At 38.6% G+C, this 144,179-nt stretch overlaps 3 protein-coding genes, 1 non-coding gene and 1 pseudogene across 14 annotated transcripts in view; 3 read left to right on the top strand and 2 right to left on the bottom strand.

Moving 5' to 3' along the window:
- The first annotated feature begins 10,513 nt into the window (after positions 1–10,513).
- LOC104612934 (branched-chain-amino-acid aminotransferase-like protein 1) lies at positions 10,514–63,481 on the top strand. 2 transcript variants are annotated; one of them, XM_010280596.3, is made up of 20 exons: positions 10,547–10,706; positions 11,854–11,952; positions 12,806–12,877; positions 16,539–16,631; positions 16,933–17,070; positions 40,598–40,656; positions 41,080–41,151; positions 41,957–42,059; positions 42,895–43,083; positions 43,212–43,312; positions 44,257–44,311; positions 44,441–44,527; positions 50,779–50,830; positions 51,341–51,426; positions 51,703–51,756; positions 52,239–52,322; positions 52,796–52,867; positions 59,615–59,695; positions 62,534–62,569; positions 63,232–63,481. In XM_010280596.3, the coding sequence occupies exons 1-20, from the start codon at positions 10,620–10,622 to the stop codon at positions 63,358–63,360; spliced, it is 1,749 nt and encodes a 582-aa protein (XP_010278898.1). In that variant the 5' UTR covers positions 10,547–10,619; the 3' UTR covers positions 63,361–63,481. The 2 variants fall into 2 exon arrangements, with proteins under 2 accessions (XP_010278907.1, XP_010278898.1); XM_010280605.3 differs by lacking the exon at positions 41,080–41,151 and having other exon boundaries at positions 10,514–10,706.
- Positions 43,556–43,659, top strand: LOC148800816 (U6 spliceosomal RNA). Its single transcript, XR_016072264.1, has one exon. It is a non-coding gene; the product is annotated as a U6 spliceosomal RNA (small nuclear RNA).
- Positions 63,482–66,698: 3,217 nt separating the features above from the next.
- On the bottom strand, positions 66,699–71,911 carry ABCI12 (cobalt ion transmembrane transporter). 7 transcript variants are annotated; one of them, XR_016085235.1, is made up of 9 exons: positions 71,234–71,911; positions 70,265–70,381; positions 69,688–69,924; positions 69,333–69,497; positions 69,105–69,180; positions 68,576–68,640; positions 67,439–67,490; positions 67,214–67,325; positions 66,699–67,125 (listed from the first exon to the last, which is right to left on the bottom strand). XR_016085235.1 is itself a non-coding variant. In XM_088902663.1 (8 exons), exons 1-7 carry the CDS (start codon positions 71,588–71,590, stop codon positions 67,461–67,463), a joined length of 1,047 nt encoding a protein of 348 aa, XP_088758789.1. In that variant the 5' UTR covers positions 71,591–71,911; the 3' UTR covers positions 66,699–67,325; positions 67,439–67,460. The 7 variants fall into 7 exon arrangements, 3 of the variants coding, with proteins under 3 accessions (XP_088758789.1, XP_088758788.1, XP_088758787.1); XR_016085234.1 differs by having other exon boundaries at positions 67,214–67,342; XR_016085233.1 differs by having other exon boundaries at positions 67,439–67,617; positions 71,234–71,910.
- Positions 71,912–72,595: 684 nt separating this feature from the next.
- On the bottom strand, positions 72,596–78,341 carry LOC104586817 (membrane protein PM19L-like; annotated as a pseudogene). The gene is made up of 4 exons (XR_016085186.1): positions 78,168–78,341; positions 76,043–76,252; positions 74,844–74,889; positions 72,596–72,819 (listed from the first exon to the last, which is right to left on the bottom strand). The product of XR_016085186.1 is annotated as a membrane protein PM19L-like (transcript).
- A 14,589-nt stretch (positions 78,342–92,930) lies between these two features.
- LOC104612914 (uncharacterized) overlaps positions 92,931–144,179 on the top strand; it is a 56,058-nt gene continuing 4,809 nt past the window's right edge. The window contains exons 1-8 of one of the 3 annotated variants that reach the window (XM_010280578.2): positions 92,931–93,250; positions 96,579–96,660; positions 101,234–101,337; positions 104,571–104,697; positions 104,851–104,945; positions 107,793–107,916; positions 112,928–113,008; positions 143,150–143,248. In XM_010280578.2, coding sequence (XP_010278880.1) covers positions 93,213–93,250; positions 96,579–96,660; positions 101,234–101,337; positions 104,571–104,697; positions 104,851–104,945; positions 107,793–107,916; positions 112,928–113,008; positions 143,150–143,248 — 750 coding nt within the window. In that variant the 5' untranslated portion in view covers positions 92,931–93,212. Of the gene's footprint in view, positions 93,251–96,578; positions 96,661–101,233; positions 101,338–103,874; positions 103,945–104,570; positions 104,698–104,850; positions 104,946–107,792; positions 107,917–112,927; positions 113,009–143,149; positions 143,249–144,179 lie in introns of those variants that run through there. The other 2 variants (XM_088903152.1, XM_010280583.2) reach the window with 2 other exon arrangements.

A 144,179-nucleotide genomic window follows, 5' to 3' on the forward strand; every position in this document is an offset into this window, starting at 1 on the left:
TGAAGTGGGCAAAACTTTATGTAATTTCTTCACTATGGTTGAACACCAATATGATAAATTGGTAAAGATTGTTAGAAATGACAATGGTACTAAGCTTACATGCTTGAAAGAATATTTTTCTGAGCATGGTATAATACATCAGACCTCATGTGTTGGAACACCGCATTAGAATGGACGTGTCGAGAGAAAACATAGACATATACTGAATGTTGCCAGAGCTCTTAAATTTCAGGCTAATCTCCCTATTGAAATTTGGGGAGAATGTGTTATGGTAGCTGGATATTTGATCAACAGGACCCCTCCACTCTTCTTTTGGGAAAATCACCGTATGAGATGTTGTATGGGCAGAAACCTAGCTACAAACATATACGAACGTTTGGGTGTCTGTGTTATGCACGAAACTTAAATCGTACCAGGGATAAGTTTGCTAGTAGAGCCAGACGTTGTGTCTTTGTGGGATATCCATTTGGCAATAAGGGGTGGAGAGTTTATGACTTAGAGAATAATGAATACTTTGTTTCAAGGGATGTGGTGTTTTCAGAAACAGAGTTTTTGTATGCTGTTGATGATGAAAAAGTCAAACACAATGATAGTCATCTCGATTATACCCAAGTGGAGAATGAAGTGTATGACGAGGAAGAATGTGAAAGTAAAAGAGGAAGGGATGATAGTACTTGTGAAGCCATGGATATAAGACCAGCAGAGCTAGGTTGTGGCAATGGGGATAGTTGTGGAAATGATGAGCAAGATGAACTGGAGCATGACGTAAGGGGGGGTTCTATGATAGAAATGAATACAGGGAGTGAACAACTTGGACGAGGTCATAGAGTGAAGCAACCTTCCACTCATTTCAAGGATTACGTCATACACACAACATGGTGTTCCAACCAAAATCTAAGCTCTTCTGCTAGTTCATCTCACCAGTCTCACTCCTCAGGTACTCCCTATCCCATAACACATTATGTGAATTGTGATAAATTTTCTTTGCGACATCACTCTTTCTTAGCAGCTGTCACAGCTGGTCATGAGCCACAGTATTATTCAGAGGCTGTCAAGGACCCTCGTTGGAGAGAAGCAATGAAAAAGGAAATTGAAGCATTAGAAAATAATAGAACCTGGACAGTGGAGGACTTGCCACCAGGGGAAAAGGCTCTCGAAAGTAAATGGGTCTACAAGATAAAATACAACTCAGACGGCACAATAGAGTGGTACAAGGCACGTTTGGTGATATTCGGAAACAAACAGGTTGAAGGGATAGACTATAATGAAACATTTGCACCTGTGGCAAAGATGGTTATAGTTCGTACTTTCCTTGCAGTTGTTGCGGATAAAAATTGGAAATTGCATCAGATGGATTTATAGAACACATTTCTTCATGGAGATCGACAAGAAGAGGTCTATATGAAGATGCCTCTTGGATTTGCTTCGAAATTGCCAGGAAATGTGTGCAAGATGCGAAAGTCGCTTTATGGATTGAAGCAGGCCCCTCGTTGCTGGTTTGCTAAACTGACGACAGCTTTGAAACAGTATGGTTTTATCCAGTCGCAATTTGACTACTCTTTGTTTACGCTTCGACGTAGACAGGTACAGTTAAATATTTTGGTTTACGTGGACGATCTTGTCATCTCTGGAAATAATGGCGATGCCATTTGGAAATTCAAAAAGTATCTGAGTCAATGCTTCCACATGAAGGACTTGGGAGTTTTGAAATATTTTTTAGGAGTGGAAGTCGCGAGAAATCATGAAGGTATTTTTCTTTGTCAGCGGAAGTATGCTTTGGATATCATATCAGAATCTGGATTGTTAGGAGCTAAGCCAGCTGGTCTTCCCTTAGAACAAAATCATAAATTAACACTGGTAGATGGTCCTTTGATGATAAAACCAGAGAGTTACAAGCGACTAAGCCAGCTGGTCTTCCCTTAGAACAAAATCATAAATTAGCACTGGTAGATGGTTCTTTGATGATAAAACCAGAGAGTTATAGGCGACTAGTGGTCCTATTGTGTGCATGTGCTCGCACAATTTATGCAGACTCCCTGTGAAGAGCATTGGGAGGCGGCTTTACATGTAGTGCGATATTTGAAAGGTAATCCAGGACAGGGAATTTTCCTTCCAGCTGATAGTGATCTTCGATTGTATGTTTACTGTGATTATGATTGGGCCAGTTGTCCATTGACACGACGTTCTCTCACTGGATATTTTGTTTTATTGGGACAAGCACCAATCTCGTGGAAGACGAAAAAGCATCATACAATGTCCAGATCATCGACTGAGGCAGAATATAGGTCTATGGCAACAACTGCATGTGAGTTGAAATGGTTGAAAGGGTTGTTGTACTCATTGGGAGTTGCTCATCCTGATCCTATGAGATTATACTGTGATAGGAACATATGGCCCTCCTATGTCCGGACCTCCGAGTAGCTTGCTGATATATTTACAAAGGCACTGGGCAAGCAATAATTCGAACATTTTCTTCGCAAGTTGGGCATTTCCCATTTGCATGCACCAACTTGAGGGCGGGTATTGAGATTCATTGTATATCTTCTTGTATATTTTAGGATATAATCTTTGTGCCAGTTTAGGATAGCTGTAAATTTGGTTTTAGTTTCCATAATTATAGGAGTCGATGATTTGTTTCCTAGTTGTTAGCCGATATTCTTGTGGGGAACTTTGTATATATGTTGCTTGTAATCGTTGGTTGGAATGACATAAACTTTCTCCCATTATCTTTATCTTTCACCTAAACTTTCTCATTAATTATTTCTATCAATCATAATGAAAGAGGGATTTGCTTTTTCTAATGTTTAGCTAAGTGGTATCACTTTCCCCCACTTTCTCCTAAATTGTCTCTAATTCCTATTTATCTCCCAAATTATCTCGAACTCCTATTTCTCTTAAATTATATATAATTTAGTAGATAAGTTATCTCCTAAACTATCTTCAATTCATATTTATCCTCTCCCCCACTTTTTATTTATGTCTATCTAAAGAATGTTTTAATTAAAAAAAATTCAAACTTATTTAAATAGTACTAGCGGGAACCCGTGCGATGCACATGATTTACTAAGAGAAAGCTTAATAATGAAAAGGGTCATACACTAAAATACCCCTTATAGTTTTATAGATTTACTAAAATCTACCCTATAGTTAGCATTTTACTAAAACATCACTTATAATTTGCAATGGATTTAATCAATCGTCCATTAGATGATAGTGGAAAATGACAATGTTGACCCTAATGTTCATTTAAATAAATTTAATCAAAAGAAAATAAAAATAAAAATACCATTTTTGTGTGTGTGTATTAAACATTATTTATATTAAATATACTATTATATTATTTATATTATATATATTAAAATATATTTAAAACATTATTTATAATTTAAAATTTTTATTTATTTTAAAAATACTATTATCTGAAAACATTTTGGGGATTCGGGTCCCTACAGGGAACCAATCCCCATCAGGGATCGAGGATAGGGGTTAATTTCATAATCAAGGTCAGGGCCTTCGGCCCACAATTTCATTAAGGAGTGTTTGTTTTGCCCTTAGACCCATGATTTTTTATTCCAGAAATGCCCCTAACACTTTTTTATATAAAAAACAAAATAGAACAAATGTAGCCATATATATATAATCGGGGTTGGGGTTGGGGTGGGGCGGGGACCTTAATCCCCATCCCTGACCCCGCCCCCGCCCCACCAAAACAAACCCCATCCCCAGCCCCATTGGGTCAAGGATGTCAGGTCCCCGTCGGGGATGGGAAAATTTGCCATCCCTAAAAGTGTGCTATAATAAATGACCCTAATAGAAACACATAAGAGTATAAAATTATTTTATATTTTTAACATTTTAAATAATTAATAATTATTCATATTTTATATACTATTTTTAGTAATTTTTTTATAATACAAAAATAACAATAATTAATTTCAGTTAGGTTTATTTATCAAATTGATGAAACCAACCATCCCAATTAACTCGACCTGAGTTAGCCGGTTTTCTAATATTTTAGGTTGGCTTTGGTTCAAAAATTTTCCAATTCGACCAAATTGGATCAATTCCATTTTGGCCATTTGTGAACCGACCAAAACCGAACGACCTAACCATGGATATATATTAATATTTTATATTTCAAATATAATTTTTAATATGAAAAAGTGGGAATTTTCCCATATTTTTTAGTCTAAAATGTTTTATATCATGAATCTAGTTTTTAAATTTATTATTTAATAATCGCACCGTAATTTTTAAAATTAAATTAAAATTTTAAGTTTAAATCTTTTGAATAGACAGACCAAACAAATGATGTTGCGCAATCCGGTCACTCCTATCTGGCGCTCGCGTGGCTCCTGAGAGGTACCTGAGACGAGAGGAAAGAGGAAGAACTCCCGAGGGGTTTCCCGGCGGGAACGCTCTGATGCTTAAGTTAGTATTGTGTGCAAGAAGCGAAAGGAGGAGAAGGCTAAGAGTGAGGATAGCACGTTACCACTATGTTCAAGAGGTCAGAGATTCAAGAAGAAGTTTCCTTTCGGCCTTGAAGGCTTTTATAGGGACACTCACATCAAGTTGGGCATAACCGTCACTGGGCTTCTGCCACAGCCATTACTGGCCAGGGCTGCGCAGGTGGCCGTTGTGGTGTACGCCTCGCTTGGGTGAGTGACACGTTTCCAAAGTGCCAGGCACGCATTTGCCTGTCGAGAGACGTGGACACAGACTGTCGAATGGACTGGGACTGCGCCGTCAGTAGAGGATATGGCGCAGTCTGGCCGGTACTGTCTGTCAGTCGGAAGTTTTCTGGAGGGCGCTAGGGCGGCTTGTTCACGAGCTATCTCGTAGCGAGCTTGGAACACTCCAGAATTTCCCTTAGTGAAATTGGTCCTTGGAATGACTTGTCCGCTAGGGAGCTCGGGTGAGCTGATAACTTTAGCTTGTGAGCTACAGTTGCCTCGGAGTATCTCTTCAAAGATAGCATGGGGAACCCGAAGTTCACCTCGCGGCGGACTCCTCCCCTCGTGAGCTGTAATGTAGCGGACTGCTTTGTGGGCCCGTCACTTGGTCGCTCCGGGCTTCAACGCTAGGTTGTCGCTCTTGCTAAGTCGGCATCGACGTGTCACCGTTTCATAGGTTGGGTCAAATCATCCTTCACCAGCAGCTCTTGAGACTCGCTCCCCTTGCGGGTGTGATGGAGCTCACCCCGGATCCGGTCGAGCTCGCCCTGAAGCTTCTGGTTGGCAGCCCGCTGGTCGAGGGCGTCAATGCGATGGATGCGCGTCTGGAGAGCCATGGCATGGATGGTGGAATTCACCTGCCGACAGAAAAGAAGATCAGAAGACAGCGGAAAAGGGCAAAACAAGAGAGAAAAATGGGAAAAAGGTCACTTACCACCATGCAATGAGCAGAGGCGAACGCGGAGGTCCCCGGGCTCCATGTTTCCCCACTGAGCGATCTCATCATTAGTGATTGCCTTCCGGCTCCTCCGGCGAGCCACCAGATAATCATTTACCCCTTCCCAGTTTCCCACTGGGAACCGGGGGTAAGGACGGGGCTAAAGGAGATTACTGGGAGCCTCCCCCGGCTGAGGGAGTTCGTTTTCCCCAGGGTTAATCCCACTAGCCCCCTCAGGTGGGGGCATCGGAACCTCGAGCGGAGGAGAGGGTAGAACCGCCTCAGCAGACTCGAACTCAGTACTTCCCGAAGGAGGGGTCCGGTCGGGGTGCGTCCTATTCGCATGGTGTCTCTGGCTACCCGAGAGAAGGCGGCGTGAATCGGCACTGGACATGATGGCTGCCAAAAGACCACAAAATATTAGTCCGACAAGAAACAAAATACAAGTGTACACAATATTGTCACAAGGCACTACACGACCTAAAAGGCCGACCTAACCGGGCTCAAGCCTGCCTGCACGAGCTTCTCCTCGGTCAAGTAGTCCGAGCAAAGGAAGCCTACCGACGCCCAAGACAGCATTGTTTTCCGAGTTTCAGGGTCCAGCTCGGCCCCGGGGTCCTGGATGGCGCTCCTCCGAGCAGTGGGGAAGGGCCACCCCTCGGGGTTAAGGACCACAAAGTAATCCCGCTTCCAGGCGGGGATCTTATTCGGCAGCTCGTACAAGAGCTTATAGCCGCGACGGGGAGAGAGGTAATAAAAGCGCCTCTTTGGAGGAACCCCAAGAGCAGCGCTCTTTATACAAAAGGATGGAGACAAAAATATCAAGGTCCAAAGGAAGACAGTACTCGTAACACAGAGATATAGTCCCAACCATGTTTCGAATGGCGTTGGGATGAACCTGGTCAATGGTGACGTTAAAGTGGTTTAACACCTCCACTATCAAGGGGTGCAGGGGGAGACGCAAGCTAGCCTCGAGCTGTTCCTGAAAGATTACTATGTCATTGGGACCATGCTCCCAAGGGAAGTTGCCAGTAGGAAGGTTGTAAACCAGGTCCCTAGGGAGGCGAAAGTAGCGGATCAGAGACTTGAGTCTCTCCGCTGTCATCAAGGAAGGGCCAAAGGTATTAGGTTCCCTCCCCCTAGAAGTGGATGCCATGTCGCCAAAGGCCTCCCGAGCCTCCAGGATCTGCTCCCAGGCTCCCCCCGAGCTCGAGGGAGCATCATCATCCTGGCTATCGCCCCTGTGATAGGTGTGGTATGGGTACCCAAACATGGCTGACAGCGATTAGGACTCACTAGAGTAGACGGAACGAAGCAAACTGAGGAATTCGGGTAGACTAGGTGAAGTGCGCGACCTCATAATCCAAAGACAACAAGATAGCGTGGGAGAAAATGAGGCCCGAGGGGGGCCCCTATTTATAGTCTCCACCCTTTCAAATTGAGGGTCCGGAACAAAGCAGATCCAACGGTCCGCGGGCCCCCTGACCGCACGCCTTTTGAAAACCGAAGGTGATTGGCGGCACGACGCTCGGAGTTAAAAGCCACCTCAGCACGTTTTCGGAATCCGAAAAGTCAGGAGAGTTAGAAAATCTCTTGATTCCCGCAAATGCATTTAATGAGGCCAGCCAATCAAGTTTGAATTTCGGTCAAATCAGTCCATCGCACTTCATAAACTCCCTGCGCTAAGGCGGTACTCTTAGCTCGAGGAGTGGGGGGCAATTGATGAAGGATGATTTGACCCAACCTATGAAACGGTGACACGTAGATGCCGACTTAGCATGAGCGACAACCTAGCGTTGAAGCCCGGAGCAACCAAGTGACGGGCCCACGAAGCAGTCCGCTATGCTACAGCTCACGAGGGGAGGAGTTCGCCGCGAGGCAAACTCCGGGTTCCCCGTGCTATCTTTGAAGAGATACTCCGAGGAAATTGTAGTTCACGAGCTAAAGTTATCAGCTCGCCCGAGCTCCCTAGCAGACAAGTCATTCCAAGGACCAATTTCACTAAGGGTAATTCTGGAGTGTTCCAAGCTCGCTACGAGATAGCTCGCGAACAAGCCGCCCTAGCGCCCTCCAGAAAGCTTCCGACTGACAAACCGTACCGGCCAGACTGTGCCATATCCTCTACTGATGGCGCAGTCTCAGTCCTTTCGACAGTTTGTGTCCACGTTTCTCGACAGGCAAAGGCATGCCTGCCACTTTGGAAACGTGTCACTCACCCGAGCGAGGCGTACACCACAACGGCCACCTGCGCAGCCCTGGCCAGTAATGGCTGTGGCAGGAGCCCAGTGATAGTTATGCCCAACCTGATGTGAGTGTCCCTATAAAAGCCCTCAGGGTCGAAAGGAAACTTCTTCTTGAATCCCTGACCTCTTGAACATAGTGGTAACGCGCTATCCTCACTCTTAGCCTTCTCTTCCTTCCGCTTATTGCACACAATACTAACTTAACCATCGGAGCGTTCCCGCCGGGAAACCCCTCGGGAGTTCTTCCTCTTTCCTCTCGTCTTGGGTACCTCTTAGGAGCCACGCGAGCGCCAAGTAGGAGCGACCGGATTGCGCAGCATCAATAATCGCACTGTAATTTTTAAAAGTAAATTAAAAATTTAAGTTTAAATCTTTTGAACAGACTGACCAAAAAAAAAAAAATAAACCCAAACCAATACACCTTGAATGGGTCGGTTTTCACAAAAGGTTAGTCGGTTTCAATTGACCAACTCCCTAACCTGACCAGGTCAACTTGGTTGGCCAAATAGCCTACGGCCACACCAAACCAACTCATAAATACTCATAATTTCAGCTAAATTAATAGTCTTATCTCTAATAAATAACAATAGTTTAATCTCCCATATTATTGAAAATTTATAGCAAAAGTACACAACTATTAAAAATATATTGATAATGAAAACTATAATAATTACAAAAATTACAAAAATACAATAAGTACTAAAAATATATTAACTTAGTCAATAAATAGTATAATTTCAAATGATAGTTTAATCTCTACTAAATATTAATCAATAATTTATAACAGGAACACAATAAATACAATAAGTATAACAAAATAAATTTAAAAATTTCAATAATAGCAATTTAATCGCCAATAAATATTGACAATTTTCTATTAAATAACTTAACAAAATATATTTATACATACTTATTGAAAATACATTTATCACAAAAGACAATAAATATTAATTTTAGCGTATATAATTTTATAATAAATATAGATTAAGAGTTTAAAATTATTATTAATAAATATTATTTTTTTGAAAGTTATTTTCTCGAATTATTACTTGATATAAGTGAAATTAATTATTTACAATATTATGTTAAAATATTAAATTATTATTAATTTCAATATTATGTTATAATTATTTTTCTACTTTTTAGATTTTTTAAATTTATTACATAATTTATTTATTTTAACTATTTAAAATCTATTTATGTTAAACATTTTGTTATTTAAAATATTTAGTTGTTTAATTACTCAAATAATATGTAAAATATTTAAATTTTAAAATATTAATTAATTATTGAATTTAATTTTCCATAAAATCATAATTTATACTATGATTACGTAATTTCATTATTAAATTTGTTATATATTAAATTATTATAAAATTAAATATTATGTTATAATTATTTTTCTATTTTGAAGAAATTTTTTAAATTTATTACATAATTTTGTTATTTTAATTATTTAAAATCTAGTTATGATAAATATTTAAATAATCTATAAAATATTTTAAATTTTTTGTTATTTGAATTTTATTTATTTAAAGCTATTACCTATTAATAAATATTTAAAAAACATTTAAATTGATATTCCAAGAAAACATAATTTAAATTGTAGTACATAATTTCGTGATATATTTTGTAAAATTATAAAATTATTTTTGTGTTTTTAATAAATATTTTAAAGTTATTTTTTAATTTTGTTAGAATATTTAAATAATTCTTAAATCTTTTAGTCCAAACTTTCTTTAGATAGATATAGATAAAAAGTATGGGAGAGGATAAATAGGAATTTGAGGTAATTTAGGAGAGAAACTCTTTACTAAATTAGAGATAATTTTGGAGATAAATAGGAATTAGGGATAATTTAGAAGATAAATAGGAATTAGAGATAATTTTGGAGAAAGTGGGGGATAGTGGGTGAGGTAGCTTAGTAGTAATTTTTGGAAAAGAGATTATTTAGGTTATTGGGAAAGTGCATTTCATTGGTTGTTTAAAAAATGACATGGAATTAAAAAAATAAAAAAAAGAGAAAATAGATAAATAACTATTTTCAAAGGAGAGATATGCTGACATGGTAGGGAATTTACCAACTAAATCGACCTGGTCAGGTTGGGAGTTTTGTCCCTGAACCCGATTAACCATTAGTGAGACCCACCAACTCGGGTTGTTTCGGTTTGGGTCTATTTTCAATTTAATTTGATTGTTTAAAAGATTTAAACTTACAATGGTATTATTAAAAATAAATTTATGATATAAACTATTTTAAACTAAGAAATATGGGGAATTTTCTATTTTCCCATATATTTTATATATATATATACCTAACTTGATCGAGTTAAAAAATTAGTAAACCAAAAACTAATCATAAATAATAGAAAAGTGACAAACTCAGGTTGATTGTATCAAATTACTTATTAAAAAATTAAAATATAAAACAATTAATACTCTCTTGTATCTGTAACTTTCGCTTAACAAAACCGTACATCACACTGGTTCCGGTTAATTCCATAGTAAGGGCTTGATCCCAAAATTGGCCTGTTCATATAGTACACATAAAAGTTCCAATAGTCCATCATTGTACTTGTAATATGAGCCTATCAGGACACGCCACGTCAATGAACGCAGGCCACACGTCAGTTGGTTGATTTGATACAATGTTTGTAGAACCACCGAGGGAGTATATGATTGACGAGCAAAAATCTGCTGGTCGCATTCTACTCCAATCAAATGCCAAAACGCCCGCCCCAGTCACAGCAGAATATTTTCCCACATCTGATTAGTGCTTTAGCTTTTTCGGGCGCTGAAACGCCAAATCATAACTCATAATTATTTCATTTGGCTGCTTGCTTGTTGGTTTGGCCAGTCTGCCCGGGTCAGTTCAGTTGCCCGGGAGCGCATTTTAGCTAGAATTATAGAAGTATCTTACAGAGAATTTATTTATAGTTCACTCTCCCAAAAGAGTGAAAGACAGCGTAGTAGGCGATTTCAGTCATGGAAGGAAATCAGGAGGTAGAAGTAATTCACTCGTGGTCTGCTCCTAGATCTCTCAGTACCAGCCTTATGTACTCATTTGCTCAGGTAACCCACTTCCATTTTCCTCCCTCCTTTGTTTTTGTTTTAATCATTTGATCACTCCCTATCCCCCATTTTCTTCTAACAAAGAATGCTGGTGCGTTCTCTCTGAGAGTTGAAAGAAATGGAGTTATCTATGAAATACAAGCTTTCTGTTGATGGATTTAAAATGGGCAACTTTTCGAATTAGTTGGAGTGGAATAATTCCTGTTGTCCTTTTTTTTTTTTCTTTTATTTGCTTCGGGCATGCGGGTTATGGTTTTAAATCTTTATATTTTGATGTTGACATAAGAACCGTATCTTTTCTGTTGAATTTTAAATGGAATGTTTGTACTGTTTTTTCCCTTTATTATCGGTTTATTGTAGTTTTGTTGACGACAACTGTTGTGGTGACTTCAAACTTTTTCTCTCTGTCTGGTGCATGCCAAAGTTTAAATTTTCTTGGTACCTGTTTAGTAGAGTTCTTGTTATTAGTTCACGTGCTAAGAAATGGTGGGTCAAGTTGGGTAATTGCTTGAAGTAATGCATCCTTCTCAACATTGAAGTTGGCCAGTAAGTTTTGGTAGTTGCTCGTAATGCTAAAAATATGACATGGGTATCACTAAGGAGGTGGTATCGACTTACTTTCCTTTTCTCTTCAAACTATTAGTTATAATGTCGAACAATAAATAGTCGAATAAGGCTCTATTGTATTATTGCTATTTAGTTGGATGATAAGTTTTCAGATGTATTGTATATTTTTCTTATGAATTTGAATTAGATAAGATACGCTCTAACATCTAAGTGGCTTACTTTAAGTGTTTGTGGTCATAGTTGTTGCTTCTCCTTTTTGGTTGGGAAGTTCTGTTCTAATTAATCATTTGTATATTCTATGAGTAGGCTAATTGTTACTTTATTACCCATATCTCCCAATCTATCTATTGTTCCTCTTCGCGAAATTGGCAGATTGCAGGTGGATGGTAGAACTGTCTATTCTTTACAATTTTAATATTTGTTATTTCTGAATGAAATTTTAGCGGATAGCTTGTTTAATTCTCTTTGTACTCCTTGGACATGCAAGTCCAGTTTCATGAACTAAAAGGTAGTCTCCTATACCTCCTGTTTCCTCATGTTTTGACATTGTTTTTTGTTTTATTTCATGATTTTTCTGTAGAGAGATGACATAGAAGTTCTTGATGAACCCCTCTATGCGAACTTTCTTCGAGTGACGGGTGCGGAAAGGCCTTACCGTGAGGAGCTTCTATCCAAAATGGTACATCACAAACATTGCTTGCCAAACCCCCACTGAGGATACACTTGAAGTTACACTCGAGTGACGGGTGCTTGATTTTTTAAAATAATTTTCTGAAACTTTAATGACGGCTATAAACCACAGGTCTCTTAAGTATGAAATTCAAACTAGTTCCTTAATATAAATTGTTTGTTTTCCAAGACTACTCTCCTGTCATGAAGATTAATAACTGCTTTGGCCATGCTTAGTTTTGGCAGGTATGCTTTACCACATTAAACCAAGCAATGCATTAGTTTGTTTACAGAAATGCAATAGGATTCAAAAGGGCTCTCACTAGAAACAGTAAAGCATACAAGTTCCTAAGTTACTAGAGGGATACCAAATTGACTGCATTTGATAGTTTATCCTGTATTGAATTTCATCACCAAGGAAGGTATCCTACCAACTTCAACGTTGAGGAAGTTGAAACTTTCATACACTGGAAAGGGAAAGTGCCACTGTGCTCTCTTTATAAACTGAAAATTGTGAGGGTGTCCTTAAGGCATCTTATGTAGTTTCTTAACAAATTCCCTTTCACAGTTCTTTCCTCAGCAACCAAAGATAACAGTAGTGTTTTTTTTTGGCTCCTATTCAATGATATTAACTGTATTAAATTTTCATTTAGCTTTATTGTTATGGAATATTTACCTGATTAGTTTGTTTTCCTGTCCCTTTTTTGTTTTCTTTCTTTCCTTTGTGCTTTATGATCTATTCATCATCATCATTCAAGCCTTATCCCAACTATATGGGGTCAGCTTGCTTTATGATCTATTGTGTAACATTTTTCTTTTCTCTATGCTTTATATTGACACCATAAATTCTTGAAATGGAATAGGATTCTGATGGCAGTAGAGTTGTAAAAGAGGTGATTTTTGGTCCGGGAGCAAAGAAATATCGCTACTGCAAGGTAATCCATTTGCAAAAATGCAAAGTTTTCTAGATTTACAGGTTGACTTTACAAATTATTTTTCCATGTAAAAATCATGTATTTGGAATCGTTTTGTCAAGCTGCATGATGAATTGTAAAGGCATTCATCTGGTGAAGAAAATAGATAACATTTGGTACATATTACATAATACTTAACAGTAAAAGGCTCATTTCTTCATTTATTATTTCATTATTGCTACTGTTTTGAAATTTGAAATGGAAAGGAAGCTAAAGGAAATTTACATTTTAATACACTATACCTTACCTTTCTCAAAAAAAAAAAAGCTGCAAGAACAATTTTTTGAGAAATAATCTTATCATGAGGACAGGCAGTTTCAGATAACAGACATCTACTCTATAGAACCCGAGATATCTCCTTTTCTGAACTCTTGATTGTAGAATGCTTTACCAACTATAAAGCTACTATTTATGTGAGACAGGAGGAGATTCTCAATAGGTGGTTAAGTGGTTGCAAAACAAAGGGAATGATCTATGGATGAACAAAAGTGAGTTAAAAAAGATTAAACGGATACCAGGATTGGGAAATTAATCAAGTGAGGGAGCTCTTTGGGCTGATATCCAATCAGATCACCTGCTGGAAGAAGATAGCTGGGGCTGGATCTGGAGTGCAGACGGATCATTTTCAGTGAGGTCCTTTGCCAGATTTTTGGAAGGAGGTAACAGACCTGATTTTCCAGCTTCTACCATTTGGAATGCGACAGCCCCTACCAAAGTAAATTCTCTTGTCTGGGCTGCTTCCCTGGATAGATGTCTCACTAAGAAAAGCCTGTTGAGGAGAGGAATGCAGATTCAAGACTGTCAAAGAACCATTCAACCTAAAAGCTTAAAATGTTAAGTGAGGTCCTTGAATAGGTTTTGTTCTCTAACATGTCCCCTCACATGAAAGCCCATTGGGCTTGAAGCGTGGACAGCACAGGCCCACCCATACCTTGTGCTGAAAATTAATTAATTATAATGGTGGTGACAAGAATCGAACACTAGACCACTTGGTCAAAGTGGCTCTGATACCATGCCAAAGAACCATTCAACCTAAAAGCTTAAGCTGTTAAGTGAGGTCCTTGGATAGGCTTTATTCTCTAACAAAGACTTAAGTTGTGTGTTATGTGGTCAGAAGGAAGAGGATAACAGTCATTTGTTCCTCCACTGTTCTGTTTTGATGTCTTTATAGAATCACTATCTTTCTTCTGTGGGTTTATCCTAGGCCATGCCAAATTCCGTGTTGGATCTGCTATGGTGCTGGGATTGTTTAAGGCTTTCAAAGTTGGCCAAAAGTGTATGGAGATCAGTTCCTGCAGCAGTGATCAGTACCATCTGGGCGGAGAGAAATAATAGAGTGTTCCAGAACAAGGCTAAAGCAGTAGACTGCCTCATTTCTAATTCATTTGGCAAAGTGGTATCTTGGACTGCATCTGTAAAAGGTTTCCAAATCAGGGAGTTTGGAGCCCATCTGAACTCTAGAAGTCTTCTTGAGTTGTAATGTAATCTGGGTTTCGGGCCTAGTTTCTCTTAAAAGGGGGTCTATTTGTATCCTATTTTCATTTCTTAATAAAATTACCTTACCTTTTTCAAAAAAAAAAAGGATATCTAGAGGAATGAGTGTCAGATTTCAATGGGTCCAAAGGATGGCTCACAGCATGGCTGATGCTTTGTCAACTGTAATTTTCTTTGGTTTTGGAAATAAGCTATTTGTCTCTTATTGTACTTGGTACTTTCTCTTTGATCAATGGAATTTGCAATTATATATATATATATATCTATATATATAAGGAGTAATAAAACATGAGATATTAATAAACATAATCTCCTTTTTTGGGTGATCTAAAAAATGCTGACTAGCTTCCTTAAGTTTCTCGGTAGAAATTAACAAATCTCATGTCTGGAAGCAATTGTGAGAATGAAAAAAAACTTTGGTGCACCATGATCCTTATCCTGCCGTTGCTAGTAAATCTGCCATTTTTTGATAACTAGATTATGAGGGGCTGAATTATTTGTGCAAGGACAAAGGCTTATATGATTAAAACAAAATGTGTGCAAATATCCGAACCCCTCTTTCATTCTAGAGACCAAAAGGTCCAAAACAATGATTTTCTGATGTTCTACAACTCTATAAGAGGACCTAAAAAAGGAGAAGTTCATTGGCTCCATGGAACTGCTTGTATATATCATTAGGAGCACCTCTGCCAATTGACTGTAAAATACTTTTTTTTATAGGTAACCCTGAAACATTTCATTAATATAAAGAATAATATACAGAGAGAATTACAAGGGGTAAGGATACCACCAAAGGAACAGATATTACACTTGAGCCCAGTACAGATTTTCCCTAAACAGCCCCTCTCTAGCTAAAGAATCAGCTAGACCATTGGACTCCCTTGGAACCTATTGATAAATTACAGTCAATCCCCTTGGAAGCCATTTTATTTTCTTAACCCCATCCTGGTATGTCCAAGCTGCCTTCTTCTCATCCTGTAACCAGCTAACCACCACCAGTGTTCCCTTCAGCAACCAGCTTTTCCAGGTTTAATTATTTGCTATTTGGGCCCCACATAGGACAGCAAGTAGTTCAGCTCTAATGGAATCTTCAATACCAATAGGGCCCGGGAATAAAGCTAATACATTCCCTTCTTTATTCCTGAAAGGCCCTCCAATACCTGAAGGGCCAGGATCACCAAGGCTGCTCCCATCAAAATTAAGCTTGACAAAGTTATCCAAGGGAGGATCCCAAGGTTTGAGGATTTTGCCTTCCCTATTCAATCCAGCACCTTTTTCATCCTTAAAGGATCCTCCTACAACATGGTATCCAGATCCTCAATTGTGCATCCATCACCTTAATCTGAACTATGTTCCCTTTATTTGTATGATATCTTAAGAATCTCATTCATATGGTCTTTGTTACTGGCTCTTGTAAGTCAGTATGCTGAATCTTGGCCCCACTTGTTGCATAGTAATAATAAAAGGATTAGAGGAACAAATAAATCTCCGTAACATTAGTGTTTCTTGCGCAATGCTAACATAATATCTAGAAAACATGCTATCACTTAATCAGTTGGCAAGAAATTATATGGTTTTGTGTTATGACAAACCCATAACCAATCATGTTCAAAATGGCACAAAGTGAAGCAAAACATAGATACTGAGAAGAGGAGAAAAATACAAAGCAGATTTATGTGGTTCGGCCTTTAGCCTACATCCATTAATCAGTAAATGGAGTACAGAGTTGAGCTACTTCACACAGACCCTAATCCCCATTACACCCAAAGGTCTTTCTGTATGTGCTACAGATACAAAGATTAGATAAGCTCTCTCTCTCTCTCTCTCTCTGTATGTGAAATTTCCCATTTGGGTTCTTCCCCACAAACTTCGGGCTGGATCATGGAGCAGGCCGCAGACAGGAATTCAAGACACAACTCAACATTTTGATGATCAAATCAAAGCCACCAATTCCGAGACAAACTTGGGCCTGCATATGAATGGCTCTTCTTGTTATGTAGGTTCCTACATGTACATGTCAATTTAGGGACATTGGATGTTTTATGTCTTTTTTTCCTCTTAAAAATGTCTTTGTAGCCTGAATTGCTAAGTTATTTTTATTTTCTTCTTTAAATTATTCTGTCTACAGCATATGGCAAAACAACGAGTACCTGGCTTGACAGATGAGTTGATGAAAAAAGGGAAGCACTTCATACTGATAAGGAATCCCCTTGATATTTTGGTAATCATTTTAAAGAATTTGCTTTCCTGTCTTTTCACCATCCATAATAACATTTAGGTGGCATTCTGTATCCTCTTTAATAATACTCATTCAAACTGGTGCATATTGTTCGTAATGGTTGTTAACCTCTTGCTGACATTACTATTGAGCCTAATATTAATTCTTCATTAGAGTAAAACTTAGGAGAGTTTACAGAGGTAGTTGGAAGCATTCTCATTAATTTTAGTTTGGAATATCTTTTTTCTTTATATTCCTCTTATTACTGACTGTTTACTAAATGCTTTTTATTTTGTTTTGTCAGCCATCTTTTGACAAAGTTGTGCCACCATCCTTTCTTGAGCTGGGGTTGGCAGATCTGGTTTCCATATACAGTGAGCTCTGTGAATTTGGGAGGCCTCCACCTATAATAGATGCATCAGAACTTCAACAGGATCCTGAGGTTAAAGAGCTATTTCACAGCATATAAATTGATAGATAACTTTTTTTTTTTTATGTCCTGCTTTAAGTGACATGGAAATTGCCTCCTTATGTCATGGTTACATTTTAAGATTTCTTCATTGGCAGATTATATAGCAGATGTACTAGTTGCATTGCTTAGAGAAGTATAAATGACCCAGAGTTTACCATGTTGCAGCATTGTTGGGATGCAAAAGGGTTTTTGTGTTTCTCACTTTCTCTCACAAACCTTTGTTTAAATCTCAGACAAAGCTTTTGAGATGTCTCCAATCTACATCCTTTCTGAGCATTTGCTGAATAATTAAAGCTTTAGATGGCTAATATCACTTAGGAAAAGCTCCAGTACATGGTGGGTATGGAGCTGATGTGGATTGAAGGACTTAGCATGTGGCCAATCCAAATGGTGCTCTTTGTAATGCATGGTTTGGAACTTTGGATTTGGTCAGATCTTCTCTCAATGAGGAAGAAAAAAAGAGTAGGTTAACTATAGAAGAAACTCAATTCATTTGACTTGTGGGGGATGGGGTGTTTTTTTTTTTTTGATCAATAACAGTGGATTTTATTAAAGATTGAGAAAGTACATAAATAAGGAGCTAAAAAAACTTAACTCCCTAATACATCAATGTACACCCAAACCGTAAACAATTACAAAACAGCCCAAAAAATAGATGTAGATGTTCAAGACTGCTTTCAGTCTTGAACCCTAATAAATTTCAGGTTTGAAAAAGGAGAAAAAGTATAGAGGAAAAAGGAGAACTTTGATCTAAGAAGGTAAGATGTCAATGGTTTAGCAAAGTATTCCTTTGTGTTATCGGATCTAAGAACTTTGATCTTGGCATCAAATTGGGTTATGATCATTTGGTGAAAGTTTTGGGTCAGGGCAGGGACCTCATCTCGTGAACGCATGAGATAAACCCAAGAAAAATGGGTATGATCATCAACAAATAATAAGAAGTATCTGTACCCACCCATGGAAGGGATGTGATAGGGCCCCCAAACATCAGTATGCACAATATCAAAAAAAATTATTACTCCTTTTATTGCTCAATAAATAAGACTTTCTACAATGCTTAGCAAACTCACAACTTTTACAATGCAACTGAGACAACTCAACAGACTCAAATAAAGCAGGAAGCAGACTCTTTAGAGACCGAAAGGACAAATGACCTAATCGGTTATGCCAAAGCATAGCCGGGCTCACACTGTGAGAAACAAAAGACATCTTCCCTACTGACTCTTCCTGACGGGACCTCTCCCCGAGCAGATAGATCCCATTCGTCTCACGGCCAGTCCCAATCACCTTTTTCGTCTCCAAGTCCTGAAAAACACATCGGTCAAGGAAGAAGGTTATTGAGCAGTTCATATGCTTGGTAATACTACTGACTGAAAGAAGATTAGTATCAAGCTTAGGAACATGCAAAACAAATGACAGGGAGATGATATCTGATAACTTGATGTCACCCTTCCCAGAAATAGGAACAAGGGAGCTATCAACAATAGATACTTTATCCCTACCAGAAGACAAATGTTAAGTGGTAAACAGTGAAGGCAAGCTAGTCATGTGGTCGGATGCACCTGAATCTATTACCCAACAAGGTTCAATAGTACCTGGAGCTGAGGCATGGTAGGCTGAAGCTCGAGTACCTGAATGTGTGAAGGCAAATGTGGCAGGAGCTGATGGTGACTGCGGTGAGGATGCTGAATCAGTGTTCACGGCCACATGAGCAGTGCCCTTCTTGCTTCTCAACTTCGCTGAAACCTAGTGAGGATGCAGTTTCCAACATGTTTCTTTTGTATGTTTGGGTTTCTTACAATGTTCACATACCACATCCTTTTTGTCTTCCTTCCTCCTGTCCTTTTTTGAATCACCCCCTGATTTGGGTGTGACAGCTACAAAGGCTGGTGTAAGGGGCTGAGGTTGCATCATAACTTTCCTTTTGGTCTCTTCACTATGTACGAATTAGTATGCCTGAGAGAGAGTCACACTGTCTCTAGTCAAAATCTCTTGCCGCACAATATCATACTCTGAATTTAGGCCCGCCAAAAACTCAAACACCCGATTTGTCTCGACCTGCTTTCTATATATCTGTGCATCTTTGGGACTCCCACTCAAGAGTCTCTAAGTGATCAATCTCACGCCACAGGCACTGCAAGGTAGAGAAGTATACTGAAATCGGTTTCTCTCCTTGTTTAAGGTTTTTCACTTCACATTTCAATTCATATGCTCTGGCAACATTAAGGGGTTGGGAATAAGTTTCTTTCATAACATCCCATATCTCCTTAGCTGTCTTTGCCCACAAGTAATTTCGGCTAATATGAGGCTGCATAGAATTACATAGCTATGTCATAACCAAGTAGTTTTCTTTGATCCACTTGGTATACGTAGGGTCTCCCTTGGGGGGTTCTTTCACATCTCCCAAGAGGTACCCTAATTTACCTCTTCCCCCAATAGCCATCACGATTGATTAGGCCCATTCCAAATAGTTTGATCCATCAAACTTTACGGTTGTAATCTGACCACCCGTCTCAGAAACACTACCATAACTGATGTTCCCAAAGCTGCCTTCTGCCTGATTTTTAAACTCCATCTCGGTCAAGTCTCAAAAACAGCACTTGGACTACCAATCACAATCAAAGCAGTGTAGGACCGATCTGTATTCACAGTGTATGTGCACAAAACTGGTATAACTCTGATCTGAAACCAACTAGCAAACACAACAGCAGCTGTCTGTACAATTCTCACCCCTTAAGAGAGTTCGAAAACCCCAAAAGGTCTGAAAAACAGCTTAGAAGTAGGTCTGATATGCTTGGCAGAATTAGGGTTTTAATCAGTCCTTAAAGAGAAACCCTAAAATCTGATCAATGCTAATAAAAAACTTGAGGACAGCTCCAGGTAAATCGCAAGGTTCAGTCTAACATTAGGGCTTGCCGCAAGATCACTTTCAAACCCTAGAATAGAGAGAAACAAAGCTAAGGCAGTTCGGCCCAACAGTAGGGTTTGCTGTATGTAGAGAACACTGATGTGGGCCCCACAACTATGGTCCCACTCTGTCCGTAGGGTAGAACGTGTTCTAGTCATCCTAGGGTTAGCTGGTGGTCAATTTGTTATTCCAGTTGTTATTTATATTTCAGTTTTATATTGTTTTATTTGTTATGTAAATACCAAGGGCAGATTTGTCCTTTTCATGTAACTGGCATAACCTATAAATATTAATTAGAAGTGGCGGCGGCAGAATATTGAGATTCTGTCCTTCCTTTCAAAGTTTGTGTTCTACCACTCTCTCACTACTCTTTCTCCTCTTTCCTCTATACTTTCTCTTCTTTTCGAACCTGAAATTTATTAGTGCTAAAGACTGATAGCAGTCTTGAACATCTACATGGTATCAGAGCCAAGTTAGGGTTTCTCATGTGAGTCTAGTACCAGTCGACCACATGAGAATCTCTTAGGACTGGAAGTTGAAAAGGTGGAGTTCGCAGACTGATTCTTGGAGATCGCCAGAAGGGCTAGCAGCTGTTGAAAGCTTGTCATGGTTGCAGAGTGTTGGTGGTCAGGAAGGATCAAAGAAGACTAGGGTTCGGGTAACCTTGGAAGGCAGCGAACAATTTTTCCTTGTAAGTTATTTATTCTCTAAGAGAAGTACTATCAGAGAAGATGGGTTGGACCTATCTTGAAAGGGCGGTCGAACCATTCTAGGGTTTTCTCCCTTCTATTCTCTAGGGTTTTACAGCAAACCCTACTGTTGGGCCGAATTGTTTTAGGGTCTGAAAGTGATCTTGCGGCAAACCCTAATAAGCTTGTGGCAAGCCCTAATGTTAGGCTGAACCTTGCGGTTTACCTGGAGCTGTCCTCCAGGTTTTTTTTTTCTTTCAGCATTGATCAACTTTTAGGGTTTCATATTAACCCTACTGCAAGTCTATCTGTACGGTACTGATTGGAATGTGCAACTGAAATGTTTTCTTTTGGGACTGATTAAAAACCCTAATTCTACCAAGCATATCAGACCTGCTTCTAACCTGATCTTCAGATTCTTTTGGGGTTTTTGAACTCTCTTAAGGGGTGAGAACTGTACGGCCTGCTGCTGTTGTGTTTGCTAGTTGGTTTCAGATCATCAGTTATACCTGTTTCATGCACATATACCGTGAATACAAATTGGTTCTATACTGATTTTTGGTTGTGATTGATAGTCCAAGTGTTGTTCTTTGGCTGTAGTAACCCTAATTTTGAGACTATTGGTTCTTGACTGAAATGGAGTTTAAAAATCAGGCCGAAGGCAGTTTTGGGAACAACAGTTATGTAGTATGTGAGCATTGTAAGAAACCCAAACACACAAAAGAAACATGTTGGAAGCTAGATCCTCATTTGGTCCCGGCAAAGTTAAGAAGCAAGAAGGGTAACGTTCATGTGGCCGTGAATACTAATTCAGCATCCTCGTCTGGCACAAGAGGCACATTCTTAGAGACCTTAGCTGCAGTTCGGGCTGCTCTTATACAGTTGGAAAAGGAAGTTGGGAACTCAGCTCAGGCACCGCAGTCACCATTAGCCCCTGCCACATTTGCTTTCGCACATTCAGGTACTTGAGCCTCAGCCTACCATGCCTCAGCTCCAGGTACTACTGAACCCTGTTGGGTAATAGATTCAGGTGCATCCGACCATATGACTAGCTTGCCTTCATTGTTTACCACTTAGCATTTATCTTTTGGTAGGGATAAAGTATCTATTGCTGATGGCTCTCTTGTCCCCATTTCTGGCAAGGGTGACATCAAGTTATTGTATACCATCTCCTTGTCTCCTGTCTTACATGTCTCTAAGCTTGATACTAACATTCTTTCAGTCAGTAGTATTACCAAACACATGAACTGCTCAGTAACTTTCTTCCCTGACTGGTGTGTTTTTCAGGACCTGAAGACGAAGAAGGTGATTGGGACTGGTCGTGAGACGAATGGGATCTATCTGCTCGGGGAGAGTTCTCGTCGGAAAGAGTCAGTGGATAAGAAGTCATTTGTTTCCCAGAGTGTGAGTTCGGTTATTGCTTTGGCATAACCGATTGGGTCATTTGTCTTTTCGGTCCTTAAAGAGTCTGTTTCCTAATTTGTTTGAGTCTGTTGAGTTGTCCCAGTTGCAATGTGAAAGCTGTGAGTTTGCTAAACATTGTAGATACTCTTATTCATTAAGCAATAAAAGGAGCAATCGTCCTTTTGATCTTGTGCATACGGATGCTTGGGGGCCATATCACATTCCTTCCATGGGTGGGTACAGATATTTTCTGTTATTTGTTGATGACCATACCCGGTTTTCTTGGGTTTATCTTATGCGTTCACGAGATGAGGTTCCCGCCCTGACCCAAAACTTTCACCAAATGATCATAACCCAATTTGATGCCAAGATCAAAGTTCTTAGATCTGATAATGCAAAGGAATACTTTGCTAAGCCATTGGCATCTTAACTTCTTAATCATGGGGTTATCCACCAGAGCACTTGCCCTCATACACCTCAGCAGAAAGGAAGAATAAGCACATCTTGGAGGTGGCTAGAAGTATTATGTTTACCTCCAATGTCCCTATTCGCTTCTGCGGTGATGCTATCCTCACGGCGGTATATCTTATTAATCGGGTTTCTTCCCGGGTTCTTGATATGTCTTCTCCTTTTTCCCTTCTATACCCAGATGAGGAGTTGTTCACTGTTCCCCTTAAAACATTTGGTTGTACCTGTTTTGTTCAGCTTCTCGGACCCCATCACTCCATGTTCGAATCAAAAGCCTCCAAATGCATTTTTCTTGGTTATGCACAAAATCAAAAGGGTTATTGCTGCTATGATCCTGTCTCAGGCATAATATTTGTCTCCATGGATGTCACTTTCTTTGAGGAGACACCCTATTATTCTCGGGTTTCTCCTCAGGGGGAGAACAGTGCGAGTTGGGATTTGGGTCACTTTCTTCAGGGGGAGAGCAGTGCGAGTCGGGATTTGGGTCACTTTCTTCAGGGGGAGTGCAGTGAGGGTAGGGTTCATACTTTTGGGGCTGTTCCCTTACCTATTCCATTGGGTGATGAGGGCTACCATAGTGAGGGTGGTCAGAGGGATCAGGAGTTGAGGGTCTTATCACAGGCGATGCAGGCAGGTTGATCCTGGTCATCAGCAATCCAGGCCAGCTCCAATCTCTTCTGCGGCTCCAAGTCCAGCTATTACAGTCCCAGGGCCCACAGAGACTTCTTCCACTGTTGCCACTTCACCTCCTCCAGATGACCTTGACCTTTCCATTGTCGTCCGTAAAGGGAAACGACATTGTACCACATCTACAACCTACTGTATTTCTTAGTTTTTATCCTATGATCGCCTATCTCCCACCTACAGGTCCTATCTTACTTCCGTTGCCAATGTCCCTGTTCCAAGAACAATGCAAGAAGCCCTATCCGTCCCGGAGTGGAAAGATGCGATGCAGGTTGAAATGGATGCCCTGTTAAAAAATAACACCTGGGAGCTAGTTGATCTGCCCAAAGGAAAGAAACCAGGTTGTTGCAGATGGGTATTTACTGTGAAGCACAATGCGGACGACTCCATTGAGTGGTATAAAGCTCGGCTAGTTGCAAAAGGGTTCACACAGACCTATGGTATAGATTACTTGGAGACCTTTGCCCCGGTAGCCAAGATGACCACCATTCGAGTCCTATTATCCCTTGTAGCAAGTCACACTTGGCCTTTATACCAAATGGACGTGAAAAGTGCGTTTTTGAATGGAGACCTGCAGGAAGAGGTTTACATGCGGTTGCCTCCTGGATTCTATGATGCAGAAACATGTAAGAAGAGCTGCTGGCTCAACAAGGCTTTGTATGGTTTGAAGCAGTCACCCAGGGCTTGGTTCGATAGATTCAGACTAGCCCTTGTGAAGTTCGGTTACGTACAGGCCCAGTCAGATCATACCCTATTCATCAAGAGGGTAGAGTCCTCCTTGACACTACTTGCAGTATATGTTGATGATATTGTGGTGACAGGGAATGATAGCCATGAGATTGAGTCCCTTAAACAGCTCCTTCATCAAGAATTTGAGGTGAAAGATCTTGGTGCACTTTGGTATTTTTTGGGTGTTGAGGTTGCTAGATCCAAATAGGGGATCTTTATCTCGCAGAGGAAGTATGTCATAGATTTGCTGGCAGAAACTGGAAAGTTAGGTGTCAAGCCTGCGGATACACCCATTGAACAGAACCACAGGATTAGTGCAGAGAGTGGGGAGCCTCTTGAAGACAAGGTTATGTTCCAGCAATTGGTAGGGAAGCTTCTATATCTTTGCCTCACTCGGCCAGATATTACTTGTGCTGTTAGTGTTGTCAGCCTGTACATGCATTATCCTCGAACCACACATCTTCTTGCGGCTGAAAGAATATTAGCATACTTGAAGAGATGCCTGGGTTGGGGTATACTGTTCAAGAACAATAACCACATGAAGGTGGAGGTCTATACGGATGTCGACCGGGCTGAGAGTGTTGATGACAGAAGGTCTACCTCCGGATATTGTGCTCTTGTGGGAGGTAATCTTGTCTCTTGGAGAAGTAAGAAACAAAGTGTTGTCTCCCAATCTAGTGCTGAAGCAGAATACAGGTCAATGGCTAACGGAGTGGCTAAAATCCTATGGCTGAGATCTCTACTTGAGGAGTTGGGTATTGAGTATGAGAAGCCCCTGATGCTGTATTGTGATAATCAAGCAGCTATTAATATAGCACATAATCCAGTGCAGCATGACAAAACCAAACACATTGAAGTTGACCGACATTTTGTATGAGAGAGAGTCTCATCTCAAGAAGTATGTCTCCCTTACATCACATCCAGTATGCAACTAGCAGATATTCTCACTAAAGCCGTATCAAGAAAGAAGCTAGAGGCAGATCTATCCAAGTTGGGAATGATAAACATTTACTCCCAACTTGAGGGGGAGTGTAGAGAACACTGATGTGGGCCCCACAGCTATGGTCCCACTCTGTCCGTAGGGTAGAATGTGTTCTAGTCATCCTAGGGTTAGCTGGTGGTCAATTTGTTATTCCAGTTGTTATTTATATTTCAGTTTTATATTGTTTTATTTGTTATGTAAATACCAAGGGCAGATTTGTCCTTTTCATGTAACTGGCATAACCTATAAATATTAATTAGAAGTGGCGGCGGCAGAATATTGAGATTCTGTCCTTCCTTTCAAAGTTTGTGTTCTACTGCTCTCTCACTACTCTTTCTCCTCTTTCCTCTATACTTTCTCTTCTTTTTGAACCTGAAATTTATTAGTGCTCAAGACTGATAGCAGTCTTGAACATCTACACTGTAAAACCCTAGAGAATAGAAGGGAGAAAACCCTAGAATGGTTCAGCCGCCCTCTCCAGATAGGTCCAACCTATCTTCTCTGATAGAACTTCCCTTAGAAAGTAAATAACTTACAAGAAAAAAAAAACTGTTCGCTGCCTTCCAAGGTTACCCGAACCCTAGTCTTCTCTGATTCTTCCTGACCACCAACACTCTGCAACCGTGACAAGCCTTCAACAGCTGCTAAACCTTTTGGCGATCTCCAAGAATCAGTCTGCGAACTCCACCTTTTCAGCTTCCAGTCCTAGGAGATTCTCATGTGGTCGGCTGGTACTAGACTCCCATGAGAAACCCTAACCCTGCTCTGATACCATGTAGATGTTCAAGACTGCTATCAGTCTTGAACCCTTATAAATTTTAGGTTCGAAAAAGGAGAAAAAGTATAGAGGAAAGAGGAGAAAGAGTAGAGAAAGGGCAGTAGAACACAAGATTTGAAAGGAAGGACAGAATCTGAATGTTCTGCCACCGCCACTTCTATTTAATATTTATAGGTTATGCTAGTTACATGAAAGGACACATCTGCCCTTGGTATTTACATAACACACAAAACAATATAAAACTGAAATATAAATAACAACTAGAATAACAGATTGACCATCAGCTAACCCTAGGATGACTACGGTACATTCTACCCTACGGACAGAGTGGGACCACAGCGGTGGGGCCCACATCAGTGTTCTCTACAATAGAGTTTCTATTCGCCCCTTTCCTAGCTAAGCCATCTGCCAATGAGTTTGCACTTCTCTTTACTTATGTACAACTAACTTCCATGTCCTTACTCAGCCACTTAAATTTCCTCTTTTCATTGTAATTCCAGAGCTTGGATTTGTCCTCTTTTAACCAGTTCACTACAATTTCAGAATCACCTTATATGATCAATTTCTTAATATGCATGTCTTTGACCCTTTGTACGCCTTCAAGAGCTCCTAATATCTCAGCCCTCAAGGAGTCTCCCACCCCAATTGGGCCAGAATACATAGCTAACAGATTCCCTTTTTCATCTCTTAATTTTTAAATTTATTTCCTTATATATTGAACTAGAGTCTAATTTCCTTTTCTATTTTTATGAGAAATGTAAAAGAATAATCTATGGTAGCTGGATGATGTTGGTTTACTCTTATTTGTAAATATTGCACTAGCATAACATAGATCTTAGATAGGGGTGGAAAATTTCAAACCCAACATGATCAACTAACCCAAACCACCCATTTTATTTATGGGTAGGGTGTTTCTAGATGCGGGTCATTAACGGATCATCAATCCAATGAATCATTTTTTTTTTTGAAGCCTGGATCAATATTTAATGAGTTGGGCAAGTTGGATGATGGATTATGCGAAAGATAACCATTTAAAATAGTGAATTAGGATAAGGCAAAGCAAGGTAGAGAGTTCTTCAATAGAGGGTGAGTTTGAAGTAGTGGGAAGGTGGAGAAAGGAAGTATCATTTGAAGCTAAGAGAAGTGAAAACAAGGTTTCTGGTGTTCCTGAAGATTAGAGAAGAAAAAAGAGCCACTGTATCTCCAAAAGGAGGTAGCAGCTTGGCTGAAAGGCTTCCTGGATGTAGCTTTAGTTTCGAGGAAGTCACAGGCCTGGAAGTACTCAATCAAAATCAACGGAAAGGTGTTCGTAGCTGAGCTATGTTTCAATAGGAAGGGCTGGTTTGCAATAGTCTCAGAATGGTTCGGTGAAGGTAGAAGAAAATGATTTGTGTCCCCATGGGAAAACAGACTAAGGGGTGGATACTGTTTGTAAGGGAGTTGCAGAACTTTTTGTGGAGGAATGAAGACAAGCCAAGAGATATCCGACCCAACCAAGCATCGGAAAATCAACCACCTCCAGATGGTGATAAGGAAGCTGCAGGGAGTGAAGATCAAACCTACCAGAACTGGCATAAAAAATATGTGATACTTGCAAACAAAAGAGTAGGTAGGTGGGGCTGTGTTGCAGCGGAGAATAAAGGAAAGCTGAAAGTGGAAGGGTGCTTCTATCTTCGACCATTTCAAGAAGACAAGGCTCTTCTAGAAGCAGACAACTTGGCGGAAGAAATACATGCGTTCCCCATTCAAACTTCTGAAGGAGTAATGGTGATCAGTCAATAGTGTTCGAATGCAAATCGTGTAGATCAGACAAAAATTTTCTGCCTCGAAGTGCTAGATCTCCCATTTCATCTTTGGTCCCTTGCAAACTTCAAAAAAATCATAGCTCTGTGCGGAGGAGTCCTGGAAGATTTGGACTTGTCCAATCTCAGTGCAGCATCGATGAAATTGGGAGGAGTTAAAATAGAATCAATACCGAGAACAGTGAAGCTGGAATTAGGTGAAACACATGAGGTGGTTTGGCTGTTGTCGTCAGTGGAGGAGAGACCCTGTAGAAGCCTGTGGGAGGTAGAAGACGATGATGTGGCAAGGGTCAAGGAGGGGGAACACGTGAAGGAGAAGTCTGACCGTTATTACAAAGAGAAGGCTTATGCTCAGACTGTAAAATCGAAAGAGGGTGGTCAGAATTCTAAAGAAGGACTAGAATCTGGGCCATCCATTTCAGATTGAGGGGCTACCAAAAGATCCTACACTGTAGTGGCATCTGGAGGGGGTGGTGGCAATAAAGGAAAAAATTTTGGAAGTGTGCCAAAACTTGACCCAAGGGTTAAATGTTGAACCTGTTAGTTCGAGAGAAGGTGAAAGAGCAAGAGATGTGACAAAGGTTCAGATCTGTTAGGGTTGATCAATCAGGTCGAACCAACCCAGAAAAGAGGTATTTATATTAATCTTATGTAAATGGACAAGATTGTCCTTACAAAGAGAATAAAAGAGCTGTACACTAAAGTGCATGTCTATTACAGTACAAGAAAGAATAATAAAATACAGTAGAATTACAAAACTACCCTTCAGTTCTTCTACAGAACCAAACAGCCCAACACCAACTTATATTCTAAACAGGTCACATGACCACTTAAAATTGTAGGTGAGTAGGCTGACTCAAGTGTTTGGCGACGGTTGTTGGGGTTTATCATCGTCCAAATCGACCCCTACAACCTCGAAAAACCCTCTCAGGACTCCTTTGAAAGCTCTCGGTGACACTGGTATAGGAAGCACCTGTTCGGAGAGCAACTGGAATCGGAAGCCGGTGGTGAAAACAAACTCTACAACCCTGACAAGCCGAACCCGAAGTTTAACAGGCTTGAGCGAGAAGGCTCTAAGGAAGAAGATGATTGGGAAGACTCAAGGCAAGATGATGTATGGAATGATAAAAGTAGCATTGGAAGTAGAGGTGCAAGTCGGGTTGGCCCGAGTTAACAATTTACACTGTTTCGGGCTTGGGCTTCGGGTTGGGCCTATTGAAAATTTGACAAAATCCCAACCCTAACCTGGAAAAGTTGCACCCCTAATTGGAAGTGCCTCATCCACTAGGATCTACAATTTGTGGAATAACGAGCTAATAGGAACGCAAGTCTTATTTGAAGAACCCTCGAGCATTTCCTTGTCGGCCCTAGAAGAGGAAACAGTGGCGAGACCTGCCTCATTCTCTAAGGTGGACCTAGGTGTAGTCAACAGTGATCCAGGAGAAATACCAAGGGAGACACAGGTTCAGGATATTAAGGACAGGGACCCGGATGTCAGCACTAACCAAAGCAAAGATACACAAGAGGAACATAATTCAAACGCTATCCCAGTTTTACCTGCCAAGGACTCTCACTCAGCGGGTTCTGATCGAAGGAAGGATTTGGACTTGTCAAATTAGGGAATCCCTACACTCTTATCTCTTTTTCTGTCTTTTACTCCTTTGCTTCCTTCTAAAGAGGTATCTAATTTGTGTTTGGCTACTTGTGCAGGTCCTACTAGAACCCCACTTGTTATGGAACTCTCAATCTGAAGTGCCACAGTCTTGGAGCCTGAGAATGTGATGGTTGATAGGGTATAGGGAGAGAGGAGTAGAATTGTATCTTTAATCTTGGAAGTTCTAGCTAACCCAATCTTAGGTTTGGAATGTGTTGATTTTAGCCTAAACCAACCCTTTACCCAGACAAAGCCAACCCAGAACGAGACCCTGGAGGGAGCAAAGGAAGGAAGTCAGGAGGGGAGGGATGGGTTAGAAGGAGCTAGGATGGTAGGTAAAAAGGCATAAGGAAAGAAAGTTTACCTGAGAAAGAAGAGTAAGCAAAGGAAAAGGAAAATGATTGAGGTCGAGAAGCTTAAGAGTGGAATAAATTATGAGGAGAAGAACAAGAGTATGAGGAAAAGAAGAGGGGAGTGTTGAGTAACACCAGCCCAGAGGTGTCACGAGGCGTTGCTATGAAGATAATAAGTTGGAATGTAAGAGGACTAGGAAGTGCCAAGAAGAGAAGACTAATCAGAAATGCGTCCAGGAAAGAAAAACCAGATTTGATCATGATTCAAGAAACCAACTTATCAGAGCTGAATAGAAGGTGGATAAGGAGCATTTGGGGAGCCAAGGGTCTGAGCTGGTCATGGGTACCCTTGTGGGGAGCTTTAGGGGGAATTCTAACCATATGGAGGAATGAGGAAATGGATTGTGTTGAAGAATTGATAGGGTTAGTATTCAATCTCCCTAAAAATTAAAAGAAAGTCAGACAGAAGAGTATGGGCCTTAACAAATGTGTATGGTCCTAACTCTTACAAAGATAGAGGAGCTTTCTGGGAGGAATTATGTGTTATCAGGGGTTTGTGGGAGGGTCTGTGGTGTGTGGGGGGTGATTTTAATGTCATTAGATACTCGGGGGATTCAAACAACCAAACTAGAGGTTCACTACTAGCATGAGGAAGTTCAATAGGCTAATTGATTCCCTGGAATTAAGAGAATCCCCTTGCTTTAGGTGGACTATACTTGGTCAAATTTTCAATCCCCCCCACCCCCAACCTTCTCCAAACTAGACATTTTCCTCGTATCTCTTGATAGGGAAGAAATGTGGTGATCCTTAATGGCAAGAGGGTTACCTAGAGTTACTTCAAACCACTACCCTATTTGTATTGAGAAAGAAATCCCAGGGGGAGGCTCGCCTCCATTCAGATTTGAGAATATGTGGTTTGAAGACCATACATTTAAGATCATGCTAAAGGAGTGGTGGGAGGATTTCATGTAGAGACAGTGAAATCTAGCCGTAGGGCTATTTTTGTACTTTTACTTTTCTTTGTTGTATATCTATTCTTTGTATTATCTCTCTCTTGTACATTAAGGGCAGATCTGTCCTTTTACAACTTAATATAAATATATCTTTTAGGGTGTTGACTGACACAAGGTGTCACACCCAACATTCGGCTGCTCTCTCTCTCTCTCTCTTCTCTCTCTTTTCTGACTTTCGAACTGACTCTAACATGGTATCAGAGTAGGTCACGACCTAAACTTCACAAAACACCTTAGCTATTACTGATTCAAGAACTCCCTAACAATATTTGGAAGTTCTTGAGTATCTTCTTTATTTCTCTTCCTGGATCGGCTACAGATCTGTTTTCTGGACTGCTGCGCTGTTGGGTTCACTTTTCTTCTCATATCTCCCTATAGAGACATCGGATCAGCCTGAAATTTTAGATCTGGTGTCGCCCATAGCAGATCTATTGAACCTCTTTGGTTTGGTTTGGATCGGTTTCGTCTTTGAGGGGTTTTGATCCACTTTTCAATTCAGCAAAACTCTACAATTGCCTTTTTTGGACATCAGCAGAAAGGTACTCTTATTTTTCTTCTCTGGTTCGAATTTCTTTTGGTTTCTGGAAGTGTGTGTTGTTGCCTTTTGTCTTTCAATGACATCAGAAAGGATGGATGTTCTTCCTATTAAGTTCAACGGTACGAACTATGCACTATGGAAGTTCAACTTTTAGTTCCATGTCGAAGCTAAGGGTCTTTGGGGATACTTAGATGGATTTATGTCTAAACTTGACGACTTTGACATTAAGGGACTTAATCAGTGGAAGATAGACAACGCAAAAATTGCGTCATGGATTCTAGGCTCAGTCAAAACTGATATTGCTATCCCTATGAGAGGGTACAGGACAACCTATGAGATGTATCAATATCTTGAGAAAGTTTATCAGCGATCGAATACCTCTAGATAGTATTAGATAGAGGTTGACATTTTTTCTTACTATCAGGGAGATAGAAAGGTCCATGAATACTATGCCGGGTTCATTAACCTTTGGACAGAATATGAGTTAGTTCACATGGGAGATGATCCTTCAGATTGCTGTGTTAAATACATGAACAGCATTTAGAACAGTATTTAGAACAACATGGCATTTTCTTACTTCCTTTCAACAGTATTTAGAACAACATGGCATCATTCGTCAAACTTCATGTGCATCCACTCCTCAACAAAATGGGGTGGCTGAATGAAAGAACCGTCATCTCCTTGAAACTGCTCGGTCTATTCTTCATCATATGAGTGTTCCTAAACGGTTTTGGAGTGATGTTGTACTTATTGTGTGTTTCCTCATTAATCGGATGCCCTCCTTCATTCTTCATGGTCGGTCTCCCTTCTCTATCTTGTTCCCCACCTTGTCTCCCTTTCCATTAACACCTCGTATCTTTGGTTGTGTGTGCTTTGTTCACAATCTGAATCCTGGAATAGACAAACTGGATGCACGCTCCATTAAGTGTCTTTCTTGGCTACTCTCGGACTCAAAAAGGGTACAAGTGTTACAAATCCATTACTCGGAAGTGCTATGTCTGTCCTGATGTCACCTTTTTTGAGTGTCCCCTTCTTCTCGGGACCTGAAGTATTCGTGTCTCCACCTTTGCTTCTTCTTCCTCTTCCAGTCAGTGATCCCGTTCTGGGTGTTCCTGTTGGGGTTGACCCTTCACCTCCTTCAGTGCAGATCCCTACTTAACGACCACCGATCCGACACGTGTATACTCATTGACAGACACCGGCTCCTCCTTCAACTTCTACCTTGTCTGCGGATCTTGTTGTTGCTCCTGTCCCTGAACCTTCAGGACTTGATCTACCCATTGCTTTACGAAAAGGTAAACGTAGTTGTACCCTCCATCCCATTTCCAATTTTGTTTCAGTATCTCGCCTTTCTGCCTCACATCGCCAGCTTGTTTCACTATTGTCATCTATTTCTATACCTAAGAGTGTCCAAGAGGCTCTTAGCTCACCTGGGTGGCGGCAGGCAATGGAGAAGGAACTCTCTGCCCTTCAGCATACTCACACGTGGGAGTTCACTACTCTTCCACCTGGTAAGCATGTTGTGGGTTGTAAATGGGTGTATATTGTTAAATACTTGCCAAATGGTAGTGTGGAGCGTCTGAAGGCCAGACTTGTTGCTAAAGGTTATTCACTGTTGTGGTGTGGACTATATTGGAGACCTCTCCAATGGCTAAGATTGGCTCTGTCCGTGTGTTAATTTCCCTGGCAGTTATGTATGATTGGCCCTTGTTTCAACTTGACATTAAAAATGCCTTCCTTCATGGTGACCTTATGGAGGAGGTATTATAGGGCAACCACCTGGGTTTGTTGCTCAGGGGGAGGATGGTAAGGTGTGCAGACTGAAAAAGGCAATTTATGGGTTGAAACAATCGCCTCGTTTTTGGTTTGGGAAGTTTAGTGAAGTGGTGAAGAATTTTGGAATGAAACAATGCCAGGTTGACCACTCAGTGTTCAACTATGATTCAGAAGTCGAAAAGATTTTATTAGTGGTCTATGTGGATGATATTGTCATAACTGGTAGTGACAAATTGGGGATCAATAAACTAAAGGTCTTTCTGCAAAATCATTTTCAAACAAAAGACCTTGGGACATTGAAGTATTTCTTGGGTATAGAAGTTGCTAGATCAAGACAAGGTGTAAACCTGTGCCAAAGAAAATATGTTCTTGATCTACTGGATGAAACAGGACTGTTAGGTGCAAAACCGGCTGAAACTCCTATGAAACCAAATGTTAAGTTGAGCAGTGATACAGGGGAAATGTTTGATGATCCTGGAAGGTATAGACGGCTAGTGGGGAAGCTGAACTATTTGGCTATCACGAGACCAGACATCTCCTTTGCAGTCAGTGTGGTGAGCCAATTTATGCAGAACCCTCGTATACCTCATTGGGATGCAGTTCTTAAAATTGTAAGGTACCTGAAGGGAGCTCCGGGTCGTGGGTTATTGTACAAACCATGAGGAAAACTTGAAGTAATTGGGTATACAGATGCAGATTGGGCAGGCTCTGTGTCTGATAGAAGATCTACTACAGGTTATTGTACATTTCTTGGAGGAAATCTTGTGACATGGAAGAGTAAGAAGCAAACGGTTGTGGCTAGAAGCAGTGCTGAAGCCGAGTACAGAGCCATGGCACACACCACATGTGAATTAGTATGGCTAAGGAATCTCCTATAAGAATTCGGGTTCTCCATGGATAAACCTATGAAATTGTACTGTGACAATCAAGCTGCACTCCACATCTCATCCAACCCTGTTTTTCATGAGAGAACAAAGCACATAGAGAATGGTTGCCACTTTGTGAGGGAGAAGGTCCTTACTGGAGAGATAAGCACATAACATGTGGGCTCTGGTGATCAGTGGGCAGATTTGTTTACAAAAGGCTTAAGCTTAGGGAGAGTGAATTATATATGTAACAAGCTGGGATTATATGACATATATTCTCCAGCTTGAGGGTGAGTGTTAGAACTAGCCGAATAAGGGTAGATTAGTCAATTGACTTTTGTTAAGTTATGTGCTTATGTGGCAGTCTTAATAAAGACTTCCTGTCCCATACTTAAGTGGGGGCAGTTTAGTCTTTATACTACTAATTGGAGCCTAATCCATATTAAGGGTCTACTGATAGGGTTTAACCTATCATGTTCGACTGTTCTTTCATCTTCTTCTTCTTCTTCTTCTTCTTCTTCTTCTCCTCTTCTACTGGTTCGGACTATTGTAGCAACAGAGAAAACAATACCTAAACTCACTGCCAATTTGATTTCTGTTAGCCAACTTGTAGAGGAAGGTAACGATGTCTCATTTACTTTTGATGGTTATTTGATACAAGACCGGCGAACTGGGGCAGTGAAGGGGAAGGGGCGTAGACTGGGAAGATTTTTTGCCTTGGAGTTTGAGAAGAATAAGATTGCTTCTTCTTCTACTTCTTGTTTGTTTTCTACTACTTCTAGGTCTGCATCTTTTAATTGTAACAATGATTGGCATTTGTGGCATAAACACCTTGGCCATCTTTTTTCTAAGAAACTTGATCAGTTATTTGCTTCTGGTAGTTTACTTGTTTTTGCTGTTTCTTTTAAGAATGTGAAAAAAGATTGCATCACTTGTGGTTTATGTAAGAGTTATATTTTACCATTTCCTTCTTATTTTGAACATGCAACCGTTCCTTTTCATTTAATACATAATGATGTCTGGTCGTCTCTAGTTGTTTCACGGCTGTGATATAAGTACTTTGTAACCTTTATTGATGATTGCACTCGTTTCACTTGGGCTTATTTTCTTCGAAAGAAATCTAAAGTGTACATTGTTTTTAAACACTTGCACACCTATGTAACTACCCAATTTGATGCTTGAATTTGTGTGCTAAGATCAAATTCAGGGGGAGAGATATTGATGGAGATTTCCAAAATTACCTGAAATAACTTGGAATTCAACCCCAAAAGTCCTGCCCGGGCACCCCACAACAAAACGGGGTAGCAGAAAGGAAGAATGGGCACATCTTGAGTGTAGTCAGAACACTTTTACAGGATTCCCATGTACCCTCTTGGTTTTGGGTGGAGGCAGCCAGTACTGCTGTGTATCTCATAAATCGTCTTCCGTCATCTGTTTTGAATAACTCCTCTCCTTTTCAATCTCTTTTTCACAAACCCCAGACATATCCATGCTCAGGGTTTTTGGTTGTGCGTTTTTTGTCCACCTTCCACCCCATGAATGCACAAAGTTGACTACACAAGCAACTTTGTGTGCTTTTATGGGATACAGTTCTAAACATAAGGGGTTCCTTTGCTATGATCCTTTGGTTCGTCGCCTTAGAATCTCTTGTAATGTAGTCGTTCTTGAAAGTGTGTCCTTTTTCGAACATATTGTGAAATACCCAACTCCTTCTATTTCCTTGCTGCACAGTTTTGATTCTACAAGCACCTCAGATATTCCATTGTCACCTCCGCAGCAACTTCAGGCGTACTTCAGGAAGAAACGACCTTCTTTAGTCTCCATCCCCCCCTTTGCTCCACATCTAGTTGCTGATTCGGTCACTCCAGCTCCCTCAATAAGTGTACTTGACCTTCCTCCTGAACCCACTTTACGTCGTTCCACTAGAACCTCTCGTCTACCTAACCGTTATGGTTATTCACCAGACCATAGCTCCTTTTCTGTTGTTTTATCTACCATAGACATTCCCAGATCTTACCAACAGGTCGTAGAAAAACCACACTGGAAAGATGCCATGGATTTCGAGATTTTGGGGAGGTGTTGAAAATGATAGGTTTTGCCAGGAAACTAAAAGAGGCTAAAAGAAAAAATAAAAGATTGGAATAAAGCCCATTTTAGAAGGTTAGAAGAAATAAAAGATAACTTGGTGGAGAGGATCGAGGAGCTAGATAGGAAAGAGGCTCTCAGAGTTATTTCAGAAGAAAGAGGGAAAAGATGCAATGAAAAGCAAAAATTGGAAGAGATCTTATGAAAGGACGAAATTTGTTGGAAACAGAAATCAAGGTGTTAGTGGTTCATACAAGGGGATGGAAACACTAAGTTTTTTCACTTTCTTGAAAATGGAAGGAGAAAAAAGAATTTAATCCTCAGTGTGGAGGAGGGACAAGTGGTAAGAGAAAGTTAGGAAATTACAAGGATTTTTCTAAATCATTTTAAGGAAATTTTCTCAAGCCCACATGGAGTGATGCTAGACTTGCCAGAGTTGGAAGGGGATGTTTTGTCAGAAGAGCAACCTCTCGCTCGCTCTAGAAAGGAGATTTTCTTTGCAAGGAATCAAGGAAGCAATTTTTTTAATGGATAGGTCTAAAGCCCCTGGGCCGGATGGTTTCTCCATGGCCTTCTATCGATAGTGTTGGGGTATGGTGAAATCAGACATTTTGGAAGTCTTTAACGAATTCTTCTCCAAAGGAGAGGTTTCACCAGGAGTAAATGCCACATTTATCACTTTGATTCCAAAGAAGAGGGAGGCCAAAGCTCCTAAAGACTTTAGACCAATAAACCTCATCGAGAGTGTAGAAAATTCTTACAAAGGTCTTACCAAAAAGACTAAAAAAGGTGTTACCCTTGATTATCTCTCCTTTCCAAGGTGCTTTTGTAGAAGGAAGGCAGATTGTGGATCAAATCTTGGTGGACAATTAATGCGTTGTGGAAAGAAGAAAGGGTAGAGAAAAGGTGCTGGTTTGTAAAGTAGATCTAAAAAAAGCCTATGACCTGGTTAATTGGGAAGTCCTCCTAAAAATACTAGAAAGACTAGGATTTGGAGTTAGATGGAGGTCTTGGATTAAAGGATGCTTAAGTTCAGCTCATTACTCAATCCTAATCAATGGTGCAGCAAAGGACTTCTTCTTGGCTAGGAGAGGAATTTGGCAAGGTGATCCACTATCCCCATTCTTGTTTACCCTAGTGGCAGAAGTGTTAAGCAGAATGGTTGCAAAAGCTGATGATCAAGGCCTTATTAGGGGTTGGAGGGTAGGTAGAAATCAGGTGATTATTATCCATCTCCAATTTGCAGACGACACCATCTTTTTTTGTGAAGGAAACAATGTGGAAGTGGTGGAAAATCTGAGGGTGCTGCTGAATAATTTTGTGGGAGTGACAGGGCTGAGGATAAATTGGACCAAATGTGGAATTGTAGGGGTCAATTTGGAGGAAGGAGAATTAATATGATTTGTTGAGATCTTGGGGTGCAGGATCAGAAGCTGGCCTATCAGTTACCTGGGTCTACCTTTAGGAGGAAACCCTAGGTCAGTTGGGTTTTGAAACCAATTTTAGAAAGGTTTGATCGGAAGTTAGCCATGTGGAAGAAGATTTATATTTCTTTGGGTGGAAGAATAACCTTGATTAGAGCCACACTAGCAAACCTCCCCCACCTATTTCCTTTCAACCTTTAGAATCCCTTCTAGGGTAGCAAGGTGCTTAGAGAAGTATATGAGAGATTTCCTTTGGGATCTAGGAGAGGAAAGGAAGGACCATTTGATCAAGTGGGAGGAGGTTAGCAAACCTAAGGAACAAGGGGGTTTAGGAATTGGGAACATCCTATTAAGGAACACAACTCTACTAGGTAAATGGCTTTGGAAGTTTCCCTTTGAGAGCGACAGACTATGACATAAAATGATTGAGAGCATTCATGGGGTGGATGGAAATGATTGGGATGCAAAAACTTCCCCTCACAGTTCTTCGACTTCTCCTTGGAATGCAATTCATGAAATCTACCCTATTTTCCTCAATTCCATCCGGTTTGATGTGAGACAAGGTAATAAAATTTTGTTTTGGGAAGATCTATGGGTAGGGGAAACCCCACTTAAAGACCAATTTCCTTATCTCTTTGCGCTATCTAACCTCAAGGGGGAAGGTATATCCATGTTGGGAACACCGTGTCCAAATGGTGTGAACTGGAACTTGGACTCTAGAAGGGGACTAGGGAAAACCCCACTTGGACCCTTCACTAGAAGATTCTAGAATCTAGGTAGGCTCTCTAGATGATCTCTTTTCTTGCTATTCTTTCTTCAGAATACTTTCTTCCCCCAACCCCCTAGGTGGGGATTTACCTATGAAAGAAATTTGGTGCATGCCTATTCCCTCGAAGATTCAAGCCTTCTGCTGGGAAATATTCCTTGGTAAGGTAAACAGTTGCGATATGCTGCAGAGAAGAAGGTCATACGTTTGCCCTTCTCCTCATGTGTGCTCTGTGTAAGGAAAGTGGTGAGACCCTATCTCATTTATTGATATCCTGATATCCTGTTCTTTTGTGTTTCGAATTTGGGAATTCTTTTGTACTCTCTTTGGCTGCAGGTGGGTTCACCCTCAAGATGTAGTAGGACTCTTCAACCGTGACTTCTTGAGACAACAAAAGAAAAGAGGGATAGTAATGTGGAAAACACCAAAGGCAGCAATTTGTTGGGTAATATGGAAAGAGAGGAATAATAGGATTTTCTTGGAAAAAAGCAAAAAAGTAGAGGAAGTGATTGATAGCATCAGGGTGAAATTATCTCATTGGGTAAAAACCCTTGAATAGCTTTCAAGTCTTCTTAGTCACAGACATTCTAAGAACCTCGTCTGAAGTAGCAAAGTCGTCAAGAGTAAGAGATAAAGTAAGGCTGGAGTGCAAACCACCAGAAAGCAATAAAGTTAAACTGAATTTTGATGGGAGCTCCTTTGGAAATCCGGGCATTTCAGGAGTGGGAGGAGTATTCAGAAATTCTGAAAGGAGGATTTTGGGTATGTCGTTAGGACCGATTGGCACCGGAAACTCATTGAAGGCTGAACTTTTGGCATTACTACAAGGGATGAAGATAGTCAAACAGTTAGGATAGAGACATGTTGAGGTGGAAGGGAACTCAAAAGTAGTAATTTCCTGGGCAGCAAACAGCAGCCATACCCCGTGGATGTTTAAACATGTGATTAGGGAAGTGGAAAAGATTGCAAAGGAGGTTGAGGCTGAATTTAAATGGGTCCGAAGAAGTGCAAATGGGCTAGTTGATGTTTTAGCAAAACAGGGGGCATTGAGACAGCAACTATTTTGGGCTGCACTGTAATGAGGGATAGAATAGAGTGATTAAAGGGATCAACAGTCCCATCACCAAGTTGTATAAACTGTTTACAATCTGAAATTTAATAAAATACATGTTTACTGATTAAAAAAAGTAAATTAGGACTGTCAAAGGGTCGGGTATGGGTAGGGATAGGGTGCCCAGTCCTGAACCGATTATTAATTGGGACAAACTCATAAACCCTTAACCGTCCTGATTAATAGTCGTGTCTGACCTGATAGACCCGATTAGATTATATAAATAACAACATTAAAACTTAATTTTTCATAATATAACTCTAATAAAAATGACAGTAAAATACTAAATTATTTATATGTTAATGATTGAAGTGTTTTTAACTAAAATTATCTTACATATTATCTATCAAATTTGCCCTTTCAGACATAAATATAATAAAAATTATAAGAAAACTAGGAAATCTTTATGTTATTAATAAAATAATTGGTTTGGAACAAGCAATAACCAGAACTGATCCAATTATTACTTGGAGAAAAATCCTAGAACCAGAACCGACATAATCGGTTCGGTTGGTTCAGTTCTTTCGGGTAGACCTGATAACCCTAATAGTGAATTAGAGTCCTTGAACACTTGGGCAACATAGGCTGGACCAATCATGTGGAGGAGCTACCAAGTTATAAAAAGCCATAACAAACTGGGATTTGGTTTCCATCTCTATCTGATACATGTTGAATATCCCGGGGTTTCTCAGCCAAAGGCCACCATCTATGGTGCATGATGAACTGCATCCAGTGCAACAGTAAAATAACTTGTAGAAGTAGCAATCTAGTAGGTTTATTTTTGTTTCCTTGTTTGGCTAAAACATTTCTCTAGCCCTAGTTACTTTGGTAAATTTGAAAATCTGAAAACAATAAGACCCCAATGTGGGCATTGAGTACCATCAATATGTGCCATGTGGAAACCCACCATCGCCTAAGATGTGACTTAATGCATTACCAATGTTGACAGGTTGGGTGGGTTGTGTTGGATGGATGGATTCCACCTATTTAGTTTCTATTTAAATGAGTCATTAATGGGTTGATGGGTTAGGTGGACGGATTGAAGCTCAACCCAAACCCAACCCGCCCAACTCCCACTCTTCTTAGGGATGAAACAGATTTCTATTAAATGGCATTTTTATTTTCTTCCTTCTTTTCTTTTGGGGGTGGGGGGAGTTTCAATATCTGTTTTTTCCACTTCCCTGGAGTCCAAAACATATTTTAGACCATATTGAGAGTTTACATGGACATCTTGTTTTTTCCCTTTTCTGAACATCTTGTTTAATTATGAACAGTTTTGTTTCCTAAGCTACAATTGGTTGTATTTTGTTTTGTACTGACTAGTTGTTTCCTTGGTTAATTCTCCTTGCTAGCCTTGTCTTTAAATTTGTTACCCATCAAAAATTGAGAAAGAGAAACGTGGAAATCTCCCAAAAAACATTTTCATTATTTGTGATGTAATTTTTCCTGTTTTCTGCATGTATGCAGGCTGCCTTGCGTGGCCTTTGTGAAGACTTGGATATTCCTTTTCAGCCAGCCATGCTCAAGTATGCAAAGTTTGTTATTCAATTACTAAAATAATGCCCATGATACGGTGTTTACAATTTTCATACTTGGGCTATATAGGCTATGCTTGTTTTATGAATATAATATACAACTACAATGTTCACCCGAGCTCAGTTATCTTTCCAGAAATTCAAGATGACTACATCTATTATATGTATAGCCTCTAAGTTATTGAAATTCTAATTGGAGTATTTTATTTTTCTTTTGCTGGGATATTAGCTTATGAGCATGTATTAAGATTCTATATCGCTTTGATCATAATGAGTTTAAGACATAGGTACAGTACAAACCAGGCTAACACAGCCTGGTCTCAAAGAGTATATTACTGTATTACATCACAGCCCAAAACAACTTATTTCTAGCAACCCCTTGCTTGGCTAATAAATCTGACAATCTATTTGCAGATCTTTTGGCCCAAGAAAATGTGCTCCAACCTCGCTAGCAATGCATCCAATCTCCCCAATTGCATGTCTGCTGTGAGTCCAAACACCTTAGTTTCTGCTTTGCAGCCATGATATTACCAACATTGAGTTCCTCTCTACCTTCACCCTTCTGACATCTAACTGCGTTACTAGTCTTGTCCCATACAATGGAGACATAATTTCTGCATTTAGGGAGCCTCCAGTCCCTAGTGGCCCCAAATATAGAGCCATAATCAATCCATTTGCATCCCTTATTACACCTCTAATTTCAAAGGGATCTTGATTACCTTGGGATCTTCCATCAAAGTTTTGCTTCACCCTTTTTTCTTTGACGGCTCCCAGTCTTCATGAACTTGAATGGATGCTGTAGAAGAAGCTGCAACTGTACCCCAAACTCTCAGTATGCCATCCACCGTATATTCCTTGAAAATTTCCATTGTTAATCTCTTTGGTTAACTTCCTTCATCAAGATACTAAGTGGTGCTTAGAATGCAGCAGGGGAGTGGATTTAGATCCTACTCCTACCTAATTAAGTGGAACTCAAATGATGACTGCCTTCTGGTTGGAATTTCCATATCCATTAAAATCAAATATTAGCTGCTTCAAAAATCCATTCTGCTCCAAGATTGAACCAAAAAGTGTAGTTCAAAGTTTTTTTGGATTTAACCCCCAATTTCCTCTCCTATTTCCATTTCCACCATGGTCCAAAAAAAACTGACCAAGAGAAAACCTCTTTAGATGTATGATGAATGATAACCCAAATTAAAAATGGTCAAATTGTGTGATATGTATTTTGAAAAATACTTTTAAAAGTTGGTCTGCATTTTGAAAAATGTTCACATAATATTTTCTTGATCAGATGGGAAGCTGGTCGAAAATCAGTTGATGGGATTTGGGCTCCATGGTGGTATAAGAGTGTGCATAAGTCAACATGTTTCACATCAGCAAAACCTTACCCTTTGGTATGTCACTTGTTTGAAAATAGCTCTATGATTCATTAAGAATGGAAAATTTCAGATTTTGTTTCCTAAGGGAAAAAAAAACAGGGGACTTAATACTATTATAAGGTTAGAGACATGGTAAAAGATAGGCAGGGAGGGCACCTTATGAATGATGGTAATGATTGAAAATTGATAAGCATCAATACTAGGGGTGCAAGTCAGGCTGGGTTTCAGCCCTAACCCAACCCAAGTTGTTGAGCCCCCAACCTTATTCTGGTTGTGTTCAGGTTGGCCCCATTTCTTCACTTCTTTTTGCTTTTAAAAAATGTTTTCTCTACTTAAACTTGGGATTGACTGATTAAGATTCACTATATACAGGAACAAGGTTTTGGTGGAACCACACTTATGCTACACTTATAAAGCTTTGGGTTTAACTTTAAAACTATTGATACATCTAATATTACATGCATGTGCACATGCATGGACGCATGAATACTTGCATATGTACATACATACATATTTTTATGATATCTTCATGTGAAAATACATAGGCATGTTTTGATCGGGTTGGGTCAGGTTGCCCAAGGCCTCAACCCTGACCCTACCCAAAGTTAAATTGGGTTCATATTTTACAACCCTAACCCTAACCTGATCTTCAAAACAACCCAACTTTTTTCAAGTTTGGTTTGAGCTAACCTGGCTCAGGTTGCACCCCTAATCTGTACTGCCCAGTAGAATTGGCTCCTGCAGTAAGGACTAACCAATTCCCTCAAACACATCAAGTGCATCTCCAAAGAATCACATTGCATAACTTATATTGCTGTATATTTTTTCCTTATCTTTCAACTCTTTCCAGCCATTTCCATCTTCCCTGTATGACCTATTGGAGCAAAGTCTACCTTTCTATAATATGCTTAGGCGCCATGCAAGGCAGGTATCATCCCTCTTTGGATCACCCTTGCCTCCTCCTAGACTTCCCGTTCCGGCCAATGAAAAGCTGCTTGTTTGGGTTGGTGATGAGATTGTGCCCCGTGAAAGTGCCAAGGTAATCACAATTGAACTGTGAATGGCTTCTAAAGTTTGTAATAGAAAATACATTTTTTCACTTTTTGTGAATGTATATGTACATTTTTTTGTTAATTTTCTGCTTCCTACTATGTGGTTTCTATAAAGGTTTCAGTATTTGACTCAGTTGTTCAAGGAGGTGATGCTGTCTGGGAGGGACTTCGTATTTATGATGGGAAGGTTTTTAAGCTCAATGAGCATTTAGACAGGTCAGCAAAAAGTCTCAGACTGTTCATGATCAGAAAATATACTCCTGTTAACTATTATATTTGGCAATGTTTTGAATATCTCTTTTGAGGATTTTTTTTTTCATAAAAGTTAGCCATAAAAATTGAATTTGAATGTAGAAAATCATATTGTTATTTAGAACACTTGAAACATGAGAAAGAGAAGTTTAAACCTATGCTTGGTAATAAGATGGAACCAAGAGATTCAAAATTGTTAATAGTACAGTCTCTTCGGAGACATCCGATAAAATTGGAACAATACAAAGACAATTAGCATTGGCCCCTGTGCAAGGATGACAAACACAAATCGAGAAATGGTCCAAATTTTATTGATCACAAAAATTGTTCATAGTACATGATGTCGATCTGTATCGTAGTTGTTTGAAACATTAAAAATAAAAACTAAAGTGGTTATAGCAGTCTAATTTGCAGTAAGTAGTAATGTGTTACTTCTAACTGGTCCTTTCCCATCTAGTTTTGTGGTTTTCTTGTATGACATCTCCTTTCCTTTTTGGGTTTTTTTTTGGCAGGATAGTTTATTGCTAAAGTTGCCTTAATTTCAGAAAGATTGCGATGTTCAGAACAGTTAAGTTATAGAAGTGGCCATAACTAAAGAAAACCTCGAGACATTATGTTATTCACCTTGTTATGTTAACCTGTTGTGATCTTATTATTTAGATGAGTCGATTTATCTTTTATCATTGTCCCAAAATATGGGAGTATTTCCAACTTGTTGCAATATTTCCAATACTTCCTAGATTTTTACAATCATTTTCAATAAGATGAATCCAACAATTCCGATATGCTTTGTTTTCTGATAGTGACTTTCAGTCAAGATCCAAATTATTTACTTCTAATCCTCCTGTATTTTTTTGGTAATTTTTTATATTGAGTGTCTAGCTAAGACATTGATTCTTCCTTTTCAGGTTATTTGACTCAGCAAAAGCTTTGGCTTTCAATAATGTTCCAACTCGCAAAGAGGTACTGACCACAAAATGGGTGAAAAGAAAAGAAGTGCTTTTGCTATGTTGTCTTTGTAGTTTTTGCAAGAGAATACTATGTAATCTTTTGAAACACATTACTAACTATGTGCTTGCAATATGATTGTAGGTTAAGGAAGCAATTTTCAAAACTCTCATTTCAAATAGCATGTTTGATAATGCACATATCCGACTGACTCTAACACGCGGCAAAAAGGTATGTCCCTCCAGCTTTTTTTAATTGCTCATGTGATTATTTCTTCCTTTTATTCTCTCTTCACTTTTCATGGGGTAAATATGGATTCAATCTGATAGTAGTGTGAGCTTGAGAGCTGTACTCGAAGTAGAGGAGAGGAGAAGAACACCACTGATATGCTGTGAATGTCGAACTGTACTGCCCAGTCGACCATGCTATTATTTATATTTGAATGTAGTACAATGATACAAGTAATTATTGGAATGCCCCTGATTAGTGATGGGACACCCAGTTAACTTAAAACATTAAACAGGCTTAGGCCCATTAACACAGGCCCAATTACAGGATAACTTAAACTTAAGTATGGGCTAATAAGAACTCTTATCAGCCGAACACTCATACAAAGAGACTTCATTCTAACATTCTAACACTCCCCCTCAAGCTAAGCATGGATATCAATCATGTTTAGCTTGCCAAGTATGTCCCTGAACTTTGTTGCTGCCAGCCCTTTAGTCAATACATCTGCAATTTGCATCTCTAATGGAGTATAAGGCACACAGAGTTCTCTCGAGACAATTTTCTCTCTGACAAAGTGTCGATCAATTTCAATATGTTTTGTCCTGCCATGCTGCACGGGATTGTTGGCAATGTTGATAGCAACTTTATTATCACAATACAGCCTAAGAGGACTCTCAGCCTTAATACCAATCTCATTAAGAAGAGTTTTGAGTCATAAGAGTTCAGCAACCCCGTGTGCCATAGCTCGGTATTCTGCTTCTGCACTTGATCTAGCCACTACATTCCGCTTCTTACTGCACCATGTGACTAGGTTTCCTCCCAAGAATGTATAGTAACCTGAGGTTGATTTTCTGTCTCCAACAGACCCAACTCAATCTGCATCAGTGTAGACTTCAATTTCAAGTCTGTTGTTTTTCCTGAATAGAATTCCTTTCCCTGGGCAAGTCTTCAAGTACCTGAGAATTCTTTCCACTGCTCTCATATGAGGGATCTTTGGTGAGTGCATGAATTGACTGATAACATGCACTGCATAGGCAATGTCTGGCCGTGTAAGGGATAAGTATATCAACTTTCCTACCAATTTTTGGTACCTCTCTTTATCACAGTATTCCTCACCTATTGATTCTTGTAGTCCATGGTTTGGTTCTATTGGAGTGTCTGCTGGCCTGCACCCCATCATGCATGTTTCCTCTAGGAGATCTAGCACATATTTCCGCTGACATATGTAGATTCCTTCTCTTGATCTAACAACTTCAATCCCAAGAAAATATCTCAGATTTCCCAGGTCTTTGATCTCAAATTCTGAAGCTAAGAACTCCTTCAGCCTCTTCATCTCTTCCAAGTCATTTCCGGTAATGACCATATCATCCACATAAACAATGAGTGCCGTAAGTTTGTCATCCTGTCTCCTTGTAAACAATGTATGATCTGCATTGCTCTGAGTGTACCCCACTTTCTTCATGGCCATACAAAGTCTCTCGAACCATGCCCGGGGAAACTGCTTCAAACCATATAATGCTTTCCTTAGTTTACACACCTTCTTTCCAACATCATAGCCTGGTGGAGGTTCCATGAATACCTCTTCATGAAGATCACCATTTAGGAAGACATTCTTCACATCCAGCTGATGGAGTTCCCAAGAGAAATTTGTTGCTAGTGACAGTAGAACCCGGATTGTGTTGAACTTTGCTACTGGGGCAAAGGTTTCTTTGTAGTCAATTCCTTCCTTTTGTGTAAATCCCTTTGCCACAAGTCTGGCCTTGTACCTCTCAATTGACCCATCTTCCTTGTGCTTTACTATGAATACCCACTTGCACCCAACAGTGTCTTTCCCCTCTGGCAGGTCCACTAATTCCCACGTTCTTGCTTTCATTAGGGCTTTCATCTCTTCATTCATGGCTTCTTTCCACTTTGGATCAGATGCCGCCTCTAAGTACCTGAAAGGGACACATACAGAGGAAAGAGCAGACACAAAGGAGTGATAGGCAGGAGATAAGTGTGAGTAAGAAACAAAATCAGCTATGGGATGTCGGGTAGTACAAGAACGAACAGGCTTACGGAGAGCAATAGGAAGATCCAAATCTGAAGTGTGTGAGTCAGAATTACCTTGGATTGCAGAGACAGATTGATTTGAGTTCAACTGGTTACAATCATGAGGTTGAGGGCCCTTCTTCCTTCTGTTGTATGTAAGTATCTCTTTCTCTTGCCTACTGTAACCTTCAGGAGCATCTGCTGTATCAGGAGAAGTAACTGGCACAGTGGGAGCCTCACTAGGTTGACCCGGAATGTCACAGCTAGGAGTAGTGGAAGGTGATGAAAAGGGAACAAAAAAGAAGGGAGAATGAGAATCCTCTTCCAACCCACTAGTCTCCCCTTGAAGAGGATTCTGAGAAGACTAGAAATAGGGTTGAGACTCAAAAAAGACTACATCTCTGGTGACATACTTCTTCTTGGAGATAGGATCATAACACTTGTACCCCTTTTGTGTAGGAGAGTACCCCAAAAATATTCCCTTTGTAGCCTTGGGATCCAACTTGGTTTTCTTTGGATCCTTCACATGTATGAAGCATGTACAACCAAAAACCCGTGGGGGAAGAGGAAATTTTGGAAGAGTGGGACACAAAACAGAGAAAAGGAGTCTTCATACCCAATACCTGAGCATGTCGTGTGGCCCGGCTCAAATTTATTGCGGGCCGTGCTGTTTTGGCAAATCCCGAGCCCGGATCGAATTTATTGGTCGGGCCGGGCTCGGGCTCGGGCCTATCATTTTTCCGTTAGTGAAGGCTAAAAGCCCGGCCCGGCCCGGCCCATGAACAGGTCTACCTGTGAGATCACGAGAAGTAATGAACAACCTTGCTGAGACGGACCACTCTCTGAAGTTATATCCAGCAACATGTTTGTAATCTGTAAACTGTGCAGATTAGGGTTTTCCAGGTTAGAGAACCTTGCGGCAGGTCTGTTATCTCTGGAGGAAACTTCTCCGGATAGTGAGGACATGCTGACTTCAGTCTTAGAGTAGGTTTAGAGCTCGCCGAAGTGTTCACAGTGCTGGACAATCTGGAGCTGGCAGCTCCCTAGGTAATCTTCACTTGAGCTGAAGCAGTTCGGGTACAGCAGTGGTGAGAGGTTCCGGACTGATAACCAACCTGAACTTGGAGCTGTTTACCACTGTGCTATGCTGGTTTTGCTGGGGCTTCGAAGCTGCAGTTGTGGAGAAGCTCTCCCCCTTTCGGCTAGGGTTAGGACTGCTGAAATCAGTCCTCAACTAGGTCTGTCCTATACAGACCTCTCTTAGTAGCCAAATAGCTACTATTTGCTGAAAAAAGAACCTAGTAGGACATCCACTTCTGGGCCTTACCTCCCTTGAGCCCTACAACCAAGGGAAACCCTAGGTTCGAATCTGCTTTGTTCTCTTACAACCCTAGTTTTTTCAGCAACCCAGAAAAGAAGAAAGAAGATGGAAAGAACAGCAAGAGAAGAGAGAGCAGAAGCTAGTGTGCCGGCTGAAACCAAAGAGAAGCTAGTGCTCTGATACCTTGTGAGCTTGAGAGCTGTACTCGAAGTAGAGGAGAGGAGAAGAACACCACTGATATGCTGTGAATGTCGAACTGTACTGCCCAGTCAACCATGCTATTATTTATATTTGAATGTAGTACAATGATACAAGTAATTACTGGAATGCCCCTGATTAGTGATGGGACACCCAGTTAACTTAAAACATTAAACAGGCTTAGGCCCATTAACACAGGACCAGTTACAGGATAACTTAAACTTAAGTATGGGCTAATAAGAATTCTTATCAGCCGAACACTCATACAAAGAGACTTCATTCTAACATTCTAACAAGTAGCATCCAATAAAGTTTCCTTATTTGCCATTTATGTTTTAAAAGGCGTTTGATGTGTATGTCTAAAGGTGCATCTTGAGGTGAGGTGCACTCAAAATGCTCTGAGGCATACTCTGGAAGCATATATGCCTCTGGTATGGCTCAAGACAGAAAGAGAGAAAATTAAGAGAAGAAAAAGAATGAAAAAGAAAAGAAAAGAAAAAGAAAGAAGATTTCCTCCTCCTCCTTACTCCTCTTGAAGAGGCTTAGACCTCATTGCATTCAGGAGGCTTATGCCTCTTGCATTATGACACCTTACACTTCTTGGTAGTGGAATGCTTCATATCACACCTCCGTATTTCAAAACATTGTTTGCACCAGCCCACCACAAGAAAAAAGGTCAGTGGAAGAAGGATAAATGGATAATAAAAAAGGCCATTATCCAATGTTGGTCCCAAGTATCTGGGGTCTTGGGAGGGGTGGACTGGATACGGTCCTAACATTTGGTATTTTTTCACGCAAAGTGGATAATAAAGTAATATCATATAGAATGCAGAATGCAAAAACTTGGTGCAAATGGCGTAAGCAATATTGCACATGTCCAAGTGATCGGCCACCTTGGGGAGGGACCATAGACCACCTTTTTATAATATAAAAATAAAAAGAATAATATAAAAGTTTTGACGACAGACTAAATGTCATTATTTCGTGGGTGCTAAATAATCTTTCATTGATCATTTATATGAAAGTATAAAAGGATCATCCGTCATATTGTTATGTATTAGGTTCAATATGATTTAATCCATATTAATTTGGATCTGTATACATTCTTGTATGAGGCAATTAATTTCCTGATTCCTGATACAGTTCAATTTAAATATCATGGGGTCCATTACCCAACCATGTGTTGAATATGAGTCACATCATGGTTTTATTCTTTACTTGCTGCTTTTGATATTTGTAGAAAGAATCTATTTGATTTTTTTTTATTGGTAGCAAATATTTTAGTAATTTATCAAAGGAATATTATATACACAATGCCAAGCGTCCCTCTTCAAAGGCTGGACTTATCCATGTAGGCACATACATTTCTTGATTCATACCATTACATTGAAGCCCCAAAAAACATTTTCTTGCCTTTGCATCCACTGAATGGTTGCCTCAAACTCTCGTGATAGACTTCTTATTTCTCTAATGACTTATCTAGAGATCCGTAAGCCTAACCACTGCTGTTCATCCATCTCAAGACCACTTCTGAGTCCCTTTTAAATGATAATGTTTTTGAAGTTAAGAGTTTTGGCTAGCCTCATCCCTCACAAGATTGCTTATCAAGGTTTGAAGTATCAACATGATATGCCCAATATGGGGTGTATCGTATCAGTTTTGAAGACCACCGATTTGCAAAATATTGAGAATTAGAGGATATTAACATTTTGAGATGTTAATATACATCCTAACAAACCTTTTTTTTTTCAAATAACAAATTGATAAACAAAATGAAAAAGGAGTATCAAGCGATCAATATTCATGATACTCAATTTTCTGGTATCATGTGTGTTGATGTTTTGAACCTTGCTGCTGATTACTCTGCTCTTAGGGAGTTTCCATAGCCAATTGGTCCTGAATGTAAGGCTAGTATATCCCCATTGGTACCTCTAAAAATTCCATCTATAAGATATACCAGAAGGCCCTGGTTTGCTAATGGAGATTTCATCAAAGTTGAGCTTTGTTCTTCCAAGGTTTGGTGGAGCCCATTGGGCACAAGTGATGTCCCTAACAACAGTGAATCTATCCACCATCCTGCATCCTATAATTATGTCACCCATTGTGAACGGATCAAACATCTCCATTGTCTTGGCCCAATGTGCCACTTTCACAATTATGCCCTTTTATTACTGCCTCTGTTCTATCTTGCCCTTTGAATATCCTAGTATTTCTTTCTTCCCAAATCATCCATACTGATACTCTTGTACACCTCCATAAAACTCTCTCTTCTTCTTGGCAAGGTGAAGTGATCAGGGTTGAAAAGGCTGGCAGTATCTGAAAAGGATGTCCATCTGCAACCAAAAAGAAAAGAAAACCACTCCCAAATGCAAGAAACACAGAATCTGTTTGAATTGAAGGACTACAATCAGATCCGATATGACTTGTCAAAAATAAAAAAAATAAAAAAAAAAGATCCAATATGATATGTATAGTAAAACTACAATCCAAATCTGATCAGATTTTAATTTTAAGATATGTACCTGGTAAATGATATGCAGTGAACCAGAATTCAGATGTGAGCCACTTAATTTCAAGCTTGGCATCAAATGAATGGTTGGGTTGATGGGGCCATTGCCATTATTGGTAGTCTTTGCCTTTGGTTGATTAGTCATTTTTCCTTGTGCCCTGTAATTACCATTTTTGGTGTCCTTGTCTCCTTCAGGTTACTTCTGGAATGAGCCCTGGATTCAATCTTTATGGATGCACTTTAATTGGTAAGTAATATTGTTTTACCTTATATATCTTCCATGTAACTTCATTCCCAAATGTTTTGGCAATAATTGGTGTCTTTAACTTGGGCTTGCACTTCTTAATTTCTTAGGCATACTGAAGTCTCATTGGAATTGTTCAACATTTCTTTTCCCATATAATATTAGTCATATAATAGCTCATTAGCATTGCATGACAACCTGGCAAGAGGATAACATGGTCTTGGCTGAAAACATGTATTAAAGGGTCAGTTAAACCAGATTGTGCTTGGATTGGACAAGACAAACTTTTAGTATCCACATCAGTCTAAATCAGCCCAGTCATGGTCATTAATTCTTAATTCACAATAACTTGGTGAACTTGTGGTGGACTTGCCTGAGTCATAAAGGTGATATCAGAGTTTTAAGCAGAGCACTTATTGACAATTCAGGCGTTTCTTTGGCTGTTTTCTTTTTTTCTTTTTCTTAGCCCATTCTCTTTTATATGCTAAAGTGGCTTTTTCTTTGGCAATGCAGTTCTTGCTGAGTGGAAACCACCGGTTTATGACAATACGGGTGGTATTACTCTGGTTACTGCCACTACTCGTCGGAATTCACCAAATGTAAGTTCCTTGGGAATGAATTGATTTTCCATTATAACATGGAGGATAGGAAGAACCTAGCTGGTCATTTTCTGCTATAACAAGACATACTTGCAGTGGATTTTGTACCCACCTTTTGTCTAAACAGAGTTATGCAAACAATTGTTAATGGTGATGTTGTTTTAGAGATCAGCTTGCATCCAATGGAGAAAAATCAATTGATTACAGTAAATGACATTGTGCTCCTTGTTATTTCTCATCTTGCATATTTGACTTGCTTTTTGTGCTTCTTGCCAGAATCTGGATTCAAAGATTCACCACAACAATCTTCTCAACAACATACTTGCAAAGGTTTTGTCCTATTCCATGGTCAATATTGCAAAGGTTTCTTGATCTATGCATATTCCAACATGCAATGACTGAATAATTCAATCCATTAGCATCTAAGTGAGCTTATCTCTTTTCCCAAACAACCTTGGTCAATGATGCTAGGCCCTTGAAGAATGTAGTTTTGCAAGATTGTTGGTCCTCTCTACCATCCAAATTAGAGATATGATAGTATGGTTCTGATGAGTTTTTCAAACTCTTCTAATAATTTATCTGGCTGGATATATCCCGGCAGGGCCATTCATTAAGGAGTTGAATTTATGGTAATAGACACCACTTTTGTGGTACAGGTCCATAGTAGTTCAGAGAGAGAGGTGTAAACATGCAGACACAATACATATGTATCTATATATTTGTATATCTGCACACACATACACAGATACATGTGTGTGTATTTAAGTATATGTACCACTTAGATTTTGATTTGTACTGGTTGGGTTGTGCAGGTTGAAGGGAATTTAGCAAAAGCAGATGATGCAATCATGCTAGACAAGGATGGCTATGTGTCAGAAACGAATGCAACAAATATTGTGAGGCTATGCTTTCACCACATTCTTGTTGATCTTTCTTTTGCATGAGGGAGTTTAAGTTCCATTAGACAAGACCATATAGATGGCCTATCAACATTATTTTGGTCTATGTGATGCACTTTTTAGGGACTGATCAGATCATCTAATCTATTCCAATAATCTACACAACCATGTGAAATATAACCAAACTGCTGCTTTCTTTTGGTCATTTCTTCTATGTGATTGGTCAGATATTCTAAAAGAAACTTCTGCAATTGAAACCCTTTATCAATTTAACTGACCTTGCAAGTAGTGGTATTACAATGTTTTGGGGTGTGTGTTGTATAAGGATGGCATTACAATGTTGTTGGTAGACTGCCCTGAAGTCTAAACTTTCTGCCTTAGATTTACCTATGTCTCATTTTCTTGAAATTGCATGCATGTTCTAGCATGCTTTTATCCAAACTGAAAGATACTCCTGTCTTACAATGCAGTTCTTAGTGAAGAAAGGTTGTGTGATGACACCTCATGCTGATTATTGCCTTCCTGGTATAACACGGGCAACAGTAAGTTAAATGAACTTCCTTTATTGTGTATGTCATTTCATTATACTGTATCCCCATTCTTCAGTATAGTGAATTGATGGCATAAAAAATTGTATATAAAAGAATATTGTAAGCATATTTTATCATAAACCTATAATTGTATCAGTGTTCAACATTTTAGGAAATGAAAAGTAGTATCCCCATTTATCTGGGCATCATTGCTTGGTGTTTCGCAGAAATAAGACACTTGTGGAAACAAGTGAGACTTTCAACCCCACTTTTTATGCATTGGAACTAGAGAACCGATTTCCCGATATTTTGAAAAACTGCATTTTTCCGGATTGATCTTGTACTGAACCGGACCGGATTTAAAACTAAATCAAAAGGAGAAATTATACCTGATACGGATACCACAAACATAGATCCCAAGGTGGAAGTTCACGCCCAAATCAGTCCTAAAACTAGCCTCCACTGAAGATGGCGCAATGTATAGGTGAAGTCGGTTCAACAACACTGTTTCCTCCAAAACTACTAACTTGCTTGATCAAAATCATTTCTTGAAAGCTTAGGTCGAATTAGGGTTTCTTGGAAGACAAGAGAAAAGAAGAGAGAGCAAGAGTGTGAAGACTTTTAACCTAGTTTGTCCTCTTCTCTTTTATCTCCTTATGGAGCACTCTCCTAATCTAATTAGGAGATTATCCAAACCTGATTTGGATTTGGACTTTATTAAGAGATAAACCTTATCTTCTTAAGAGTATAGGTGCTTCATACCTAATACCAAATCCAGATTTGACCCAAAGCACATGACAACTTAGTTATCATGTGACAACTTAATTAATCTTATTAATTTTGGGCCTTAGGCCCATTTACTTCAAAGACTCATGACCCAAGGTGTTGCATGCCACTATACAAGCCCACATGGGTTTGTCCCAACTTCTAAAAGAGGCTAGGCCGAATTCACTGCTCAAGGCAGTGAACCCTTGACTAAATCAGCATTGGTCCAGTTTGGACTCAGCATTTACACCTAAATGATCCTTGGATTCTGAAAGAATGGTAGGATCCATCTAATGGACGCCATAAAGGTTGCGGAATGGGTGGGCGAATTTCAAAAATTTCCTACCTTCTCCCAACTGGGAATCATATTCCCTAAATTTAGAATACAATATTCAAGGATCTACTTGAACCCTAATCAAACCAGATCTATACCAAAAGATAAATGGGAGGATTATACCTGATCCGGAGAAGCAGTATCTCCCAAAGTCGGTGTTCACGCCCAAAGAATGCTCCAAGATCTGTCCCTGCTGAAGATGACACAGTTGTGGATGGAACAGAACCAGCAGGGTGCGTCCTACACACTAGATCCTTCACAAGAATCCCCTGGATGTACTAAACACTGAATTCTTTCAGTCTTTCTTGCAAGACTGATGTCAAGAACTGGTTTCTTGACTTTCTTTTCTGCAAATATCGAATCTTGCAATATTGCAGATGGCGGCGGCAGGAGGAGATCTCCAGAAAACGAAAAAGGCTGAACTGTTTTTCTTTTCTAGAGAGTATGAGATCTAATCTCAAATCGCAGGAACCCTTCTTGCGATCTTGCTTGGTTCGAAATCTGATATTTCTTCCTCTTAGCTGGTTCGATATCTCCTCCTTTCTTCTTGATTAAGAAATCTCCTCCTTAGGAGTTATCCCAATCCAAATCAGTATTTGGATAGGGGATGATCTTAATCCCTTTCCCAGATAGAGTTAGCTTACTCCTGATCTTATCAGGAGGTTACCAGATTCAAATCTGATTTGAATTTGGTCTCTAAGAGTGGATAGAGCTAAGAGCCCAATCCTTTTACTAACTTCAATCTAAAATTCGCCCCCTGGATGGGTGATCATATCAGCCCACCTCGAAATGGGCTTTTGGCCCATTAAGTGTTCAGTGTTTAATTAGCTTCCAATCTGCTGCCCAGTTGGGCTTCTTTGTATGGCGTGGGACCCAAGCATTGATCTACACACCAGCCACATGGGTTCGGCCTGGCCTTTAATACAAAGGCCCAGCCGAATTCACTGAAAAACTCAATGAACCCCTTGAGTCCATCGTATGGACCCTATGGGCCCAACACTTACATTAAGTGGTCCCTGGGCCAAGCCATCTTATAAAAACCCAGGGACTGTGGGCAGGTGCAAGATTAGCCCATCAGGTATTATCCTAAATGGTCTTACACTTAACCTCTCAGCCCTTAATGATCAAGCACTGCCCGACAAGAGAGGACCTCTCCCTCGGCTGCAAGGAACAGTGCCGCACTCTCCTCTCACATGGATCCCGGGAATTAAAACCATTTGCAAACATTTTGAAACCGTACATATATATGTAAATATATTAATTTTGCAAAACAAAATTCCAACGATTGAAATCAACTGCCGACAGTTTGGTTTCCATCAGAGAGAGTGCATTCCCGATCATTACCCTTTGTCCGACAAAGTGGCTGATTCTGTCACTATGACCACCCACTCAGATGAATTCTCAAACTGCCCCAACATACCCAGGTTTTGATCCCCACTAAGGATCTCACTGATTGGCATATCAAAGGCAGCCTGATCCAGCACCTAGTGAAGTGTCATAATCGAGTCTAGGGGTCAGGTGTAACTTTCCAGTTTTGCCCATCTATCTCCAAGGTCCAGGGCAAGACTGGAAATCTGGTCCGGTTCAAGGATTCAAGTAATCCCATACTGCATGTGCCTCGGGTCTTACCCTGATGGCTGAGACAGGCCATCCCAACACTTGGTGGCACACCAGCATTAGCCTTGGCAGGATAAATCTCCCCAGACTTATCCAACGGCTGTGAACATTTAAAACTAACATGAGTCTCTACAAATGTCCAGTTTTAGGGTTTTACACAGAATTAAACCAAACAACATGAATCAAACATGCACTTTATTTATTTCCACTAAATAACAAAAGTACATCAAATTAGATTGAAGCTAAGGGCATACATAAACTGTCTAACAGATTCAACCACCATACGAAGACCCAAGGATAGTGGATGTAAGACAAAACCCATAAGGTAATCAGCCATGTAATGGTCTCTTACACTTAACCTCTTGGCCCATAATGATCAATAACACTGCCCAACAGGGAAGGACCTCTCCCTTGGTTGCAAGGTGCAGTTCCACACTCTCTACTAAGATGGATCCCAGGATTAAAACCTTTTGCAAACCTTTTTCATAAACTACTAGTATATAACATATAAATACTTTTGCAAAACCAGATTTCAAACATAAGTGAAATCCACTGTCGATAGTTTAGGTTTCCATCAGAGAGAGTGTAAACCCTGATATTCACTTTGTCCGACAAAGGGGTCGATCCTATCACTATGATCACCCACTCAGTGAATTCTTAAATTGCCCCAACATACCCAGGTATTTGACCCTTAATGGATCTCACTGGTTGGCATATCAAAGACAACCCTATCAAACACCTAGTGTAGTACCATAACTAAGTTTGGGGTTATGTGTAACTTTCCAGTTTTGCCCATCTATCTCCAAGGTCCAAGGCATAATTGGAAATTGGTTCGGGTTCAATGCTTATAATAAACATCCACTAGTTGTGCTTGGGGTCTAACCCTAGCAGTTGAGACAAGCTGCTCCAACTCTTTGGTAGCACACCAGTGTCGGCCTTTTCAAGACAAATTCCCTAAGCCTATCCAATGGTTGAGAACATTCTAAACTAATATGAGTCTCTAAAGTGTCCAGTTTAAGGGGTAATACACAAAAACATACCAATATTAGCATGTAACAACAATGTACTCTATCCATTTACAAATAAATGTTTATGTACATTATTTTGATTGGAGATAAGGGCATACATTGTCTAACGGAGGTAAGGTCGTTTGTTGAGAAAGAAAAAGAATTCCCTGAACAAAGAAGAAAGTATATAGAAAGAATGAAAGATGATGGGAAATTTCATAGAGGAATCTCCAAAATTAAGGGTCACACAATAGGCAGGCATAATAATTGTATATGGATCTACATCATTCAAAACTTTGAAATGAGAATACCTCTAATCTTCAAAAGTTTCTCCTTTGCCTTTACTAGGGTAAAATACTTATAATCAAATACCTATCTACTATGCTCCATCCAAATGGGATGATAAAGAGTAAAGGACACAAATCTCCAAACGGCTATTCCTATAGGTCTAAGGCAAGGTTCAAAGTACCGATACGCAGAGAGGCGTCTCGGTACTTTGAATCACGCGGAAATATGTTTTTTTTTATTTATTTATTTTTTCAAAATTTGGTTTTGGGTAGTTTAATACCCATATTTTTCATTAGAAAATAGTGGGGTCCCGAAACACATGTAAACAGGCGTATCGGGACCCAAAAGATACGATACGATACGATACGCCCGATACGGAGCATATTGTATCGATTTTTTGAACCTTGGTCTAAGGTATTCCAACTTTGAGCTTCATCTCATGTTGAAAAATGACCTAAAGATATGTTATTAGTCTTCTACCATTTATTAAGTGATTGATCACTAGTATCTTGTCAAAATCCTCATTCTAAGGACACCTTGCATTTGATAGATGCTCTCCACAAAAACCAGTTTGGAAAGATAAATTGCATATTGACGCAAAGAATGAGGGAAAGGTCTAATTTGAAAAGCTGCCATTAAGTTCAGATATTCAAAATCTTGCATTTCTATCCTCCTAAAAAGAACATTTTATTGTTTTTATCTTTTCAAGTAATAACATCAATAGATCCACATCCTGATCATTCTAGCTTCTCCTAAAATGCTAAGATCAACTTCCTCCATAACCCTTCCCCAAAACCTTCGTAAGAGGTGTCTCTTCAGAGTACACATCAAAAAGTCTTGCTCTCCTTTCTTATTGTGTTAAAGGTCTTGGGTCTGAGTAGCAAGAGGTTTTTTTGTGTTAAGGTCTGGAAGGAGAAAGTTTGTATTCTAAGGGGTATGGAGGTTTTATTGTATTTAGGTCTTGAGTTTTTCTCCTTTCTTATTGTGGGTGAAATCTTATCACCTCTTGTAACTTTTCTTCTCTAATAAAATTTTTCCTTTTTATTTATCACCAAAAAGAGTCTTCTCTACCTACCCCCTACTTCAAGATTGAACCCTCCAAAGAAATAAAAAAATGACTTAGACAATCCCCTTCATATATGCTAGGTGTAAAGGAAAGCCTGGTGTCATTCCTATTCTGTTTCATGACATCAACCTATTGATAGTACGAGTGTAGTGTTAGTTCTATTTGGAAAGCCTTATATATCCGGGGAGAGGTACTCATGAATCATGATACATTCTGGGGAAGAGTTTGATTTGGCACATTTCCATGTTTCCACCGTATCACTCGTTCATCAATTGAAAGTTCCAGCCCAATGGCTGCTAGCTGAACAGGGTGTCTTTTCTTTTCATTTGTTACTTGGAAAAGAAAAACAAAATTTAATAACTGTATTTCATGCTCATCAAAAACTTTCCTGCATAGGGGAATAGCCTGGTAGAAGACAATATAAGGTTCATGTGAACGTCAGATATGAAAACCTGGCTAATCCAGAGTGTTGCCTGTTGAATAGACCAGACTAGCCACATGAATAGGGCATGCTCTTGAATATTACAGGATGTAAATGTCTAGGTTTTTGTTTTTTATCTTCATATCATCATATTTTTATGAAACATGTAATATTTATAGGGCATGCTCTATGAGGTTATTTCTTTGATATATTGTTTTGATAAATGAGTAAGATTTTATTAATCTAGCAAATAAGAGTTACATGCAACCCAAGGAAAGGCATGAGATGCGGCATTTCCTTAAAATTGGTCACAGAATTATAAGTTCAAATAAAATTACGAAGTAGCCCAAAATAAAGAAGCCTGATACCCCTGCTTTGCAAGTGAGTCAGCGATTGAGTTTGCTGATCTGCCTACCCACTAAACTCTAACTGTCATATTCCTTGTTAGCCATTTAACCTTTTTAAGGAGATCTCTATAACCCCAGATCACAGAATCCAGATCCTGCAACCAACCCACAATCACCTGGGAGTCCCCTTTAATAAGCAGATGCTCTATTCCTAGTTGGTTTGCAAGCTGGATTCATTGTACAGCAGCAAGTAATTCAGCCCTTAAAGAGTCTCCTAAACCTGCATGACCTGAATACAAAGATATAATACTACTATCTTTGTTTCTCAGCACACCTATGCCCGAAGGTCCAGGGTTACCTCGGCTACTCCCATTAAAGTTCAGCTTAATGAACTCCCCAGGTGGCATTCATTCTACTACAAATCTGTTCTTCCTCGTAGAAGTATTAACCACTGCTAACCAGCTCCTCTATAGGACATTGAAGGAGTAGGTGTCGAAGAGATTTAATGTTTTCAGCCACTGAATTGCCCATGTCATAATACAATCTTTAACTTCTGAAAAACTTCTTTCTTTTTCACAAAAAGTTCTGGTGTTCCTTTCTTCCCAAACAATCCACAAAATAGCTGCTCTTAAGCACTTCCACATAATTTTCCCTCTCTTTGTGTGCCATTCAAATGTAGATGAACTAAACAGCGAGCTAATATCAGATGGCAGGTTCCTCATTAATGAAACTGGAGATTTATAGTGAAGAAAGGAGAAATTAAAAAAGTGTGTAAACTAAGACCTACTAGTTCTCTTTATTCATATCACACTCATACAATGCCAGCCTCAGTAAATCACTTATTTTATGTCTTGGTTTGTAAAAGGCCATTGGATTTTGGCATTAAGTCAACTAAACCACTCCTGATGTTGCAGGTGATGGAGCTTGTGATAAAAGAAAACTTGGTCTTACAGGAGCGAAGAATCAGTTTATCTGAGTTCCATACTGCAGATGAGGTGCTTTTTTGGCTCTCTACTTTTAGTGGTTATCATTTTATTTACTTCTTGGACAAATAGAAGGTCAATTAGAATTCTAAACCAAATTTCTCTTATTATTTTGAGTTCTGTGTGAAACAAATGGATTCCAAACTTCTTTTCTTCTTCCTTTTTTGGAGCTAGGAAACATGCTCGTAGTCCTTGCCCATGTAGTAGTCCCATCTGTGATTTCTCCTTTGATGTTCTTTGTTAGATAATAATGCAGATACAGAACAGTTAGGGAGAAGGTAAATAATAATATCAGTTCTCTTTTTAAACCTTTTTAATTATGCAATTGTCCATCAATGACTTACGAGCTCCATTATAAATCAAATGTTCCAGGCAAAATAATCACCTATTGCACTAATTATTGCACATTTTAAAATGACTCCAAGATAATTTTAGTGCAATATGCTTATTAAGCACTGTCTGTCAATATGCTTATTAACCAATAATATGCTAGTCATGCTTTGTGGTGATCTCTTCCAAGGAAGTGACACAGGTATCGGTGATCTTGGACTTGTATTGGCATGGTTCATTCAGCATTTATCTCATGGAATACCTCAGTTCCTTTTTTTTCCATGCACTAAAGATCACCAATAACAAAATGTGGTGTATTTTTGCATGAACCCTTTATTTATTCAACATCAGTGTTTTTTGGCCTATTCAACATCAATTATGATGCAAATCTGCATGCTACTTCTCTCATGAATAGCCATTGGATATATGACAAGTATTGCATAATAATGCAGCTGTGGTAGCGTCGACTATTTAATGGGTATTCCTATGCAAATCTCCTGGGAGAAAATTCCATCTGATTGATGTCCTTTTAAGTAAATAGTTAAATGTGGGATGGTCAAAGTGATCTAAGGTTCTGCAATTTAATGAGTTAGGGGAATCAAGATTTGAAATAAATCTAAGTTATGGGGAATGAAGAGAAGAGTATTTGGCAAGGCCACTTTGACAATTCCATGGGTTTTTATAGGGGCTTACATGGGGAGGATTTTGGTACGTCTGTTAGAGCATTATATAGGTTTGGAAAATCAGGGTTTATGTCAACAAAAAATAAAATGCTGTCTTACTAATTTGATTAATAAGAGGCTTAGGGATGGAACACTCACTTAAATTAAAAATCCCCAATAAAAATTCAAGAAACAAATTTAATTGTAACAGTTAGGACTGATGACTTCTTCTCTCTGATTCCTTTGACTCAAGTCGTAACAGTTTTTAATACTAGGGTTGGGATAGATCTGCACCGGATTAGGAAGTCAACCCAAGAATCTTCCTTGGCAAGTTGAATTGGAGAGGGGGTGGCATCTATAGGTAGACAGTTGGAGATGGAAAGGAAAAAAGTTCAATGCAGCAAAGAGATTAAGAATGCTACAAGTGCTTGATTGGTTCAAGCTTTGAATTTTTTTAGTAGATAGAAAATTGGCTCAGGGGGAGCTGGCTCAGAGAAGAGTTTTAAGGTGTGTAAGAGGAGGGAAATCAAAGGGGGTTTTCATGGGGACATTGTGAGAATCAGATGGCAGCTACATCAAAGACAAAGTCCATATGGAATTTAAAAGATGTTTCATATTTGTCAGTCAAAGAAAAAGTCTTTGACACCACAAATCAGGGGAGTGCTCTTGATGTGTTGTGAAGGATGACTAAATTCAAGATTCTCTCATGAATAATCCTCTAGGCAAAGAGATAAAAGGAGACCGAAGTTGGATAAAGACAATGAAATTGGAAAGAAGAGTCAGGAGCCTGGTGTTTCTATATTGATGCTAACAAATTGTCAAGAAGGAAATTTTAATTTAAAGGTGGAGGTGGTTGACAAGGAAGTGCAGGCTAGTAAGAGTTTTGAGTTTTTTTTCCCTTTCCTTTTATGGGTGGGGAGGAGGAATTTGCCAGAAGGGTGTTTATGGACTTACAAATGAGAAAGCAGGTTTCGATACTTGATCCCAACTGTGAGGATCTCATGTGCCAGCGCACCGCAATCAGGATGATCTTGACGGAACAGATGAATAAGAAAGATGAAGATGATTTCTGGAGCATTTGGTTTTAGCTTGGTAATGTAGGATGGGTTAGGTTCATCCTACTAATTTAGGATATGGTGGCAGGCTTTATGGGGTGAATGAGGGGCTGTGGGGGTGATCAGAGTCTTAGAGATGAAGAATATGGAGGGAAAAGAAAGTAGGGTTCTTGTTGTGCACCAAAGAATGAGTAAGAAATTAGAAGAAAGAGGTGAACTCTTGCTGTTAGGGAGAACAGCAAAGAGAAAATAGAGAAATTGGGGGGGGGGGGGGGGGGTGGAGGAGCAACAACCAGAATTCACTTAACCAATCTTTATTTAATCAAATCACGCTTCTTTAACTCGGATGCTCCCTTTCAGACTCCAATTTGGACTAGGAATTTGTCCCAACACAACTCCTAATTACTTTAGAACTAAGATTAATCCATAACTAACCCATTAGGACACTTAAATAAGGACTCCAACTCCTTAACAACTCTAATAACACTTTCCTAATCCAACGAAAGCTACTTTAATTTAAAGACACCAGAAATTACTAAAAATAGTAATTTATGAGAATTGCTATATATAGTAAGTCCAAGAGTTAACCATAAATAGTATTTTCAAAACAGCAATATAAATCTATAAAGGAAAAGTTGAGACATCAATGTACTGGTTCTTCCACATGGTCATGCATGTTATTGGTTCCAACCAAATGCAAGCTTGATCCCATGAACATCTATACATTCCAGACATTGTACTACTGTGCATTTTTTTTGGCAAACTGTATCCTCTAAGTGACAGCAAGAACACTTCACTTGCAGGTATGGACAACAGGAACCATGGGAGAACTCACCCCAGTAAGTTTTTTCCTCCTTTTTTTTCACCCCAGTAAATTAATGCAATGAAATATACAGACATCATTGTGAGTGTAAGATTTTCCTTGGTATACACATAAATTGATGATTCACTCTTTAAAAGAGTATAATTCATGCCTATCAAAAGTTCTAGTCTGAATACATTTGGCATACCCCAAATCCTGCATGGGTTTGCAATGATCAGCTCCAGTCTTGGGAAGGCAGGTTTGTCCTAGGGGGCATCAATGCTAATTTTGTCTAACCTCATATGAACATCAATCAGTTCAACTTTGGCCATCCAGAAAAAAGACTAAACTTATGTCCAGTATCACTAAGAAAGAAGAGAGCAACATGAAAAGTATTCCATTCTAGCTCAGTCGGGAGCCAGCAAGTTCAAAATCCAGTATGTGATAATATCAGGATAATCAGGCTGATTCAAGCCAAAACGACACCAACTCCTTCCTGAACTTCTTTAACACAACAAGATGGAATAAATCCTCATTTGTGGTTCCAAACACTTTATACTCCCTGACCACCTTAGAATCTAGCTGGCCCTACATGCATCCTGTTACGGAAACTTTCTACCTCACAATGCACTTCCTGACAATACTATAATTCTTCATTATAAATACTTCATAATCATGAATGAGAGTTTCTTTTACCAGGTTGTGATGATTGATGGGCGTGTCATTGGTGATGGAAAAGTAGGACCGGTGACTCGAAGACTGCAGAATGCTTATAAAAACCTTACAGCAGAAATAGGGGTGCCTATACCTACATATACTAGGATTTAAATGCCAAGCTTCATGGATTTGTAAGTTTTCTCCCACATTCCCCTCGCATTCTTGAATGTATTTGAACTCAAAGATCATATTTATAAATAATGGACAAGAATTCATCATTTTCTTTCCCTAACAAGCAAATTTTTATAATGATCTACAATTTAGCATCTATTACAAAATATGGTTATGGTATCATGAATAATTTTGTAAAAATATGAAAAAGAAAGTTGGAAAAATGGGGAAGGTTGTCCATTATAATCTTTTTCTCAAGTTACAAATAAAAGTCCATTGTACTTGAGACATTTTTTAAATACATGAAATTCTGGCACTTCACTGAGACTTGATAAAAGAAAATGTTGCAAAATGTAGGGATTTTTTTTGCAGTTTTAACACATTATTTTTTAGTATTTACTAACAGATAAGTTTTCTATATGCATCCCATTAACACTTCAATTTCTGGTTTTCTTATCTTTCTTTGTTTTAGTGCAACCGTGGAATGATCAAAATCTCTCATAAATGGTTAAAAACAGAAGATGGTTGAAGGAGTTTGTGCTTCTTCCTCAATGAGTATAGATCGCACCAATCAGTACATGGTATTTTTAATAGATTAAAAAATAAAACTTCTTGAGCAGCTCAAACAAGCAACACCAAAACAACCTTTTCTTTGATTTCCAAAAACCAATTCCATCAATTACTAGTGTGACTGCATGCCTAGATCTCGTATGGAGAGATTTTCTCAGCCTCGAAGAATCACACTCGAAATATACCAAAATTTTGACTCACTTCACGATTCCAGAATGATTCTTTTAAGTCATGAAATCAATCCTTCCAATTGCAAATTTTTCATTTTAGTTAATAAAATATCCTAAGATAACAACTCCCGACTATTTGGTCCTGACTAAAAGAAAACTCCATATAAAAAATCCTATCAAAATTCTACCGTTGTTTGGGAATAGGGGTCTGGAATCAGAATTGGAATGGGTTATTCCAATTCCAACTGTTTGGTTGGGCAAAATTGGAATCTCATTCTCATTCATGATGGAATGGTATTCCCTCTCCCTTGGGAATGAAATCTCATTCCGGTGATTCTAATCCCCATCCTGATTCCTGTCTGAAGACTCTGAACCAAATAGACTATAGTAATAGACCATTCATATTCTGATTCCAAAGGATTTTGATTCTGATTCTGGTTACAAACCAAACAAACCTTTAATTCCTGCAGTTTTGGTGTTATTGGATTGCTAATTGAATAACCAGGAAAAAAATCTGATTGCAAATTTAAACCACAATTAGAATGATACACCTAAAGCGTTTTTTGTTTTTTTTTTTTTTAACTTTGGCTTCTGGTTGAGGCTCTTTGAGAAATGAACTTCAACATAAATTAATTTGCATCCAACACTGTTTTCTTTACAGAATTGTTTAAAATGTTAAAATATTTATCGTATATTTTGTTATCTATTTTTTGCTCTTTATTAATTTTAAATAGGTAAATATTTACGGGATTACCTGAACTTCTAGCTAAATTTCCTCGATAGTTTTAATCCAAAATATGGTGGTTTCAAATATGTTCACCCAAAATTGGAGAAACCAGAAACAATGGCTGCATCGCAATTGTAAGGAAGCACATGCTGAATAACAGTTCCACCGGGCTTTCTCTGCATGACACCTTAGCCTAAATTACAGGTTGATGAATTCAAGGCTTAATTTGGAAAGAATACAAATGTACAATGCAAATACAACTTTCTCACAGCCCCATATACTGAGAATATCTCTGTATGAATAAAAATATATTAGTACGAAAATATTCTTAATGCACGGCTATAATTCGCTGTAAGGATTAAATCTGATTTTCTAGTTGAATGGGTGATGGGTCAAAGCTTAATATCATTAGGGAGCACGGTTCAAAGTATTAATACTCACAATAGACAAATTGTTTTGTCTGACTGTGAAACCCCACTCAACCACAATCCCCACTATTTGTTTATGCTTTTATGGTCAGTCAAAGTTTTTGCAATTAATTGCAGCCGGCTAAAAATGTAGCTTCGCTGCTTCAGTTCTGTTTGGGAATAGTGTGAATACAAATATATTGAGTGCAAATACAAGGTTTAAAAATACAGATAAGAACATATTTGTATGTTTGTATTTGCACCCTTCCCAAATGGACTCAACTCAAATGAGCTTACGAGAGAATTCAGTTGATAGTGAGCATTGATCCTATGAAGATACAGACCAGTTTTTATTACATTTGATAATACATCTGCCGACCTTCCAATAAAAACACAGACAGCATCCTCTGATCCACAGCATATGTGAACTGATTAAGATGCTGATGATCAAGGTGTTGACTGAAGAAACAAAACATCACGTGCCATTGATCCTCCCTTTATTTTTTGGTTTTGAGGATGGGGGCTTGGCAAAATACATTAGCTTGGTCAGGTGATCTATTTTTGTTCAGGAATCAAGTAAACGAGAAAAAAAAAAAAGAAAAACTTTGCATTAACTCCCAAAATGGTCAAATTTGGGGGAGGTGGTTTGGCAAATTGGTGAGGCATATGTCTCGTACAAGTAGGTGTTTGGCATCAGTGCTGGGAATACTGCACCGTTTTTCTCGGAAAACGGTGCTAGGCGTGTGAAGTCGTAAGAGAAAATGGTGTTTTTTTTTGAAACCGGTGCTGCCACAGGCTGTATTCTCACTAGCTTTTTGGTAGCAGTGCTGGCAGCAACATTTTCGACATGGTCTATATTATCCAACGTTCACATTGATGTCACATCATTACACCACTGGTAGCAATGCACCGTTTTCTAAAAAAATATTGAATTTGGCATTGCTCTAGATCACACTTTTCCGATTTCTAAGACAATCTAAAGTAACGTTTTTTTCTGGAAAAATAGTACCAAGCAAGAGAGTTACTTGACGCACCGTCTCAAAGCTTACACCTCACCTATTTCATGCCCAACTGCCTCACCTCTGCCTTTGGCCTTTTAAAACCTTGAAGAATATTTCCATGAGTGGTTGGATCTTGTGAGGACCTATTTGGGAGCTGAACTATGCTTTGAAGCACTGTGGACTCGGTATAAGCTTATTCAAAGAGGCTGAAGCGGAACGTCCCATTGGAAGGCAAGATATTAATACTTGTAGTCCATAAACGTTCTCCTTTAAATAAAGAGGCATGCCATTTCCCAGCTGATCCAGCAGAAATATGGGTAAAAGATATAAAACCCTTTTCAATATTGTATGTGTAAAAAAAAAAAAACAGAAACTTCAGTAATATTCAAAGACCAATGTTTCCAAGGAAAAGTGCAAGATACAGTAATGCTAAGCAGTGATGCACACATGTGGCTAATCCAAATGGCCTCCTGTAAGATTAATGTTCTGATCCATCAGCTTTGAATGTAACAAAAGCTTTCTCTTTACAATTAGGAATGGCGGTGCACTTTAACCAATGAAAATTGCATATCAGTAGGGGCCTGCAATGGTAAGATCTGTGGCTAACATAAGAATGTGGTTTCAGGTTTTGAGAGCAGCCACTTTGTGGCCCAATTTAAAATTGCATATCATCCAATACTTGACAACGAAATTTTGCAAAAATAAAAAATAAAAAAGGCACTTCTGACATTATACAGTAATCAAATGCCACACGTAATTTTGTGAATAGATGAAAGTCAATAATACATCTTCGGATGTATCATGATGCAAATTATTAAGTTAAGCGCCATCCAGTTAAATGACTGGAAATGCCCATTTAGGGGATTCTCAAATTATCACCAATTTGCTCCCTGCAAACAAGATTAAAAAACATGTGGGGTAAAAGACTGAAAATGAAAGAAATTAAAAGACTGGAAACCATTTAAGATAAGATGCAACCTGTAAGAAACTGAGGTCCGATGCTTCTTTCATCATAATACTTAGAAGGCAGATTGTCTTGTATATGTCCGGCATACTCTTTTTCTTTTGCACGTCCACTGGCATATACGATCTGGCAGGTACAGTTGACTATTGCAATACAGCAGGAAAGTTAACTTTCATGAATTGTATTGATATAACACTCCAGCGGGGCAGACCATGTAAAGGAAAATGATGAGAACTTACCCAAGGCTAAGCCAGAATCAGGTTAAAAAGAATTCAGACAGAAAAGCACCACCTATTAAAGCAACAAGGCATAACAATGAAATTATATCTTCCATCCCAAGGGATGAATCTGATGAGTCTGATAAGAGATAAATCTTGTGATAGTTGCTTTTCCCTCGGAACCCTCTAACAATCATTGCCTGTAAAATCCATAATTAGGAGATCAGGAGAACTTTTGGATGGGCAGGCCAATTGGTATAGTGGCAATTGTGATTCCATCACTCAGCAACCAGCAAGAAGACACCTTATGTCAATAGCATAATTCTGATGGAAATTTGGCAGTTTAAGGTCCAATTAAAGTGCCTTGTTTTTTTTTTCCGGAAAGGTAAAAGTCAAAAGTATTTTGTTGAAGAGCTGTAGACAATTACAATGATGAGATGTAAAAGCAAAGTCCACTACAAAACTGTACAAACAAACTGCTATACAAGCTTTCTATGGCAATAAGGACTCGCTAAACACTGTACCCAGTTTACCACCAACCTTGCTAACTGCTAAAGTTGTATGACACATGACTTAACAACCTTGGAATCCATCTCAAAATCATAAAGCATAAAGTTGGAAGCAAGGTTCTAAATATCGATTGTATCAGCCTGTATCAGTGCTTTTTGTTGTGTTTTATTTATTTATTTTTAAACCAGTTCAGAGGGGTCAGTTTAAGTCCCGGCTACCCTCTGAACCATGGCCTGACCCGATACACCCCCTGTAGGGGCGTATTGGGAAGGCCCCAATACGATATGTATCGGCTGATACGTGACGAAATTTTGAGCCTTGGTTGGAAGCTATCTGATTTGATGAAGTAAGACAATCTTCATGGTCCTCTTCCAAAGCCTTTACCCCATCTGATTGCATTAGAAGAATCTCTTATTTAGGAGAGAATACAGTCCAATGCAGCAACCCTAAGACCAAAAATAAAGTGTGGCATGGAAAGACTCCCCTATGGGTTAAGGCTTGCTGCATTGAGAAGAACTGGGATAACACAGTCCAAGACCATATTTGTTGGTGAAGCCAGTCTTGTCAACGTAGCAACCTAAGAGGAATACTAACCCAGCAAATATGCAAACCTTCAGTTTTGATGGATAGAGCCTAAAAAGAACCAACCTGGGAGATTTGCTCAGCATGACTGAAAATATTTTTGAAGATTCGACGAACATATATGACATAAACTGCAAGAGAAAAAGAATACATTGAAAAACTTCTAAAAGACAGAAAGCAAAAATAATTAGCTATTGATTGGTACGGATTTTTTATGTCTCTTGTGATCATGATATTTGTATATTTGCATACTTTCTATTTCTTCTTTTAAGAAGTAAAGTTTCTGCTTTTATTGTTAGCTACTAAAAAAAGGAAGATGGAGAAAGAAGTATTAAGTTATTATCGTAAGGAAACCAAGAAACTTCTTTCTTTTCTATTTCTGTATGTTTCTCAAGGGGTTAAAAGGGTTTGGTCTAGGTAGTAAAGAAAGATTTGAAGACTTGTGCTTTCAATAGAAAATATAACATGGAAGGGCAGAATATGATTCCTGTACATGATCACAAACAGCTGGTGCAAGGCTTGGACAACAATGACAGTGATGACATGAATAATGTTGATGTTGTTGATGATGATGATGATTGCAATCAAAACTTACTATCAATAGTTTCCATTACTGTCAACTGCCTCCATTTTATCCTACGAGCTACAATCCCCAATGCAGCATTGCGGACCTGCCAATGGTATATGAATAATTCAAGAGCAAATCATTGATTTAAAGATTTTCTCCAATATAAGTGTTCAAATTACCAAAAGAGATGAAAAGTTCTATAGAAAGATGATATTATGAAAGTTTCTTAAAAAGGCACCTACTCAACTATCTTACCTCATCAAAAACTAGATTGACGAACCTCAATGAAAGTAGTAGGGTAAGGATAATTTCAGCCACTGGAGCACCAATGCACGCCAAGGGGTGCATAAACCACCCAAAAGCAGATGCAAGTTGCTCTGGAGTTGTGGTTGTCAAGCAGAGGCTCGCACTTTGAAAGATCTTTCATGAAAAAAAAAAAGAGAAAAAGGAAAAAAAAAGGTATAGGTCTCAGAATGTTATAGCAACTAATTGACCAAAACTGATCAAAACTTTCTTTCAGAATTAACTAGAATTTAGTCTATAAACAAGTGCCTCATTATGAGTTCAAAAATCAAAAGAACCGAGACTGTAGAAGGAAATAAAAACATACAGTGAAGGTAAGACATGCAGATGTGCTTGCTACTGATAGGCCTTTCCTCGTAAGCTGTAGTGGCCCTAGTTTCATAACCAAATATGAATAACCTCCCAAAGACATAGGGATATCAGGTAATCCCACCATAGCTGCAGGTGGGGTTCTTAACTGCACCAGAGGAGGCACACCATCTGAGCCGAATCCCAGCATTAGAAATAAAAACCCAGAGAGAAGGCCCACTCTTCCCAATTGATCCTACAAAAAGGCATTGAAATGTATTCATCACTATTATAGAAATAGAAAGAAAAGAAAAGGCTAAAAAAGTGATAGCAAAGCCAATATAATTCTCAACTCAAACAAGTCAGAGCAATGTCCAGGTATTACCCACTTCACCCAAGTTTAACCAACTCATCCTACTCCTACAAGATTTCCCAAATGTCAATAACAAGATTTTACCACTTTTGTGACTTGTAAGATCAATTTTGTGGAAATTTCACCACAATGTAAGGATTATGATGTGAGATGCAGAACAGGTGGAGTTGTTTACATCCTAGAACTGCTCAAGCTTCATTGGCTACTTAAGGGACAGACTTACCATCCACACATGCTTAGGGAGAATCCAAATTGATAGAAGAGCCAAATATATGACTAATCCAAAGCGCATAACTATATGTGATCTGGCAGGTAAAGCAACAAGAGCCAGAAGCCATACCTGCAAAATGGAGAACAGTCATAAAAATAGGACAAATTCAAATACTTATTCACAAAGGTGTTTATCATCAGGCATAACTATAGACCTAGATAGAGTCCAGTAAAGTACTAAAGCGTAGAAATTTCAAATATACAACTGATTGAAAAAAAAAAACTATAGAGAAAATCTTGATTAAAACTTGGGCCAAGGACTTCTATAAATGTTTTTGTCGATTCAACTGATACAATAGATAAACCAGAGAGGCCAATAAACTTAATCCAATACCAGAAAGAAAAACAACCTAATTTGGGATGAAATAAATGATCACCACTCCCAACCAAAATAAAATAAAATTTAAAACTCAAAATAAATCCAGAAAATATAACTCCAATCAATTAAGTTGACCACTAAGTCAATAGGCCATAAAACGAGAGAAAGTATATTGAGATAGTTTGATCATGAGCATAGAAGACCATCTACAGAAAAAATGGCCTGTTACAAGTTGAAGGAGCTTTCGGTCTTCTGTGGAAGTAATAAGAAATTATCTAAGCGCCCATAACTTAAGCATGGATATGGCACCGAACAAAAACATAATGGTGAAATAGGATTCATCTCGCCGACCCCATATATTTGGGACAAGGCTTAGTCGCTTAGATGAAGATGACTACGCCATAATTGAATAAAAGAAGCAACCCAAAATAACGAAAATCAAACTCATGATTCACAATCACCAATTTTCCAGCATTGAAAAAGAAAAAAAAAATATAATAAACAACAAAAAAAACCACACCGTCAAATTTCACCCTCAACCATCACAGTGAAATAAAAATAAGTATAAGGAGTTGTAAAGAATAAGAAGAGTGCGAACATTACCAACTTGATTCTGGGGTCGACCGAATGCAAAAACGTGGTGGGCGAGGATACGAACTGGCAAATGGGACTGGAAGTTGCACCGGAAATTAGTCTAAAAATTTTCTCTGCTACTGCTCCTTTCGGAACAAACTTCCCCCATCTTCCCGTTTCACCGGGATCATGTGTCGAACTCCGAATTTCTAACTTCCTCCTCTTCAATGGTTTAAGGGTTTTCTTCCATGAGAGCTGTGTATTAGGCCTTGAGCGATTCAAGGAAAATCGAGGTCTGGGACTTACGGAAATAAGATTTTTGCTTGTATAATTTGCAGAAAGAGATGGAGATAAAACCGTGGGGAAGACATGTATTCTGCAGCTCATGAGTGCCAGGCTCCCAGTTGAGTTGGATTTTGAGAGGTAAGACCAGAGTATAGACGAGTTTATCGGGATCTTTACTTGCTGTCAAATGGCGGGAATTTGTTGAAGATTCATCGTACAAGGGAAAGAAGCCACCTAACTGGCCATACGAACAAGGGTCTAGGATGATGTTTGGCAACATTGCTGATTCTTCCTTGTCGATATTTTCAGAAACCGCTGATTTCTAAAATGGGTGATTTTTCAAAAATCATCAATTTTTGTTGTTGTTGGGTACCATTTCTGCCATGTGAGCAGGCAATGAATTTGTTAGTAGTGATTCTCAAGGTGATGGGATCTGCTCTTCACACCCACATCCCACCGTCTCGCATGAATAATAATTTATATGTATGGGAGATATTTCCCATGTATCACTGGAACATGATGTTGTAAGATCGGTGTAAGGAGCAGATTCGGACTCATTCTCAAGAGTAATTTCTTTCATGAAGTGAATCTCTCCAATGGCATACATCTGATGCCATGTCATTCATGAGAAATTGTAATTGGTTGAAAATTGGGAAATCATAAAAGATGGTAATTCCTCATCCAGGACTATTCAATGAAATCAACCAACCAAACAGTGGATTCATCGCTGAACACTGATTCTTGATTCACAAACATGATCTCGATGCAACCGCAGATGTTTTTATTAGTTCATGTTTTATAAAGCCTAATTGAAATCAGAATGGCCCGCTGGCCCCATAACATTCTCCATTTGAGGGAATGGTCATTCCCTCCCCCTCCCATGGGTATGAGATCACGTTCCTGCCAATTCCAACTCCAATTTTGATCTCCATCAGAACCAAACAAGTTGTGAGGATAGACCATTCTGATAATTTGATCACTTGTCAATGAGTTCATTATATTCATTAATATTTACTACACGTTTAAATACTCTTACTTTTAATTGATTCAATTTTATAAAATATATTTTTTCGTTTAATAAATCAACCAATCACATCTTTTGTTGGCAATTGGCACCATAGATTTTGCCCTAATAATCACTTATTTTATTCGTTTCAAACATTAGTAGAAAGTAGAAACAGCCGAGACATTGGTCCAGTGTTGAATCAAAACCAGTGACATAACAGCTAGCATTTTCAATCTCACACTCTTCCTCCACTGGTTCTGTGTCGATCAACCATATAAAGTAATTGTGTACCGCTGAGAACGATTGTTAACACTTCCATACTCCGCTGCAAATTCAACACACACAGTGATGACATAAAAAGTCGGAAGCATACAAAAATCAACGTGAATTGTTTTTCTTGAATCGGTTTCAAACACAAATCAAAACCATCTGATTTGAGAATAGATTGCCGGTTTCAGTTGTACATTTTTTTTGTTTTCAAAATCGAAACCAAAAACATGTGATTGAATCTTGTTTTAAAAACATGTTTTTGTCTGATTATTTAACATCACATTCTATAAATCATATAATTTCTATATTAAAAAAATTGTTTTTGTTTTAAAAACCATTATTTTATTGGTTATAAAAACACGTATTGTTTTTTGAAACAAAGCCAACTTATTTTATCCTTTGAAAACAAAAACAGAGTTCAAGAATTGGCTTTTGGTTTTTTTGCTGATGTGGCAATTCAAAAACATTTATGAGTCTCCTTAAATGCTCCACCAAATTTTATCCCTCCTTCCTTCTCACTGGTTTGATTAGAAAATTAACTTTTGATTTTGGCTATAGATTACAATTGGGGAAAATTTTCGATTACTACCCTGTAATTTGTGGCTAATGCCATTTTAGTCCAAAACTTTAAAATGTGACAATTCACCACCCAAACTTTCAAAACATGACAATCCAGTACCTGCCATTAATCAGCAGTTGACCTGCTGTTAAGTGATGTTTGAAAAGGATGCAAATGCCCTCCGAGTGCCATTTAATTTTCTTTATCAACCATCTAAAGTTCTAAACGTTGACAAAAAATTAATAGTCTCAAATCCTTCCTTCTTCCATTCAAGAAAGTTGGGGTTACATTTGAGTGGGCATTCTTGTGACCCCAACTTTCTTGAATATAAGAGGCAAGGATTTTGGACTATTAATTTTTTTGTCAATGTTTGGATAGTTGATAAAGAAAATTAGATGACACTCGAAGGGCATTTGTGTCTTTTTCAAATGGCATTTAACGGCTGATTAACAGCTACTTAACGACAGGTACTGGTTTGTCACGTTTTGACAATTCGGGTACTGAATTGCCACATTTTAAAGTTCGGGGACCAAAGTGACACTAGACCCAAGGGTACTAATCGGGAATTTTCCCTTACATTTATTTTGAATAGAAATCAGGTTAGAATTACTTCCTATATGTAATCTCTTAGGTGATGTTTGGCATCAATGCTGATTTCTTAGAAATTGGTGCCACATCGGATCCATGTCAGAAATTGAAAAATCAGTGATTTTTCCTTGTTTAGTTGGTCGATTATACGGATTTCTGGGAAATCAGCAAAAAATCGATCCTTGAAACCATCGGATCCACATTCAATGATTCCCCAATTTTCAGGCGATTTCGATTTTTGTTGGGTGAGGTGGCATCCTATGTGGCAAGGACAAGAAGGTGTTCAGTGTTTCAATGAAAAATAATCACTCTTGAAAATCAATATCAAACAATCTCAAAAGTGATTTCTAAAATATCGGTTGACATGGAGGAAGTTATACCAAATAACAAAAAAAGAGTGATTTTTGGAAAATCATTGATTTTAGTAATCACTGTTTTTCACAAAATCAGGTGTAAAGAATCACCATTGATGCCAAACATCACCCTAGTAAAGTTAAATCCAAAGGTCTTTCTCCAATTTCCATTCCTCATAAAAAAAAAAAATTGTTTTACAAAGCAGGTTTGCATCATTTTCAAGCATTCCATGGGCTTTGTTGGTTTGTAGTGCAATTTAATTTGCATTATAGCTCAGTTTGGAAGGAGTATAAATATAAATATGTAGAATGCAAAACCTTATATTTTATATGTATTTGTATTATACATATTTATATTTTTACTCCTTCCAAACTGAGCCAATACAAAAAAAAAATGCAAATTCTGATCTTTTTGTTTTTATTTTCACTTTATTTTGCTGTAGGTTTTATTTAACTCTATCTGCACTTCCGCCAAACAAATAAAATCATTTGCACCAATTTAAATAAATTGCACTGCAAATAAACTAGGTTTGGTGTTTCTGCTTTGTATCGCTTTGTATCAGTAAGTGGAGTACTTACCAAGTTTGTATCGCTCCAGCCTATATCAATCTCTTTACATGCCAATCTGCAACATAAATAATATTCCATCTGCTTTATGTTACCTTCAAGCCTCCAACACCAAAATGTAAAGAAGCAATCAACAGGATCAGTGGGTGGGTAGGGAGGCAAATGCTTTGACTGATTATCTTGCTAAACATGGGGCTATTAGGGATCTTTTATTTTGGCAACATTGTAAAATTTTTCTGATCTTTTGTAATGGTTAGGGGAGGCTGCATCTGGTGCCTCTCCAAGGGTTTCTTGTAAAATCTTATTCCTATTATTTAATGAAATCATTTTCAGTTAAAAAAAAAAAACAAGATCAAAATATCGATATCCAAGGTCATGGGCAAGGATCAAAATTTTGATGCCATACCTATAGCGGGTCTATCATATCATATCTTTTAAAAAACAAATATATAAAAATCAATTTAAAAAAAACTAAAAAAATATAAAAGTGCATGGCTTTTAGGTATTGATACTTTGAACGTAAAAAAAAAACCTTGGTTATGGGGATTCATAGATACACCAATGCACATAGGGGGGGTTGAAAACTTGGGAATCATAAAAGTAGGGATGAGCAAAAGAAAAACCGAAAAACTAAAATAGAAAACCGGTTGGGTTTTGGTTAGCCAAAATAGAAAACCGGTGGCTAACCGAACCGAATGGTATACATATAGTTATATTATATATATATTTTATATTTTCTATACATTATAAATTAATAAATATGCATTATATATAAATATATATTTATAATATATTATTTATTATTTATTATTTAAAATATAATATTATATTTATTTCTAGAATTTTATTATATATTTATATATTTTTCTATAATAAATATTGTAAATAATAAAAAACCAAAAAACCGACGAACCAAACTGAGTTAACTGAACCAATTAACCAGTTAATCGATCGGCTTTGATTCGATTTCGCTTACCGATAATCCCGATTCGGTTTCAAAAATTAGCCCACAATTCGATTAACTGAGCCATGAGAACCTCTACATAAAAGGCATCTCTCTCATGCAAATAAAAGTAAAAAAATAAACAAATAAACAAATATTGGTCTGATGCACCACTACTTAATTTTTGGTATCATTGGTATCAACCATAATGATATTTTGATCATTGATGCAATAGAAGCGAAGTTTAAAAATAAAAGAGAACACATACCCCATGGCTAGAAGGGTGAGGGCCCAGGTGAGAATAGAAGAAGTGGCACTGAGAGTACGCTGGCCACATTCCACTGAATGACATTATTGATCCCAGAAATTGAGGTGGCAACACCCACAAGTCCAGCTATGAGAGAGACAATGACAAAGAAGCCTGTTGCCATGTTTCCAATTGGAAAATATATTGGAAATAGGTGGGCTGGGATTGATACTACATATGCAAGAGAGAATAATTAGCATATATGGTCATTAATTTCAAAAAATTAAATAAAAACCCAAGAGCTCGTATCTGCTACCCACATAGGTACCCACAAGACACTTGTTGTGCACCCGAAACACCTTCCCAAGAATGACAACTGAGATGTTCCCAATGTGTCTGGTTGTGGTATCTAGTGAGTAGGTTTTTGTGAATAGAGGTGTGGGTAGTAGATAAGCAGATCCGGATTCCACTCATAATCCTCCATACTAGGGGTGGTCACAAGTCGAGCTTTTCATGAGCTATTCGAGTTTGTGTCGTGAAAAGCTCAGTTCGGCTTGATTTTAACCAAGTTTTAGCTCAATTTACAAACTCATTTATTAATCGAGCCGAGCTCGAATAGATAATAATAATAATAAAATTATAGAAAATAATATATATAATAAAAATATTATATATAATATTTTAATTTTTATATATAATAATAACTAATTATTATAATTCTTAATTTTATAAATATCAAATAAAAAAAATTTTTTATATAAATTTTTTATAAAACGTTTTTCTCAAGTCGAGCTTGAGCCGAGCCGAGCTCGAACCAAGCTCAAGCCTCGTACTACCTTGGTGAGCCGAGCTTGAATAGCTAGCTATTCGACTCGGCTCGGCTCGAATCCACCCCTACTCCATACACCCTGTAATTGAGAATTGAGATGGTTGTTTGGCCAAGATGTCAACTCGCTCAATAAGATCTCTAGCTGGTTGTAGTGGAGATTTGGGGTCAATTCCTGTCTTCACCTGAGTTGGGACTTGGGAGCCATGGTTTTGGGAGACTGAATTATCTCCCTTTGTGTAGCCCCATGAAGTCTGAGAGAAATGATCACTCTGCACCATTCCAAAATTGGAGACACAAGAGCAAACTCGCATAACTACTAACTCTCCATGGTATGACCAGTGGGTTTCATGTGCACCCTGCTCTATGAAAAAACTTTGGCTGTTTGGGACCAAACAGCCTAGGCTGTTGAAAATGTTATCAGTTATGACACGTTAACCCATTCATGCCCTTATTTGTCTTTTGGCCAAAAAATGTAATACAATTATTCTTTTATGCCACACTGATAATAACATGTCATGCCCAAAAACGTTTTCAACAACCTAGGTTGTTGGCCCCTACAACCAAAGTTATTATGTAATGAAAAAAATAAATCCTACATTATGGGTTTGATTATGATATGGAAAAGATATGATATCAGAAAAGCAAGTGACCAATAAATTAGAATCATAAGCATGGTAGTGAATCAGGTATTATTTATCAAAATTCATAGGTGAGTTTTGATTGGTCAAAACTCTTTCCATATCATATATTTCCCGTATCATAGATTTCCCCCCTACATTATATATATGAAACTCTATTCCTTGTTTGGTTTGAAAGGAAAGAAAGGAAGGAAAAAATGTTTGAAAGAAAAGGGGTATAGGTTCTTTACCTTTTCTTTCAAACCAAGGTCAAGGAATCCATGTTCTAAACCTTTTTAAGCCATTGAATTCAAGCTATCGGTTCATGATTTCAGTCAAACCAGTAGCCCTCTGGTCATGGAATATCATATGCCTTCATGGGTTTTTGTAAACAAGGTCAAAGGAACCAGATTGGCTCATGAGCTTGAGACTTGGGAGTGAAATGTAAATAGCATCACTATCACTGGATTATACATAAAACCCAGTAGTCAAAGTCATAAATGACCAAAGCATCGGTTACAATCTAAATCGAGCTTGGATCTGCTGCCCACGAGTTGTTCTTATATCTCTACCCATGGGATATTACAGCATTGGAAAAATCTCCCTCATCATTTATGAGGAGAGTTCCGGATACAAGGCAGTGGTGTCCTATGGGTTGAGATGGGGGAACAATTTGTGGATAGCAGTTATCTAAGTTTACCTATTCGATGAGTATGCTCGATCCCATAGTTAATAGACCGTCCAGTGATCATGGCGACGATACCATACATTAAAAGGTTGAGAGTTAGGAGGATGAATGCGAATGATTTGGTTCCTCCTGAAGTCATTGCTTCAAAGCAGAATAAAACCCCAACAGGTTCTCTGAAAAACTAACCCTTAATCTTCTTCTAACCAAGGAAGATAAGATATGTAGTGTATTATATAAACAAAATAGAGTAACCCTTTGATATTCCTCTCCCTATGCTGGTGCCTTCAATCCAAAGAAATGCTTCTTTAGTTCCTTGCCCTTGTGGCTGGTCTTGCCTCAATGTGGGGAAAGAATCCCTCTCGAGTCCTAAACTACAGAGGCGTAGGTGGATTCTCTCTTTTTGGGGCCCATCAACATAAATTGAAGGCATTTTGGGCTACTACCCATTTAGGGTTTTTATGTTTTTAGTAAGGAATGATTCAATGATCCTGCATCTTTTCAACATAGAGTTTTGAAGCACTCCAAGTATCCAATAAATAGAGGTGTAATGTGGGCCATGCCAGGTAGGCATCCAACACAATTCCAACAATGGCAGGGGCATGCATGGTAGGTCCAGGATGAGGACATGTGATGCAGGTTGGATCGCATCCTGGCCGTCCGCTCATAACTAACTCCAGGTAGGTTTAAGTATAAATAAGTGGCATCACTCCCTAGGTAAGCTATCTTGGCATTTATTTTTCTAATCTTTTTAGCTCCCTGGTGACCTCATCTGACCTTGTTTGAGCTACTCTACTCAGGTTTCGTCCACCCCCTCAGTACGCACTTACTAACTTGATCGTCGGAGTCTCTGCCCCTGGGATAACACTGGGGGCCTCTGATGTGCTTCTTCCTTCACAGGTCGGACTTACAGGCCCTCGGCTCTATTATCCCTCGGACACATTAGCAAGCCCTCGTCTACAGAAGCATAATTATATTGTTGCCCTCGATCCATCCTTGGCAGCAATACAAATGAAATTGCCTTCATGAAGAGCCATTACAATGTCCAAAATCATCTTCATCTTTGGAGTAATTTATGATTAGTTTGGACATGATCACTCACTCATTCACTAGGACTTTCATTTAAAATCTCTCTCTCTCTCGGATAGGCAAAATGCACCATTAACATGCTAATTTAGTATGCCTATTGTAAGCTATTTAGTTCAATAAATGATATGCTCCCTACTTTTCCCTTCCTGGAGCATACTTCCATTTCTTATGATATTGAAGAGGGTATATGGTTAGTATAAAATTTGCCTTCATTTTGCATTCCGAGATTTTCACCAATTTACCCCATTAATGTCTTGGAGTTCGTTGTTTGCCACTGATAACTTTTTTTATACCTTTTTGCACATTGGGGAGTTGGGACCATTGGATGAATTGAGATATGCTCCTGACAAGACACTCCTCACACTGATCTCACAACCACATCCCATCATGTATTGAGAAAACCACCCATGAAAAATAATAAACAAGAATGGAAAATGTTCCCGATGTGCAGGGAATATGCTGTGAGGTCGGTGTGAAGCCAATGTGTGTAGACGTGGGTTAGGGAAGCTTGGGGTTGCTTAGGACATGAAGGGTGTATTCTCTAGGCTAATGGGGGTAGAGTTCTCTCCCTAAGCTAGATTATGTTTCTAGAATGTGAAAAATGTGTGGTATTTATAGATTTTTGTGGAGGATTCAAGAATGGAATGAAGGGCTAAGATTGAGAGACAAGAAAGATCAAAAGCTGAGGCTTAAAAGGGTTTTTGGAGGGAGATTGATTGAGAGAATGGGCTGTCAAGACAACTTTGGGAGAGATCCTCTCAATCAATCAAGATAATGAGTGGAAGATTTTACCAATTTACCTAAATTGGACATCCTCTCAATCAATCTAGAGGTTGGGAGAAAGGTTTGATCGTGGGATGCCCTAGGCTTGAAGTTGTAGTGAAAGGGATTCCAAACGAAAGGCCTGAATTGAGTCTAGCATTCGGTCTCAAGATAGAGGGGTTAACGGTGTCGGAATTAGATGATCTTGGACTATTGGACTCAGAATTTCAAAACCTATCCATCTATAAGGTTGGGTTACAAATTTCATGAGGCATAGGGTTCAGGATCAAAGATGATTCCGATCGGATGATTAGAATTGGTTCTGACTTCGGGTCTTGAGATGAAGGGATAAACGGTGTTGGATTTGGGTGATCTTGGTGTTGTCGGACTTGGATTTTTGGGCTCTACGTACCTATGGTTTTGGATTTCTGATTTGATGTGAAATGGGGTTTATGATCAAAATGACTCCAATCAGACAATCGGAATCGGTTCTAGCTTCGGGTCTTATGACGATGGGGTAAAAAGTGCCGACTCGGGTGATCTTGGTGTCATTGAATTTGGATTTTTGGACTCTACGTACCTATGGTTTTGGATTTCTGATATGGTGTAAAATGAGGTTCAGTATCAAAATGACTCTGATCAGACGATCATAATCGATTTCAGCTTCGAGTCTTAGGATGAAGGGGTAAACAGAGTTGGATTTAGGTGATCTTGATGTCGTTGGGTTTGGATTTTTGGGCTCTACGTACCTATGGTTTTGGATTTCTGGTTTGGTGTTAAATGAGGTTCAGGATCAAAATGACTCTGATCAGACGATCAGAATCGATTTTGGCTTCAGGTCTAAAGATGAAGGGGGTAAATAGTGTTAGATTTGGGTGATTTTGGTGTCATCGAATTCAGATTTTTGGGCTTTACGTACCTATGGTCTTGGATCCTTGAGACCCCAACTTTGTAAATTTCCAAAAATACCCCTGGGTCAACTAAGAGGTTAGTTGAGGCATGCTTGAAGCTAAAAGTACTACAGAAAGGCTAAAGAGCACAAAACTTGGGTGTCTACACCCACCCTGTGTATGGACCTTATGATGGATGATGTCAACACCCATATGGGGCACGGGCAATGCACCCGAATAGCCTACGCTCGTATGGGCCACGATCACACACCCTCGCCCTGGAATGATCCTTTACTAACATGAAGGATGAACAGAGGAGCAGTAGCTGCACAACCATTGAGAAGAGCTCCACAGCCGAGGCCGACGCCTCTATGTGAATCCACCATTAGGAATGATAACGGGGCGAGGCAGGGACAGGGAGCCTCTCCCCATCCTCGTCCCCGCGAGAATCCCCGTCCCCGTCCCCACTAACGAGGACAAGGTTATCCCCATCCCCATCCCCATTCCCCATGATTTTTTATAATACTAACCATTTTGTTTTTATGTTTTATTTTATTTAAAAAATAAAAATAAAATAATTAAAATTTTCAATCCTATGAAAAAATATTCAAACATATTCAACCATATTTTTAAAAATATTAATATATAGATGTATGTTTACATATATATATATATATATATATATATATATATATATATATATATATATATATAAAACGTATGCATACATATATACATATATATTAGTGGGGATCCCATGGGGCGGGGAGTGCTCTCCCCGTCCCTACCCCGTCCCCACTAATGGGGATGAAAATTTCCCCATCCCCATCCTCGCCACATTTGGGGCCACGGGGATCAGGGAAATGGGGAAAATTGCCATCCCTATCCGCCATACTTTCTTTGGCTGAAGCCGAGGCCTCCACCCAACTTGCCAACTAACCTTGGCCACTACAACCTCGATAGTGGGGGGCAAGTGATGTAGGAATATTTGACCGACCTGCAGATCTTGACACGTGATGTTGGTCGAATGCATCTTGGTCGTCCATCATCAACTACTATCAACCACTCTCAACTGCTCCTCTTCTAGGGCAATTTTGGCTATAAAAGAGGTTCCCACATTGAGGTAAAGACACAGACTTAAGCTCCAAGTTTCCTCACTTGCTTGGTTCGACCCCTCACAACCCTCGGCTAACTTGATTGCCGGATTCTTCGCCCTTGGGATAACTCCTGGGACCTCTAACGTCTGGTTTGTCTCAGTAGGTTGAACCCATCGGCCTCAAACACTAGAAATTACATTGTTGCCCTTGGCTTCATATTTGGCAGCAACACTAACTATGACTTTATGGATTAACCATTTTGATTCAAATGGTTGGATTGCTTAGCCACCACTTAGATGAAAGAATGGTTTTGTTTACGAGTCAATTTTAAAACACATGGATTTGTATTGTTAAGAGTAATAAAAATAGATCTAATTAATAGCATTTATTAGTGAAAAAATAACTTTAACATATGATTTAATAAGGGAGAATGGGAGTTAATACCTTAATATAAGACATAATGAGAGAGGATTAAATGAAGTAAAAAAGTAATAGTTGAAATTATGTTTTCAACCCCCACAATTAGTAATGAACTCAATTCACAATTATGGGTATTTTAGTCAAGAAAAATTTCATACCCTCATTTATACTTTAATTTAATAATAGCACAGTATAGATGACTAATGCAATTTCAACCATCTTAATTAAAGTTTTATCAAAATACACATTTACCCCTTAGATAACTTGTCCAATGAAAATTCCAAAAAATTATTTATTGGGATCGACTGCCCAAATAACACGCCCCACAGGCGCTCCACCGTCCATCCCCTCCATGCATTGGAATATATCTCCCCATGAAAAGCATGATAAATGTTTCCAATGCACAGAGGGGATGTGCTGTGGGGCGCCTGTCTCTCTTCTGTTCGTTGTCCACCATATAGAAGTTTGCTAGGGGTGACTCCCCAAAGGGGGTCATCCCCCCTCCTCTCTCTATTTCCAGAGAGGTTTACTCTCGAGATCTCTCGAGGTTTTCTTTTCCTTTTGGTGCTTTCTTTGTTTCTCTGTTTGTTTCTCTTTTTTTTTTTTTTATTTTCTTTGTCCTTCTGTTCTCCTTGTTTTCCCCTATTCCCGTATCTAGTTTGTTCTCTATTTCTATGCTTCATGTGTTTTCTTGTTTTCCCCTTTTTCTGTTCTCCTTCTCTATCTTCTTTCGTTTTTTTTTCATTTTCCGTTCTTTTGTTCTCCTTTTCTCCCTTTTACCATTTGTTCGTTTGTTCCTTTGTCTCTCCTTGTTACCTCTGTTTCTCCCCTCTTCCCTGTTTTCTATGTTTGCTTTCTTTCCGCGGGCATTTTGATATGGAGTCCCTGCTCTAGTCTCCTTTCTGCAAAAATTACAGGTGGAAGTTGCCACTTTTTTGTCGTCTCCAACGTATTGGAAGGAAATTACATTTCTTCAGTGTCCTGGAATGCAGTGACACTGCTCCGACGCCCTGATGGCAATTTTAGTTCCCTGGCATTTCGAATGGCAGTTACAGTTTTCTGGAGTTTTGGATGGACGTTACAGTTCTCCAGCGTTCTTTGGATGGTAGCTTGCAGTCAGCAGTTCTCCAGTGTGCTGGGTGGCAGTTACAGATGATGTCGTCTTTTGCGGTTTGGTTTGGAGTGACTAGAAGTTAAAGATCATGGCTTGTGGCTTTGCAACCTCCTCTGTCAAATTTCGTTTAAGTTGGAAACTGCTCTTATCAGTTTGCTCGCCAGTTATGGTGGTTTGGAGATGTACTTATCCACTTTTTTTGATGATGTTAAGTCACCTTGCTTTAGTTGTAGAAGTTATTCTGATTCCCCTAATAAACAAAACTATAAATAAAATTCAACCATTTTGATCCATTCAACCTAATAAATGATTGAACCAATGGCCGAAAACCAAAAAGGAAAAACGATTCCATTTCCAAATCAATTTTTAAAACATAAGATATAAATAATTTGCATACGTTTACAATGAATAGGGCTTAAACATAACATAGATTAAAGGATATCATGTCAATTATTTAATCAACTTCTTAAAAAGGGCAATGCTAGATGCTAATTGACGATCTCATGAGCTTACAAACTACAAAGTCAGACTTGCATTACTCATTGTTATCAATATTATTTTCATTTAGAAGTGGGGCCGATTAATTTCTCACTAATGGCTATAAATTAGATAAAGAAAGGACACATACAAGTTGACTAACTACAAAAGTCCGAATAGGCTTTTATCATTATTTATTAAAATTTTATTTGTTTGAGGTATAAATTCAAATTTTATACGATGAAAAAATATAAATCGATTGATTTTGAAAATTTACACTGATTATATTTGATTGTTTAAGGTGTAAATTAAAGGGATAATAGCATATAAGGGTAACTTTTGGGGTTTAATATCAATAAAAGTAATATATTTAAAAAAATTAAAAAATGAGTTAACTTTTTAAAAATAATATCAATAAAGGGCAAAAATACTTTTCATCATCTTCTTCTCGCCATTTGTTCATTAGAGCCGCCGTCCACCACCATCCGCCACTGCCGTCTGCCGCCTGCCTCCACCCACCTCTGCCTCTGGCAACACTGCCAGAGGTGGCGGCGACAACGTTGGTGGTCATTCCTCTGCCCGCCGCTACCGCCACCTCTGTCTCCACCCATCTCCGGCAACGTTGCCAGAGGCGGAGGCGGAGATGGGCAGAGGTGGCGGTGTTGGACAGAGAAACCACCAGTGCCGCCAGCACCGCCACCTCTGCCTCCGGCCACTTCCGGCAACGTTGCCGGAGGTGGAGGTGGAGGTGGGCGAAGGCGGCAACGAGCGAAATCGGACGGCAGTGGCAGGTGGTGGCGGACGGCAGTGAGTGGCGGCTCTGATGAACAAATGGCAAGATGAAGATGATGAACAATGCTTTTGCCTTTTATTGATATTATTTTTAAAAAATTAACCCATTTTTGAATATTTTTTAAATATATTATTTTTGTTGATATTAAACCCCAAAAGTCGCCCTTATATGCTACTACCCCTAAATTAAAAAGCTTATTGTCGCTGCTATTCACATAAAAACCTGAGTCTCGATGGAGCAACAACCACTGCTTTTACTGTTGGACAGATCGTCCGAAAAGCTATTTGAAAATAGATCAAGGGATCAGAGGCTTACGAGCGAGGAGAATTCTAATGGAATTCTGCGAGAAAAGCAGTTGTTTTGCAGGTTTAGGATTTGCAATTTCCGGCAATCAATGATTTTTTAAGGAATTTTTGTCAACGAGGTGATTGTCGGGGAGAGAGAGCTCTCTGAGTTCCATAAGACGACCGATTGCAAGAGAAAGGAATCCATCGAGCTGCTGCTATTCCAAGACAATTCTTGTGATGTGGAGCACCGGCAAATCACCGGAGAATCTCCTCCCGCATAAGATACGAGTGGCCGGATAGCACAGGTTCTCTGGTAAGTAGTGTTGACCGTTGAAACCACCCAAGTCTTTGTGGACAAGAGAGTGAGCATCAAAATCTGAAGGATCAAGATTCAGCCTAGAGTGAACCAGAATGGCGACAGAGAGAGAAAAGCGAATAAAGAAAGGCGGAATTGATAGAGGATGGAACCCATTTTTATCAGTCCCCGATCGGCGGTGCCAAGCACCGATGTGGATTGGATGGCAGACCGGTAGTAATAGTGGAGTTGGGCTTTGGAATCAGAATTCGCCAGTTTTAAGAATTTGACGTTTTCCCTAAATTCTTCATGCACAAAAATCAAAGTACTTCAATTTTCTATCATTTATTTGATAAATGATGAAACAAAAAAGTTGCCTAATATTGTTTCATATGCAATAAATGCCAATACATATGTGGCATTGATATAGTGGTATTTTTCAATAAACGTCCACGAGCCAAATACAGCCATAATTAATCTCAACCCTTGAGTTTAGGAAATAAGAACACTTGGTTAAAGAAATAAAGAAATTTGAACAACCAAAACCAACCCCAGGTCTAACAAACCCATTTTGAATTGGGGGTTCAACTATTTGAGTTTGTGTTAGGGTTAGGGGTGCTCATTGTTCTGTTAATCGAACAATGGGCCTATTTTAAAACTGAATTATATTTTCGGTTCAATTTCAATAGTTTTCGATTTTTCTTATTCATCTCTAGTTACGATTGACCTAATTCAGCTCAATTTACACCCCTATTGTCAATGGGTAGCGACAAATCTGACAGACCCAAGCTAAACTGGCCCAAATATATAAGGTCTGGATTTGCATTATGTGTCCCAATTATAATTGATTAGATCCTATTGAGTAAGACTGGTAGTCGCAATACCCAGTAGGGTGTGGTTGGAAACATATTTACTTATCGGGTTAGGACCCGGTTACCTTGACCTGGACAAGACCCGACCAATGCAACCGTTGGTTATGCAGCTGTTTGTGCGCTTGTTGCGTTCCGTAACTTCTGCTCTATCATGTTATGTGCATGTCCTCCCTGGACCTTAAGCCTTCATCATTTACCCAAGAGGGGCAAGAAGCAAAGAAACCGTTGTCCCGTTTTATTAGGCCATGCCTTGTAAAGTATTTCTCTTTTTTGGATACTTTGTCACGTGAATTTTGGACCCCACAGGAGTTCACTTCTTAGATGGTGTCACGTGTTAGAGCAAATCAGCCCGCCCCCCGCCACCCTACACACAAGATTGTTCCTCACAACGTCCCACGGCACATTCAAGCCGTGTATTGGAAACATCTCCCGAGGATATTCTGTGGGACGTTGTGGGGGGTAATCTGGTGGGTGCTGATTTGAACTCGTCACATGTGATATGTGAACGAGATCTATTTGCATTGTCCGATCTCAGTTTCAAAAAATCGGACCGGACAGGATGGTTGGACTGAAAAAACCAGAAACCCGTTTTATCTCAGAACCGTTATTTTGCCAAAAACTATTGATTTGATCAGTACTGACTCGGGTGATCGAACCATTCAAACCGTTCAATGATGTTAATTGTTTCTTTTTTAATTTTTTATTTTTATCAAAACAGGTCATCTATTCGGTTTGAACGGTCAGACCGAGCCAAAAACTGGACCCCTGATCAGTTCATTGTTCGATTCAATTTTAAAAACCTTGCCTAAAAACCCAGAAATATCTGTAACCGGCACATGTGACTACTTTCATTTGCCCTCAACCCAAAAGACTCACTTAAAGGAGGAGAACAGATAGACACGTTAAAACAGATGGACAGTACCGCAAGGCAAGCAATCATCTGAAAATTCAGTGATATAAGCTTGCAAACCACTGGAGGTCATTGAGATTAATGAGTAGAAGAAGAATCGTTTTTTTGAATTGGTTTTCTTCCATATTCAATATAGTTTCAGGTAAGAAATTTACAGTATTATAGATGAAGAGATAAAAGGCCACAAAATCCAAAATCACATTGCCAAAGAAGATGGAATCTTATTCCAAAATCAACGATGGAATAAGATCCCATTGCCTTTGCCTAATTTTATCTAGTTATAGCTGTACAGCAGAACAAACAAAACATAGTATTCAATATTGGGCTGCCCTTATTCAAATCTGAGTTCAGATTCAATATTGGGCTACCCTATTCAAATCTGAGTCTAGATTCAATATTGGGCTTCTCTTTTAATATTCAATTGAACCTGAATTCGGTTCAAGAATCTATCGCCAGATAAGTTTATTGAAGGCCATCTTTTCTAAATCTTTTCTAAAGAAGAATGAGGAGTATTGTAGTGGGAGGGTTTCCTTTTTCACAGGTTCAAGAATCCACCGTGTTGCTAATGCCATCTTTTTCACAAGTTTTCGTTTTTTATTCAACAAATGAGTACTTTAGTAGGAGGTTTCCTTTATTACAGGTTCAGTAGTCTACTGCGATTAAGGGTGATGTTGGTGGCGCACAAGTGTCACCCACGAGCTTTCTCATAGCTGGACTAGGAATCTGGCCACCAACAAAACCAATGAGGATTTCCAATGGGATGCTGCATTCCCAGCAGCTATGGTGGCTAGGCCTGTAAACGGTATTTGAAAATTTGAATTCGAATCCTAGATTCAGCATAATTGAATCGGATTCAGATAATTTGAATAGGATATTCGGTCGAATTTGAATACCATTTTATTGATCCGATCCAATAAATATTCGAACTGATTATATATATATATATAATTAAAAAAGTTAAAGAAATAAAAAATAATTTCATTGAGAAAATGAGAAGTGAGAACATTCGAAATCCAAGTTTCAACTTTTGAACCTTACCTCTCTCTAGTCTCCACTCTCCATCTTTCAAGTTTCAAACCCTAACCCTCTGTCCCTCCCTTCGCCATCGTCGAACACCACCCAAGCAACCACCACCATCAATCATCGCCCCTCATCCTCTGCTATTCTGTCTATACTCTCTTGTCAATCGTCTCTCATCTTTCCTCTATCTCTCAGTCTCATATTTCGAGTCCCAACTCACTGACCCAGTATCGCCATCGCCCAAGAAACCACCATCATCGATAGCGCTGCAGTCGAGCACCAGTCACCAGCCACTACTGTCTCCATCATTGCTGCTCAAGGCCCTCAACTGTCAAGCATCATCGACCATTGTGCTGCAATAGTCCAGCATCACTGGCCAACACTGCTCACTGCCATCGCATTCGCACCACCAAGAACCCACGACTGCCGTCGTCACACTCACACTTGGCCCACTGTCGGGAACCCATGATCTCCATCTCAATCCCTTGCCTCTTTTCTCACAGTAAATTGGTTTTCATAGATTACAGATTGTGAGATTGAACGTTTATTGGTTTATTGGTTTATGAGCTAGATTTTTCAACTTATTTTCCTATTCTAAATTTCTAATGAGATAAAATAGATTACAGATTTCTGACAGTGATTTAGATAATGATTTATTGGTTTATTGGTTTCTGGTTATGAGCTAGATTTTTTAGCTTAAATGAGATAGAATAGGTTACAGATTTACCAATTGGTTTATTCATTTTCCTATTCTAATGAGATAGAATAGAATAAAGATTTCTGAATTCTGATAGTGGTTTAGATAATGACTTATTGGTTTTTTGTTATGAGCTAGACTTTTCAGCTTAAATGAGATAGAATAGATTACAGATTTAGGAATTGGTTTATTCATTTTCCTATTCTAATGAGATAGAATAGATTAGATATTTCTGACAGTGATTTAGATAATGATTTATTGGTTTATTGGTTTTTGGTTATGAGTTAGATTTTTCAGCTTAAATGTTTATTGGTTTCTAGTTATGATCTAGATAATATCATTCCTAAATGGTTTATTGGTTTATTGATTCTCAATCACAAATGAGAAGATAACTATATAATATCCCTTTTCCCAAATTTTGTGGGGTTTAATTATAAATAAACAAGAAAACTAGAATCACGTATTAGAGGAAAATTAGAAGTTTAGAATCAGTTAAATTTCAAAATTTGTCTATTGTAAAACAATTAGTCGAATCGGATTTGAATATAGTCGGATTCATATTTGAAAAGTCAAGTAAGCGGTCGAATTTGAATTCGAATTGAAATATTTGATATCTGTCGGATATTGAATCGAATTCGAATATTGTTCTTTATAATTGGTTTTGAGTTCAAATATAGCTTGATTCAATTCGAATTCAATATGTTTACATGCCTAATGGTGGCTGAAAAAGTTTTTTTAGTAGTTGGGTTTTATTTTGAAAATTTGAGAAACATTGCAGGGTAAATTTGATATTTTATTACGATTTAATGATGTCAACAATTGTCAGAAACAATATGAATACTTTTAGACAACACTAAAATAGTAGGGCTATAGTTAGCCAATTTCCTAAACCTTAGGGGTAAATTGAGAAAATTTGCCCATCTGATTATATTGTAATATTTATTGGTTTTAATATATAAAATTTATATAAATTATATTCAAAATAACAAAAATCTATTTTTATAAATTATATTATATATGAATATATATAATGAATTCAATATGTTATATTTATATTAATTTATTATGTATAAAAGTTGAAAAATAATTAACGTTTTATTTTTTTTATTTTATAAATGAATGCAGAGTCGAATTAAAACCAAATCCGATTGGATTTCATACTGGATTGAAATACAAGTTTTCAATAGCGCATCAGGTTTGGATTCAAGCTTTCAATAATTGGATTGGATTTGGATTTTTCTCAATCCAATTTGAATCTAATTCATTTATAGCTCTACAAGTAGAGGGCTCTCTAATATACAACATTCATTAAGAAGTCCAACCTTTTAAGGTATAATATGAGTAGGTTTAGTGAGAGGTTGAGAGTTGTAAACAAGTGACAAAAGAAAATTGCTTGTCAAGCTTCCTAATTTTCTTAAAGTACAATGTGCATTTCTTTTAATATTTTTAAAAATGGTGTCATTTCCACCTTCATATGGGATATTAGATCTTGTTTTCTCTCTATTTAAGGTATCGGATATTAGATATTGTTTTCTCTCTATTTAAGGTATTTTTTTTCTCATAAATAAACTATATCAATTAGATCTATATCCAATAATTTTAATAATATAAAACTCATTTTTAAAAACAATGACCCAAAAACGAAATCTTCTTTTGTTCATGTGGCAAGTAAGCAATTCAACAATATTCAACCATACAAGTCAGATGGATCAACCCATGATGCCATTATTATTACCATTATCATCATTTAAAATTGTCACGTGCAAAGCACATGCACACTTACAATATCATTAAAGAGGACATGGTGAGAAAAACAGCTAAAAAAAAGAAAGGAAAAGTGAGATCCTTAATGGATGAAAGCAAAGAGTGAGATGATATTGAATACTTTATTTTTATTTAATTATTTTACCCACAAAAAAAACAATGGATTATTAAATTCAGCTTTACCCATACCATTACCAAACGGCCCTTAAAGCAGACCCGCTACTGCCAGCTGGTTGAACCGTTGAACCAAAACAAACGATATAGGGACCAAGCATGACTGCACGAGTCATTGCATGAATCATGGAACAAGTGTCAAATAATATAAGCATGTTCTCTTTGTCCAACGAGGGTGAAGGCACCTTAGACATTCTGGGTCAATGTCGATGGCTAAAAGTATCTATCCCCAACGAATTGGAATCTGCTCAACACACGCGCGCCTATGGGAGAAATTCCCGATGTACGGACAGGAGATGCTGTAACCGTCTGTAAAGTCGGTATGAGGCGCGCTTTTTTACTACATGAATTTTTTTATATATATAACGGATTGGTTGAATTATCGAATTATCAAGTTGCCACGTGGAGGCACCGCAAGTGGCTCCCACTTGTATGTTAGTAGTAGATCGGGTAATGGGTTCGTCAAAGGAATCTGAGAACGTGTAACTTTACCGGCAGGAACGGTACCAGGTCCACTGCAATTGGTGGGGTCCTTTTACAGGTTGTACGTGAAACATTCTCGTTAGAGGATTGGATGTAGCCTGGAGGATTGTTCTTGCCCGGGCCTCGGGTCAAGGACAGTGAGAGTCGGGGTCAACGACAGGGGCTAATTTAGCAAATGAATATTTAATAAATAATATTTTGATTTGATAATGAGAGAATAATAACTAGACACTGGTAAGCGGTAACTAGAGAAATTAACAATTGAAAATCTCGGCCTGTGATTGAGCCAGTCCGTGGTCCGTGGACGGGTCGACCGGTTTATTGGCTGCTATCCACGAAGCTGATGTTTTTCATTCAGCTCCGTTTGGAAAGAGAAAAAATACAAATGCAATTATTTTTCTTGAACCGTACCTATTTGTTTGAATTATTTTCAGATGGAGCCTATTTGTTTGTTTGAATTCAATTTTACTTAATTATATATGATTATACATTTATGTTGCGTTTGATTGCTGTGCAATTTTTTTTTGTATTAGTACAAATGCATGAGAGTGCAAATGAAAAAATACAAATTATCATTTAATTTTGTTTTGGGTTTTACTTTATTCTGTTTCACGTCTTAATTTACTTCTTTTATACTGCAATATTCAAACAAAACGAGTTAAAATTTGAAACAAAAAATAAGTCAGAATTTACACTCAAATCATTTGCAATGTCATAGTTTTACATCAGTGCAAATATATTTGTGTTGCAATCAAATACAGCCTTAGGCTTAGTTTGGAAGGAGTACAAATACAAATGTACAAAGTGCAAAACCTTGTATTTTTTATTATTTTGTATGCATTCGCATTGTATATATTTGTATTTATATTCCTTTCAAATTGAGCCTTAAAATTTATATTCTTTTTTGTGTAAAATCACGTGATATGTATGTGTGCATGTAAATATTAACTATATATCTATGCATCCCAACATAAATATTCACTTTATATAGTATAAAATTATTAGTAAAATGTTTTAAATATTGTGTTTTTATAAAATAGAAATTATTTGGTGATATTTATCAAAATTCACTTGGATTTTGATTGGTCAAAGCCGTAGTATGATGTCCTTTTTCATTAATATACAGTATAAAAAATTTTTAATTTATTTTATTAATGATATATAATATTTTGATTATCATTTAAATTAATTTTGTTTGAAATGCGTTTTTTAAATTAATTTGTTAATACAATTCAATATCTACAATATCCTTTTGCAATGCGAATCCGATATAAATCCGACGTGTAAGATTCGATGCGAATCCAAATATATAAAGGAATCAAATTTCAATCTATCTGAATCAGATTCTATTCAAAGATCCGTTTGGACAAGTGGAACGTAAACGGTAGACGGCATGGGGGAACAGAGTTCGAAGCTCTGCAGTTCTACTCGTAATAGAGGGCCAATCACGACACACCATGTCAGGGCCAGATGTCCTCGGCTCGCGTAGAGGATTCGCACTGTAGGGAATGTATCTACGAACTTACGAAGCATCTTAAAATATTGTAATGATTGGTGGAACCCACAGAGGTCTTCGTTCCTGGAAGCGAAGAGACACGTGCGAATCCCGTTGCCCGAGGTCTCCCGCGTGTGTAAGTACAGAGAGAGAGAGAGAGAGAGAGAGAGAGAGAGAGAGAGAGAGAGAAGGCTGTTTCGTTTAGTTGTGTTTGACAAGAAAAAGAAGCTTTTTCTTCAGATGGGGGAACAAAGCCGAAGACGAGTTCTCTTCTTATTCTTTTAAGAAATCATCGTCCATCGAGGGGTTCGATTGTTTTTTTTCTCTCTTTCTCTTTCTCTTTTGGAATTCAAACAAAGCTATGAATCTGAGGTTCTGAACTGCAAATAGAAAAAACTTTCTGATTTTCTTATCTTAATCGATGGAACAGCTTGTCAACTTCATCATTCGCCCTCCGAGGTAACTGCTCAACCTTGAATTTTCTCGTTTTTTTGCTACACTCAGTAAACCTTTCTGGTAGTGTGTTTTGTTTCTACATGAGTTTGATATAGCTTGTTTATGGGTTTCGTTGTTTGTTTTAGATTATTTCCTTTTTGGTTTAGTAGGTACCATGAAGGTGAACTTTAACCGTATTTGCTTTAATTTTCGTTGTTTAATTGGTAATATTGAGATATTATGTAAACTTGGAAGGTTTCAGTGGTATTTTCTTTGGAGGGCTTAGATTACAGATGTTGAAATTTAAACCGTTTGCATCATTCAGTCTTTTTTTTTTTTTTAATTTCTTATTTGTTTTAATGCTTTTTGGAGTGAAATTTTGATATGGTTTCTTAGGTGATTGGAAAATTCTAAATTTCTAATATTTTGTTTTGCGGAAACCGACTTTCTAGTTCGTTTTCTTATTTCTCATCGGAGTTTCTATTTTAGGTTTCTGATGCGGGTAGCTGAATTTGGATCTCTTTTTCATTTCTGTACCTTTTCCACTAAACATTTAATTGAGCTTTCATGTATGTGTGCGTTTAATCAACAAAACTCAAGGAATATGTGTCCCTTTTAGGAAGGTGGAATTGGATACTAGAAGTAGATGGATCTCTATGTTGTTTATTTGTTATTTCTACTGGGCATTCGTGGTTTCTGCAAGTCTGAAAATTTAGTAATTTAACTTGGGAGCTTTCTTAATATTCAGTTCAGGATGGGACTTCTAAACCTCTTAAAATGTTGCCTCAAAGGATGCAACGGTAATCCTGGTTTTATTTGACCTGCCTACCTATTTGGAATTTGGAGTGAGTTTTTCAAGGTAGCTAGAGTTGAAAACTTGATAATTCAAATAGTATAAAAATAAATAAATAAATAAATGATCCAAAGCCCCTTGGTTTTGTGGCTCAGAGTTAGTTGCATGCTTATAAGTCAGACCAATTCAGAATTTCCATTGGCCTATTGCATTATTAGCTAAAATTTGCACAACATAATATTTGAAGGGCCTGAAGATGGATGCTGAATGTTAGAGAAAAAAAATGTATTCAGGGACCTCACCTAACACTTAATTTTTTAGGTTCAATGGTTTCCTTAAGATGGTAGCAAAGCCTGTTTGACTAAGTGCTCTAGTGTTCAATTATCCTCGCTGCCCCTATTATAATGAATTAAGTTTCAGCACAAGGTATGGGTGGACCTATGCTTGCCCATGGTTCAAGCCTGATGGGCTTTCTCGTGAAGGGGCATGTTAGAGAATAAAAACCTATTTAGGGACCTCAACAGTTTAAGCTTTTAGGTTCAATGATGGTTCTTTGAGTTAGGTGAGGTCCCTGAATAGGTTTTTATTTTCCAACATTGAAGGTTTTTTAGCTTGATGGTTGATATCCAATGATTTATATCCATTGAGAGGTCTTACTAGTTAGCACTGAAGCTGTACATGTGTTAGAGCATTGCTGAGTGTTAGACCATTTGATAAACTGACTTTTTGACTTCTGGTGATATGGCCTATACTATATGACCAAGTTCTTCATGATCAAACCATTTTGAGAACCTCGTTGGAACCTCAAGAACTACTTTTGCAGGTTATTTTTCTTCAATTACTTTTGCATAGAGGAATCAGAGATTGACTAGAATGAGATGATAGTTGCTGCTAGGCCAATTCTGTTCTCAAGGGGTTAAAGGGAACATTGTTTTTGGGCTCAGTTGTAAGGCTGAAAATCAAAAGTTGATAGGTGGCAAAGTTTAAATACTAGTGGGGTAGCCGAGGCTACTCAGTTTCTGTACTGTTTCTCAATTTAATTTTCTTAATGAAATTCCCATTACTGATAAAAAATGGTACATTTCTATTATAGACATGAGGATTATCATATGGATATTAAACTTGGAAATGATTCAATTTTTCTTACCATTATGATTTATAGCAGAGTGTTTTCTTTCAACATCTTCCCTTATAAACAAGGTTTAAAGTGTCAGTTCTAAATTTCTAATGGAAATGTTGACTACTTAAATAGGAAATATCTTGGAAATATTGGAAATTTTGTGTATATATTGTTAAAATTTTAGCTCTCTTCCTGTGTAACTCTTAGAACTTTTAGCCTCTGCTTGTACATCTTCTCATATACTCTTTGTCTTTTTAGAATAAAGTTACCCTTTTTCTCAAAAAAAAAAATATAAAAATATCTATTAATATTTTTGAAATTGTAAAAGGACGTACTCTTTTAAGAGTGATAAAAATGGTTGCACCATTTCAAGATGGTCTCTTCCTCCACTTTATCAATTTAAGGATAAGAATTATTTTATAATACATGTTTTTTTGAGACAAGGTAAAGTATAACCTTTCATTAATATGCAAAAGAAAAAGCTGTATGGCAAGAGGCTGTCCAATTGGAATTGTACATGGATTGTTATAGAATAAATGCTGTTGATATTTTAGTTATAAATAGTAATTTATTATGCTTTGTTTATTATAACAAGGTTATGATTTACAAATAAATATGCTTCCTAGGGTATTATATTGTCTTTCCTTTTTATAAGAGTTTAAAAGCATTAAAACATTAGCTGCATTTTATTAATTAGTTATAATTAAAAATATTTTATAGAAGAAAATAAGAAAGAAAGAGTCATCTATAGTAATAAACTTGAAAAAAATACTGGACTTGAAGATGATAGAATCATCATCATCATCCATGCCTTATGCCAACTATATGGGGTTGGTTACACGAATTCTGGTTTGCCAATCTGTTCTATTTGAAGCCATATTCATTGTTAAAATTTTTAGTGCTTAAATCATTTCTTACTACTTCTACTGATGTCCTTTTTGGTCTACCCCTAGTTCTTCTATCCCCTTCCACTTGTAACAAATCACTTCTTCTAACTGGAGCTGTTGGTGGTCTTCTATGCATGTGACCAAACCATCTTAGTCTACTCTCTCTCATTTTATCACCTATTAAAGCTGCTCTTAGGTTCCGATGGATGACTTCATTCTTGATCCTATCCAAGAAATTATTTCAATGATATCTATCTCCATGTTAATTGAAAGACTTACATTGAATGTAATTGACAGTCATACTTATCACCAAAAAAAAAAAAAAAGTAACTGACAAAGTAAAACTTTGTGAGAAGTACAATATAAAGGTTCTAATGTACTAAGGAATATGTTGAGATATTTTCCAATATTATTTCATGTCATTACCTGTGGAAGTGGAAGTGGAAATATGTCATAGAAATATTAGGAATTATATATATATATATATATATATATATTAAACCATGCTCATAAATTCTTTTTAGTGATATGGGACTGTTCTTTGGGATGCAGAGCTGATTATAATCCAAAAAATGACTTATTGGAGCAAGAATTTACATTACAAGGACAGAGGTTTCACAGAAAAGACCTGCAGGTAGTGGTTGTTTATCTTCTTAAGAATGTCAAGTATTTGCTTTCCTTTGCTTTCATAAATCTTAACATATAAGATTTTCTTTTTCTGTTTTGTTTAAGTAGTACTTAGAATCTCTATGCATCCTCTTCCTCATTTTTTTGTTCATTTTTTCTTCTCACATAACTTGGTTTTGTTAATAATACTAATGATGATTTATTATTATAGCTATATTGTTGTTGTTGTTGTTGTTTTTGTTATTGTTATAATCATCATCATCATCTTCATCATTAAAGCATTCAGGTTTATGTTTTTCTTTTGATAAATAACAGTATTTCATTAATATAAAAAAAACTACACAAAGAGTATCAGGCCGATATGTACAAAGCCAGCATGGCTTGCCTAGTACATATCAGAATTATCAATATACCACATTAAAAACTACAAAGCAATTTGTGGCCCTGCTTTCCCCAATCCAAGAACTCTTTAACTGGTCTAGCTCTAATGCATCATCCAGGATGTTTACATTTCTAGGAATGCACTTGAATGAGTTACTCAAATTCGACCTAGCAGATAGCTCATGGTCTGTCAGAGGTTTTTTGGCCACAATCCTTGTTGGAGGAGTTGGACATTCCTGTCCAGGTGCCCTTGTTGTTGTATGGTAATAAGAAGGCTGGCATCAACATTATACATAAGAGGTAACCCAGTCCAACATGACAGAACTAAGCGTATAGAGGTTGACTGACACTTTATTAGGGAGAAGGTAGTTTCAGGCGATGTCTGTATTCCTTTTGTCAAGACAGACAGCAATGGGCAGATATCTTCACTAAAAGACTTCCTATGACCTCACTACAGTAGACACTTGGCAAGCCGGGTGTGATTGACATCTATGCTCAGCTTGAGGGGGAGTGCAGAAATAAGTGATTCAAAGTGTTCATATGGCCCTAGTATGGGCCTGGTCTTGTTTATTATCATTGTTTTTTTGGTTCTTTTGTTTTTATTGCTGCTGTCTAATTAGGGGCAGATGTCTCTCATTGATACCCACAAACTGTTTTTCTCCCAACCTTCTCTTCTCTTATTCCCTCTTCCCTCTTATTTGCCCCCCTCTCTCTCTCTCTCTCTCTTCTCGCTGTTCTCTTCTTTCTTACAGCACATTAAAGAAACCTGAGGCTGTGATTGACAACTTTAAACCTTTGTTAAAATAAGATAGGTTACTTAAGACCTATTTAGAAACCCAAGCAAGTTCGTTTTCAATCATGTGTAGGTTAAATAGCCAATGTATGTAGGTTAATTGACTTTCATGTCAAATTTGATTATATCATCTCAAGTTTAAAGTGTACATGGTAAAATCCATTGTATTGAGCACATATAAGTTAGATATGGATTAAAGGGAGTAAAATCACTTCTATATGCATAATTTGTGGAAATTTTTCTAAAGAAGATAAATGTTCTTAACATTTATAATATGATTCACAATTTGATTTAATCTTTTATTCAATTTATTTTGGAACTGGATTATCCATATTAACTGAAAGACTGCTAGTAACTGAAGCCATGTTTGGTTCAATTCTCATTCTTTCTCATTCTTACCCAAGATGAAATTCCAAGATGGAAAAAATGAGTAAAAATGGGAAGAATGAGAAAATATTGCTACGAACTAAACGTTTTTTTCCCAAAAAATGATTTTTTTACGGCAAGAATGAGAGTAAAATTTGTAACATGTTTGGTTACAAATTTCATTCTCATTCATTTTTTTTGTTAATCAAAATAATAATATAAGGGTTAGAGGTGTAAAATGTGCCATGCTGGGTCCACGTAAAGTGCGGGTTGTGCCATGCTGTCCTCCCCTGGGATAAGTTGGGGGGTCAGCCCAGCCTATCCCACAGCCCAAGCCTGTGCAGGCCCATGCCGTACTGTGGGCCGGGCAGGCCCGTGGGCCAAGCCTTGGGCCATGGACCAGGCCAAAGCTATTTATTTAAAAAAATTGATATATATATAATTATATAATTTTATAATATATTATATTTATATAAAATATATAATATTATATATATGGATATATATATATATATATATATATATATATATATATATATATATATAATATAAACAATATATATGGGTCGTGTTGGGTTGTGCCAACCTGCAGACCCAAAATGGCAAACATAGATCAGGGATTTTATGATAACAAACACTCATTAATCCAATTAAGACCAAAAGACCCTGATTTATGTTTTAGAATCTGCCATTCCCACAACAGGCTTTCATCTACCATTCCCATAATAGAATCTGCCGATTGTTAAAAGTGTATAAACCCATCACAGATTGGATATATTACAGCCATTTTATCACTGAGGGTGAGGGAAACAGCAGAGAGAAGTCATCTATCTCAACTATTTTTGTCTCAAAGTGAAAGTAAGGACCCATCTCTACAAATCCAAGTTTCTGTTTTATGGAATGAGGTCAGCTATGCCTGGTTGTCTGTACTTAATTTCTACTTTTGTCCTTCACCGATGGCTGCAAGAAAATTCCTCTTTTCCATTCAGTCATTTCACCACTATTCAGGAGTTTCTGAATTATTTCCTGTGAAATTTACTTTTCAAACTGAAGAAAATAGCCATCTAAAAGCTAAAACACTTTTAAAGTTTTAAGTCCTAAGCACAAAGCCTAAATTTGGGCTTTAAACTTGAAGGTATTAATTATCTTATTGTTTTTTTTTTTTTAATAAAAAATGGACTCCTTTTTTATATGTCAACTGGGTCCTTCCAATGGGTCAGTATGAAACCAGTTGATAAATGATTAGTTTGGCTTAATTTTGCCATTTTCTGTTGACCCATGTGATTTATCCAAAAACCCTGCTTAGGGATTAGACTGACGACGATGGATACTAGTTGATGACTGGACTGAATCTGGTTGGAATTTTCCTACCCAAACCTAACTCTGACCTAATTGCAGTAGCAAAGATATGAGAGATAACCAAACCCCATCATTCAACCTCTTAAAAACAAGATTAAATTTGAAAGAAAATCATTTGGCTTTGGCATATTCAGAGCAGGCCCATTTGCACCAAAATTCCATTTCCATATCAGTCAACAATAGTACAATTGAGCATGGGATGATCCCATAAGCGCAAATATGCCAACTAAGGGGCAATTACTAGTATCCTCAACTTAGTGGGTCACCTTTATAACAAGCATTGGGTGTTACACATTCGGCATCTTTTGTTGCATCCATCCATCATGAACCAATAGTGCACACTTCAAACTTATCCTAAGGTCTTTAATTTTAACCTTTTGTGTCACTCGAACTTCTCTTATTGAAATTCATTGCGAGTGGTTTGACGTGAGAATTGAACTTCTTTGTCTTCTCTTCAGAATTACTAAAATGGTTAACTTTTGGATTTCTTTTTATCTACCAACCTAGTAAGCTACCTAGTTAGCTTAAGTTAACAAGAGTGGGTTAGACTTAGACAGATCAGTGCCATTACCCATGGTGATCATCAGCTTGTGGCAGGAAGACCTAAATGTATATACTGATAAAAAAAAGACCTAAATGTATATAAAAGACCAAGCATAAACTTAATATTCATGTAAACTAGGGACCCACAATAAGGAGAATCATTGACCACCATTCTTTTTTTCTAGTTAACATGGAGTTTGTTTCAGAAGACAGAAATAAATAGATAAATGAAAAGAAAAAAAAAGAAATATATAAAAGCCACAGAGTCATGACTGTGGTTTACCTCGTACAGAGAGAGAGAGAGGGACGAGGGTTTACCTCTCGTACAGAGAGAGATGGATGAGGATTTACCTTCTACACAGAGAGAGAGAGGAGCAAGGCCCTTGTACAGAGAGCGAGGGTTCAGTGAAAGTCGAGAGGACTCGAGCTACTTGAGCTTGAACAAAAAAAAAAAAAAAGAATTGGTAGGGCACGAAAAATTTTCGTGCCACAAATTTTTGCCGAAGCCCAAATTTCATTCTGCGAAGAATGAGTTCTGCGGCAAGAAATGAATATCCAAATACCTGTATCTCATTCATTCTTGCCCATTCTTTTCCAGAATCAGAAAGAATTAAAAGAATGAGGCTACGGAAAACGTACCAAACATGGCCTGAGTTGATGATTGAATTGTTCCTTGGGATTTTTATTAGTATCTATTTCTGATGGGTTCAACAGTTGGGGGTTGTGGAAGAATGTTGACTTCATGCTGAAGGGCAAGAGAAATTAGAGGAAAATGCTATCTAAGTAAAGATATGAGTAAAAGATTGTATTCATACCATTCTTTTATCAAGATTAATAAAGCTTCAATTGCTAACAATAAAAATAGAAAAAAGGGACGTGAAAAATCCAGTGGACAGTAAGACCTTGTTACAATTTCTAGGAACCTGTCTTTGGTTGAAAAAAGCTCTTTATATGCAAAGCTATTTAGATTAGTTTTACCCAAAACTATGATAGTCAATGTATCAAGCTGACTTTATTGAATATCCTTATCCATACCTTAGTCGAATGTTGAACCTTCTGTGTGTGTGTGTGTGTATGTGTGTACTTAAAGGTTTCAAGTGAACCTATCTTAAACTAGATGGATTTTAAAATGCTGCAGGTTACTAACAGTCGGGGAAATGTTCTTCAGTGTAGCCATTATGTGCCTGATGTTATTCCTGAAGGAAAGGCGCTTCCATGTGTGATATACTGCCATGGAAATAGGTCAGTATCATATGTTTTAAGGCCTTTCATGCTGGCATTAGATGTTTTCCCATGTACATTTAGAACATTTAAACAATGAGTTTACCATATAACATATACAAATCTGAGGTCCATGTTGGTTAGGCCAAATGGTAATTTTTAAATGTATAGATTTTCTCCCATTTGTCTATATGCTAGATTAGTAGGAAACTAGGAACTATGAAGTATAAACTGGCTCCCACTATTTAGGAAAAAAATAATGATTTGTCTTGTTAGGATCCTCCTAATTTGAAAGTATTTTTAGGGATTGTTTTGCTTGGGAAAGTGAATGCATGTGATTTGCTCTAGAGAAAACACGAAGGTTACAAGATCCTATCTTCTCATTTATGCTCATGGTGCAAGTTGGAAAAAGGAATCTTCTGATCACTTATTCCTGCATTTTGTTTTTCTTCCCAGCTTGGCATTGTCTGGTGCCATGTGAAATGGGAACCCTCTCTGTTTACTTTGCATAGCATTTGGACCCACACTGTGCTCTCCTGAAATGGATATCATTTTTTTGATAAGTAACAAGATCAAAAGAGTCTGCCAATGGAGGGGTAAGATAAAAGTATACTTTCTAATTAGGAATGTAATTTATGCAGTTGAGCATTTTTAAAATTTGAAGGGATCTGGCCTGAGGGCCTTGACCCAACTCAGCATAAATTCTTCAAATTGGGTACCTGACTTGCACAGTTGCATCCCTATTCCTGATCCTCAACAGACTGTGGGAAAGGAAGGTAAAGGCATGGAATCCAATACACACATCATCAATAACAAAAATGCAATATGATGGAACAACTAGTCCGGGTTAGTGCCCCCAACCAAATAAAAATAGAAACAAGAAATAAGTGCAATGTATTCTTTCTGACTCCTCTGGTTAGACTATTGTTGTGGGGGTTCATCAACCTAGGAATCCATTTAAAACCAGCTCTTTATTCTGGATGCCAAAGTTTTGGCCTCCCTAATTGAAGGGTGGCCTAATGCACGAGGCTTCCGTCAATGTGGAGTCTGGGAGGGACAGATGTACACAGCCTTACCCCTGCAGATACACAGAGAGGCTGTTTCTCCAAGATTTGAACCCTGGTCACCCAGGTCACAATGGAAAAACCCAATTGTTGTGCCAAGGCCCATCCTAATTAAATACAGTAAATGTAATGGAGCATTAGACAACACAAGTATGCAACCTATGACAACTGGAGAGTCACCCTCAATATCAACTCTGTGCAAACCCAATCAGAGCCCAGTCTATGCCCCTGTAGAAGTGCTATAGTCTCTACTATATGGACTCCCCATTGTAAATAGGAACTAAGAAAGCCACAATCACCTCCTCACTCCTGCTCCTATAAGCTCCCTTCACTTTGGGTGGGCCCAGTTTACATAAAAATAGCTGTCATAGTTAAGCTTCATTTGTCTATAGGAGAGCAGGGGGAGGTCTTGCTGAATAGACTGTCTATGAGGAGAGAATCTGGTACTTCATCAAGAAATTCACACTTGTGGGGTGCTTTAAAAGAGAATGCCAAATTTCTGTCTTTCACCTCATAAATACTTAATTTGTAGATGATAAGCTGATTCATCACATTCAGAACAGAGCAAACACACATAAGGTGAAAGGCAGCAGGAAAGTCTCCTCCTTTGAACCATCTCACAAGTATTAAGTTTGCAATGGAAAGTTTCCCAAGAGAAGGCCCTAATCATTAGAGGGACAGGTCTAAGCCCCAAGGATTTACAAGGATTTCTCTGGGAGTTTGATGTAGAGCGCAAGGCTTTAGATAGTGAAGAATAGGTCTACAAGCCATGAGAGGCTATTATATTGTTATCTGATAGGTGGGGACAGATAGTTTTAATGGGCCATGGAGATTTTGTCATCATTTGATGAGGAGAGATCACTCATCACTGTCAGGCCCGTATCAATCACTCCCAGATTTAATGGGTTCGTCCCAGCAGGCTTGGAACTGTAAGTCCAGCGAAAGAGTGACTATTCATCTTTTGTTAAAATGCTTCCTAGATGGGTCGTCAGTGGATGTTAGCTGATATTGATTCTCATATTCTGGACTAGCTATTGGTACATCCTGAATTTCAAGATGTATCTTGATCTTCATTTGGGGTTGATCTTTGATAAGTGCTAGAAATTGCTGAAGATGGGACTTTTTAGTGTTTTATTTGTCTATTGTATTGTTGGGGTTGTTATTTTGTCTATTTTTCTCTACTTGATGTAGATTGTAATCATTTTCATTTTAATAATTTTTTTTTTTTTTGTTTAGCATCAAAAAGGGAAAGCTCAGTGAATATTGGGTTTTGTAATGAGTGAGATAGGATGAGAAGGGTTCTTATGTTGTATTAAAGTCATTTTAGTTCCCCATGTAACACATTAAAATGTTGTCCATTTTATTTATCTTCTTCAGCTTGTATTGCTGGGAATTGTGTTGAGTGTTTTCTCAAAAATCAAGTACAAGGCTTGGCTAAGTTGAGTGGTTCCTTGATTAAAGGTGCAAAATCTGTTTATCCTTATTTTCATGCAGGACCTTCTTATCTTACATCAAGAGGAATGACTTGTACTGGGATTGTGCTGCCACTTTCAGCATCTCTTTGGTATTTTTCTATTTTTTACATAATGGCCCCCTTTCTTGACTAGGGGCCTGTGCAGCCCTTGATCCTTTTTATTGGAGCTGAAGGGCTTTGTATACTTCTTGTTGTAATTGATAAACAAAAGCTTTACTGAAAAATGAGTATATGATGGTGAAAGCATCTCAGTAGAGGGGAAAAGATCCAAGAGCAATGGGAAAAAAGGTGCTGAATCCTGATAACCCTTTATATAGAAAATCATTCTGGACTATCACCTGATTGCACCACGTCTAGTCTTTAGGGTCCTGAGAAGTACCTTGTAGTATCCACTATGTGGCATAGTTGTAAATCAAAACAATGTGTATTCAAGAAGTCCCCAGAGTCTTGCATTCATAAATGGTGTATTTTGGTCATCTTTTCGTTAGATCTAAGGGTTAGTCTTTGGAAATATATGGTCCTCACTATTTGAAAAGAACTTCTAAAGCTACATGTTCTTTAATTATATCAATATTTAAAATCTACTTATAGTTTTCCTTTCTTCCTCTATTAAGTTGCATCTCTCATGGATCCTAAGCCGCTTATCATCTAAACAAATGTCAGCCTCCTATGTTAAATTTGTTTACTGACTTGCAACATATGTTGCTTTTTCTCAGTGGTTGCAGAGCAGATGCCAGTGAAGCTGCTATAATTTTGCTTCCCTCATGTATTACAGTTTTCACCCTTGACTTTTCAGGATCTGGACTCTCAGAAGGAGAGCATGTCACTCTGGGATGGAATGAAGTGCGTGCTAAGTTCCACCCTCTTTCCAATCTATCCCCATTTTAAAACATGATTTTTTTTCCAAACAACTACTCATTATTTCTCTCTACTGTAAATAGATAATTTAATGATCTCCTTCCCTTATTTTTTAATGTAATCTGACATATTTTCCAGAAGGATGATCTGAAGGCTGTGGTCAATTATTTGCGTTCAGAAGGGAATGTATCTTGTATTGGTCTGTGGGGTCGTTCGATGGGTGCTGTAACCAGGTTTTTTGCTTGCCATTCATCACCCATGCATGCAAAAAAATTTAGAATGTAGTGTCTTTTAGTTCACATCAATTTTTGTGTTGCTGATAAAAAAAAAAGGTTAACTAGCAAGGTAAAACCTCAGGTGATGAGGCATCATTGAGAGAAAGTCCAGTAAACAGTACTCCACCTCACAAACCTATCAATACGCCTTCTCAGACCTAATAATGTCCAAAAGAAACCTATAGAAAGTGCAAGAAAAACCTTTGTTTCCTCTTCCCCTACCACCAAAAATCCCATCACAAAACTTTCAAAAAAAAAAAAAAGTTCCCATCACAAGAAAATGCTAATTCTCAGACATGAAGCACAAATTTCCCTCTAAATACCAATCAAACCCTAAAAGTTTCCAATCCAAACGAAAATCCAATCCCATCTTGCAAATCTAATTCTGCACTTTTAATGTCATATCCCACCATTATAAATTCGAATTAATCCCGCTTCAAAATATCGATACACCCTGATACAGCGGAAGGGGTGTATCAGTACTTTGAACCTTCTGCCTTGTATATATGTATGTATGTATGTTTTTTTTTTCCTTCAAAATTTAAAGGAGGGATGAAAATAATATATAAATGTTTAAAACAAACGCTTTTTAAAAAAATCTTGAAAACAACATATTGGTACCCTGCCGATATGGGCTGATTGCGAAATTTTGATCCTCTTGATCCCCTTTTCTCCTCAAAAAGTTCCACCCTCTTTCCAATCCATCCTCATGTGAAATTTCTCTCCAACTTACTTGATGGACTTTGTAGTAGCCAGATTTTAGGCTCTTTAGTTTCTCCTTTCTAGTTCCATTGTCACTTTTCTGGCACAATCTTCACCTTCTAAGAATAAAAACCATAATTTCTTTCCTACCTCGATTTCTTTGTCAATTACTCTATCAAGAAAAACTTTCTTGTCTACCTTAAATGCTTGATCAACTGATACAACATCATCTCCAACCTCCTACCCCCGATTTCAACCTTCTACAGCAATAGAAGATGCAGGAGATCAATTTCTGGAGAGACTAAAGCATCTCAAAGTTACTAAAACATATAAAAGGAGGAACCAATTATGCACCCGGATATGCAAATTGACAGTTTCTAAATTGTTGGTTTCTATTTTTATGTTTTAAAGCCAGCTTTCATTAGTGAGTTTCCTTGTTTTTTCTAGAAGGTCTATAATGATTAGTTTCCTATTTTGTTTAGGAAACTATTAATTAGAATCAACTACTATTTTTGTTCGGTATCTATTTTATAGGTTTCTTATTTACTAGGTGCCTATTTTCTAATTTCCTTTTTTGGGTTTCTAATTTTTGAACTTCTGTTTTTTAGTTTCTCTTTTCTAGGCAGTTCCTATAGGAGCCAATTGCTTGGTATAATGGTAAAATCTTGGGCTGACAAGCATGAGAAGACAGGTTCAAATCTGAGAATAACCACTTAATGTAAGAAAGCCAAAGGGTGCCCCCTCCCCACCCCCAAAGATTGGCCTTTTGGGGGGCCATTGCTCCATGTAATGGTAAAATCTTGGGCCGACAAGCATGAGAGTGAGGTTTGAGTCCAAGATTGGCCTTAGAACTTTATCAAGTCCACCCCTCCCAAAACCCTAGATAGCCGGGGTTGATATTGTGTAATGACCTTTTTCTATGCATTTTTCCTAGTTTCTTTTTCTGTTGGTGCTGCTCTACTTAGTAGGTAAGGAGCCTATAAAAAGATGTCAAGGCTGGGCATAGAGGTTAGATCTTGATGAGAAATAAAGTATTCTTCTGTTTTGTGTTTCATTATTCTTCCCTTTCTAGGTTTGATCTTTGGGATGAAACCCACCAATGATCTTTCAATCTTCAATATTATTTCACAAAGACACATTTCAGTCCCTGAGTTTGCCCACTAACCCAAGGCTGAACAGTGTTTGTAAACTAAAGTCTTCTGCGTTACTCTGTCTCCAAAACCTTGTTATTCACATCTTCAATCTCTATCCAATATGTCAATTAAGTCAATAATAGGTTGAGTTCCATATTCATATCTTCAATCTCTACAAGGATGTAACCTCTCAAAAATAGGCTACATCCTTGTAGGGGAGAAAATCAGTTTTTGGACATTGCAAGTCCATGGTTGTTGCTATGAACCAAATGTGGGTTGATACCTTGTAGTGTAACTGTATTTACTAGTCAGTTCCTAAATAGGGACTTTACTGTTATTTGCCTCCCTTTGGTGCCTCTTTGTAATTACATAAACTTCACATAGTAATGCATATAAATTTGAATATTTAGGGCTGTCAAAAGATTGAGACACCTTCAAATGTGTACCTATCCTTTTTCTTTCTTGGATGCCAACTGGGAGAGGTAGATGGTTTTTCTTGTAAACCAATTACAGAAACTACTTTTTACATGCGTCAATGAAGAAGGAATAGGATTGCTCATGCATTATCAATAGAATGCATGATTAGCAAGTATCCACCTCAGGAAAGTCATACTCTTGTATATCTTTGTCACTGACATTTCTATGTTTTTATTTATATAAATAATATCTTTAAGTGTCTACTTCCCTGTTTCATTTTTTATTATATTAAATTATCTTATGATGTAAATACTGCCATACCAAGGTTTATCTATTAAGATTCTTCTTTAACTGTAAACATGTACAACTTTTGGTGTTTTGTTAATCTCCTTTCTCTATCTCCTAGATTCATAAATACATACATATGCACAAATATACATGTATATGTGTATATGTATATATACATGCCTGTTACATCCATTTCAGCTTCTAGTAGTATGCTGGGTGTTTCTTCTGTTTTTTAACTTTTAATCTTGTATATTGTCACTCACAGCTTAATGTATGGAGCTGAGGATCCATCCATTGCAGGAATGGTCCTTGACAGCCCATTTTCTGATTTGGTTGACCTGATGATGGAACTAGTGGATACTTACAAATTCCGTCTGCCCAAGTTTACTGTAAGTAAATATTATCTTCGAGAAGCTTTTGAATGATATATATTGTAATAGCAACTTCATTTATTTATTTTCTCTGTAAAAGTTTTTATATTTTTATCTATTTTCTTCAGTAAACATTTTTTTTGATCAATAACAGTGAATTTTATTAACCTTAGTGGATGGGTTAGCTAAGCAAGGGGCCTCAAGGGAACATTTATTTTGGGCTGCTTTGTAATTTTAGTTCTGGTTAATTCTGGTCAATTCTGCTTTAGTTTGATGTAATATTTGTTAGAAGAAGTAACAACTCATGCCTCCTCTTAGGTCTACTGTATTGCCTCATATTTCTGTTTTAATAAATTATATTCATTCATAAAAAAAAACAGTGAATTTTATTAAAGTATTGAAAATTACAAAGCAAAGGAGCTAAACAATCTTAACTTTCGAATACAACCAATGTACACCCAAAATGAAAAGCAATTACAGCACAGCTCAAAACATAGAGTTTCTGTTCACCCCTTGTCTAGCTAGACCATCTGCCAATGAATGTGCACTTCTCTTTGCCCATGTACATTGAATTTTAATGTCCTTAGTCAGCCACTTAAATTTCATCTTTTCATTGCTGTAATTCCAGAGCCTAGAGTTGTCCTCTTTTAGCCAGTTCACCACAATTTCAAAATCTCCTTCTATGATCAATTTATTAATATTCATGTCCTTGACCCTTTGTACCCCTTCAAGGGCTGCTAGTATCTCAGCCCTCAAATAATCTCCCACCCCAACTGGACCAGAATACATTGCTAACAGATTCCCCTTTTCATCTCTTATCACTCCCCCTATTCCGGACGGCCCTGGATTGCCCATACTACTGCCATCGAAATTCAGTTTAGTAAAACCATGAGGTGGAGGGGTCTAGTAGGAACTTGAAGCCTTTTTAGCTGAAGCTGATTCTGCAATCTTCTTCCAATTCCTTATCAACTCATCAACTGAGAAATCTGCAAACAAGTCCAAAGTTTTCAACCAATGTATCACCCTAATATGAATAACCTCCAAAATTACTTCCAAGTTTCTCTCCTTATCTGAAAAAAATCTGTGAATTTCTCTCCTAAACAGTCCAACAAACTGCAGCCCTAACACATCTCCACATAGTCTTAGCCCTTTTTGTTGACTAGTTAGGCATGGAAGTGAATAAGCTTTGCACATTCAAGGGGAGAGTCCACCTGCACCCAGAGAAGTAAGCCATTCCCAAATAACTTTAGCAAACTGACAGGAAATTGGTAAATGGTATCTAGACTCACTATCAGATTTACAGAGGATACGCCAGTGAGGAGACAAATAGCTATTAGGTCTTTTTCTTTGAAGTAAATTACCTATATTAACTCTTTCCAGAAAGGCTTCCCAACAAAAACTCCCAACCTTTGGAGGTATAGGTTGACACCACACCTCTTTAACAAGAAAGGCCAGTCCAACAGAAGAAGGTTGTATTAGGGCTTTAAAGAAAGAGACACAGGTGAAGGGACCCGAGGGAGTGAGTGTCCAAATTCTACTGTCTGCCTTTGTTCGCTTTAGGAAGACCCCTTCAAGGATGGATAACAAGGATAAAGTACAGCCTAACTCTGTCTCCCTGATGTCTCTTCTCAAACCTAAGTTCCAGCTGAACCCAGAAGTTGAGTTGGAAGGTACGAGGAAGGAGACCGATTCATTTTTAAGGGTAGAGATAGCAAAAAGAGTCGGAAATTGTCTTTTAAAGAAGTATCCCCAACCCAAACATGTTCCCAAAATTTAATGAGGTTGCTTGAGTGCAAATCATACTTGATGTAGGGAGAGAATAAGGGAAAAATAGCTTGAATGGCTTTCCAGGGAGATGCTCTTGTAGTCCTTGCCAGAATCCTAGAGTCCCATCCATTGTCTGCAACCCCATGAATACTACCCACTATCTTAACCCAAACTTTTTCTTTCTCTAATGAGAATCTCCACAGCCATTTCCCTAATAGTGCCAAGTTCCTATTCCTTATGTTCCCAATACCTAGGCCTCCCTCCTCCTTACTCCTACACACCACCTCCCACTTAACCCTATGGTCCTTCTCCTCCCCCGACTCCTAGAGAAAATCTTTCATTAGTTTTTCCAGCTTGCTAGCCACTCTAGCCGAAATCTTAAAGATTGACAAAAAATAGACAGGAAGGTTAGCTAAGGTAGGCCTAATTAGAGTGGTTCTCCCTCCAAGAGACAAATAATTTTTCTTTCAATCGGCAAGCCTCTTTTCAAACCTCTCCACAACCGGAGCCCAAAACTCGCCTTTTTGGGGATTATCTCCCAATGGCAAACCAAGGTAGTTAAAGGGCCAATTAGCTACTGCACACTCAAATATCTCCCCCTCCCCCATGTTAACTCCAACTATACAACTTTTCTCAAAATTCACTTTGAGGTTTGACATTTGCTCAAAGAGTTGTATAGTGAACTTCAGGTTTCTGATCCTATTGATATCACCTCCTTCACAAAAGAGTATTGTGTCATTTGCAAATTGCAACTGTGTGAGTGGTATGTTCTCCCTTCCAACTCTCCATCCTCTTATTAAATCCCTGGAGTATGCTCTGGAAATTAGTCTCCCCAACACTTCTGCAACCAAAGTAAATAAAAAAGGGGAGAGGGGGTCTCCATGTCTAATCCCTCTCAAAGCTGGAAAGAAATTCACCACTGTCCCATTCACCAAGATGGAGTAATGGCAATTCCTAATGCAGCCCACTATCCACTTTCACCAATTATCTCCAAACCCAAAATTGATCATCACCTCCAATAGGAAAGACCAATCAACCAAGTCATAAGCCTTTTCCAAATCCAATTTGCAAGCCACCCCTTTTTTCTTGGATCTCTTGAAATCCTCCAAGCTCTCATTTGCTATAAGTATCTGATCTGTTATCTGCCTCCCCTTCACAAAAGCTCCTTGGTTGTTTGCTATGATTGTTGGGAGCACCTTTCTAATTCTAAAGGACAACACCTTAGTGATGATCTTATAGAGGCTGTTAACTAGGTTGATCGGCCTATAGTCCTTCGGATGGTTTGTATTTCTTTTCTTGGGTACCAAGGCAATGAATGTGGAATTTAACCCATGGTTAATCACTCCTCTAGTATTGGAATTCATCAAATACCAGCCTTAGATCATCTTTTAACATCTCCCAACAATTCTAATAAAAAATCATCGTAAAACCATTTGGGCCTGGTGCTTTTGATCTATCCATAGAAAACACCACCTCCTTTATCTCTTCCAAGTCAAATTTCCTTTCCAGCCACTCCCTGTCTTCTAGCTTCAATGTTGGCCATTCCAACCCCTCAATCCACACCCTATTGTTTAGGGGTCTTCTAAATATAGACCTAAAATGATCTGCAAATGCCCTTGCAATCTCTCTTTGATTGGAAATTGTTACCCCTTCAATCTCCAGACTTGAGATAATTTTTTTTCTCCTTCTTCCACTTGCCACAACATGAAAAAACGTGGTATTCCTATCCCCCTCTTTCAGCCAATTGCATCTTGACTTTTGCCTCCAACTTATTTCCTCTTGAAGAAGCCAGTCCTCTAACTGTTTGCGCAATTTCCATCTTTGTTCCTTATCCTCTTTTGTAAGGCAACCCCTTTCTTCTTTGCTATCCAGGATTTATTTTCTTCCGTAAACATGCAAAACTGCTTGCTTTCCGTATGCAGACTGCATTTCAAACTTATACCAGTATTATTTCCGTGTCAAATATAAGAAATAGTTGGATAGGTAGGGACTAAGGAACTAACTGGATCAACCTATGGGGTAAGTGGCTGGAGCTGATACCTGGACATGGATACTGATACAGACACACATATGGGAAATGGTATAGAACACCCCATTTCCTAAAATCCCAGACAAGTGTACCGGGACAGGTATCCTATATAATATGTTTATATCATGCCTTTGTATCTAGTTTTTGAAGTTAAATATTATTTCTCAAGGCTCATGTCTTGCTAAATTTAATTAAATTTCCAACATATACAAATAACTCAGAGTATATCTTGAAGTGTCTATGCAATATATGGTGTTGTATGAGGTGGGTATTGTGTCCAATAGCAGTATGCTAAGCATGTACAATTATCCGTGTAAAATAGGGTAGTTTCTTTTAGGGTGGAGAAGGGCCTTGAAGACAGGTGGCAATAGGCAGAAGGTCTGCCTGCTTGGGATCATACCAATCTTGGAGTTATAGGGCTAGTGAAAAATCTGGTTTTGCTGCATTTGGATCATTTCAACCAATTCCAGTCGTATGGCATACATGTATATGTATATACTTTCAGATGTTCCCCATAATTAATTTTTGGTGTGGGAAGAGATGTTTGTCTATGTTGTGTGTTGTGCACTTGTCTACTTCCCAATATGTTTTCACTTTTTGCCTTCACATTAATACATTGATATATCTACCTCTCTCAAGCAAAAAAAAAAAAAAAAAGTACCCCCATCCTTTATCACCAAAAAAGAAGAAACAGAAATGTATATGTTCACTTTGTCAACAACTATAAATTTTATGAGAGAATAGGTAAATGTATTCAATATTGAAAATCATAATCATATCATAAATTGTAGAGAATGTTGAACTGAATAAAATCGTGAACTGTATTGTAAACAATGAGATTATTTATGTTTTTTACAAACTTGTCAAAAATTTAAAAATAGATATACTAAAAATCTAATATGTATAGAAAAATGATTTTAGGATTATTTTTTTTGATGAATGATAATAAATTTATTAATTCAGAAGCAGATTTAGAGTGAGTTCATACAACATCCCAGGGAGAGGCGCGAGCTGCAGCCCCTCCTTGAATCTTACAAGTAAACTAGGAAAGAAAAGCAAGAATCACAACTGAGCCCAAAACAATTCTTTTGTTAGTTTAGGATTATGGACTTTTGCTCCATTGATATATTAAGCTTGTTGTTGATCTATATATATGAAGTACCCTTAAAACTTTAACATTAAGACCCTTCTTTTGACCATGATAACTCCTTTTTCCCTTTTGTGTTGTTCTAGGTGAAATTAGCAATCCAATATATGAGGAAAGTCATCCAGAAAAAGGCGAAGTTTGACATTATGGACCTTAACACTATTAAGGTTTTATTTTACTCTTTCCTATAACTTTATTAGGTTTTGGTTAAATTTATATCTGATTACGTTTGAGCAATGTGTATGTATACTCTGAATTCATTGTGAAACATATATAGATTGTTTCAGATATTTCAGATCTGTCACACACTTCATTATTGATATGAACATGAGAGCATTTTATGTTCATAGGCAAAACCTGCTAGCAAAATCAATATATTCACGCTCTTCCACGGAAATTATTTTTGTGCTTGAGCCCAGTATATCCACAAAAAATTAGAAATAGCTTCTTATGCATGCTTTCAGACTGATTAAACTAAGTTGAACATACATGACACTCAGAAGAAAGATGGAGGAGCATGGATTTCTACCAGTGACCAGATGGAGGAAGAACCTTAAGTTTGAAGTAAAAACATGTGTTCAAGGAGATCTGTACAAGAGGGATAACTCTGAAGATTTGGAAACTGAAGAAAGCAATGGTGATTCTAGTCGGAAATATGGCTTTGTGATTTCAAGGAATATTGGAAGGAGTGCAATATACCCAATACTCCTGTTAATGGAAGAATGTGGTGAATGAAGACAGAAAATACATGGTAGACAGAAAAGAGTAGTAAAAGGAGATTTGTAGGATTAACTGAAAGCTTTGGAGGGAAGAAGAAGCATGTCTGCTTTCTCATATCATTTTCTTAATAAAATCACTTTTACTGATAAAAAAAAAGAAGCATGTCTGCTTCCTGGAATGGAGGAGAGCTACAGGGTGGATGCTGGTGTCCAATGTGAAATTGTGAATTAAGAGTTTCTGGTTTATGGTGGAGAACTGAAGAAGAATGGAGGGGTACAGAATTAGAGGTGCACCAGGAACAAAGGAAGAAAATGGAATTGAGTGGTGAAAAACCCTAGAAGTAGGTGGCCACAACCTGCAACTGACGAGCAAGACGGAGAAGACGAAGCAAAGGTTTTTAAAGACAACATTAACAAAGGAAGGATTGCCATTAGTAGAAGGGTGGAATCCATATTTTTTTGGTAGTAAATAAAAAAGAAAGTTCTCTAAAGAAAAAAGAGTACATCAAGAAATACAAGAAGGTGAAGAGAGATCACCAATAACTGGAAATAAAAAAACAGCTCTCTCCAACTATTACAACAATACAGACATGCTAACCAGAGATCCCATCCCATTCAATTTTTTTTTTCACAAAACTTTGCTTCAAAAGAGTTTCTTGATACATCTATGAATTCTGGTAGTATTAATACCCAATCAATAAGCTTTGAGCCAATCTTTGAACATATCTCCAACCTATCACAAGCTTTTCCTTCAAAGGCCCTTCTATTCCTTTCTTTCCATAGTTCCCAACAAACAGCAAAAGGAATACAGCTCCAGACGATTTTAGCATTTTTTACTTCCTTGCAAAGTAGGCCAGTGCACAAAGGTTACTCTAGGTGATCTTGGAGACCAGATGACTTTATCAAAGAGATGGAAGAAGAAGCGTCAAACAAAAGATGAAAACTTACGTACGTAACAAATGTGAAGAACATCCTCTTCCTTTGACTCTCAAGTCTCAATGAGCACATCTACTGGCTAGTTGGAGGCCTTTTCTCTTGATATGATCTTGTGTTAGGATGCTATCTAGAGAAACCAGCCAAGCAAAAACTTCCACTCTTGTAGAAAGGTGGAGTCTATCATGCAACTTGAAATCAAGACATGGAGGGGGTGATAAAATGTTTGGTCTGCCCTTTCATTTATGGTAAGAAAATTTGCTTATAAAAATAGCTTCCTTGTGTGGTGGTGTGGTTGTGAGCTATGAAGAAGTAGCCTTTATTTGGCACATGTTCAAGTAGCAAGTTTGAAATCAGAAATGATTCCCCTAATGGTTGAGCTCCACTTTGGCAGTTGAGTTTTCTAGGTGTGGATTGTTTCATCCCTTTCTTAAATTGCAATGGTGGTGATGTGGACAGAAAGACAAATTACATGCAGTACCTCAAGTATACAGCAATAAGCACAAGAAATACCAAGCTGAAAACAACAAAATAAGTTGAATTTTTAGGGATTTCAGACCTGAACTTGAAGTAAAACTCCTCCTGGAACAGTTCTGCTACAGTAACAATGGCAGCAAGCTGGCCTCCTGTGCGGACACGCAACGATGGAGGGATTGGAAGGTGCCAAAATGGGTCGACTCAAAACCCGAGCTCCCAATACTTGAAAACCCTAGCTGGGGCTGAGTTACAACTCAAACAAGAGAGAAAGAACCAAAAGACCCTTATAGAAACAACCCCCTTCTCTTTTATAAGACCCACTGGCTTGCTGGACAAGCCAGTTAAAATATTTACACACAAGCCCCTAGAATATTTTCCTCTCACAAGCAACTCCTTAAGAACAAAACTAACTTCAAATGAGCCTTCAAAAGATAACTTTTGTTACAAAAAGACCGAAGAGACCAAAACCCTACAGAAATGCACCCAATTGTCCCTGACCAGAAACCTGACTTATAAAATGACGAAAATACCCCTGGTCCCAAACTGCCAACAAAGCTACCCAAAGACAACAATTTGGGACCCCACTACAAAAAATATGCAAAACAGAATACATTCACACTTTTTTTTTTGCCTCATCATTCCCACCGGGTTTAAAGGAGCTCGACCCCATGCGAGCAGCAATTTTAGTAGCCTTGCACATGTTTTAACTTCATAAACTCCTCTTCACTAATCCAGGAGTTCTCAATTGATGGTTTCCCTTTCCATTTGACCAAGAGCCTAAAATAGGCCCCATTTCGAGTGTTGGTGACTCGAACATCTTCTACACCCTTTACTTGTTCAAACTCATTAGAACTACTGGCCCTTTGTGCTTGTCCTCACCCATCCTTTGTTACTGGTTCTAGATCTCCATGTTAATCAAAGAGGTCTGCTACATTAAAAATGGGTGAAATGGACACATCAGTTGGTAGCTCAATTTCATATGCATTGTCACCAAACCGTCTCAGCACTTAACATTGACCAATCTTTTCTCTTTCAACTTATGGTAGGTCCCAACGGGAAACCTCTCAGGCTGCAAATAAACCATGACTAGATCGCCCTCATGAAACTCTTTCATCTGGCGATGCTTATCCTTAGCTTCTTTATACCTTTGGTTGCTTTCTTTCAGCTTCTATCATACATTCTCTTGAATCTATCGAATGGATTCAGCTAAAGCTTTAGCATCATCACTCACTCGCTGCAACTCTGTTATAGGAGCTAGATCAACAACACTTTTAGGTGACCGATCGTGCACAACCTCAAAAGGAGTCTTCTCTGTAGATCTATTAACTGAATCATTGAAGGCAAATTCAGCTTGTGGTAGGATAAGATCCCATTGCTTTAAGTAGTCTCCAACTAGGTTCCTCAACAAGTTGCCTAAGCTTCGGTTAACCACTTCAATTTGTCCATCTATTTGTGGGTGAAATGTACTTCTATATTGTAGGGTAGTACCCATACGCTTCCATAAAGTTCTCCAGAAGTGGCTAAGGAATCTCGTGTCACGATCTGATGTAATAGATCTTGGCAATCCATGCAACCAAACAACTTCTTTGAAAAACAAGTTAGTTACATGAGAAACATAGGAAATCTTTTGGCAACCAATAAAATGGGTCATTTTAGAGAAACGACCAACCACAACAAAAATAGAGTCATTACCCCTAGCTGTTTTTGGCAACCCCAACACAAAATCCATAGTAATATCAGTCCATGGTGCTTCTGGTATGGGTAAGGGAAGATACAAACCTGTATTTTGATGCTGCCCCTTAGATGTTTGGCACTTGTGACATCTATCAACATAATAGAACACATCCTTTTGTAGCCTTGGCCGGAAGTACCTTTTGGAGACCATTTCAAGTGTCTTCTTGTCACCAAAATGTCCCTTGCAATGCAAATCAGCAATGAGTAATGCCCTCAAGGATTTTGATGGAATACATAACCTATTGCCCATGAATAAGTAACCATCATTCCACACAAACTTGGCTCAAATGTCCTTGTCACCTGCTGTATAGCTTCTACAAATAGGGCCAAAATAAGGGTCATCTTGGTATTGGTCTTTGATGGAGCTGAATCCCACAACATTAGTAGACATTGTTGACACCAAGTGAACTCTCCTATTAAGAGCATCAGCTACCCGGTTTTTCTGTCCAGCCTTATGCTTCAAAACAAAATTATATTTTTGTAGAAAGTCAACACATTTAGCATGTCTTCCCTTTATCTTCTGTTGGGAGTTAAGGTGCTTCAATGCTTTATGGTCTGAATACAACACAAACTCCTGTTGGATGCCTCCAAAACTTCAGCGCTTGCACAATGGCATAAAACTCAACATCATAAGTGGAATACCTCCTAGCATCATTGAGTTTCTCACTAAAGTAAGCAACTGGACGATCTTCTTGGCTAAGGACAGCTCCAATCCCAACATGGGATGCATCACATTAAACTTCAAAGAGCTTGTTAATATCAGGTAAAGCCAATAAGAGCCTTTGTCATTCTCATCTTTAGCTCTTGGAAGCTTTTCTCAGTTGCGGGAGTCCAAGTAAACTCACCTCCTTTCAAGCATTCAGTAATGGGTGCCACAATAGTGCTGAAATTCTTTATAAACCGACGATAAAATGTTGCTAGCCCATGGAAACTACGAATTTCAGTTAAGGTCTTTGGTGTTGGACACACTTGAATAACTTGAACTTTTTCTTGGTCCACCTCAATCCCCTTGGATGAAACAACATACCCCAAAAACACCAACTGACCTGTCATAAAATTGCACTTCTTCAAATTTATATATAGCTGGTTTTATCTCAAGACTTCTAGGATTGCTCTCAAGTGTTTTAAGTGGCTGTCATGATCTTTGCTGTGGATGAGTATGTCATCAAAATAAACTACCACAAACTTCCCCATAAACGGCCTTAAAACTTGGCTCATGAACCTCATAAAGGTGGTAGGAGCATTAGACAACCCAAATGGCATAACCAGCCATTCATAAAGACCTTCCTTAGTCTTGAATGCAGTCTTCCACTCATCCCCCTCTCGGATACGAATTTGATGGTATCCACTCTTCAGATCTATCTTTGAGAAGACTTGTGAGCCAGCCAATGTGTCTAACATGTCATCAAGGCGGGGTATGGGAAACCTATATTTAATTGTAATCTTGTTAATGACATGACTGTCAACACACATACGCCAACTACCAAGTACCATCTTTCTTTGGTGTGAGCAAAGCTGGTACAACACATGGGCTTAAGCTCTCACGGATCAACCCCTTCTTCAACAACTCTGTTACTTGTCTTTGGAGCTCCTCATGTTCCTTAGGACTCATTCTATAGTGGGGTAGGTTAGGCAATGCTGCTCCCGGCATTAAATCTATATGATGTTGTACATCTCTTAGGGGAGGAAGGCCATCGAGTAATTCTTCAGGCATCACATCAGCATACTCATGAAGTAGCTTCTTCACCAACTCTGGGACAGGTGTTTCTTTGCTAACTTCTTTTGTAACTAGCACGTAAATAACGTCCAAATTCCCATCTTCTTGAGCCAATTTATTTGAGGTGAAGAGAGTAGTGGTTGGCTTTGTTTCCTTCTTTGGAAATGAATCAAGTTGCATTGGTTTAAGGGTTATCTTCTTATTGTCTTTCACAAAGCTGTATGTGTTCTTGTCCCCATAATGAATGGTCTTACGGTCATATTGCCATGGGTAGCCCAAGAGAATATGGCATGCATCCATTGGGACAACATCACACCATACTGATTCTTCAAATGTATTACCAATAGAAAAATTAACTAGGCATTTAGAAGAAATTCTTACCTCATTTCCATTGTTGGACCATAGAATACGATATGGTCGGGGGTGTTGAACAATCTTGAGCTGTAATTTATCCACCATCTCTTAAGAAACAAGATTCTTACTACTCCCACAGTCAATAATCAGGTTACACAACTTCACACTAGTTGTACAACGTGTTCTAAAGATATTCTTTCTCAACCAGTCCCCTGGTAGTGGTTCTTGAGGTGCAACCATAGAGTGTCGTATCACTAGAGCTTCACCCTCAATATCCCCATCCAAGTTTTCTTCCTCTAAAGCATTAGCTTCAGTAGTTTCAACCACTTGCCCATCCTCAACATGGCCTATATCATCTTGTTGTTCATCAGTGACTTCATCAACTAGATGTGTTTGCCCTTCAATCCTTCTCTTAGGACATTCATTTGAACGATGTCCCAACTCCATGCACCTAAAACATCCAATAGTAGGCTGCCCTTGACTGCTCTTTGTTGCATTTGAAGTCCCTTGGACTGTAGGTTGTGTTTGGTTGATCACATGACCCCTACCAGCCCCAACACTTCGACCTACTGATGAAGATGTACCTTGGACAGCACTTAGCCTCCACCCTGAGCTTCGACTCAATTGAGCTTCAACCTTTAGAGCTAGCTGATATGCATCATTTACCTTGTATGGACAATGTAGGCTGACTTGATCTTGTATTGGTAACCTCAAACCATTGATATATCTACTAACTTTTTGGCTTTTGCTATTCAGTTTCTGACATATTACTCCGAAGAGTTAATCTATTAAACTCTTTTGTGTACTCCTTCACACTCTTTTCCCATTGCCTTAAATTCTGCACCCTTTGGTAAAGAGTTTGCTCGTAGTCTGGTGGTAAAAATTGGGATTTCAGTTTCTCTTTCATTCTTCCCCAGGAACTAACCTTTCTTTTCCCCTTCCTTTTTCTGCCCCTTTGGTAATTTTCCCACCAATCTAAGGCTGTCCCACGCATCTTTGCTGTTACAAGCTTCACTTTTCTTTCTTCATTCATTTCTTTCCAATCAAAATAGTTTTTAGTGCTGTCCAACCAGTCTAGAAGCTCTTCAGGTTCCAACTCACCATCAAACTCGGAAATATGAAGTTGAACACCATGACCTTTGATTGGATTGTAAAACTTGCACTATTCGGTCTTCCCACTGTGGGTTGTTATTCCTTCCATGCTAATCACCTTCAGGTTGCTCAATGTCTTCACTTGATTCTTCACTAATAATGTCAGCGAGTTGTTTATCAACTCTAGGAGCTTGTCTTCTTCTTCCTAGCTCCAAATCATTTGCTACATCACCATCCCTATCAGCATTTTGAGCTACAAGTTGAGCAAGATGTTCAATCTGTTCTTGCAGTCCTCTTATAGCCTCTTGGAAAACCTCTACAGTGATATGTTGTGGTCTTCTACCACCCCTATCACATCCACCCCTTGCGGCCATGATAATATAGAAAAACAAAAGGAGGAATGAACTTTGAAGCAAACCCAAGGAAAGAACTTGCTCTGATACCACTTGATGTGGACAGAAAGACAAATTACATGCAGTACCTCAAGTATACAACAATAAGCACAAGAAATACCAAGCTGAAAACAACAAAATAAGTTGGATTTTTAGGGATTTCAGACCTGAACCTGAAGTAAAACTCCTCTTGGAACAGTTCCTTTATAGTAACAATGGCAGCAAGTTGGCCTCCCACGTGGATACGCAGCAATGGAGGGATTGGAAGGTGCCAAAATGGGTCAACTCTTCAAAACCCAAGCTCCCAATACTTGAAAACCCTAACTGGGGCTGAACTACAGCTCAAACAAGAGAGAAAGAACCAAAAGACCCCTATAGAAACAGCCCCCCTTCTCTTTTATAAGACCCATTGGCTTGTAGAACAAGACAGTTAAAATATTTACACATAAGCCCCTAGAATATTTCCTTCTCACAAGCAACTCCTTGAGAACAAAACTAACTTCAAATGAGCCCTCAAAATATAACTTTTGTTACGAAAAGACTCAAGAGACCAAAACCCAACAGAAATGCACCCAACTGCCCCTAACGAAAAGCCTGACTTATAAAATGACAAAAATACCTTTGGTCTCAAACTGTCAACAAAGCTACCCAAAGACAACAATTTGGGATCCCACTACAAAAAACATGCAAAACAGAATACTTTCACACTTTTTCCTCATCAGGTGGAAAGAGGGGCATGAGGAGGAAAGTGATGATGTGGTAGGGCTTGATGCCACATGGATGCTAGGGAGTAGATAGGCAAAAGGTGATTGGAAATTTCACAAAAGAGGGGACTTGAAAAGATGAGGTACAGAGATTGAAGGATACTATAATTCTCCAACCGTTGGATGTGAATCAAAGGGCTGATTTAAGTCCTCTGCTCAAATAGTAGAAGGGTTGAATAGACATCCAAGTTATGCGTCAAATAGGTAGGAAGATGGCATAGAGAAGAAGGAAAAAGGTATGGCCGCTTTTAGTGAGCCAGTTTGAATCAACTCGAATCAAATTGTTTGTGTCACACAAGGGCTTGATGTTATATTAAACAAGTCATGCAGCCCAATGAGGTGCACGTCATAACTTGGAAAGAGGAGGTGAGCGGAACTAGAGCTAGGAAGAGGTGAGCTTTCTTCCGGTGCCGTGAAAAAAACTGTGAATCCCCTGCAAAGACCATCCTATTGGATACTCTAGACAAAGGAGGAATTTTGACAAAGAAAATGATGATAAGTGGATTTGTTGTAAATCCAATGAAATGTGTGAATTCATAGGTCTCTCTATTATTGGTGGTATAGATCTAAATGACGGTGTAAATGAAGATTCCTTTGACACTTTTAACACAGAACTGTTTATTGAAGATGATTAAGAAGGGGATAAGAAAAGAGCAGAAGAATGCCAAGTGAGTACAATTAGGTGTAACAGAAGTAGAAAAGGAGATCAAATTTACGAGGGTGTATGTGAAGAGGCAGAAAAGGAGATCCAGTTGCCTAGATAGGAAATACCAAAACAGGGGAACAATAATACTAATGGCAGTCTGGTTGATATGACTTGTAGAAGTAGAAATCTGCTGAATTAGAAAATATGAAAGAAAGTAGTTTCTTGAAGAGAGAAGGAAGAGAGAAGGAGAAGAAGAGAAGTTGAAAGAAAAGAGAGCAATAATCTGGCCGCCCCCTTCACTTATTATTTATACTAAAATAATAGAATAGTACAAAGACAACTATGCCCTTATAGGGCGGCAAAACATAAAACATCATATATAACACTCAAAAAACATAAAATTTAGACTCACATAAGGCAAACAAACTTCTCAGGTTGTTACCCTTTCTCTTATAAAGTGTCCATCAACTTCAATGTGTTTTGTCCTATCATGCTGAATTGGATTGTTGGCAATATTGATTGCAGCCTGATTGTCACAGTATAACATCATAGGTTCCTTTGCTTTCACCCCAATCTCACTCAAAAGAGATCTAACCCAAAGAAGTTCTGAGACACCATGAGCCATGGATCTATAATCAGCCTCTGCACTTGACCTTGCCACAACCGCTTGCTTCTTACTCTTCCAGGAGATCAAGTTTCCACCTACAAAGGTACACACTCCTGATGTAGACCTCCTGTCATCTAAGCATCCTGCCCAGTCTGCATCTGTATAGGATTCTAGCTTCAGATTCTCATGATTTGAGAAAAGAATGCCTCTGCCAGAGGGCTTTTTCAGATATGCAAGCATTCTCTCAATAGCTTCCCAGTGCTGAACCCGAGGTGCATGCATGTACTGACTCACAACACTGACAGCATAAGAAATATCTGGTCGTATCATACACAAATATAGCAGTTGGCCCACCATTCTTTGATATCTCCCCACATCCTTTACCAATTCACCATCCACACCATTAATTCTGTGATTTGGATCAATAGGAGTGTCTGCTGGTTTGGTCCCCAGTTTCTCAATCTCTCGCAGTAGGTCAAGTACATACTTTCTCTGTGAAATGAAGATCCCATGCTTGGATCTTGCAACTTCAATCCCTAAGAAGTATTTGAACTCACCAAGATCTTTGATCTCAAATTCTTGCTGCAATGATTTTTTGAGATCATCAATCTCCTCCAGATCATTTCCTGTCACCACTATATCATCCACATACACAATCAGAATTGACACCAAAGCATCTCTCCTCTTCACAAAGAGGGTGTGATCAGATTGTGTCTATGTGTATCCAAAACGGATGAGTGCCCCTCTGAACCTGTCAAACCAAGCCCTAGGTGACTGTTTCAATCCATACAGAGGTTTTCTGAGTCTGCACACCTTTCCTTTACCAACATTTTCATAAAAGCTTGCTGAAATGTCCATATATACCTCCTCCTGTAAGTCACCATTGAGGAAAGCATTTTTGACATCAAGCTGGAACAAGGGCCATGAATAGGTGGCTGCTAGAGATAAAAGAATACGAACTGAACTCATCTTAGCTACTGGTGCAAAGGTTTCCAGATAATCAGCACCATAGGTCTGAGTATACCCTTTTGCTACCAACCTTGCCTTGTACCTCTCTATCTTGCCATCGGCCTTATACTTCACTGTGAATACCCATCGACATCCGACTGTCTCCTTGTATAGGGGGAGATCAACTATTTCCCAAGTTTGGTTTTTGACCAAAGCATCCATCTCATCTTGCATGACTGTTTTCCACTCATGTTTGGAGAGAGCCTCAGTAACATTCTTGGGTATAGACACAAAATCCAGGGAAGAAAGAAAAGCATGGTAGGAGGGTGATAAGGCACTGTAGGAAAGATGGTGTGAAATGCAGTGGACTGTACACTTTTTCTTCCCCTTACGAAGTGCAATGGGAAGATCAAGGTCAGTGGGATCAGCTGCAACAATGGTGTTAGGGACAAACATTATCATCAGAAAACATAACAGGCTCAAGAGGAATACCTGGAATTGTATCTGCCGAATCTGGGGTTTCAAAAGGACTGACAGAGAGTGGTGTGGGTCGAGGATGTGTGGAGTCAACCATCATCTGCCGGCGCTGATATTGCCATGAGGCTGCCCGTAGTGGATCAGGTAATGAAACTGGAGGTGCAGGTGCTAGCTGAACTGATGGAGGCACCACAGAAACAGGAAGAGGAACAGATTGTGAGTTCTCCTCCCCAAAACTCTCCCCCTGAGGAGAACTACTCGAGAAGAAGAATGTGGATTCAAAAAAGGTAACATCCATAGTGACAAATCTGCTCCTCGACACTGGGTCATAACAGCAATATCCCTTCTGGTTCTGAGCATACCCAAGAAAAACACATTTCTTGGCCTTGGGATCCAATTTCTAGCGATGAGGGCCAAGAATGTGAACAAAAGAAATACAACAAAAAACCCTCGGAGGTACATGAAATACCTCTCCATCTGGAAAAAGGAGGCTAAATGGCACCTTAAACCCCAAAGTCCGTGAAGGAACACGGTTAATCACATGTACGGCTGTAAGAGTTGCATCTCCCCAGAACTGCACAGGAACTGAAGCACACATCATAAGACTCCTTGCCACCTCCACAATGTGTCTATTTTTCCTCTCAGCAACTCCATTCTGTTGTGGTGTATATGCACAATTGTTTTGATGAACTACACCATGTTCTAAGAGATACGTGGTTAGGTCCTTCTCAAAGTACTCTCTGGCATTATTTGATCTAAAAACCTTAGTTCTCACTCCAAATTGTGTGAGAACCATCTGGTGGAATTGTCGTACTAAGTTAGGAACCTCATCACGTGATCTCATCAAATATATCCAAGAATATCATGTCTAATCATCCACAAACAAGAGAAAGTAACGAAATCCTCCAATGGAAGGGATTTGATATGGCCTCCATACATCAGTGTGAACAATATTAAAAGCAGAAGTACTTCTTTTATTACTTGGTTTAAAAGACTGTCTACAATGCTTTCCTAACTGACAACTCTCACACTCCAAAGTAGATAATTGAACAGACTCAAACAATTTTGGGAAAAGACATTTCAAAGAACTAAAAGAAAGATGTCCCAAACGATTGTGCCAAAGCATAATTTGGTTTACTGACTCTGACCCACTACTAGTGCTGCTGCTAACATGATGGCCCTGATGTCTCGGAATCTCATCCAGAAGGTAGACTCCATTCACCTCACGACCACTCCCAATCATCTTCTTTGACTCCAGATCCTGCAAAACACAATTACCAGGAAGAAAGGTCACAGAACAATTCAAATTTTTTGTCAAAGAACTAATAGACAGTAGGTTGGTATGAAGTCTAGGGACATGTAAAATAGAGGACAAAGTTATATCATTGGTCACTCTAACTGTCCCCTTCCCAACAATGGGCATATGTGAACCATCTACTGTAGAGACTCTGTCTCTACCAGAGCACAACTGATAGGAACTGAAAATGGTAGGGGCATTAGTCATATGCTCAGATGCTTTTTGAGTCCATAATCCGGGGAGGTCCCTCCTTACCTGAAGTGGATGCAAGATTCACAGTTGCATATGAACTACCTGTATGTGCAAAGGAAGTGGTGTAGTTGGCTCCTGCATTCTGCTATCCATCTGGAAGGCTAGAGCTGAGTGAATCTTTCTTACTCATAAGCTGTCCAAACCTCTCCAATTCTGTTCTCACTGCTGCTACTGCAATGGATTCCCAATCAGTTTGGGAGAGAGGGGCTGAAGAGTCTCCTGTAGTGGCTACATTTGCATTTCCCTTCTTGTTTCTTATCCGAATAGGCATAAGATTTGGATGAAGCTTCCAACAAGTGTCCTTGGTATGCTTAGGCTTCTTGCAATAATCACACACCAAGTCCTTCTTATCTTCCCTTCTAGTCTCACTACTCCCCCTGTCTCCATTCGGCTTAGGTTTTGTTGTACCAACCATAGCCGATTGGTCAATCCCAAGCTGTCTCAGCATTACATTCCTCCTACTCTCCTCTCTAGAGACAAAAGCATAGGCCTGAGAGAGTGTCACACCCTCCCTAGAAAGAATTTGCTATCTAGCAATGTCAAATTCAGGGTTTAGCCCTGCCAAGAACTCAAAAACCCTATTCCTCTCTACCAGTTTGTGATAAGTTGCTGCATCATTTACACTTTCCCATACCACAGTTTCTAAGTGATCTATTTCCTGCCATAGGGTTTTCAGCATGGAGAAATACACAGCAAGAGGTTTTTCTCCCTGTTTCATACTTATCACCTGATTTCTTAACTGATAGGCTTTGGCTTCATTTTGCTTATGAGAGTAGGTTTCAGTCACTCCATCCCAAATCTCCTTAGCAGTATTAGCCCATAGGAAATGTTTTGCAATATGAGGTAACATAGAATTACACAGCCAAGACATTACCATGTAATTCTCTTGCACCCATCGGGAAGAGTCTGTATCAGGTTTCTTCTCCTCCCCAGTGAGATACCCGAATTTTCCACGGGCACCAATAGCCATCTTAGCTGATTGTGCCCACTCCAAATAATTTGTACCATCAAGTTTTACTGTAGTAATGATCCTAGACCAAAAAATATCACTACTACCTCCAACACCCAGTCCCACAGTACCGGTAGTTTTCATCTCGGTATTCCAACTCTCCATTTTACTTCAAACAGTTCAACAGTAAGAAAAAAATAGATTGGAGACCTTCAAAAAATAATTTAATACCACACACACAGAAACCAACCCTTCCGGAAGAAGAAAACCCTAGTTGGAGGGAAATCTCTCTCCTCCCCACGCCTCCCAATAGAGAAAAGTGAATCGATCACTCCGGGAGGCCTAGAAAATTCAGAAACCAAACCGCCCTCTTCAGAAAATCAAAAGAAAACTAACAATACGCGGGCACCCAAGATCAAATCAAAAACAAAGAGTTCAACTTTTCTGGGACTCTTCCCCGTACTCCAGTTCTTCCTGATTTTGATGCCGAATAGTAGATCACCTTCCTGATGTCTAGATCCCACCAAAAACTCCAAGAACTGGGCAATCTATAGCAGATCGATCAGCCCTTTACTACTTCATGTAGTCTAGGGCTGCATGAGAATGCTTCAAGAAACCCTAGCCGATGCTCTGATACCAAGTAGAAATCTGCTGAATTAGAAAATATGAAAGAAAGTAGTTTCTTGAAGAGAGAAGGAAGAGAGAAGGAGAAGAAGAGAAGTTGAAAGAAAAGAGAGCAATAATCTGGTCGCCCCCTTCACTTATTATTTATACTAAAATAATGGAACAGTACAAAGACAACTATGCCCTTATAGGGCGGCAAAACATAAAACAGCATATATAACACTCAAAAAACATAATAAAGTTTGGACTCACATAACTACTGTGGTCCCCACCTCCTATCTAACAACTAACATAAAACATCTACTCAGAAAACATCATAAAACTAATTTATCTTCAACAATTGAAACCTGTAAAGAGCACACACGGAAGCTCATCAACAACCCCATTTTCAGGATTTGGCTTTGGAGCCCACTTAGCCCTAACAACATACTTACCTATTAGTCGTGGTAATTGTGTGAATTGAGTTTTGGATACTAATCACTCTTCCTTGCCTGTTGTAGATTCAACATCCCAAACAATGCCCACTAAAAATACTATGAATTTGGAGATGGTTCAGAAGGAAAGGATTGAAGGAAATGATCTAAGGGAAGCTGGTGAAGAAGGGGAAAGGAAGTACGTTGTTAGAGGAGTTGAAGGCCAAGGAATTGAAGGATATGTAGAGGTTGCAAGAAGAATTTATGCTATTAGAGGAATAGAGGAAGAAAGCATCACTTGAGGAAAGATAGAATAAAAAAAAATGAAAGGGGGGGGGGGGAGAGGGATGAATAAGTGACTAATTTTGCAGAGAAGATGGGATTCCAGGTAAGAAGAAAAATGAAAAAAAAGAGTGATGTGGAAAGATTAAAATTAAATGTGGACTGTGATAAGGAATTTAGTCAGATAGGACAACGGAGAAGGGGAAGTGAAGAGTAGGTGGAGGAGAGAAGATGGGGAACAAAGGTGTCTAAAATGAGGACTATTAATTGGAATATAAGAGGCTTAGGAAGTGCGAGGAGAGGGATATTAGGGAAGTGATTATAAAATAGAAACTTGATATTGTCCTGATCTAGGAAACAAAATTGGCAAAATTGATAACGAATGGATCAGGAGTTTGTGGAGCTCTAGAAGAGTCATCTGGGCAATGGCATTTCAGATTGGCCATATGGAAGAATGAGAGTTTGGAGTGTAAGGAAGAGTTAATTGGGAGATTCTCTATCTCAAGAGACAAATAACCCTAGGCAACAAATTACCACAAGTATGAGGAGGTTCAATGAGTTTATTAATTCTTTTCAAATCAAGGAGATCCCCGATATTCCATGTAGCTTTACATGGTCCAATATCTAAAGTGATCCAATTTGCTCTAAACTAGTTAGGTTTTTCGTGACATTGGACTAGGAGGAATATTGGAAGAGACTAGTGTCTAATACCTTACCTAGGACTAGTCCTTATAAATTGTTGTGAAGGTTCTTTCCTTAAGGCTAAAGTAGGTCCTTCCTTCCATCACCTCAGCCAATCAAGGTGCTTTTTGTACAGGATGGATAAATTACAAATCAAATTCTTGTTGCTAATGGATTGATCTATAAGCTTGATGTTGAGAAAACATACAATATGGTAGACTGGTATTTTCTCTTGGAATTGTTTAACCACTTCTCGTTTACTGACTGTTGGAGGAATTGGTTATCAGTAGCAAGCTGTTCCTCCTCAAGGGTACGGGTACTGACAAGCTGGGCCTCCCTCCTCAAGGTTCATTGAAGCTGAATTTTGATGGGAGTAATCAGGGCAACCTAGGGCCCTTTGGGTTGGGGGGTGTACTGAGGAATGAGGCTGGAGAGGTTGTCCTACTCTACTCTGGCCCATAAGGTGTTGGGAACTCTATCCGGGCAGAATTGTTAGCTGCAATACAAGGAATACTTCTCGCAAAAGAATGGGTGTGGAGCAGCTTCTGGTTGAAGGGGACTCTAAGACAGAGTGGTGAACTGGTTGAATAATCCAGAGGATGTCGCTCGGGGCCACAAAAATGAGCTAAAGAAATTCAAATGGCTGACAAGGAATATGTCTGTAACAATACAGTGGGCTGGGAGATCAGCTAATGCATTTGCTGATGTCTTGGCAAAACAAGGGACAAATAGGGAAACTTTGTTCCGGGTGCAACTGTAATTTTTGTATTAACATTCTTAGTTTATGTGTTTTCTGTTCGGAGAGGCAGCAGGGAATACTCATGTAACCAATCTTTAAGTTAATGGAAATATGATACTTTACTTACCAAAAAGAAGTGAGTTTTGGGGAAAAGTGGTGCAAGTGGATCTTGGGCTGCCTCTAGATTTGTGATTACTCAATCTTGGTTAATGGGTCAGTAGTAGATTTTTTTCTAGCTTGTTGAGAGCTTAGACAGGGTGACCCCCTCTCCTCCTTCTTGCTTACCCTAATAGTTGATGTTAGGGGTGTAACTTGGGTCTGGTTGGGTTAGGAATTTGTCAAATTCTCAATGGGCCCAAACCCTAACCCAAGCCCAATGTAGTTGAAATTCTTCAAGTTGGGCACCTGATTTGCATCCCTAGATGATCTGTTTAGTAAGCTAATCTATAGGGAAAAAGAGCATAGCTTTTGGATCCCAATGATTGAAAGAGTTACAAAGAGGCTAGCTACATGGAAGAAGGGATGTATCTCATTGGGGGCTAGGATTACCATAATGTGGTCAGCTTTGGCAAATCTCCCAGTTTACTACATGTCAATCTTTAAGATTCTGCAAAAAGTGGGAAAGAAAATTGAAAAAATGATGACAGACCTTTTGGTAGCTAGCTGGCTAGGGAAGGGGAAGAAGGATCACTTGGTTAATTGGGAAAGCAGTGAGTAGATGCAAGAGGCAAGGGGGTTGGGAATAAGTATTGAAAAGAGAAATATGGCATTGTTGTAAAATGTGGCTGAATGAAGACAATACTGGGTTATGGAATTACAGCAATGAAAGGAGAAAGCTTAGGTGGTTGGTTAAAGACATGGAAATTAAGTTCATCTGGGTGAAGAGATCTGCTAACTCATTTGCTGATGGGTTAGCTAAGCAAGGGGTGGTGAGGTCATCTATGTTCTGGGCTGAATTATAACTCTAATTCCTATTCATGGGGGCTCAAGCCTCAGTTGGGGGAGATAAGAAAGTTTATCTCCCTCTTTGTAATTAATATTTCTGATTGATTAATGAAATGTGTTATTGATCAGAGATATGGCATTGTTGGAGAAATGGCTTTGGAGGAGACTACAAATGGATGGGATGTTGGACTGGCTGAGAGGACTACGAGGGATGATAGAGTCAAATTTTGGGAATATATTTGGGTGGGTCTGTCCTTATCAGTTAACAGTGGTGTTGGTTGGGACTTGGGTTTTAGAAGGGATATAAGGGATTCGGAACTTCCTTTTGTCCTTGGACTCTTACATATCCTAGATAGTGTGTTCTTGGACCCACTTAATTTGATGGTCGAATTTGGACTCCCTATCCCACAGGTTTGTTTTATCTTGTCCTTCTTTCCTTAAGGTATTCACTCAGCCCCATCTTACTTTGCAGCCATTTCCAGTTAATGAGGTTTGATGTAGACTCATTTTCTGCTTTTTCTTGGGAGGTGTTCCATAGAAAAATTAACATGTGTGACTTGCTACAGAAAAGGAGACTCATGCTATCTCTCCCCTTGGTTTGTTCTTGCAAAGCAAATGATGAAACTTGCTATAATTTACTAATCTCCTGTCCATTTGTTTCTTCTATGTGGGTTTGGTTTTCCTCTTTTTGGGTGTAGGTGGAATCCTCCAAATTGTGTGCAAGACCTATTTGCTCCTTCAATGTTTGTTTGGCATAAGAAAAGGGGGAGAGTCATGTGGAGATGTACTAAAGCTGCTCTTTTTTGGACAGTTTTGGGAAGATAGAAATGCAAGAATATTCCATGAAAAGAAAATAAGCAAGGAGGCAGTTATAGAAAGCATAGATATAAAGGTGACACAATGGATCAAATCCTTGGAGAGCTTTTCATCTTGCACATTTGATGATATATTTAGGAAGTGAAGGGAAAGTGGTAGGGACTTTGTCTAAGAAGGATCTGACTAGTGCAGTGTGGACACCACGTGCAAATGGTTTTATAAAACTCAATTTTGGTGGTCATAGTATGGGAAATCCAGGGCCCTCAGGAGTGGGTGGTGTTTTTAGAAATAAAGAGGGCCACATTATTACTCTGTACTTGGGGCTATCAACGGGTCCGGTAGATGTGTAAATTGGGCCGTGTTGGGCCGGCTTGCATGGGCCCGTGCCATGCCGTGTTGTGTTGTGGGTCTGGGTTAGGTGGGCTTGGGCCATGCCGAGCGGGCTATGGGTCGGGCCTTGGGCCCAGGCCAAACCGGGCCAGAAAGGCCCAGACTGTTTTTCTGTTGTTTTTTTTTTGTCATTTTGATTTTTTTTTATTTTTTTTTGCTAAGTAAAATTAAAATACTTAACTTTCCTTTGAGAACAAATTGAAAAAATAAAAAATCTAACAAAGAAATGAAAAAAAATGCTTACCAAAATACAAAATGGATAACAAATTGAAAAAAAATAAGAATTTTATTTCATTTAAAATATAAAAAAATACAAATTGAAAATAAAAAATTACATTGTTGAGAAAATAACAAATAATTTAAATAAAACAAAAAATACTCCATCTCCTTGACTTTAATCATCTGCTTCATCAGGTGTAGTAGTGTCATGCCCTCCTTTGTCTTGTAATTTATCCTCAGCATCCATCAAATTTTTAAAGTAGATGTCTTTTTCTTGTTTCTCATGGAAGAGCAAATGTCTGCTCAAGTGACCAGTACCACCCTTTCTACTAAAGCTAAAGCTAGTCCTACATTTTTGGCAAACGACTCTTTTTCCCTTCCCCTCAACCTCCTCTATTTTAAATATGGAAAAATTCCTGATCAGTACATTGAATTTTAAGAGTTGTCTCAAGTCGGTCCCCGAACTTCAAAACATGTCTCTACAATACCCAAACTTTTAGAATGTGTCTAATAGGTCCCTGTCGTTAACAGTCCGTCAGTTATCTGTATCACATGATGACATGTGCCACTTAAAACTTTTAAAAATGTCAAAACTACCCTTCAAAAGAAGACACTGTTCATTGTCTTCTACCTTGAGATTGAACCAAAATAGACATTGTTTGTTGTCTTCTGCCTTTTCTACCAAGGAGGTCGTCACCATTACAACCATTCAATTTATGGGTTCTTCACATCCTCCACCACTCAAGTGGCTTCATCCTCCCAACCCGATTGAAGAGAACCCCACTCCCTTCATGATGCATGAGAAAGGGGCCCGCTCCTGACTCCATCCAATGCTGCTACTATTGTTGTTGTATTGAATGAAGTGTCTTTTATCATATCAGATAAGCGTTTTTTATAAATTTTTTTATGACCCTTGGTTTTTTAATTGTTTTTAAACTCTCCAAGATGGTTCGCGATAGATCCCTGGTAGTCTTTGACCCAAAAAAGACATCTCAATTCGGAATTTTATCGAGGTCTGATAGAGATGCGTCAAGAATTCATTGGATTGAGGTACCTGTTAGTGTTCGGTCTGCCTGTTAGATTGATAATAGTCAAGGAAGAGAGAAGGAGAGAGAGAGAAAGGAGAAGAGCAGAAGAGAAACAAGGAGAAAAGATTCTGGTTCAAATGAGAGAAAAAGCACACTCTACCATTCGGCCAGATGTATTTTATATTACTAAAATAATGTGGAAAAGTCACATATGCCCCTACTTAAGTTAGGGACATTAAATCTAACATAAACTTACACATCAGCACCTAAACACAAGCACAAAGACAGAAATACCCCTACATACTCGACACTAACACTCCCCCTCAAGCTGGAGAGTATATATCATATAATCCCAGCTTGTTACATATGTAGTCCACTCTCCCCCGACTCAACCCTTTAGTAAACAAATCTGCTCACTAGTTCCGTGTGTTGACATATGCAGTGTCTATCACTCCACTCAGCACCTTCTCTCTAACAAAGTGATAGTCAACCTCTATGTGTTTGGTCCTCTCATGAAACACCGGATTAGAGGAAATGTAAACTGCAGCCTGATTGTCACAGTAGAGCTTCATTGGAGTATCAACAGTGTATCCCATCTCCTGTAGAAGGTTCCTTAGCCACACTAATTCACAAGTAGTATGTGTCATAGCTCTATATTCTGTCTTTGCATTGCTTCTTGCCATAACTGTCTGCTTCTTGCTTTTCCATGTCACCAGATTACCCCCAAGAAAAGTGCAATAGCCTGTGGTAGATCTCCTATCAGATACAAAACCGGCCCAATCAACATCAATATATCCTTCTATTTCAAGTTTGCCACCACTTCTGTATATCAAACTGCGACCAGGAGCCCCCTTTAAATACCTCACAATCCTTATAACCGCATCCCAATGTGGAACCAGAGGTTTCTGCATGAACTGACTTACCACACTAATTGCGAATGAAATGTCTGGCCGAGTGATGGTTAGGTAGTTCAGTTTACCTACCAACCGCCGGTATCTGCCAGGGTCTTCAAACACTTCACCCATATTACTGCTCATCTTAGTGTTTGTTTCCATAGGAGTTTCGGCTGGTTTAGCACCTAACAAACCTGTTTCTTCAAGCAAATCAAGAACATATTTCCTCTGAGATAAGTTAATACCATGCTTGGACCTTGCTACTTCTATCCCCAAGAAATACTTCAATTTACCAAGGTCCTTTGTCTGAAAATGTTCCTGTAGAAAGATCTTCAACCTGTCAATGCCCATTTTATCATTCCCGGTAATGACAATATCATCTACATACACCACTAATAGGATCTTCCCTACCTGAGAGTCATGACTGAAGACGGAATGGTCAACTTGGCACTATTTCATACCAAACTTCTTTACTACCTCACTAAATCCACCAAACCATGCTCGAGGAGACTGTTTAAGCCCATAAATGGCCTTCAGTAGTCGGCACACCTTACCATCCTCCCCCTGAGCAACAAACCATGGTGGTTGCTCCATATAGACCTCCTCGAGCAGATCACCATGCAAGAAGGCATTCTTGATATCAAGCTGATAGAGGGGCCAATCATACATCGCAGCAAGAGAAATCACAACACAGACTGAACCAATCTTAGCAACCGGGGAGAAAGTCTGTGTAATCAATACCATAGGTTTGGGAATACCCTTTGGCAACCAATCTAGCTTTCAGCCGCTCTAGACTACCATCAGATAAGTACTTAACCGTATAAACCCACTTACAGCCAACAACCTACTTATCAGGAGGAAGAGTGGTGAGTTCCCATGTATGATTATAAGCCAGAGCTGAGAGTTCTTCCATCGCACGACACCATCCTGGAGAGGCAAGGGCTTCCTGGACATCCTTAGGTATGACAACAAAGGATAACAAAGAGATAAACTGGCGATGGGAAGTGGAAGGGTGAGTTAGTGAAACATAATTAGAAATAGGATAAGGGTACAACTGCGCTTACCTTTCCGCAAGGCAATGGGAAGATCAAGATTAGATACTGGGGTCGGGGCTGGTGTGGTAACAACTGTCGGATCTGTCGATGATGATGAAGCTGGAGGAGGTGCTGGTACACGTGGGCAATGTGTATACACGTGATGGATCGGTGGTCGTTCAACAGGTGGTGGCACCGGAGGCAAAGACTTGGTCACTGCGGGAACAAGGGGAACAGAGTCCACAACTGGAAGAGGAAGGGGAGGAGGTGATGAGGAGGAAGAAACATCACCGGATCCCAAGAAGAATGGAGTAGACTCAAAGAAAGTAACATCAACACATGCAAAGGAACGCCGAGAGCTAGGGTGAAAACACTTATACCCTTTCTGAGTCCGGAAATAGCCAATGAAGATGCACTTAATAGACCGTGCATCTAACTTGTCCATTCCTGGCCCCAAATTATGAACAAAACAAACACATCCAAAAACTTGAGGAGAGAGAGAAAATGGAGACAAGGTAGGAAACAATGTGGTGAATGGGGAATGACCATCAAGGATAGATGTGGGCATCTGGTTAACCAAGAAGCAGGAAGTAAGCACTGCATCACTCCAAAAGGATTTGGAAACATTCATGTGATGCATGAAGGACCGAGCTATTTCCAAGAGGTGACGATTCTTTCTCTCAGCCACCCCGTTTTGTTGTGGGGTGTAGGTACATGAAGTCTGATGGATAATGCCATGTTGGTCTAGGTAGTCTTGAAATGATGAAGAGAGATATTCACGGCCATTATCAGAACGAAAAATTTTAATGTGAACACCAAATTGGTTGCGAATCTCAGCATAAAACTTTTGGAAAATGGTAAACAATTCACTTCTTTCTTTCATTAAATAGAGCCACGCCATCCTTTTATAATCATCAACAAAAATGACAAAATATTTATATCCATTGTATGACATCACTTTATAAGGACCCCAAACATCTGAATGAACCAAAGAAAAAGGACTCAATACACGATTATCAACTCTAGGACTAAAGGGAACACGATGATGTTTCCCTAACTGACATGACTCACAATCCAAAACAGAAAGATGACTCAATGAAGGAACCAAAGACTTCAAAACTTTCAGTGAAGGATGACTAAATCGACAGTGCCACTGGAGAGGAGAGAGGGACTATTGGAGAGCTGTTGACGTACTTCCACCACCATCAAGATAATACAATTCACCAGCTTCATGCCCTCCACCAATCTTCATCCCTGACTTGAGATCCTGAAAAACACACGAAGAGGGGTAAAACTTGGTCAACTTATTAACAAACATAAGATTAAAAGGAAATTTGGGGACATACAAAACTGAGGATAGGGATACAGGGTCTAGGTCAACATTACCAACACCACAAATGGAGGATGTGGAGCCATTAGCAAGGGTAACAGATTGTGATGTTGGGCAATGAGAGAGGGAAGAAAACACACATGGAGTTCCAGTCGTGTGATCGGAGGCTCCGGAATCAATAATCCAGGGATGGGGTGTGGATGCCAGACAAGCCATACCTGAGTGTGCGAGAGTGGCCATGTTCTGCTGAGATGTGGCTTGTACTAACCTCTCATACTCATCACGGGGAATACTCATCATCTCCTTCCCAGTAACATCTGTGGATGTAGGAGGTACCTGATCGGCTGAATGGCTCTCCTGTCTGAAGCTACTGTCACTGGTCACGGCATGATTAGCCCCAAGTTGAAGGTGGACCATGCAAGTCATAGCAATAATTAATGGTATGTCCATCCATACCATAGTGTGTACATCTCCTTGGACCCGAACTATGTCCTCTGCCACGGGCTCCCCTTGAATCTCGACCTCCAGTACAACCACCACCACGGTTATATGTAGGTCCACTACTACCACTACGGCCAGACTAAGCTCCCCGAGCTCCACCTCTAACACCACAGCCTCTGGATACTGCTAGGGCTGATCTATCGGAAATATTAGGATTCTCGGTAGATCCAATGGAAATCCTCCTGAGTTGAGCAAACACCTCTTCTAAGGAAGGGAGAGCTGACCCTCTTAGTATCTGAGCCCGCACTGGTTCATATTCAGATTTCAGCCCCACCAAAAACCGAGTCACATCAAGTTGTTCTCTCTGTTGCTGAATTTTGACATCAGAAGTGAGGGGGTGATAAACATTCAATTCATTACGAATGTTTCTCATACTAGCATAGTACTCCTCAAGACTCTGATTACCCTGTTGTAGATTAAAGTATTCCTGGTACAACTGATATACTCTGGTTGTCTTGTCTTGACCCGAATACAGCTTCTTAGCATGGTCCCACACTTCTTTGGTAGTATCAAGGAACATGAAATTTACACTAATCTTGGGTTCCATACTATTCCATAACCATGTGATGATCTGTGCATCTGCCTGCTCCCAATCATCATACTCATGAGAATCGGTGGAAGGTTTTTCGTCCCTTATGTGCTTCACCTTCTTCTTTGCCTTAAGAAAGACTTTTACAGATTTGGCCCAAGGTACATAATTTTCTCCATTCAGCTAAATGGAGGTCATTTGAACATTCAGGTAGTTAGTAGGGACCATCACACTAGATCACACTATACACTGATTTCAGCACTTACTACTGCTGCAAATTGCACTCTTTACACCACAAACCCAACTCCACGACTACCTGAAACTTCACAACACTGTTTGAGGAACACTGTCTCGCCTAAAATTATTATCCTTGGCTGAGCGGTTGTTGAAGCATAGCTTTAGGTGTCGAATCCACAAAGAAGCTGATTAAACCAACAAAAGGAGTTATCGCTAAGAGTGAATAACCTAGAAAAAATGATTTTCTAAAAATAAAAAGAAGAGCAAAAATATTTGAATAAAAGTAACGATGATTAAAAGATGAAAAGTAGTATTGTGATGAACAAGGCTTCGAGATTCACTTGATCGATTTGCTTAACTGGTCTCGACTTTGATTCCTATTTATTACTCAATTGCAAGTTTCACATCCCAAACAAACAATCGGAAAATATAACTTTGAAGCCAACGACAAGAACAAAAGTATTTGTTCTGAGAGAATTAATTTTCGATGAAGAACAGAATGATCTATTCTTAGAAGCTACCCAAGAACGACAATATATCAGATTTGACAGTATTGCAGCCAAGGATCAACCCATAAAAAGAGCATGACTAATCTTATATGGAAATTGAAGAATATAACTTCTGAATTTATCAAAATAATAAAAGAAATCTCTCAAGAACAAAATTAAACATTGAAATCTCTCAAGAAATTAAAGTAAAATAACAAGTAAAACTCATCGATGAAGATCCCCCCTAGCCTTGTTGAAGCTTTAGCCGCGTTTGGACGTCATTCTCCCCTCTTTTCTTCTGCGAAAGGCTGAGAAATAATGCCAAAATAACCTCTAGAAGTCGTCCCCCTTTTTGGTCAGATTTTTCATTTTTATTGTGCTGCCAAGCTCCTCAATCTGCTCAGCCCGGATCCGCGTCTTATCCCCCAATTTTCGCCTGGATAGAGATTGATTTAGAGGAAGTTATCAACAGATGAATTGTAGCCCTATCTCTTATCTGTCCATAGTCTCAAGAATCATTGAATTTCGACACTTGTAGAGAAAGCTATGCCCAAAATACCGGACCCTGTTCAGAGTAAAGCGGGAAACGAATCAACACTCATACTTGGGTCATGGAACTTGGGTTTGGGTTTCTTGGACCTATGTTTGGGCTTTCCTCCATTCAATTATTAATTCTTTCAGCATAAAAATTGCACAAATAATAAAATTGACATTTACAAAATTATTATGGAAAAATATTATTTTTAAGCTCTTTATTTTACAAATGTCAATTGTTGAGCACACTTTAGATATACATTTTCATGCTTTCGTCAAACACCCCCCCTTCGAATCACACTGAAGGGTGCACAAACCCTAGCACACTACAATTGGAAATTCCACCATACGGTCTGAAATAGATTTCTCATTTGATTCACACCAAGAAAAAATGCATAAAACCTCTTACCTGATCACCTGGTAATCAGACCACACAAGACACCCACTGCACCACACGAATCAACCCTCTTCTCTTCATCAATTAGGGGAGGGCGATCACTCCTTTTCAGCCCTTTCTCTTATCTCTAGCTGATGGCAAAGAAAACAAGAGAAAACCCTAGGCTGGGTGTGCAGATAACAGAATTCTGGGCAGATCCGATTTGCTCAGTTTGGCTCTGATACCATGTTAGTGTTCAGTCTGCTTGTTAGACTGATAACAGTCAAGGAAGAGAGAGAGGAGAGAGGAGAGAAAGAGAGAAAGGAGAAGAGCAGAAGAGAAACAAGGAGAAAAGATTCTGGTTCAAATGAGAGAAAAAGCACACTCTCCCATTCGGCCAGATGTATTTTATATTACTAAAATAATATGGAAAAGTCACATATTCCCCTACTTAAGTTAGGGACATTAAATCTAACATAAACTTACACATCAGCACCTAAACACAAGCACAAAGACAGAAATACCCCTACATACTCAACACTAACACCAACTATTTTTGCTTCCATTTGTGGAATTCTTGGGAAGAGAACTAGCAATTGAGACATATTGATCAAGGTTCTAGGGTCCTACATGACTCCTCCAGACTCTGTTTTCAACGACCGTGATGAGGCGCTGCTCAGCGTGCTGTCGGAAATTCAGCTAAACTTGACAATCATTGAGTCAAGTTGTTGGGAAATTGTGCCAGGGTTGAATCTAGAAGCTGGGCAAGTCAATAAGAAACTGCTCGGCCAGAAGATACGATATGTCTACCTAGCAATAGCCAAAATGCTCAGATTTTGCCAAGGTTGATTTGGAGACTGGACATGTAAGGAAGTTCATGTATGGTGACTAGAGGTTCGGCGAAGAGTCATGCTTCATACCCAGAAGGAGAAGCCATTTTGCTGGTAATGAAGACGATGGGTATGTTACGAATTTCGTTCGGGACGAGAAGTCTGAAACCTTGGAGCTGGTGGTAGTGAATATTTCCAACATGAAACAGGAAGCCTTTGTCATAATTCCTTCAAGGGTGTTGTATGGTCTCCATGTTACTTTCGTTAGTTCAGAAGATCTAAAGACTAAAGCTTTTGGTTTCAAATGACAAATTGCCATTTATCTTCTTTTTTCCTTTGCCACTTAGTTATTTCTCTATCCTCAAGATATAGTAGAAATGACGAAATACAACTTAAAACTCATAATGTGTACAATAATTGAAAAAGGTTCCTTGGTTTGGTTAAAAAAAAAAAATGATTCTAGGTTTCACTTGAACTCTTACATGGACCAAAATGACGCTGATAACATTTAAAACAATTGGTCTTTTGTTTCTTTACAAACAATTTCTAATCCAATTAATTCCGCCTTGTCTGCTGGTTTGGAATTTCTACATGGTCTATGGGAAGTAATGCTTATATAAGCTTAATTGCGGCCAACAACAAGTTCCGATTTTCGAATGCCGCTTGGTCTATTGGACAATGGTGAACTGTGTTGATAACACAAGTGCCAAGAACCTATACATCTTCTCTGTGAAGGGGATCAAGGGTTGCCTCAACTGATTGCCATCGGCTTGCATTGGGCATGATTTCTCTCTTTGCAAAATGAATTTATGATTTTTGTCCTCAGTCTCAAGGCAAAAGACAAATGAACAATGTCTTCTTTAGAAGGGTAGTTTTGACATTTTCAAAAGTAACTGATGGACCACTAACGACAAGGGCCTATTAGACACATTTTGAAAATTTGGGTACTGCAAAGACACATTTTGAAGTTCGGGGACTGACTTGAGACAACCCCTAAAGTTTAGAGTAGTGATAAGGAATTTTCCCTTTAAATATTTTCCAAATCGGGCTAGTGAACTTAATGTTGGGGAATTGGTTTCGGGAGGAGGAGCCGACCATTTTTTTTAATTCTAAAAAATAAAAATTAATTTAATTGCACTTACTTGGATGGCCGGATTATTGGTTCAGAATCTCAACTTGATTTCAATGGTCGAAGCCTCAAAGCCTCCTCCTAAATTGCCAAGTGTATGACAGTATGAGACTGTATGAGATGAGAGACTAAGAGAGTATGAGAATTGAGAAGTGAATTGCTGAATTGGTGTGATGAGAAGAGACTAAGGATAGGGCTATTTATAGGAATTGAAAATAATTCAATTACCCAAAATACCTTAAAAACTAGCCATTTTTTAGTTGTTGGAAGGGTATTTTGGTCATTATAAAGTCATTTATCACTTTATCCAAATGGCCCCAAAATCCCAAACTAGCTGTTATATAGGATATAGCTATTGGAGGGGCATTATTGTCTTTTTCTCCCCCTGAAGCCAAAATACATAAATACCCCCTCCCCTATATAGCTGTTTATATGCTTGTAGCTTTTGATTAAGGGGGTATTTCTGTAAAACCCCCCTAAAAAGCTGAAACTAGCTGTTTGGGCTTCTCGGATGGGCTGCACTCGGCCCATTGCAGGCCTGTGGCCCACACAATCGTGCCGTGCCTAACACGACCCATGTGCTGTCATGTTGGACTGTAGGCAGCATGACCCGATTTACACCTCTAGGGTTGGGTTTGGGCTGGGACCAGTTAGAATCAGAACCAACCCGACTTGAAATATTGAGGACCTGGAACCGAATCAGACCCGATAGGGTCTGTAATTTTTAGACCTAGAACCGAACCGATCAGTTCTCGGCACAATCGGGTCTGATCCTATGAACCCGATTATAATACATAAATAAATAAATAAATAAATAAATATATAGGTTTAGTATATATTAAATATTATACTATATATTATATGTATATTATATATATAATTTATTTAATATATTATATATATTACATGTATATAGCTCGGGTCAGGTCTGAATCGGTTTGGAACTAGGTAGAACCGGTTCCGAACCGATAATAATTGGGACACTATATCTGGACTCGGAACCGACCCATTGGTTCCTGTTCCTGGAACAAGAATCGGCCCAACTGGTTCGGGTCCATTGGGTCGGACCCGGCCCATTGACAGCCCCATCTCTACTTGGTCCCAATAGGCATAAGAAATTCCCAAGAGATTACGACGATATTGGAAGATGTGCAAAAGCACAAGAAGTTTGAACATCAACATGCTATTATTGAAGGATATTTCAAATTGGTGAATAAAAAAAATAAGTGGCTAACAAGAGGCATTGAGGTAGGATTCAATGGGTGCAAAGGGTAGCAAACAATTTTGTGTAAGCAATGGGTGGGAAGGGATCAAATGTATTGGGAAAAGTTGTAAGCTTTTTTTTTAAGATAAAAGTATTGTAAAATATAAAACATGTTTCTTTGTTAATAAAGTTTGGCTGTTACTGATAACAAAAAAACATACAGGACACTCATTCCCTAATAAACAGCTATCTGAGAGGAGAAATGGCTAAATGTTTGTGATATTATGACACAATTTTCATGCTAGGTCTTTTTTTTTCTCTTCACAATAGAAGGATATTAATGACTTTCTGTAGGAACTATTTCCCTCTCTGTAGTGGTAATTTAGCATATGGGTAATGGTCCTACATTGGGAAATTGGTCATTGGTAGAGCTACTACTTACCCTCCAAAGACACCAGCTGAACTTAGATTCTAATGACAGTAGAGTTTGGAAACAGGATAAATCCAGCTGCTGCTCTGTCAAATCCTTTGCAAGAAAACGTGCTAATTCTACTTCTGTGATTATCCCTCACAAAGTCATTCGGTATCTTCTTGTTCCCTCCAAGATAGGCTTTTTTACTTGAACTGCTTCTCTTAGCAAATGCCTTACTAGAGACAAGCCCATTATCGGAGGCTCGGATGTTCCCTCCACTTCTTTATCTTTCACAACACCAATCCAGATACATCAGACCATCTTTTTATTCACTGTCCCATTAGATGCAAAGTTTGGACACTCCTGAACTGCCTAAACATCTTCTGTCTTTCCCAACTCTACCACAGAAACCCTAGCCAACTAGCATATTGACAGTCTAAATAAGAGAGGGAAAATATTTAGTGTCTGATCCCTGCAGTGAATTTCTGGACTTATTGAATGGAAAGGGATGACATTATTTTTGAAAACAAGTACAACAAACAAGATGTAATTGGGGGAAAGCAGTTGCAAAGATATTATTCTTGGGCTTCAGATCACTTAGACCCTCTACTTCTCAAGACCTACATAAAACTAATTTAGTCCTTTATTTCAAGGATTAAATTATTGATGTGATATTGCCTGTGTTAGGCATATCGTATCTGTATCCAAGGTCATGGAGGCTCATGGATACACCAAAATATTAGGGGTTTGGGGTTTTTGAAAAGTAAGAATCTCGGTCTATCAACATGCACCGATACCCAAATTTTGGCATTGGCGCTTATTGATACTTTGATCCTTGCTTTATTTGATGTTGAACAATTGCTGTCAATTGCTTTTTTCCAAGTCTGTGATGATTGTTGGTGGCTGAATTCCAAAAACTTGGAAGGGATAGAGAATAACATAGAATAGGAAACATTCCTAAGTGTCAAGGTTCTTACAAATTCTTGCTCTTTGGGAATCATTCACCAACGTCAAGCAGAAAATAACCTCCAAATTCAATAGTCATATGCATAGATAAGCCAAACTTATGGGCTGAAGATATAAAAAGAAACCAAAATACCTCTACTGTCTAAAAATATAACAGTATTCAGAAAAGTCCAATTTGGATTCTTGAGCTCCTGCATCAAGAAGAGTTGGTTAAAAAACGGAAGGAGAGGAAGAAAAACAGAAGGAACTGCCCATGTTCCTTTCTTTTTTGAGGAGTTTATTATTTTGATTTTATGTGTTTCTCTTTACAAAACTTGTCTTTTTAATAATTCTTGCTTTCCTAACTACAGGTAGCAAACAATTGCTTTGTTCCAGCTTTAATAGGCCATGCCATTGATGATGATTTTATTCCGCCCCACCACTCTGATCGTATATATGATGCTTATGTGGTAAGTATTTTAGATATTGTTTTCTTTTGGGAAATTTTCTTTTCAGCTTATTATCCATGCAAGTATCATTTCCTTTGTTGCTTATTAATTTTTTTCACTTCTAAAATGATTCTATTCCTTTATATTTCTTTCCAAAAGCTGAACATAGAGTGAGGGGTATAATTCCTTTAGGGGTCTGCTGTCACATAACCTGTCAAGACAAAACCTGACTTGGCCCCCCTTTCCTACCTTATATTTTATTCCTTTCCTGAAACAGTAAAAGGATTTTTCTATTCCCTTCCATAACAAGAAGCTATAAGAAATCCTCACTTCATTGTATCCCAGCCCAGATTTGTCTTCAATTATCTGCCTCTAGAGATGATCATTTCTAGCCTGACTTGGCCCACACTATGTATATTATGTGTGTGCTTGTGTAATTTTATAATATGGCATATATAATTCAAAATATTATATGTATTTAATATATTTAAAGTTGTAAGCCCAGCCCAGCTCATGATCACCCCAACCTGCCTCCATAAGTTGTTTGTCTCAACAGTCAATAATGAAATGCCAATGCGAGTGCCACTTTCAGAGTAGTGCCAAGTTAAAATGCTTCATATTTCTGATTCCCAGGACGCCCTGCTCTTTTTAAAAGTATACCTTTCTTCATTCAACTAAATGGCATTTCCTTTCCTCTTTCCAACCTTTCCACACACACAAAAATAAAATAAAATAAAGAAAGAAAGAAAGAAACCTCTAAATCTTTTTCCTATCAGCCCTTTTAACCTGTTTACATTGTCAAATGATGTATTCCTGTCTGCTATGTCCACCACAATTTGGTCAAAGTATTTGGTCTCCATACAATTCTTTGTTTCTACTTAATCCCTCATGGAGTACTGCTAAAGGCATCCAATAGTTTGAGGAAAGCAGTAAATGACCAGAGAAATATAAC

This window comes from Nelumbo nucifera, chromosome 4 (genome assembly GCF_055504915.1).
Source record: "Nelumbo nucifera cultivar China Antique chromosome 4, China Antique-T2T, whole genome shotgun sequence".
Taxonomy (NCBI): domain Eukaryota; kingdom Viridiplantae; phylum Streptophyta; class Magnoliopsida; order Proteales; family Nelumbonaceae; genus Nelumbo; species Nelumbo nucifera.

Excerpts from the sequence above, each read along its gene's own strand:
- ABCI12 (XM_088902662.1), bottom strand. The coding sequence starts at position 71,590 with ATGAGCTGCAGAATACATGTCTTCCCCACGGTTTTATCTCCATCTCTT. Across the intron at positions 69,925-70,264 it reads TCCCTAAGCATGTGTGGATG|GATCAATTGGGAAGAGTGGG; the intron begins GTAAGTCTGTCC and ends GCCTTTTTGTAG. Across the intron at positions 69,181-69,332 it reads TCAATCTAGTTTTTGATGAG|GTCCGCAATGCTGCATTGGG; the intron begins GTAAGATAGTTG and ends TACCATTGGCAG.
- LOC104612934 (XM_010280596.3), top strand. The coding sequence starts at position 10,620 with ATGGAAGGAAATCAGGAGGTAGAAGTAATTCACTCGTGGTCTGCTCCT. Across the intron at positions 10,707-11,853 it reads TTATGTACTCATTTGCTCAG|AGAGATGACATAGAAGTTCT; the intron begins GTAACCCACTTC and ends ATTTTTCTGTAG. Across the intron at positions 50,831-51,340 it reads TTATGGATGCACTTTAATTG|TTCTTGCTGAGTGGAAACCA; the intron begins GTAAGTAATATT and ends TTGGCAATGCAG.